This window comes from Canis lupus, chromosome 8 (genome assembly GCF_011100685.1).
Source record: "Canis lupus familiaris isolate Mischka breed German Shepherd chromosome 8, alternate assembly UU_Cfam_GSD_1.0, whole genome shotgun sequence".
NCBI classification, from domain to species: Eukaryota; Metazoa; Chordata; class Mammalia; order Carnivora; family Canidae; genus Canis; species Canis lupus.
In genome coordinates this window covers 72,944,451-73,068,042 of record NC_049229.1, presented here as the reverse complement: position 1 = coordinate 73,068,042, position 123,592 = coordinate 72,944,451, and the positions used below count along the sequence as shown (strand labels likewise).

At 64.5% G+C, this 123,592-nt stretch overlaps 5 protein-coding genes and 1 long non-coding RNA gene across 20 annotated transcripts; 5 read left to right on the top strand and 1 right to left on the bottom strand.

Moving 5' to 3' along the window:
* The first annotated feature begins 19,161 nt into the window (after positions 1-19,161).
* BRF1 (BRF1 RNA polymerase III transcription initiation factor subunit) lies at positions 19,162-70,918 on the top strand. Of its 4 annotated transcripts, XM_038545946.1 has the most exons (18): positions 19,162-19,373; positions 27,461-27,541; positions 38,570-38,743; positions 48,404-48,435; positions 50,863-50,935; positions 55,718-55,867; positions 56,716-56,809; positions 57,751-57,877; positions 58,369-58,408; positions 58,491-58,583; positions 63,044-63,313; positions 64,670-64,731; positions 65,155-65,236; positions 65,311-65,366; positions 65,885-66,141; positions 68,992-69,043; positions 69,389-69,557; positions 69,806-70,918. In XM_038545946.1, exons 1-18 carry the CDS (start codon positions 19,190-19,192, stop codon positions 69,841-69,843), a joined length of 2,034 nt encoding a protein of 677 aa, XP_038401874.1. In that variant the 5' UTR covers positions 19,162-19,189; the 3' UTR covers positions 69,844-70,918. The 4 variants fall into 4 exon arrangements, with proteins under 4 accessions (XP_038401874.1, XP_038401875.1, XP_038401876.1 ...); XM_038545947.1 differs by lacking the exons at positions 19,162-19,373; positions 27,461-27,541; positions 38,570-38,743; positions 48,404-48,435; positions 50,863-50,935 and adding an exon at positions 53,813-53,976; XM_038545948.1 differs by lacking the exons at positions 19,162-19,373; positions 27,461-27,541; positions 38,570-38,743; positions 48,404-48,435; positions 50,863-50,935 and adding an exon at positions 55,016-55,164.
* LOC119872936 lies at positions 34,473-36,885 on the top strand. Its single transcript, XR_005363823.1, has 3 exons — positions 34,473-35,095; positions 35,204-35,310; positions 36,824-36,885. It is a non-coding gene; the product is annotated as an uncharacterized LOC119872936 (long non-coding RNA).
* On the bottom strand, positions 52,321-54,458 carry BTBD6 (BTB domain containing 6). The gene is made up of 4 exons (XM_038545950.1): positions 54,067-54,458; positions 53,871-53,961; positions 53,637-53,755; positions 52,321-53,518 (listed from the first exon to the last, which is right to left on the bottom strand). Exons 1-4 carry the CDS (start codon positions 54,456-54,458, stop codon positions 52,486-52,488), a joined length of 1,635 nt encoding a protein of 544 aa, XP_038401878.1. The 3' UTR covers positions 52,321-52,485.
* A 6,996-nt stretch (positions 70,919-77,914) lies between the features above and the next one.
* Positions 77,915-82,935, top strand: LOC111097176 (formin-like protein 5). Its single transcript, XM_038545945.1, has 2 exons — positions 77,915-82,405; positions 82,498-82,935. The coding sequence occupies exon 1, from the start codon at positions 80,154-80,156 to the stop codon at positions 81,054-81,056; it is 903 nt and encodes a 300-aa protein (XP_038401873.1). The 5' UTR covers positions 77,915-80,153; the 3' UTR covers positions 81,057-82,405; positions 82,498-82,935.
* A 6,870-nt stretch (positions 82,936-89,805) lies between these two features.
* Positions 89,806-96,696, top strand: NUDT14 (nudix hydrolase 14). 12 transcript variants are annotated; one of them, XM_038545938.1, is made up of 7 exons: positions 89,806-89,965; positions 90,592-90,705; positions 92,882-92,925; positions 93,501-93,565; positions 93,778-94,015; positions 96,076-96,179; positions 96,382-96,537. In XM_038545938.1, the coding sequence occupies exons 1-7, from the start codon at positions 89,885-89,887 to the stop codon at positions 96,396-96,398; spliced, it is 663 nt and encodes a 220-aa protein (XP_038401866.1). In that variant the 5' UTR covers positions 89,806-89,884; the 3' UTR covers positions 96,399-96,537. The 12 variants fall into 12 exon arrangements, with proteins under 12 accessions (XP_038401866.1, XP_038401864.1, XP_038401867.1 ...); XM_038545936.1 differs by lacking the exon at positions 96,076-96,179 and adding an exon at positions 94,124-94,323 and having other exon boundaries at positions 96,382-96,509; XM_038545939.1 differs by lacking the exon at positions 96,076-96,179 and having other exon boundaries at positions 93,904-94,015; positions 96,382-96,696.
* A 5,114-nt stretch (positions 96,697-101,810) lies between these two features.
* On the top strand, positions 101,811-123,191 carry JAG2 (jagged canonical Notch ligand 2; the record flags this gene model as incomplete). The annotated part of the gene is made up of 26 exons (XM_038545932.1): positions 101,811-101,861; positions 102,007-102,372; positions 108,846-108,903; positions 109,915-110,166; positions 110,268-110,328; positions 113,466-113,596; positions 113,672-113,791; positions 114,005-114,118; positions 114,327-114,440; positions 114,583-114,696; positions 114,781-114,827; positions 114,952-115,122; positions 116,017-116,167; positions 116,278-116,436; positions 116,541-116,654; positions 116,847-116,960; positions 117,041-117,154; positions 117,316-117,432; positions 117,837-117,864; positions 117,950-118,035; positions 118,451-118,564; positions 118,674-118,789; positions 119,186-119,434; positions 119,913-120,044; positions 121,572-121,728; positions 121,900-123,191. Coding segments are annotated over 26 exons (3,744 nt in total), but the record flags the coding sequence as incomplete, so codon positions are not given.
* Positions 123,192-123,592: the final 401 nt, after the last annotated feature.

The following is a 123,592-nucleotide window of genomic DNA, read 5'->3' as shown; positions in this document are numbered from 1 at the left end:
AGCCTGCAGCTCCGCCGGCCTTCTCTGCCAGGAACCCGTTGGAGCGGGTCCTCGTCTAGCGTGTGCTCCTGGCAGGATAGGCTCGGAAAGCCGTGCCTGTGGCCCGGGTCGCGCCCACTGCCCTGCGTGTAACAGCCGTGTGCCCGACCCCACCGCCGAGGTAGGGACAGAAAGCCTGCACAGAAGGCACAGCAGGTGTCCGGGCGCAGCCAGGGGGCAGGCCCCCTGCAGGGAGAGGAACAGGGTCACCAGGGACCTGGGCGGCGTCCCCACGCAGAGCAGGTGCCCGGGGGGGGGGCGGTGAGTAGGAAGGCTGGCCGCTGGCCCCTGAGGGTAGAACAGGTGTGTGGGCCCTTGGTAGCCAGCCGCATAGGGCGTGTGGACTCACCTAAGGACACCACCAACGATCGGTTGACGTCCAACCTCATTAACCGCTGCCGCTGCCTTACCTCTATGGAAGCCACCGGTTCCCTCAGAGCCGCCCGGCCAGCACCTCCCGGGTGACCCTCACGGGGGTTGAGTCCAAAGGTTCGGGTATTGGCTCCTCCGTTGGCTTAATAAATTATGATCAGGCCAGTTTCGAACCCTGAGAACACGGGAGGGACAACGCAGGACACGGTTCCCGCCGTCGTGGAGCTGCTCCAGAGGGAGCACGAAGGGTCAGCATCCACACGGACGCGCGGTGCGTGCGGATAGCGGGGTCTCACCAGCGTACCGTGGGCCGGGAAAGCGGGGTGGGGGGGGCACGGTAGCAGGTTAGAGGCCGCTGAAGGCCGAGTCGGTGACACGGAAGACAAACTGGGAGAGTCCCCAGATCGCAGCACTAACGGAGAGTACGGACGAGAGGTAAAGTATGTGGACGCAGGTGTGAAGACGCCCGATATGGTCTCCCAGAGTCGTGGAACACGAGGAAAGGGACCGGGGACCCCTGAGTGGTCAGTGGTTCAGCGTCTGCCTTCTGCCCAGCACATGCTCCCGGAGTCCCGGGATCGAGCCTGCATCTGGCTCCCTGCGTCGTGGACCCTGCTTCTCCCTCTGCCTGTGTCTCTGCCTCTCTCTCTGAGTCTCTTGTGAATAAATAAATAAAATCTAAAAAAAAAAAGGAAAGGGACAACAGGCTAGATGAGGGAGTTGAGGATGTGAGGTGCAGATGCAGATAGTAGCCACCATGTTGCTGTGGCAGGGGGTGGCTGGGGGGACACGGGGGAGGGGACCGTACCCAGTAGGCCAGCAATGACCCTCTTCATGGGCCTGTTAGTAATGCAATGTTGATGAAGACCATAGGGTACCTAGAAGAGTCCTTCCAGCAAACACCCCATCTGGGGCAGGTGTAAGGGAGACCCAGACAGGGCAAGGAAGGTCATTGACACCTGTAATGGGGCGGCAGCATGGATGTACCCAAGCAGCCCGTGGAGGCTGACCCACCCAGCAGCCGGGAGACAGGGAGCCTGTTCCTTCAGAGGCCTGCCTTGGCGGCGGGGGTGGGGGGTGCTCCAGGCACATCTGTTGACTGTGGGGGAGCCCACAGAGGAGGTGGTGAGCCAAGGCGCAGCACCCCATCACCCCAAACCCAGCAGGTGGAAAACAGCAGCGAAGCGGGGATCCTGTTCAGAATAGAAAAAGAAAAATAACCTACCTGGGAACAAGTTCTGTAAAAGTTGGAAAGGGTTAAAATTCTACTGAGGGGGCAGCCCCGGTGGCCCAGCGGTTTAGCACCGCCTTCAGCCCAGGGCGTGATCCTGGAGACCCGGGATTGAGTCCCACGTCGGGCTCCCTGCATGGAGCCTGCTTCTCCCTCTGCCTATGTCTCTGCCTCTCTCTCTCTCTCATGAATAAATAAATAAAATCTTTAAAAAAATAAAAAAAATAAAACTCTACTGAGGAAAATAAGAGAGGTTTCCTGACTCTCATTTGAACCTGAACTGGGATCTATACCAAAATGTGGATTTGGATATAGTCAAATTAATTCTCGGACGTCTGTGCCACACTGAGCTGGAGCACGTGGCCAGGACACTTCTGCAAGAGAAGAGGAGGAGGTGCTGCATGGACCTGAAGAATGGGGTGGAGGGTGTCACGACGGAGGGACCAGTGGGGGGGGGTGACTGTGGACGTGTCTCCCACACACCGGAACCCAAGGGTTGCTGACAGCTCCGTGGCAGTTGTCAGGAAAGGATGGGTTACCCAGAAAATGGTATGGGGACATCAGGCTGCACTTAAAAAAAGAACACTGGGCAGCCCGGTTGGCTCAGCAGTTTAGCGTGGCCTTCGGCCCAGGGCATGATCCTGGGGTCCCGGGATCGAGTCCCATGTCGGGCTCCCTGCATGGGGCCTGCTTCTCCCTCTGCCTGCGTCTCTGCCTCTCTCTCTCTCTCTTTCTGTGTCTCTCATGAATAAATAAACAAAATCTTTAAAAAACCACTTAATTTCTACCTCACTTTTTACACCAAAATAAATTCCAGATGGAGCAAGAATTTAATCATGAAACATGAAACTCTATGGGCTCTGGAAAAAACTGGAAGAAAATAGTTTGTAATCTTGGAGCAAGGAGGGCCGTTACAAGCACACTGCAAAACTCTAGAAGATGAGATTCATAATTTTGTCTATGTTCCTAAAAAAAAGTCAAAGACCACAAATTTGGAAAAAATGCAAAAGATATACCAAAAGACTAATTCTTAAAAATATTTTTTACTTATTCATGAGTGACACAGAAAGAGGCAGAGACATCAGGAAAACGATGTTGAAAAGAGCGTCGAACGCAGTGGCAGATGCTCCACTTGCCTAACAAGAGACAAAGGTCGTGGGCAGGCCGGGTGGCTCAGTGGTTTAGTGCCACCTTCGGCTCAGGGCCTGATCCTGGAGTCCCGGGAACGAGTCCCACGTCGGGCTCCCTGCATGGGGCCTGCTTCTCCCTCTGCCTGTGTCTCTGCCTCTCCCTCTCTCTCTCCCTCTCTGTGTCTCTCTGTGTGTGTCTCTCATGAATTAATAAATAAAATCTAAAAAAAAAAAAAGAGAGACAGACAAAGGTTGTGAAACAAAGACGGGAAGCAGGCTGCGGTGGCTCCCGATAGTGGAGAAGAGCTCATCCCTCCTCCTGCTCCGAGCACCCTCCCTGAGTTATCATCGCCCCAACCCCCACTTCAGGTGCACCTCCCGAGACCCAGGATCCCCACCTCGGGCCCCTCCTCCAGCGCCGACAGAGATGTGCTAGGGGCACCCCTGCATTTCACAGAAAAAGGCCTTGGATGACGTCAGCCGTGGCCAGGAGTGAATGACATGGACAGGGCACTCGGGGTGGGGGTGCACTCTCCCACCCCAGATTTTAGACCTCAGTGACCACGGCCTCTGTCCAGCAGCAGGGCCACCGCCAGGTCTTCCTAACGTGGGGCCAGCTGGCGGCTCCCACCCCTTCCCGAAGGCTCCCAGCTCTCCCTGCCAGTGACCATCCATCCCTCCTGTCCTGCAGGGGCAGCTGCAGGGGGTGCAGCCTGCGTGGCTTTCGAGGCTGGGTGGGAACTGGGGCCCCTCTCAACTGGCCCTGACCCTCCGCCAGCTCCTCCCCTCGCTTGGCCTCTGCGGCTGTCCCTGTGCACGGCCTCTCTGCCCTCCTGTGAGCACAGGCCCGGGAGGCGGCCTTCTCTGCGGCCGGGACAGGGTCCTCCCGGAGCCCAGTTGACCTCGGGGTCCTTGACCTCGGGCTTGCAGCCTCCCGAGCTGTGAGGAGTCAACGACCGCGCTCACGGCGCCCGGTCGGGGTGTTTGTGCTGGCAGCTCCAGCAGCTCACCGGGAGGCCAGCCGCCCAGCACTGGTGCAGACGCGGGAAGGGCCCAGCATGGAGGGGACCAGCCCAGCCTTCCCACCGGGGTTGGTCCACCCTGCTGAGCCCCCATTAAATGCCAGTCCTACGACAATATAAATATTGTCCTTCAGGGATTTTTTTTTTTTAAGTAGACGCCATGCCCAGTGCAGAGCCTGATGTGGGGCTTGAATTCACAACCCGGGGTCAAGACCCGAGCGAGATCAAGAGCCGGATGCCTAACAGACCGAGCCACCCAGGCATCCCTTCTCGGTGGATTTTTGTTTTTTATACCAGCTTTATTGAGGTAGAATTAGCACATAACAAAATCCACGGGGTGCCCGGGTGGCTCAGTTGGTTCTGTGTCTGACTCTTGATCTCCGCTCAGGTCGTGATCCCAGGGTCCTGGGATTGAGTCCCACGTTGGGCTCCGTGCATGGAGCCTGCTTCTCCCTCTGCCTGTGTCTCTGCCTCCCTCTCTGTGTGTGTCTCATGAATAAATAAATATAATCTTTAAAAAAAAAAGAACGTACATAAAATCCATCCATTTAGAGCATACAAGTAAATGATTTTAGTGAATGTGTAAAGTTGTGTGGCCGTCACCACCAATTTTAAGCCGTTCTCAGCACGCCCAAACTTCCCCTGTGCCCGTTTGCAGCCACCTCGTGTTCTGTCCCCAGCCCCTGGCAACCACTCTCTGTTTTCTGTGTAAGAAATATAATATTTCTTATCTGTAGATTTGCCTTTTTGGACATCTCACATAAGTGGAAATACACCATATGGGATCTTTCGTGTCTGACCTCTTGCACTTAGCACGGTGTTCCTGAGGTGCTTTCAGGCAGATCTGTGAGTACTTTGTTCTTTTTATGGCCAGCCGGGTAATATTCCGTGGTAGAGATATGCTGCCTTTTGTCTATCATTTCACCGCTTGGCGGACGCTGGGCTGCTTCCAGCGGGGGCTGGTAGGACAAATGCCACCATGAACGTGCATGGACGAGGCTTTGTGTGGACCTGAGCTCTCAATTCTCTTGGGCACATTCCTGGAAGAAGAAACGTGTACTATGGTAGCTCTTGACGAGCGAGACTCTTAAAGAAACTTGTTAAGACCCTCTTAAGACTCTCTAATTAAAATGTTGGGACGCCGGGGATCCCTGGGTGGCGCAGTGGTTTGGCGCCTACCTTTGGCCCAGGGCGCGATCCTGGAGACCCGGGATCGAATCCCACATCGGGCTTCCGGTGCATGGAGCCTGCTTCTCCCTCTGCCTATGTCTCTGCCTCTCTCTCTTTCTATCTCTGTGACTATCATAAATAAATAAAAATTAAAAAAAAAAAAATGTTGGGACGCCTGGGTGGCTCAGCGGTTGGGCATCTGCCTTCAGACCAGGGCATGATCCTGGAGACCCGGGGTCAAGTCCCGCGTCGGGCTCCCTGCATGGAACTTGCATCTCCCTCTGCCTGTGTCTCTTTGTCTGTCTGTCATGAATAAATAAATAAAATCTTTTTTTTAAAGATTTGAGTAGACATTTCACCAAAGAAGACACACAAATGGCCAAAAAGCACATGAAAAGATGCTCAAATCATCAATCATTAGGGAAATGCAAATCAAACCGTATATATATATATACACACACCACCTCTTCTTTACCCATTCATGTATCAGCGGATACTCGCGCTGCTTCCGTAGTTTGGCTGTTGTAGATAACGCTGCAGTAAACGCAGGGGTGCATGTATCCCTTTGAATTAGTGATTTTGTATTCTTTGGGTGAATACCCAGTAGTGTGATTACTGGATCATCGGGTAGGTCTGTTTTTCCAGAGTGACTGCACCAGTTTGCGTTCCCAGCAACAGTGCACAAGGGTTCCCCTTTCCCTGCATCTTCACCAACACTGGTTGTTTCCTGACTTGTCGATTTTAGCCATTCTGACTGGCGTGGCTTCAGGTCTCACATTCAGGTCTTCAAACATTCTGAGTTTATCTTTGTGTCTGGTGCAAGAGAATGGTCTAGTTTCACTCCTCTGCACGTGACTGTCCAATGTTCCCAGCATCATTTATTGAAGACACTGTCCTTTTTCCAGTGGGCAGTCTTTCCTGCTCTGTCGAATATTAGTTGACCATAGAGTTGAGGGCCCATTTTCTGGATTCTCTATTCTGTTCCATTGATCTGTGTGTCTGTTTTTGTCCCAGGACCACACTCTCTTGATGACCCCAGCTTTGTAGTACAACCTGAAATCTGGCATTGTGATGCCCCCAGCTTGGGTTTTCTTTTTCAAGATCGCTTTGGCCATTTGGGGTCTTTTCTGGTTCCATGTAAATTTTAGGATCGTTTATTCTAATACAGTCAAAAATGCTGTTGGTATTTTCATAGATTGCCTTAAATGTGTAGACTGCTTTCGGTAGAATAGATGTTTCAACAATACTTGTTCTTCTGACCCATGACATGCTGCCATTGCTTTGAGCCACTACATCTTGGGGCAGCTTTTTTTTTTTTTTTAACTGAATAATAGATGACAGAAAAGGAACATGCAAAGGAACAGAAGTGCGTCTACAGAGAGGCAACACGTCACATCACCCAATGCATTGGAGGCACAGAATAAAGCAAAAGCGGAAGACAGAACCGTAAGCCCACTGTCCTGAGGGCCCTGCCGGTGGCTCAGGGGCATATCTCTGCAGTCCTGTTCTGTGCATACACACTTTTTTTTTTTTTTCAAAATCTAGTTTGAAGTATACAAATTCTTTTTTTTTTTTTTTTTTTTTTTTTTTTTTTTTTTTTTTTTACCTAAGAACACACTGTGAGCATTTTTTATATCCTTAAACATTTTTCTGGAGTGTGGCTTTCCATAGTCTTTTGGTATTCTGTGATGTGGATACGCTCTAACCTGTTTACCCAGATGTTCACTGGGGGCATTTAGACCAATGTTGTATACTTGGCAACACATTACTAGCATCTGATTAAAATGGTCAATTAGTAAGAGCTATGGGAAAGAGGAGCTTATATTGCCAGTATATGTATGTATTTTTTAAAGATTTTTTAGAAGATTTTTTTATTTATTCATGAAAGAAACAGAGACAGGCAGAGACACAGGCAGAGGGAGAAGCAGGCTCCATGCAGGGAGCCCGACGCGGGACTTGATCCCGGGACTCCAGGGTCACTCCCTGGGCCGAAGGCAGATGCTCAACAGCTGAGCCACCCAGGCGTCCCAAGATGTTATTTATTTATTCATGAGAGATGCAGAGAGAGGCAGAGACATGGGCAGAGGGAGAAGCAGGCTCCATGTGGGGAGCCCAACATGGGACTTGATCTCAGGACCCCGGGATCACGACCTAGACGAAAGGCGGGTGCTCAACTGCTGAGCCACCCAGGTGGCCCATATTATCAGCATTAATAGAACTTGGTTATGGGATCCCTGGGTGGCGCAGCGGTTTGGCGCCTGCCTTTGGCCCAGGGCGCGATCCTGGAGACCCGGGATCGAATCCCACGTCGGGCTCCCGGTGCATGGAGCCTGCTTCTCCCTCTGCCTGTATCTCTGCCTCATTCTCTCTCTCTCTCTGTGACTATCACAAATAAATAAAAAAAAAAATTAAAAAAAAAATAGAACTTGGTTATATCCTGAGAGAACACAGGAGAAAAGGCTGGGACTGTCCAACGTTATGAGGTATAAAGGGAAGGTCCATCCCCCAAACAGTGAACAATAAAACAAAACACCTCTTGTGGCAGAGAGAGCTGGGTGGCACCAGCTTCTGCTCTCTCCTCTCCCCTAGGGACAGAGGCCTCCATTTAGGGCTGGACACAAGACCCCGCAGAAGGGAAACCCCCTTGCTCAGCCTTCCAGCAGAAGCTGGGACTCTGTGCCTGGCTCAGGAAGGAATATTTGAGTGTGTGGACAGCAACACCTTGTTCCTCGGTGAGGGAACTGATGCAGCGTGCACAGACCCAAAGAGGGTGATGGAGGAGGCTGAGGGTCCCCTCATGTGTCAGCGCGACCGGCCGCAGGCGCCCAGATCACACATTCCTTCTGGGTGTGTGTGTGTGGGGGGAGGTGGAGGGTTCACAGAGAGACCAGGTGGGGGCTCGGTGGCGCAGGTGGCCGTCCCGTGGGGGGCCCCATCCAGTCCAGGGCCCGGACAGAACTAAGGTGGAGGAAGGACGGATTCGCCCCCTTTCCCCACCTCAGAGCTGAGGCCAGGAGCTTGGTCCCCGTCCTGTCCTCAGACCTGGTCTTGCACCACGGGCTCCCCTGGGCCCCGGCTCACAGACGGCAGATCGCGGGAGTCCCCTGGGCCCCGTGGTCACAGGAGCCAGGTCCTCAGCATCCAGTCTCGTGATGAGTCTCCCCACACGTGTGCTTCCTGCGGGCCCCGTTGCTCTGGAGACCGGGTGCCACAAGAAGCTTGAGAAGCGGGGCCCCTGGGTGGCTCAGCAGTTGAGTGTCTTCCTTGGGCCCAGGGCGTGACCCCAGGGTCTCGGGATCGAGTCCCACATCGGGCTCCCTGCGTGGAGCCTGCTTCTCCCTCTGCCTGTGTCTCTGCCTCTCTCTCTCTCTGTGTCTCATGAATAAATAAATACATCTTTAAAAAACAAAAGAAGCAGCAGCTTGAGAAGCTGGAGATAGATCCAGCTGGAAGGATAAATCAGGGTTGTCCCCGAGGAGCCGGCCTTGCCATGCAACCGGCTCACGGGCTGCGACGTGGCGGGCCTGGAAGCGCAACCAGTGAAGTAGAACTTGTTATCACCCCAGAAACCGCACTTCGGAAGCAGGGGGTGATGCCAACCCACGCGTAGAGGTCCCAGGTGATGGCCATGGCTAAAGCCATGCAGGAATCAAGGGGGGCCCGAGAGCACGGCCTCTCTCACCGCCACCTGCAAGGACCCCGAGTTTCAGCCTTCCCCCCTACAAAACACCAACAGGAAGCCTGGGAGGATGGAACAGCAAGGCGGGAGGGGCATCGAGTACAGCAAAACCACGCTGAGACGCAGGGGACATTGTGGCTGAGAGCCTGGAGCTGTCAGGTGTGTCCACCGCCAAAGCCCCCCGAAGCAACGGCAGAGGGTGAGCAGGAGAGACGTGTCTATAAGGCGCAGCAGGCCCAGGGGCGGCATCCCCAGCCAGCACAGCCTCCTGCGGACGGGTAGGGGCAGGGCAAGGGCCGGGAAGGGCGCACCTGCAGATGGCGTGGACCGGCTGGGCAGGGCCCCCTGCGGGGACGCTCACGGTCCTCTCCAGGCTTCAGCAGGGGGTCGAATGCCAGGGTCCCTGTGCCACGCCGGCCGGAGCTGCGTGCCAGTGCACTGGAGGGGCTACCTCGGGCACCGTGTAGCGACACTTGCTGGTGCCTCCGAGGTCACCCTCAGACCACTGGGGAGCATGTGTGCCTGGGGACCTGGCCAGCGGGGCCTCTGAGAGTGACCCTCGGGTCGCAGGGCAGGGCGCACTTGGGTTGCGTGGCATAGTCTCCCCAGCACGACAGCCGCGAGAAACGGCAGCTATACAGACACTAAAAATAGAGTATATAATACGATCCCATCTGGCTAACAAACGTGTGTGAGCGCATGTACGTGTAAAATATATATTTCCGTGTAGGTGACGATACCTGGCGGAGACCTTTTTCCAAGTTAGAAACGAACCCAACGTGTTAGGCAATAGTGGGAATGCACTCGATTTAGTTTCCCCTTTCTGCTTGTCTGTATTTCCTATTTTCTCTGCAACGGACACGTATTAATTGTGTGCTAAAAATAGAGGAAAATAATACAAGCTCTGTAGTCAGAACCCAGCAGGCTCAGCCGGCTGCTGGCCGGGCGGCGGGTGCCATCTGGCTGGGGCTTCTCCTGGCCTGGAAAAGCCAAACGAACAAAGCCCCCCCCCTCCCCCCCCCCCCCCCCGCGCCCGCGGCAAGCAAGGCCATGGTCGTACGACTACTGTCCCGCCGGGCTACAGCCCTAGTATCAAGGGGAACCACGCAAAACTCCGAGGTGGTAAAAAGGTCCCAGTGCAGATAGATCAGAAACGATGTGAGACGGAGACTCTTGTTGGCACCAGCAGCAGAGTCGCAAGTTAAAACACGATGCGCGCTTCCGTCTCCTGGGTACAGACTAACGTAGACCAGACGGGACCTCAGGCCGCCAGGACACCCAGGTGCCTCGCTTTGCTCTCGGCTGCTGTCCGCCCACTCGCTCCTCACTCCCCTGCAGGCAGGGCTGGGCTGGCCTCTGGGCGGAGGCAGCAGCCCTGGCCTGTGGCTCGGTGGCTCCGTGGCTCGGGGCCGGCACAGAGTCTAGCGGCCTCTTCAGGCGGGACGGGACGTGTCAACCGGGATATGGGAACAGGTGCGTGCGACATTTCAAAGAGCAAAACTCGGAGACAGGAATGTCTAACAGCAGAGAAGTGTCAGAATCAGGGGTGGATGGGACGCCTGGTGGCCCAGCACTTGGGCGCCTGCCTTTGGCTCAGGTTGTGATCCAAGGATCCGGGATCAAGTCCCACGTCGGGCTCCCTGCGTGGAGCCTGCTTCTCCCTCTGCTGTGTCTCTGCCTCTCTCTCTCTCTGAGTTGCTCATGAATAAATAAATAAAATCTTTTGTTTTAAAGATTTATTTATTCATGATAGACATAGGCAACTATTTCTTTTTTATTTTTTTTAACTATTTCTTTTTTTAAAAAATTTCTTTTATTTACCAGGCATCCCAGTAACTATTTTTGGGGGTGCCTGGGGGGCTTACGCAATTAGGTTCAGGCCATGATCTCAGGGCCTTGGGATGGAGCCCCGCATCTGGGGTCCCTGCTTGGCGAGGAGTCTGCTTCTCCCTGTGTGTCTTCCCCTGCTCATGCTCTCTGTCTCAGTCCCTGTCTCTCTCTCAGATAAATAAATAAAATCTTAAAATAAAAAAAAAACAGTATTTCTTAAGTCAGAGAACTGAAGGTGGGGTGGGCCACATGGAGGTGAACCCCAAGGGCTGGGTTTTGTGCTGCAGCAGGTGCACAGGTAGGAGAGATGGCACAGTTCTGAGCCAAACAAGACCTGCGTGATGAGCACATCTCCCAGATCTATGGGACACAGGATGCGGGGGGCCCGGGGGAGCCTGGGCAGAGGCTGTGAGAGCCATGGGGAAGGCACCTGCCTGTGACTTGGTGACACTCGGGGCTGGGGCAGGAGGAGAGAGGGCTACAAGCCAGCTCAGGTGTGTAAAAGTGGTGGTCCCCCAGGAGGAAGAGAAAATTCAGTACAGGGAGCTGCAGTATAGAAGGTCACACACACACACACACACACACACACACACACACACAGAACGCGAGCCTCTGGATGGGGAACTGTGGGCTGGGGGTGCCGTTCTACATCACACAGCTGCAAAGGAGCACAGAGTCACACAGATATGGAACTTTTCCTGGAAACTTCCAGACACTGCAAGCTGCGGGGAGGCCCCCTGACATGTTGGTGACCTTAACAAGGAAGGGACAGGAGGGGGGATCCCTGGGTGGTGCAGCGGTTTGGCGCCTGCCTTTGGCCCAGGGCGCAATCCTGGAGACCCGGGATCGAATCCCACGTTGGGCTCCCGGTGCATGGAGCCTGCTTCTCCCTCTGCCTATGTCTCTGCCTCTCTCTCTCTGTGTGTGACTATCATAAATAAATAAAAATTAAAAAAAAAAAGGAAGGGACAGGAGGGATGAATCAGAGGCACCCAGAGTGGCAGGGTCACCCCAACGGCTGCCTGGGCAGGGTGGAGGGACGGCCGTGAGCTTCGTGTGACGGAGCCGGCCTCGGGGACGGCGGGTGTGGCATCGCCCTAGCCCGAGGAGGAGATCCTGCCCATCCAGCGGATAACTAGTGGGGGTCTTAGCCTTCGGGCCGGAAATCATGCATCTGCACATAATTTTAGACTTTGCAATAGGGCAGCCCGGGTGGCTCAGCAGTTTAGCACCTGCCTTCAGTCCAAAGTGTGACCCTGGAGACCCGGGATCCAGTCCCACGTCCGGCTCCCTGCACGGAGCCTGCTTCTCCCTCTGCCTGTGTCTCTGCCCCTCTCTCTTTCTCTCTCTCTCTGGGTCTCTCATGAATAAATAAATAAAATCTTAAAAAAAAAAAACACTTTGCAGCAGACTGGGAGTTTGCAAATAATAGGTCCAGCTGTTCTACTAACGCTGCGTGCTCATCTGTGTAATCCAGAACGACCCGGGTTCAGGGGCTGTGTCACAGGCCCTGCGTCCTTCCTTTCCTGGGACATGTGCTGGCTCATTACGTTCAGCTGAGGCTTGGAGACGTCAGGACATCCCGAGAACCCCGGTTCTTGATCTGAGTTGCAGAGGTGGGTGGCTGTGCAGGGCCGGGAGGTGGGAATGAGCGCCTTGGCCCTCAGCTTCTGTGGAGCAGGACGGACCGAGCCCCCCCACGCCTCTCAGTGAGGGCAGGACCAACAGATGGCTACGGGGAGTTGTGTTCTGAGCTGTCTGCAAACAAAACTGTCCGTGGGACGTTGGTGGTTTCCCACGACGCTAGGGTGGAGGTGCCATCACCCCTAGTGTGCAGACAGGAGATGGGAATTGGGAGAACTTGCACATGGCCGTGTCCTGGTGGGAAGGCAAGATGCTGACGGGCTCGGGGGAGAGGCCTTATAGCAGGCCTGGGGCTTGTACATCACATATGGTAAGGTGACAGACCTGGGGACGACTGTCTTTGAAGGAAGGGTTTATCACTGACGGTTCCCACAAGGAGGGGTGGCCTCTAGTGGTCTGGAACCTGGCCCCGGGTCATCCAGGGCAGGGGGATCGTGTCCTGACCGCAGCAGCAGGCTTGGAGCAGGCGCACAGGGTCTGTCCTCGGCGTTGGTTGGTTAGTGCATCAAAGCAGAGCTCAGGCCAGCTGTTTGCTCTCTGGAGGACTTACGTGACCCTGGGTCTGTGCAGCCCCAGGACATCAAAGCATCATAAAATATACAAAGTTAAAAAAAAAAAAAAAACCAACATGATGAATACAGAAAGTAGGAGGAGCAGGCGGTTTGTGGCGCCTCCTGGTCCCCCTGGTCCAGGAACCCGCTGGCCGAGCTGTGTTTCTCAGGCCCTGGCCTAAGGAAACCCTTTCTGCTTTGTCTCCTGGGTGCATCCAGCTCAGATTAAAGCTGGTGTCTTGGGCACCCGGGTGGCTCAGCGGTTGAGCATCTCCCTTTGACTCAGGTCATGATCCTGGAGACCTGGGATTGAGTCCCCTGTCGGGCTCCCTGCAGGGAGCCTGCTTCTCCCTCTGCCTGTGTCTCTGCCCCTCTCTCTCTGGGTGTCTCTCATGAGTAAATAAATAAAATCTTAAAAAAAAATAAACATAAATTAGAAAATGAAGCTGGTATCTTTCCAGTCCCACGGTCACGCTGCTTTCTGGGGTCCCCTCTAAGAAACAGCCATGCAGTGAGCCCCCAGCCTATCTGCTCTTCTGTTCCTGGAGTCAGAGAGAGCAGGGGAAAACCTAGGGCCCCTTCCACGGTTGACCGGAGTGCATGGCTCACCCCTCCTGGGCTGACTCCTTTTCCCTAGCCTGGGCACGCCAGGTGCCCTTGTGGGTGCTGGGGGTCGGCACAGGGCCCCCCATGTCTCCCTCCATGTCTGGAGCTTGTCGGTACAGGCTCCGGCCTGGTGGTGCTTCCTGTGCTTATCGAGACTCTTCTGTGTGGGAGCTGCTGGGTCCTGGGGGAGCCTGCCGGGCGTCCTAGGGAGACAGCTTCCCTACAGCCTCCCTCCACACGGCTGCATTCTTTGTATGCTCACCTGGCCATTGGGGGGCTCACTCCCCTCTGTGGTCCGGCTGAGCAAAGGCTTCTTGGCCCTGACAGCACCCACTTCTCCCTATCACCCAACCAGCCACGCTCTTCACACCTCTTCCTCTGTGGGTGCTGTCATCCCCACCCCTGCCCCTTTGTTCAGTGAAACCCCAGGCCTGGCCCTCCTGATGCGGATGTGGCCCCTGGGCGGCCCCCGGGAGCCTCCCCGGGAGTCCCCCTGGTTTCTGCAGCCACGGGGATCCAGGCTGGATTCCAACTCGGTCCCCTGTTGACTGTGTGCGATTCTCAGGGGTCGCACTACGCAGTGGGCATGAGAGCATCTGCAGCCTCGTGTTGCCACGATCACTGAGGGCGGCCGTGCACGGACGGAGCAGTGTGCCTGGGAAGCAGTAAGAGATACTGGGGAGACACCCCCCCCAGATGCCCCTCCCAGCTGAACAATGGGCTTCCAAATAACCCTTGGATCCAAGGAGAAATCGAAAGGGGAATTAGAATTCTAGATTGAACGAAATGAAAACCGAACCCATCGAAATTTTTGGGATTAGAGGCAGGTGTCCAGGCCGCAACACCTACGTCACGGAGGACGGAAACTGCCCCGAGGAGCTCATCTCCTCCCTACAAAATGGGGGGGAGAAAGAACTAATTAAGCCCCACTTAAGCAGAAGGGAGGACAAAATAAATGTCAGAGTAGAAATCAATGAAACAGAGCCCTGAAAAACAATCAAGAAGATCGATAAACCAGGTGTGGTTGTCTGAGGAGGTCGGTCACGTTGACAAACCTCTGGATTGATCTGGACGCCAGACACCGAAGACAGAGATGGTCAGTTCTAGGGTCTTGGATGTGAGACGGACGGGGGCATCATTCTGCTCATCGTGTTGACTCTGGGGATGCTTTCGTGGGTGTCGGCACTTATCAAATGTACCAAGTAACCGTTGGGCTAAAGAAGAAGCCAGAAGGGAAACTTATCAAATCACACACATTAATATGTGTGGTTATCACATCCCTGTGAGAGCTCGAGGAAGCTGCAAACAAAACCCAAAAGCATTTTTTGGGAGAAATTTGGAAAGACCTCAATAAAGGAGTCTCAGAGAAGATGGAGGTGGACGTCGGCCGCAGGCCCCAGGTCCCTGGTGACTCCTCAGACTCTAGCTTCGGCCCTGAACAGGCAATGCCTGCAAATGAGAACAGAGCACCCTCACAGAGCCTGAAATAAAGCTTGGAGTCCCATCAATGCCTGATTGTATCGAGGAGTGGGCCCCTACCCTATTTGACGGACAGAATAAAAAATGAATTCTCTCTGAATAGGAAAGACACCTCCCAGAACCTCGAGGTTTTCCATCAGGATGATCATCATTTATCCCAAAATGACCAGGTGTGCCAAGAAACAGGATCCCACAAGCCAAGAATAAATGGTGGACACAGACAGATGGGTCACCATATCAGAAAATCACTGCAGTGAACCTTAAAATGTGATTAATATGGGCAAGACAATGAATGGAAAAAGCAGAGAATTTCATCAGGGGTTTGACGTCTAAAGAGAAAAATACCAGATGGATGTTTGAGAAGTGAAATCTAAAATAACCAAAATCAACAATTGAATAGATGGTTTTAACAGCGGATTATGGAGAGCAGAAGAGGGGATTTGAGAAGTGGAAACTGGGTGAGCAGAGAATACCCAGGGGGGAAGGGCGGAGGGCAGGCGAGGAGTAACGATGCAGAGCAGAGTGCCAGATGCTGGAGCACATGGGGCCTGGGGGTCACTGCTGTCCCAGAGGCAGGGGGCTGACCGCGGAGGGCAAAGAAGCAATATGTGAACGATATTGGCCAAGGTTTAAAAAAAAAAAAACATGAAAGACCAAAACTATAGATTTAAGACACTCAATGAATTTTAATTAGCATAAATACAAAGAAAATACACTTACGGACATCCTAGTAAAACTTCAGAAAGTCAAAATTTAAAAGCATCCAGGAGAAACTGATACGGAAAGAGTGCAACGGAAAGAGACAAAGCAGAATTTTTCAACAGAAATGAAAGCAGGAAGACGATGGAATGGTGTCCTGGACGTGCTGAATGGCAAGGACGGCCAACTTTCAATTCCGTATGGGGGGCCGGTTACTGCTGCGGGGCCCCTCTCTCTGGCTGCCGCCCAGCGGCTCCCCCACACTGCGGGGACGCTCCCCGTGCCCTCTCACCGTCCCCCACCTCGGGGCTGTGCATCCTGGGCCTGTGATGTCTGCAGCCAGGCCCCAGAGGGCAGGCTCCCCTCCAGACGCCCCCCCTGCACAAGGCCCACCAGGGACGACACCCACCCCTCTCCCTGCTCCCAAGAGCTCCCCACAGGAGGCCCGGGCAGCTGCAGAGGCCTCTCAGGGTCAGCCGGGGTCCCCCTCTCTGGAGGCCCGGCTCCCACTCCGGGGTTCCCGCCCACCCGGGGAGTCCCACTCCCTGCCTGGGGCAGTCTCCCCTTGTCTCCATGGGCTTGCAGGACCGGTAGCTGGAGAGAAAGAAGCTCTGGGTGCTTCCCTGGCTCTGCAGCTGCGGCCTTGGCCTTGCCCTGGTGCTCTGTCCCCTTAGCTTAGCGTCTGTGTGTCCTTGCTTGGGTGAGCATTTCCTTCCCACCCCCAGGGCCAAGTGAGTCTCGTCCACACTAGCAGCAGCTGGGGTCTGGAACCGGCCCTCCCCTCCCAGGAGCCTGCAGTGGTTCGGGTCTGAGCACCCTGCATGGCCAAGTTGGAGTGACTGGAACCCCAAGGGAGACCCTGAGCCACAACCACCTTGCTAGGCTCTCCTGGATCCCTGACTACTCCGAGACACAGCAGGAGATGACAGATGTTTGTCATTTCAAGCCGTCAAGCTCAGTGGTAATTTGTCCAGCAGCAGCTAATAATTAATACACGATGTTGGGGGTGTGCATGCCCTGCACTCCCGGCTACTCCCCTGGGGTCCCCTGGGGTCGTAGTGGACAACGCCCGCCCACAAATAGAAGGCTCAGCCCTGCAACGACCTCCTTTTCCTAAGCAAGAGGTTGATACAAAGTCCCCTCTTTTGTTTTCACCATCTCCACGCAGCAGTGGAGAAGAATGTCTCAGGGCTGAGGAGAGGAGGGAGCTGTAGGCTAGACGGGGCGATCTATGCACATTTTACAAACATTCAAAACCGCTGCTTACCAGGAGTAAATCTTCCTATTTTCTGCTAGTTTTTCGGTCATGTTTGAAACTTTTTTTTATGAGGAAAAGCCACTAATTTAGGCTTTTCAAAGCAGGTGAATTCTTCTGGCTTCAGCCTCCTGGGGGGCTCCGCTTGTCACCGTGACTCAGCCAGGCAGTGTTTTCAGGCTGCGTGGCTTTGCTGGCCCTGCGTGGAGGTGAGGGCGGTGGGCCAGGTGTGGGCAGGTGCTGGAGCGCGGGGAGAGCGCTCAGAAGGGGTTGGGCTGCCAGCATGAGGCCCCGGGAACCAGCACGTCCTCCTGTTCTGGACTCTAGTAAAGCTTGCTCTGGCTTTGCCACCGTGATGCTGCTTGGAGTTTATGTTTAGATCTGCACTGAGGTTAGGGCTCAGTTTACCGGCTTTGTCCTCCAGGTGGACGAGAGCACAATGCCAGGGAGAGTCTGTATTTTCCTTAATGAGGTGAGGCCCCTGAATCTCAGTGTGCAGTTGGGTCTGTTTGTGCTGTTTTCATCCCCCTCGTCCTTTTGTCTGTCTCTGTGCAAATATCATGTGGTTTTCCTGCCTGAAATTCCGTATGATGCTTTGATATTCAAAAGGGCAATTTTCCTCTCCTTCAATTTTGTTTAATTTTAAAACCATCTTGACTGTGCTTGTGAATGATCTCTTCCAGAAGACTCTGGGATCAGCTTTCAACTTATCTGAAAGTCTTGTTGGCATTTTGATTGGGATGAAATCGGCTTTAGAAATTGAGTCAGGAGCGGCTCACGTCTTTAACAACTGCTCCCAGGGGGAAAGGGCGTTTCCTGCTGGAGTCTGAGCCCCGGTGCGTCCTACGGAGGAACTTGGGAGCGTTCAAACGAGATGGCCTTGCACATGGGACGCGCCCTGGGTGTCACCAGGAGTGTTCGCGGCACCTGCACATCTCCGGGAGCGCGTGTGTCGGGGACACGGCGGGGGCGGAGGGACATCAGGGGGCAGCCCCGGGGTCAGGGCGAGCCGCGAGGGGGGTCTGCGAGAACCAGGAAGGGGCGGGCGGCCCGGCCTGGGGGTCTCCACGCTCCACCCGGCCCCGGGGCTGCAAGCTCCGCTGCCTGCACCTGCCAGGCCCCGCCCACCGCTCCGGGTCGGGTCCCAGGGGGAGGTCCCCACAAGGCCCCGCCCACCGCTCCCCAGGGGGCACGCCCCGCCCACCACTTCCAGTCGGGTCCCAGGGGGCGCTCCCCACCGGATCCCAGGCTCCAGCCTTGGCCAGTTCAAGACTCCCGAGTCCGGTCCTTTGGGGGCCACTACAGAAGCCCCGCCCACGATTCCTGATCCTGCCCTAGACGGCGCCCTCACCACAGCCCCGCCCCCAGCCCTGGCCCCGCCCCCGACACGTCTCCCCAAGCCCCGCCCCCAACCCTGGCCCCACCCACCGGCCCGCGTCCGTCCCTGGCGGCCCGTCCCCAAGCCCCGCCCCAGCCCTGGCCCCGCCCCCGCCCCGTCCGTCCCTGACGGCCCGTCTCCCCAGGCCCCGCCCCCAGCACTGGCCCCGCCCCCAGCACTGGCCCCGCCCCCGCCCCGTCGGTCCCTGACGGCCCGTCTCCCCTGGCCCCGCCCCCAGCACTGGCCCCGCCCACCGGCCGTGTCCGTCCCCGGCGGCCCGTCTCCCCAGGCCCCGCCCCCAGCACTGGCCCCGCCCCCAGCACTGGCCCCGCCCCCGCCCCGTCCGTCCCTGACGGCCCGTCTCCCCAGGCCCCGCCCCCAGCACTGGCCCCGCCCCCAGCACTGGCCCCGCCCCCGCCCCGTCCGTCCCTGACGGCCCGTCTCCCCAGGCCCCGCCCCCAGCACTGGCCCCGCCCCCAGCACTGGCCCCGCCCCCGCCCCGTCCGTCCCTGACGGCCCGTCTCCCCTGGCCCCGCCCCCAGCACTGGCCCCGCCCACCGGCCGTGTCCGTCCCTGGCGGCCCGTCTCCCCAGGCCCCGCCCCCAGCACTGGCCCCGCCCCCAGCACTGGCCCCCGCCCCCGCCCCGTCCGTCCCTGACGGCCCGTCTCCCCAGGCCCCGCCCCCAGCACTGGCCCCGCCCCCAGCACTGGCCCCGCCTCCGCCCCGTCCGTCCCTGGCGGCCCGTCTCCCCAAGCCCCGCCCCCGCCCTGGCCCCGCCCGCTGCTGGCGCCTGCGCGCGGCCCGCGAGGCCTGCTGCTTAGTGGTTCTGAGGTCCGGTGGCGGCGGCCGCGTCCGGAGGTTGCGGGTTCGAGTCCTCGCGGCCGCGCCTCAGCCCCGGTGCCCGTCCCCGACGCGCGGGCGCGACCGTTGCGGGCGGCGTGCGCGGCGAATCTGCCGCTGCGAATCGGCGGGCTCGGCGGCGGCGGCGGCGGCGGCCTCGCGAGAGTCGGGCGGGCGGACGCGCGGGCGGGCGGCGGGGCCGGGGCCGGGGCCGGGGCGGGCGGCGGGCGGCGGGCGGAGGAGCCCGCGCGGGAGCCGCCGGCATGACGGGCCGCGTGTGCCGCGCCTGCGGCGGGACGGACATCGAGCTGGACACGGCGCGCGGGGACGCCGTGTGCACCGGCTGCGGCTCGGTGCTCGAGGACAACATCATCGTGTCCGAGGTGCAGTTCGTGGAGAACAGCGGCGGCGGCTCGTCGGCGGTCGGCCAGTTCGTGTCCCTGGACGGTGGGTCGGCGCGGGGCGGCGGGGGGCGGGGGACACCGGGGACCGGGGGCACAGGGGGGCGGGGACACGCCAGGACAGCGGGGCCGCAGGGGGCAGCAGGAACGGCCGGCGGGAGCAGGGTCGCAGGGTCGCAGGGGGGCAGGTCGCAGGGGCGTGGGGAGCAGGAGGGACACGCCGTGGGAGCAGGGGGCAGCAGGGTGACCAGGGACACACCAAGGGGACCAGGGGACGTCGGGGGCAGCAGGGGACACACCAGGGGACCAGGGGGCACCAGGGGGCGCAGGGGGCAGCGAGGGGCACCAGGGAGGCAGGAGGCACCTGGGAGGTGGGGAGGGACACAGGGTGTCGTGGGGGTGCCGCACGCCCCAAAGCCAGGTGTCCCCTGCACCCACCGAGCAGTGGAGCAGGGAGGACCCCCGGCCTGTGCGTAATAAGGGGGTTTGAGGGAAGAGGGGAAGCGGGATGACTGGCCCGGCCCGTGTCTGTAAAGGCCCAGGAGCACTGGCTTTGCAGGGCGCAGCTCCGTGACTCTCACCACCCGCGGGTTGGAGGAGCCACCGCAGGGTAAAGTTGCACCGCGGATCCGGGTGCGCTGGCCCCCGGGACTCCCGGGACTGTGCTGTCCCCACAGGTGGGCGCCGGCACCTTCCACTACCCCCAGGATGTTGTGAGTGACCACACTCGCATCCTCACCCGCTGGCTCACGTCCCCTCCTGAGGGTGGAGGGTGATGTGGATGTTTAGGGACCGAGCTGCTCCGGCACCGCGGGGGGCCCTTACTGGGAACGAGGCTTCTGTTTCTTTCCGTTTTTGTTGTTGTTTTTTAAAAGACTATTCACGAGAGACACAGAGAGGGGCAGAGACCCAGGCAGAGGGAGAAGCAGGCTCCCTGCGGGGGCCCCGCCGTGGGACTCGATCCCGGGACCCCGACCTGAGCCAGAGGCAGATGCTCAACCTCCAAGCCCCCCGGGGGCCCACGGGTGTCCATTCCCAGGGCCATGCGCCTAAGCCCCAGGCTGGGCTCCGGCCGGCGGCGGTTCTCAAACACTCAGGCTTTAAGGTGTTCCTCGCTGCCACCTAGCAATAGGGTTGACTCCTGTCCTTGGCCTGTTTCCTGCGCCCTGGCTAAACTTAGTTATTAGTTGTGAGAGTTTTCAAAATAGATTTCTGAGGATCTTCTGTTTAGACAGTCATGTTGTTTACAAATAAGGGCTGTTTTATGTCTTCCTTTTGTTTCTTTTCCTTGCTTTGCAGCGGCCCTGCCTGCCTTCCTCCCAGTCTCAGGGGAAGCGGCCACCGGCTTCCCACCGAGCGTCGGGGAAGCTCCCTTTCTATTCCTGGTCAGTTAAGAGCCTTTGCCGTGAGTGGCTGCTGAATTTTGTTAGATGATTTTTCTCTATCAACGGACACGATCACATTTTTCTCGTTCAGTGTGTCCGTGTGGCCGATTTTTGAATGTTGGCCCTGCCTTTCCTTCAGGGGAAACCCACTTGATGGTGGAGTATTAGTCTCGTGTGTGGGGCTGGGTTAGACGCGCCAACGTTTTGTGGAGATGCTCACGTGGAACGTGGGTGGGTGTGTTTCTTGCGACGTCTTTGGTTTGGAGACCAAGGTACTGCCTCTCGGGGAACGGGTTGGGAAATGTTCCCTTCCTTCCTTTATTGTTTTTGGAAGAAAGTGTGGAATTGCTGTTATCTCTCCCTTGAACGTTTGGTGGAATCCACGAGGGTAGCCATCTGGGCCTAGAGGGTTTTTCCCCCAGCAGGTTTTTAACTGCAGATTCAGTATCTGGAGTAGTTGCAGGTTACGGTCATATTTTACGCTACCTCTTTCCCCGTGGGTGGGTCTGTGGTTTTGAGGTGTTGGCCCAGCTGACCGAGGTTGCTGACTTTATGCCTGCAGAGCTGTTGGTACCGTTCCCATATCCTTTTGGTGTCATCAGGGTCTCTAGTGAGGCCTTGTGTTCCGTTTACACGTTTCCTTTCACGTCTTCCTCTTTTCCCCTTTGTCTCTCTTGCTGCAAGTTTCCCACTTTGGTTGATTTTGGCAAAGCACCGGCTTTCGGTGTCATTGCCTTCTCTGTGCTGCTCTCTCCCGGTCGTCTCTGCTGCAGGGCACACATCTTCGTGCTCTTCTAGAGCGACTTCCTGGGCTGCCTGTTGTCGCTCTGTCACACGTGGTCAGACTGTCCCTCGAGTCCCTGGAAAGAGTGACAGTGATGACAACAGTAAGAACTAGCAGTTATCAAGCTGACACTGGGGTTTCCCTCGGAGCACACGCCTTCTCCTGCTGACAGCCTGCCCTCACTGTGGTTGGGGAAGCAGGTGCAGAGGAGATGGACATTCCGGGAGTCCTGGGCACGAGGGATGTGCTCCCACCCGTGTGCAGTGGGCACAGGGTCAGAGCCAGGTGCTGCTCGAAGGTGCGACCCACGGCTGTGAGGATGCCTCTGTCCCGCGGGCTGTTCTCTCGAGGCCCCCGGTGGGTTCCGAGCCCCCAGCGTGGCAGGCACACTGCTCCTGGGCCAGGGGAGGGCATCAGTAGTGCATCTGCCCGCCTGGCCTCTCCCTTCCCCCTCGGGGCAGTGATGACTTGGGTTACTCTCGGTGCCCCCGGGCTCGGAGCGCGTGCCAGCTGGCTCTTCTCGGATCTTGCTTACTCCCTTCTCGCCCTGAAAGCTGAGCTTGCTCCCAGAGCTCCCTGTCGGGCCCATGGTCACTCTGCGTCCTAAGGATGCTTTCTTCCTCTCCGAGAACTGCACACGGAGAGTCAGGTTAGGGGTGTACGTGGGACCATGTGACTTAGACAGCAGGGCCGTGTGGCCAGAGGCCCTGCCCAGAGGCTCCTGACCCCCAGGGGTCTTTCCTGGTGAGCTCCCACTGTGCGCCAGGCCCGGACTCTAGAGGGTGAGGGGCTCTGGTCCCTGATGTTCTCAGACCAGTAGAGTGTGAGGCCAGCGTCCAGTGACGGGGCCGTGAGTGGTGCTGGGAACGTCCCGGCCGAGTCCTTTGGCTGGAGGGCACGGGTGTGAGGAAGGCAGCCAGCCGAGAGGAGGGACGGGTCCGTGAGGACTGCTGGCAGCTCATGTGGCCAGAATGGCGAGTCACTGGGCAGAGCTGGACCAGCTGCGGCCTCAGTGGGGTCCTGAGGAAGGGTCCCGCTGCTTCTCTGGGGCCAGGCTCACCCCAAGTGTGTCAGGAACCGGGAGGGCAGAGCAGGGCTTCCCAGCACGGTGCGTGTGAGCGTCCTGTGCCGTGTGCGCGCCGAGTGCCTCAGAGCCAGCAGCCCGTCCCCTGGGCGCAGAGGGGGAGGTGCCAGCCCCACTCCCCTGAGATGCAGCCTGGAGGCAGAGGGAGCCCTGGCACCAGGCAGCCTGCCGTGACTGCCTCCTGGGGTCCTTCCCTCTCCCTCCTGGGGAGCATGTCCCACGGTCTCCATCATCACGACTTTTCGTGGCTACGGACTTCATCTTTCAAGTCAAGGTGTTTATAATGCTGGTGTTGTCACAGCACAGCCGCGAAGCACCTTCCACATGTCTGTGTTGCATGGACACCCCCCCCCACCATAATACAATGAGGAAGGTTTGCAGCCCCCAGCCCCGGATGGAGAGGGCCCCTAGGAGGGGGAGCCACTCCTGCTTGTTGGAGGGGATCCCCCTCCCCTAACGAATGCTGAGCCTTGCACCTGCCCGCCTGGCCCGTGCCTTGCCCTTAGGGGGCTCTCCTGGGCACAGCCCCGCCACCCCCCCCACGCCCCGCCACCCCCCCCACCCCCGCCCCCGTGTCCAGGCCGACCTCTGGTCCCAGAGGGGGAGGGTTCTGCATCTCTCTTCCTACCCTGTGGCCCCTCAAAGCCCCGGGAGTCCCTGGCCAGAGTGCCTGTTCTCAGGAAACGTTGGCTGAACTCTCCTAGAGGCACAGTGGTGAGAGGGGGCTGTTCTTTTCAAGATGTCATTTGCCGTGTTTGTCATCTCCCTTGCTCCGCGCTGCATGGTTTCCATAATCAGAATTTTAATCCCTACAAAACAGGCCCTTTGGGAGCTGCACCCGGTGGAAAGGAGTCTCGGCTGCTGCCGGCGCTTAGCTCCCTGTGTCCACACAGATCCCTGTCCAGGTGGCGTCCCGGTCCTCAGGACTCCCCGTGGTTTGCTCAGGGGTCTTGGGGTGACCCCAGGGGCCTGAGTCCTTGTGGGGCGCCGGCCGCAGGGGGGCTGAGCCTACTTCCAGGGCCTCTGGAGGAAGGGTTACAGCAACAACGGAAACCCTCCCCTGAAGTAAGAGCGCAGCAACTTATTCCCGGTTCTGCCCCCCTGTGGGCGGAGCTGCGGGTGGGATGGGGGCAGATGTGTGCGGCGGCCCTCGGGCCTGCCTTTCTCTCCCTGCTGTGGAGGTGCGGGTGTCGCTGGCTCTGTCCCCCGTGTCTGCAGGGCGCCCCTCCTGTCTCCGGCTCTGCCTCCCTCCTCCCGCGGCCTAGGGGCAGGGATGGGGGAGCCTGGGGGGTGGGGGGCATCCCGCGCTCCTCCGCCGCCCACAAGGGGGCGGTCTTGGCCGGCTCGTACCTTCCATCTGCTCCTTCCAGCTTGTGATTTTGTTGCAGGAGCTTGCGACAGAGTATTTCAAATGTTTTAAGAAGTAGAGAGAATCGTGTGAAGGGGATCTGAAGGCCAAGAATGTCATACCTTGGCGATGAAGCTCGATCGCAGGGAGCAGTCTAGCTTTTCATGCTTCAGGAGACCTTTCGCTTCACAGTTAAGGGGCCGAGATTTGCTCCATAAGCATTTTTTACACTATCCACGCGTGCATTCCAGATTTTATCTCTTGTAACCAAACCCCAGTGGGTGGTGTCTGCTGAGTGACAAAATCTGCATCGGTTTGGCAAGCAGGCTTTGACGGCCACCCCCTTGGTGCAGAGGGGACAGGAGCTCAGGGACCACGGGGCAGGTGTGCACACGTGAGAGCGAGTCAGGAGACCGCGCCCCGAGATGTAGCGGCCCCAGGAAGGGTGGCTGGGTCCTCAGGGAGAGGCAGGGCAGGGCAGTGCGGAGACAGGAAGTACAGGTCAGAAGTGCAGCAAGGGGTGTGGGGGTCCTGGAGGGTGCAGGGGAGAGTCATGGAGCAGGGAAGGGGGGCAGAGGCGGCTCGTGAGGGGGACCTCTGGCGGCTTTGCAGGACATTGAGGAATAAGGAGTTTGCATTTAGCACTCCAGCAGAACGAAGTCCCACTGCTTCAGCGTAGCATCTCTGTGGGTCTGCCCTGGCTTCCCTCTGTCTGCATTTATGCAGGGGGTGGTGCTGGGGGGAAGACCCCGGTCCTTGTTCTGGAAGCCAGGGTTCCCAGGGCTCACACCATGTCCTTGCCCATTTTTCTTTTCTTCTTTTCTTTTCTTTTTTTTCTTTTCTTTTCTTTTCTTTCCTTTTCTTTTCTTTTCTTTTCTTTCTTTTCTTTCTTTTCTTTTCTCTTTTCTTTTCTTTCTTTTCTTTTTTCTTTTCTTTTCTTCTTTCCTTTCCTTTCCTTTCCTTTTCTTTTTTCTCTTCTGTTCTCTTTTTTTTTTAAGATTTTATTCATTTACTTGAGAGAGAGTGAGAGAGCACAATCGGAAGGTCAGAGGGAGAGGGAGAAGTAGACTCCCAGCTGAGCAGGGAGCCCGCCACAGGACTCGATGACCTGAGCCAAAGGGAGACACTTCACAGACTAAGCCCCCCAGCGGCCCCTCATTGTCCTTTTTCTTTTCTTTTCTTTTCTTTTTTTTTTAAGATTTTATTTATTCATGAGGCAGGGGGGAGGCACAGAGACACAGGCAGAGGGAGAAGCAGGCTCCATGCAGGAAGCCCAACGTGGGACTTGATCCAGGGTCTCCAGGATCACGCCCTGGGCCGAAGGCAGATGCTAAAGTGCTGAGCCACCCAAGCATCCCCTCATTGTCCTTTTTCTAAACAGTTATTTATTAAAAGTGCACGTCCATTTTAATTAAAACAACATGGCAATTTTTCTCTTCTCCCAGGTTGAAAGTTGGTGGGGGTGCTGGAAACAAACAGGCCAAGATATGGCTGTCCTGGTCAGGCGGTAGGAGTGGCCGAGTCTTCCCCATTGGTCCTGGTATATAAAAGATTGCAAATGTAAAAATCCTCAAGTTGTAAAAAGCCGCCACCACTGGAACAGGAGGGCGGGAGTGCAGAGCCCTGATCTCAGCCCAGCGAGCATGGGTCTGGCTGTACGGAGCTGACAGGTGGCACCAATGGTGTTGGAAGCCCCTTGTTGCTGGTTCAGGTAAAGGAGTCTCCTCTGGGCCCTGCAGCCCTCCAGCCCCCAGCACGCCCTGTCTGACCCTCTCTGGCCCCATCCTCTGTGACCAGCTGCTTGAGGACATGAGGTCTGGGGTGGCGAGCTCTTGGGGCAGCAGATCCGTCTCCAGGTGGTGAGTGAGTGACCTGGAGTGAGTGACCTCCTGGCTCCACGCTCAACTGGAGAAGGCCACGGGCTCTGTGCTGTCCCCAACCCGTCCACGCGGGGCCGGCCCTGCGGCCTCCCTAACCATGGTGACCGTGAAGTGGCACAGGGTGCTGCCCCGCTGGAGGCCCCTCCGCTCTGCCCACTGTGGTGGGTGCTGGGGGCTGGTCCACCTGGCAGCCGGCTCCCAGCTCTGCTCCCAGCCAGGCCCCTCACCTGTGCTCTAGCACCTGCCCAGCGAAAGCCCACTTGTTGCTCTTTTCTGTGTTCTGTTGGCTTGTCTTACTTCCTGTCTTTGCTGGCTAAACTTGGGAACCATTTTGCTGAGATCTTTAAGGAATCTTGTGAGTGTTGGTTTGGGATTTGGTTGCAGTCACAGATATGCTGGAGGTCATACTTATTCTGCACTGTGTGTGCTGGTGGCTGCCCATGGATGATCCCGAGGTCCCTGCTGGCCCCGGACAAGGGCCACGTGCTTTCCCTGGAGGCCTGTTCCCAGACGTCAGTGATCTGGGTTCTCAGGTCCCTGCCAGGTCTGAGTTTCCATTTCATCATCACGTGTGTCCCGGTCCTCCTGCAGGCTCCACATCACGTGGCTGAGGCTGTGAGGTATCCCCTAACTGCAGAAGCCTCTAACCCTTTGGTGTGTGCTTGGTCACAGACGCACTGGCCTGTGGGGACGAGCATCACTCCCCAGCTCCACTGCCTTTTCTTGGCCACCAGTGTACTCTTTGGCTTCGATAGTGGGGTTTGTAAGTCTGGTGAACAATCCAGACATCTACCTGGCCGTTTTCAAAGGGTAATAGGGCAGAAGTTCCAGCTCCAGGGCCTTGCAGAGCAGAGTGCATGGAATTTCCTGGGGTATCTGAGCATTGGAGACCCAAGGCAGAGCATCTGCAGGTCTGGCTGTGGCGACCCTTTGGGGCCGGGGCTCCAGGGTGCCGTCCTGTGGTGGGCAGCACACGGGGGGAGAGAGGTGTGAGTGCCTCCTGTAGAACGGCTGGCTCAGGGATCCCTGGGTGGCGCAGTGGTTTGGCGCCTGCCTTTGGCTCAGGGAGCGATCCTGGAGACCCGGGATCGAATCCCACGTCGGGCTCCCGGTGCATGGAGCCTGCTTCTCCCTCTGCCTGTGTCTCTGCCTCTCTCTCTCTCTCTGTGTGACTATCATAAATTAAAAAAAAAGAAAAAAAAAAAAAAAAAGAACGGCTGGCTCAGAGGTTCCAGGCCTACAGAGATGAGTGCACTGACAAAAGCCATTGTGCAGGTGTAACCCCTGTGCATGGGCTGGCCCAGGGTAGGGTGCTGTAGTTTGGAAGGGAGCTGTGCCCTCTCTGGCTGCCATGTGGCAGCGGTCCACTCTGGACTGAGTGTGTGTCTGGAGCCGTGGTTAGAGAGTGCAGATGGGCATGGTCCACCTGCCATGGCTCTAGGTCAAGGCCACAACCCTGTTGGCATGGCAGAGGGAAAGGAGGTGTGCAGGCTGCTAAGAATGGCCGCAGGAGGCCCCACTTGCTGCTGCCTCCAGCCGTGAACACTGATCCCACAGTGTCCTCGCTCCAGAAACACCCCGTGCGGTAAAGGTCTGCAGGCACGGATCTTTCCTGCCAAGGTTTGACTAATCAGTCTGATACGTTTTTCTAGGTGCCGGCAAAACCCCAACCCTGGGCGGCGGCTTCCATGTGAACCTGGGAAAGGAGTCAAGAGCACAGACCCTGCAGAACGGTATTTCCCATGGCGGGGGCTCTGGATGAGGGTGGGTTTTGGGGTGGCATGGAGGTAGAGGATGAAGAGCAAGAGCGGGCAGCCTGCAGTAACCCCTGGCTAGCACTTTCTGCACCGTGTCGAACAGGAGGGTCTTATTCCTGAGTCCCGGGGAAAGCATCCGGTCTTACTCCATTACGGATGACGTCAGCTGTGGTTGCTCAGGCGGGGGCACGTCTGCCATCACCTCTCGGACACTCTCAGGAATGTTAGAGCATGTGGGGTGCCTCCCGCTGTGGTGCACCCCCTTGCTCTGCGGTGCTTACAGGTGTGCCTCGGACACACTGCAGGATAAGTGACTATCACAACAAGCGAGTTACGTGACCTTTTCCCTGGTGCATGTAAAAGTGTGTCTGTGTTACAGTGCAGTCTTTACGTGGGCCATAGCATTATGTCCAAAAAGTCAGTGTTCTTACCTTCATTTAAAAATACCCTCATTAAAAGAAAAAAAACAACAACAAACAAAAAAATACCCTCATTGCTAACAACATTCATCATCTGAGCTCTCAGCCAGTCATAATCTCTGCTGGGGGAGGGTGGGGTCCCCGCGGTGCTGGCTGCCCACTGGTCAGGGTGGTGGGTGCTGGAAGCTGGGGTGCTCGTGGCAATTTCTTAAAACAAGACAAGGAAGTTTGCCACATTGATGGGCTCTTCCTTTCATGGACAATTTCTCTACAGCAGGTGATGCTGCTCGATAGCATTTTTTACCCACAGGAGAACTTTCAAAATGAGGGTCAGTCCTCTCAAACCTGCTGCTGCTGCTTCATCAACTCAGTTCACATGACAGTGTAGGTCTTTTGTCATTTCAACAGTCTCCACGGCATCCCGACCAGTAGTAGTTTCCATCTCAAGAATGCATGTTCTTTGCTCTCCCCTAAGAAGCCACTCCTCATCCTTTCGAGTTTCATCGTGCGATTGTAGCAGTTCCGTCTTCGGGCCCCACTTCTGATTCTGGTTCTCTCGCCATTTCACATCTGCGGTCGTCACATCTGTGATGACTTTGCCCACTCAAGACTTGAACCCCTCAACGTCATCCACGAGGGCTGGAGTCATCTTCCTCCAAATCCCTGGGAATGTTTTGAGCTCTCCCTAGGAGAGCTCTCCCAGGCTGCTGGGCGCTGCCCTCTGGCTGCTGTCCACGTCATGGATGTGTCATGGATGTCTGAATGGCATCTAGGATGTGAATCCTTTTCGGGAGGTTTTCAATTGATAGTGCCCAGATCCGTCAGAGGGGTTACTACGTGATTCTATAAGGCGTCTATAACCTTGTGAAACGTATTTCTTAATAATAGGACTTGCAAGTCAAAATGGCTCGTTGATCCCCGGGCTGTAGGATGGATGTGGTGGTAGCACGTGTGAACACGGCATTAATCTCATCGTGCATCTCCGTCGGAGCTCTCGGCCCAGGTGCACTGCCGGTGAGCAGTGATGTTTTGGAAGGAAATCTTTTTTATCTGAGCAGCAGGTCTCAACAGTGGGCTTCAAATATTCAGTAAACCACGTTGTGAACAGATGCGCCGCCACCAAAGCTGTGTTCCGTCTGCAGAGCACGGTCGGAGCAGGTGTGGGGTGAGTTTAAGGGCCCGGGGCCTCCGAGTAAATGAGCACTGGCGTCCGCAGGGAGGCACCAGCTGCGGGGCACCTGACAGGAGGTCGGCCTGTCCTTGGAAGCCTTGGGCAGAGGCCCCAGGCTCACCCCCGAGCTGTGGGTGCTAGGTGCTCCTTCTTTCCGGGAAAGGCTGTTTGGTCCCGTGGAGGCCCCGCGGCCTCTCCAGGACCCCGAGCTGGGCCTCTCCAGCGGCCCGGCTGCCTCCCCCCGCGCTCGCGTGTTACTGCCACGGCTCATTGCCTGCCCCCCCCCCCCCCCCCCCCGGGGCCGACCTCTGGCAGCGTCAGACTTTCCCTGTGCGGGGCCTTCGCCTTCACAGGATCGCAGAGCGGCCTTGCGGGCCGGGCTGCGCGGGGAGTGTGGCTGCGGCCGTTGATCTCCTCCCTGGAGGCTCCAGACAGCGCAGGCTGCTCTGCCTTCTCAGCAGTCGTGTGTTCACCAGGGTGGCGCTTTTAATTTCCCTCGAGAACCTTCCCTTTGCATCCACAGCTCGGCTCACGTCAGGTGCAGGAGGCTGTGCTTTCGGCCTCCGGGGCCTCGCCGCGCCTCCTGCCTCGGCTGACTCGCTCCCAGCGTCGCTTCAGAGTGAGGGCAGCTCTTCCTTTCACTCGAGCCCTCGGAGGCCATCGGAGGGCTGTTAGCTGGCCTCGTGCTGAGGTTGCGCGTCGGGGACCAGGGAGGCCCGAGGAGGGGCAGGCGGGAGGGGCTGGAGCGGGAGCAGCCCGGGTGCACACGGCCATGGGGGGCTCGCGGCTCGGAGCAAGACAACAGTAACGGCAGGATCGCTGGTCACAGGTCACCATAATGGGTAAAACAAAACATTTGAAATATTGGGAAAATTACCAGCGTGTCATGTAGAGATGAAGTGCGCCAGCGCAGTCGGAAAAACTGGTGCCCCCAGACGTGCTGGCGGCAGGGCTGCCGCAGACCTCGTGTGTGGAGAGCGAACGAGGCGCACCTGGGCCTGCCTGCTGGGACGGCGCCGGCGAGTTGTCGCCCTCGGACCCCAGCACTGTCCCGTCCCTGGGCTGTGCTTAGCACATCCAGCTCTGTGTTTCCATCTCCCTTGTGCTTGTTCTTTGACCCCATGGCTTGTTCTTAGTGTAGTTCGTTCTTGTGAGAAAACCTGCCGTGTGTGGGACCTCCGCCCCCTCAAAGGCCCAGCCTTACGGTCCAGCACGTGGTCCCGCGTGGTCCACCCGCACTCGAAAGGAGTGTTTTTCTGCCCAAGTTCCGTACATGTCACTCAGGTCAGGTTTCCTCGTGATGCTCGCTGACTTGGGTTCTGCTTGTTGTGTCGCTGGGAGGGGTGTGCAAATCTCCCATCGTGACTGGAGTTGCCCTGTGCTCCCCGTGGCTTTGTCGGGTTTTTGTTTCACCAGTTTTCAGACCTTGTTCTCGGTGCATCCAAGTGTGGAATTACCCCTGGCTGGCAGCCCGACCCTCTGCTGCCGAGGAAGCGCTGTGCCTTGACCCCTGGCTGGGGGCCTGGCTGCGCTTGCCCCTTCTGATTGCTGCCGTCACAGAGCGAGTGCTCCCTGTGGCTGACTGTGAGGCCTCTGCCTCTCCATGACTCTTTCTCAGTGGACAATGTATCTGCTCCTCAGACCCGGCTCGGTGTTTCCTAGGGTAGCTTGTGCCTCAGCCCCACATGGTAAAGAGCAGCATTCGGGCAGACGCACGCACGGCGGTGAAACTGGAAACTAATCATAAAGACAGAAATAACCTGTGTTATGAAAAGTAGTTACCTCTCGGTTAAGAAAGTAAAACCGAACATGCAGAGTCCTCAGTGTGGGGTGTTGGCGGGGTCTGAGGCCGAGGTATTTGGGGAGCGCGAGGTGGCCCTGGGGGCCTGCACCCCAGAGAAGACCCGCGCGTGCTGTCTGCCGCACACCTTCCCACGGGGCTCCTGCCTGCGGACAGGGCCTCGGGCAGCTCCCAGCAGCCTGGTGCCCGCAGGAGGGCCTGGCTTCCCTTCCCCCCACCTGCCTGGGCAGGTGTCCCCCCCCTCCCGCCATCGTCCACATCCAGTCTCAGCCTGGGGGGCTGCAGGGAGGCTAGCGAGTCCAGCCCCCGGTTCTGTTGCTTTTGAGCAGGGCTGTCCGCCTGGCACTTGGGGCCTAGCGCTGTCCTCGCCTGGCGGTGCGCCCACACTCTGTTGACCTCCTGTCCTTGGAGATCATTCTTTTCTCTTTGCCCTGGTCAGTTTATGCCAATTTTATCTCCTTCCTGTCATTTTTCTGTAGCTCTTGGGGAGATGGAAAGGGCAGATCCCAGCAGGTTCTGCAGGCGTTGTCTAGGAGGTGTCATCGGTGCATCTCGGATGCATGGGGCTCCCCCCGTCCCGGACCTCCGCAGGGCAGGTCCTGGCTGCCCCTCCGCCCATGCAGCCCCCCCTGGGGGTTTGGGTGCAGCCTGTGAACGTAACTTCTGCTGTCGCGGTGTCAAGGGCTGCGCGCCTTTCTTAGGAGACGGGTAGGTTGGCAGGTGAGCAGCAAACTGACAGCCCCCACGGCCCCGGTCGAGGTTGACGTTCACGCGGGGGTTGCCATCTCCCGGCCTCCCTCCGTATGGCGCTGGTGCTCACGCCTTTCCTGGGCTCGTCTCTGGTTTTGTCGGGGACACACTCAGGTTGTGGTTAGCGAGCAGGGGGCGGAAGAGAGCATGGGCCCCTCGTCCTCGCTCCGGGGCGTGTGTGGAGGGGCCGAGAGGGTACCCCACAGGAAGCAGGAGCTGGCGATCCCGAGTTGTCAGCAGGGAAGGTCCTGCCAGGCTGCATCTTCCTAACTGGGCCCTGTGGGGGGTTCCCTCTGTCCCTGGAGTTGTGATGCGCCACGTTGACTCTCTGAGCCCTTTCCTTTTATCGGGGAGACATTTCTATTCTTTCTGAGTGTCCGTTTTTCTTGGTGTGATGCACGTAAAGTGCATGAACTGCACTGACCCTCCGTGAGCTGCTTGATAAGCTTAGATGAGCTCGGTATGCCTCGCAGGCCGGGGCAGAGCGTGCTCTGGAGCCCCAGAAAGCTCCTTCCTTGTTCTGCTGCGGATGATCGGAATCACAGAGGGCGCCCTTTCTTGTGCGTGTCGCCCCTGGGCTCCGTGCGGTGTGGGGCCTTCCTCGTGTGGATACACCATGATTTGTTCACCCACTTCTCCCGTTGGGGGCGCTGGGTGCTGCCCTCTGGCTGCTGTCCACGTCCACGTCCACGTCTGCGCACGTCGTCCTTCGGTGGGTGCTGCTTGTGGGCAGGCGCGTGCCCGAGAGCGGGCTCTCTGGGGCGGCAGGTGAACAGACGGGCCGGGGGCTTCCCAGCTCGGCTGTGCCGTTCACCCTCCCACCAGCAACACCTGTGCGTGTGCAGGGGCCGAGGTCTGTCATCTCACGCCCGCGGCGGTGTCACCTGCTTTGCCTGGTGAGTGAGGACGGGCCTCCTGTGTGTGTTTGGCCATCGGAGACCCGTTCTTGTGTGAGGCACCTGCTGCGCCTTCTGCACAAGTGTTCTGAGAAGTTGAGCTGCCGCTTTCCTTCTGCTTCACTCATGTTTTCGTGCGTCCGGGGTGTGAGTCCTTGCTTGATTGCACACGCTGTGAATCCTTTGCCCACTCGATGGTTGACTTTTCACTTTCTTGTCTCTTGACAAATAGATGTGTCTTAATTTTAATGAAGTCCCCAATATGTTGTTGTTGTTGTTTTATGGCCAGGGGGTTTTGTGACTTAAATTCTTGTCTGTCCCAAGATCTGAAGACCCTTACCTGTGTTTTCACCTGGAAGCTCTGTTGTTTTATGTTTCGCCTTTAGGTCTGGGATCTCCCTCAGACCAACTTTGTGCAGGTGCTGTAGGTGGGGGTTGAGGTTGACATTTCTCAGTGTGGACATCGGGCGTCCCACTCATCTACGGCACCGTCCTTTCCACAGGACACTGAACTGGTGCATTTGTGACACGTCAAGTGACCGTATGTGGGCGAGTCAGCTGCAGATGCTGGGGTGACACCCAGGGTCCTTGGAGTGTCTGCAGCTGTGCCGGGTGGGTCTGCGTGTCCCGAGGCTGCTGCCGCGCTGCCTGGCCTGCTGTGGCGTCCTCTAGTGATCCCGCGTGCACTCCAGCTCCTCAGCAGGGCCTCGGCGTCTGGCTCCCTTGTGTGGCAGAGTAAGCGTTGGGATCAGCCTGTTGGCTTGCCCGGATTCTGGTCGCTGTGTGGCTCCGTCAGTGCAGAATTGCTCCAATTACTTAGGAAACGTGGTCGCTTGTAGCTGCTGGTTAGCAGCCGTGTGACCGTGATGGCCCTGACCCCTCTCCTCCCCGTCTTTCTGCCCTCACTTATCTCCAGGGCTTCGTGGCTGTCGCTGCCGTGTGCTGCCCTCCCCAGGGCGAGGGGAGCAGAGTGCTGACCGTGCACCTTGTCCTCCGGCTCCTGACCTTCAAGTGACAGTGGCCACCAGCCTGTTGTCAGGAAGGATGATGTTGGCATTTTGTCACATGCTCCTTCCTGTCTCTTGGAATGATTACATGCATTCTATTATTTTGTTACTGGGCTGAATTACGCTGATTTTGTGAGTATGCAGCTCCCCTCGCCCCTCTGGGAGAACCGTGCGGGGCCACGGCTCGTTATTGGTGTGCTGTCTGCGCGGGCCCGAGTGACCCGCCACTGTCCCCTCAGATGGAGGACGCAAAGCCGTCCGGGCCTCCAGTTGTCTTTGTGAGAAGACTTTAACGACACGTGAAGATTACAGCTGCCGCTTCTGCTGGGACTGTTTTTCGTAGGGTTTTGGTGGGACCGGTGAGATTTCTGTTCCTCCTTGTCAGTTGTGTCAGACATCCTCTTCCAATTGTCTGAGTAATTGGGACTCAGAGTGGGGTCGGACCGTGCTCCCGGGTCTCCGCGTCCCTGACCCGGGTACTCTGTGCTTTCAGCCCTTTTCCTGAGTTGGTCTTGCTGGGGATTTTTCGGTTTGGCCACCGTGTTCATCTTTCAGAGCGTCATTCGTGGGCCTCCTGCCTGAATGGGGTCTTCTCTGTGACTCCCCGCCGTGACGGCTTCAGCTCTGTGCGCTCTTTCAGCTTCTTCACTCAGAAGCTTTGGTCACTTTTTTAAGCCTCCTTTTTCTGATATTTGCAATTACAGCTATTTGTCACTGCTGGCTTTGCTCCAGCTGGAACCCACATGTTTAGAGATAGCTATTTTTCGTTTTCATTCTTTTTTTTTTTTTTTAATATTTACTTATTCATGAGAGAGAGAGAGAGGCAGAGACACAGGCAGAGGGAGACGCAGGCTCCACGCAGAGAGACCGATGCAGGACTCTATCCTGGGTCCCCGGGGTCACGCCCTGGGCCAGAGGCAGATGCTCGACCACTGAGCCACCCAGGCATCCCATGTTCTGTGGGTTTTTTGAGGTTTTATTTTAAACCCCCTCTAGTCTCCTAGCATTGCTGCCCTGCAGCAGCTTCCCTGGTGCAGACATCTCCCGTGCCCTGGCCGCAGGATTGCCGCTCGTCCCCGGGACTGCAAGCAGCCTCTCCATCCTTGACCTCATCCTGTCTGCAACTGTCTCCCCCAGTCTGGACACCTTTGAAGAGACCTGGCACTCTGGAGTTGGCCTCGGGCTCGGGGTGATCCCGCAGAGCTGGCACCCTTGTCTTGGCCCCATGTCGGGGTACTGGCCGCAGTGACCCAGGCCTGGAGTGCCCTTCCATGTCCCCCGCCCACTGTCTCCTGGGAGAGGCTGGGCCACGCTCGGACCGGAGGGGTGTTGCTGTGCCGCAGGGTAGGGCCCCTGCCACGACCCGCAAGACCACGGGGGACCGGCCGAGCTTCTCCTGCGAGGGTGGCGCTGGCCCCGCGCTGCCTGCCGTCTGCCCTCCCTCTGCACCGCGGCGCTCACCACCGCATCCCGCACTCAGTTCCATGTGCGTGAAGCCCTGTCGGGTCCTCGCTCCGCGGGACTGTTGTTTCTCCCTGTGGCGTCCGCTGTCCTCATGCCGTGTCCTTGTTCTTTCTGATAACCCCTCCTGCAGGAGTCCGCGCCCCGCCTGGAGGGAGAGGCCTGTGGAGCCAGCTGCGAGCCTCCCCCGTGGACCCCGCCGGCAGCCGCTCCTCCTCCACCCCTGAGCCCACTGTCAAGGTCTTTATCTGTGTCTGCTCGGCCGTTCGGTTCATTTTGAGTTTTGTTTTGTTTCGTTTTGTTTTTAAGCAGACTCCATGCCCAGCGTGGAGTGCATCGTGGGGCTTGAACTCACGACCCTGAGATCGAGACCTGATCGAGATCAAGAGTCGGACACACTCAACTGACTTGGGCCACCCAGGTGCCCCTAATTTTGAGTTTTAAAAAATGTTCAGTAATCATGTTTTTAGTTGTCAAAGGCTGTGACTTTTTTTTTTTATTTTTAAGATTTTATTTGTTTATTCATGAGAGACACAGAGAGAGGCAGAGACGCAGGCAGAGGGAGAAGCAGGCTCCATGCAGGAAGCCCGATACAGGACTCGATCCCGGGACTCTGGGATCACGCCCTGAGCCGAAGGCAGACGCTAAACCACTGAGCCACCCAGGTGCCCCAATGGCTGTGTCTTTTTAATTATAGGGTCTTGATATGTTTCTTTTTTTTTTTTTTAAGATTATATTTATTTATATGACAGAGCGAGAACACGCACAGGCAGTGGGAGCAGCAGACTCCCCGCTAAGCAGGGAACCGACGCAGGACTCGATCCCAGGACCCTGAGATCATGACCTGAGCCGAAGGCAGATGCTTCACCAACTGAGCCACCCAGGCACCCCTCTCTTGATACATTTCTGTGGATTGATAGCTTTTTGGAGGATGTCATGGGCTTTGAAAGCTTTTTTTCCGTTACCAGTCTGCTTGTGGAGCCTGGTGCTTCTCTTCCCTCTCGTTGCCCTTTCCCACGGAGGTTGCTGGCTCTCTGTGCCGGTTCTCACTTCTGCACGGGTGCCCTTCTGTAGCCAAGCAGGCTTCTGTTGGCCACTGAGTGCCTCTGGGTGTCCCCAGAGCTGGCCACAGGAGTCGCTGTGCTGCGTGGCCCTGCTGGAGCACCCCAGTGTCTGCTGTACTGGCCTTGGGGCCCGGCTAGCATCGTGAAGGTCGTCCTGGCCTGGGGTGGGGGTGGGGGTGTCCTGTGGATGGAGGACCTGCAGACTCGAGCAGTTATGACTTAGGCCCTTCCTTCTGCATGTTCCTGGGGGCGCTTGCCCTGCCCCCACCCTGCTCTGGGTTCCTTCTGCTCTCCTGTCCGGGCCGGGCCGTAGCCGTGGGCCTGCCAAGATGCTGTTCAGCCACTGGCTGGAAAGGAAAGGCGGGCCTTATTTTCATAAAACGCCAACATCTTGAAGGCAACTATGTACTAGCATGTTTACGTTCAGCATTTGTTTTTTTGGGAGGAAACCTAAGGAGAATAAGCTATGGTTAGTTACTTAGGAATCGGATCCAAGAAATTTATTTATTAATGTCTTTGCACAATTGTCTGCACGTGCTTGCTGACCTCACATGGATTACAAATTCATTTGGGGAGTGACTGCTAATGGGTACAGGGTTTCTTTTGGGGGGAAGAAATGTTCTGAATTGTGCTAAATATGCTAAAACCATTTTTAAAATTATTTTTATTTATTTTTTTTTTTTTTAAAGATCTCATTTACTTATTCATGAGAGACACAGAGAGAGGCAGCGACACAGGCAGAGGGAGAAGCAGGCTCCATGCAGGGAGCCCGACGTAGGACTTGATCCCGGGACCCCAGGGTCACATCCTGGACTGAAGGCAGATGCTCAACCACTGAGCCATCCAGGTGTCCCAAAACCATTTTTTAAAAGTTTTTTTTAATTGAGAGACAGAGGACACGAGCAGTATAGGCAGAGGGAGAAACAGACTCCCCACTGAGCAGCGAGCCTGATGTGGGGCTCCACCCAGGACCTTGGGATCCCGACATGAGCCCAAGGCAGACAACCAACCACTGAGCCACTCAGACGCCCCCAAAACCATTGAATTGTATACCTTAAGTGGGTAGATTGTATGGTATGTGAGTTTTATACAATAAAGATATTATGAGATAACTTCCTGCAATAATTCTGAGCCCCCAGGCTACCAGAGAGTCAGCAGATGGGGACCCGGTGTTCACAGGTCCATCAGCTGCTCTCCGTACCTGCCAGGTGTGCTGGGATGAGTGTGTGCGTGCCGATGGGGAGCCAGGGATAGACCCTGCGGCCTTTCTGTCCAGTCAGGGCCGTGGGCCTCCGGACAATGACCCCGACCCTATGTCAGTTCAGTGTAACTGGAGGGCTGCAGGCAGGGCAGGGGTGCTCTGTTGAGAGGCTGTGTTGACTGTCAGGTCCCCCAGTTGCCGGACCACGTGCCAGACCACGCACCAGGTCCCCAGGTGCCCACCCTTGGCTGGCAGTCATTGTCAGGAGCATGTGTGGGGCGGTCGGGAGCCACACAGGCCTTGCCTTCCCCCGCCTGCTGCCCCTGTCGGAGAGCAAGGGATCTGCACTGAGCCTTTGTGGGCAGCACACGAGTCCCCCGCTTCTTTCCCCGGTGCAGCTGAAGGTGGCCTTTGCCAGAAGAGAGCGGGTCTGGGGGCCAGAGGGTGCTGGATGGAGTGAAGTCCGTGTGGGGAGGTCCAGCGTGGCAGCTGGGGGTGCGGTATGGACAGGGCTTCCAGTCCAGCTCGTGCTGTGTCCCTGACCTGAGCTTTGGACGTGTCTGCTCTGTAGTGTGTGCCATGTGGCCCACAGTGACCGCCGCCGTGTGGGCACAGCACGACTACACCCTCTGCTGCTGCTGCCTGTAGCTGACGGGAGGGGCTCAGCCAGGACGAGGAGTGTGTGCGGGCTGTGTCCTGGCCGTCCCCTCACCCGGCGGCCCCCGCCCTCCCGGAATCTGCCTGCTGGTGCCCCTTGCCCAGACGGCGCGCGGCAGGCCGGAGCAGCGGTCTCGGTGGGGAGGCTGGGGTGGGGGCCGGCCGCGGGCACACACTCGCGGCCCCGCTGGCAAGGCGGGTGGGCACGACCCAGCCTCCCGGCTGCCGGACAGGAGGCCACCTGGGGCCCTCGGCCGTGAGGGGGGCCGTTTCCACGGGGCCCCTGGCCGTCAGGCAGTGTCGTCTGTCCCTGCCAGGAGGTCGTGCTGTGTGGAGCCCGCGGCACGCGCAGTGGTGAGGAGGGGCGCCGGGCGGGCAGGCACCCCGAGCTCAGAGGCCCACGAACCAGGGCCGCTCAGGCGTGGAGAGGAGTGGGACCCAGCACCGTGGGGCTTCGCCCCAGTGGCCACGCATAAGGCTCGGGACGCTCGGAGAGCGGCCCTGAGCACGGACGGGAGAGGGCAGGTCGCGTGGCTCTCGCTGGGAACCAGTGGTAACGTGTCGTGTTGTGTCCTAGGGAGGCGCCAGATCCACCACCTGGGGAACCAGCTGCAGCTCAACCAGCACTGCCTGGACACAGCCTTCAACTTCTTCAAGATGGCCGTGAGCAAGCACCTGACGCGCGGCCGCAAGATGGCCCACGTGATCGCGGCCTGCCTCTACCTGGTGTGCCGCACGGAGGGCACGCCGCGTATCCTTTGCTGCGCCTCGGCTCCGGCTGGGCTCGCTCTCACGGCCGCCGGGTTTGTATGTCACTGAAGGCCCCGGACGCCACCCTCTGCGCCGCTCGTTCCTTCCCGCCGTCACCCTGGGCTCCCCACCGCCTGCTCGGGCCCCCCCCGTCCCGTGTCGTCCGCGTCTCGTGACGGCGCGTCCTCCTGGTGCTTTCCTGTCGGCGGCGTCCCTTCCTGCGCCCCGGGGGCTCTGGTGGACTCGGGCGCCCATCGCTCTCCAGCATTTGGACGGCGGTGCCCGCGGTCTCGTGCTCCCGGGCGCCCGGACCCTCGGCCCTGTGCCTGGGTGGCTGCGCTGTTCCCGGAGCCCTTAGCGCCGCCTCGTCCTGCGCTCTGAGCTGTGGGCCCAGAGTCCCCGCCACCGCCTCTTGAGCGACTCGCGGTTCCCGCCTTGGCATCACTCGGTCGCGGCACGGCCCGCCAGCTGCCTTCTCGCGTGCCCTCTCCTTGTCCCCGCTTATCTTTCACTTTGGGGCCTCTGTGTGCCCCCACATCCTCGTTCCTGCTCCTGTGCTTCCAACCGAAGGCTCTTCCTGTCCTCCGAACGCTTCCTGCTCACGTCCCCTTCCGGGGGGAACGGTGCCTCCTCCTCTCCTGGGGCAGCAGCCACCCTCGGGCTCCTCTCGTGCCCTCTGCGTCCCCGGTGGCTGTGTCTGCCTGGCAGACGGTGCCGGCCGTGGCTCCTGGTTAGGCAGGCGTGGGCTGCTGGGAGGCTCCCGGCGGGCCCGTGTGTGTCTGGGCGTGTTGGGGCCCTTCTGCTTGGGCAGCCCTCAGTATCGGAATCTCTCATTACACTGTCATAAGATCTTGGAAACTGCCGATTCCAGCCTGCAGCGCCCGAAGCACACGTATGTTCTACGCGGGGCAGGGCCTCGGGCTCTCGGGCTCCCGCCACAGCGCCCCGCCAGAAGGCACCGCCGCCCCGATCGTGCGAGTGCCGGCCTAGTCTTTGTTCTGCCCTCATGGTGTCGTGTCGCTCATGTCACTGAGCAGCGAGAGGCCTGCCAGGGGTCGGGCCGGCTCAGGACGCAGGTGTGCAGGCCAGGCTCTGGAATCCGGCCAGAGCGTGGAGCGTCAGAGCTGATGCTCCCGTAGGGAGAAGATGGGTGTAGACAAGCTGCGAGAAGAGCCGTGCTGTGCTCTGTGCACCACGGCAGGGGGAGGGGACATGGCCTTTCTTCCTACATCAGAGTCCCCCCCCCCCCGGCCCCCAGCCGCACCCCTGTCCACCAGAGAAGGTTGTCCTTGGGGACCTGGCCCGTAGTGCCCACAGCGGCACTATCACTGTCGCCCAGAGGGAGTGGCCGGCCCGGGGCCAGGGAACCGGGATGTGGGGGCAGAAGCGTCAGGGTTGTAACCAGACACCCCTGTCGTGCTGCCAGCAGGCTGGGTCTGAGCCCGGGAGCTGTGTGTGCATGGAGGCCTCTGTCACTTGGGACTTGTCGCCATGTTGCCGCCAGCAGGGGCCCTGAGTGGGAGGGACAGACACACACTCCGCAGTCCCAGGGCCCCTGGCTGCGCCCTGCACATCCTTCTCCAGGCATCGGACTCCGGGGCTTGGTCAGTAGTGGGTGTGGTTTGCAGGCCTGGGCTCGGCTTCCAGGGTCTGATTCTGTGACTCTGGCCACTGCGTGTCACCCCCTCACACTCACTGAGGACCTTGTTCGTTTCTTATTCAGAGGGTGAGATGGTTGAGGACTGACCGTCCTGCCACCAGGCTCCCCAGCCCACCTTTACCTGCTACCTCATGTGTCCCCAGGGACAACCAAAGCGTTTCAGAAAGATGTTTTTACTTTTTAAAAAACATTTTTTAGTTTTTTTTTTTAAGATTTTATTTATTTTTTCCTGAAATAAAACCTGGGGAACCAGCTGCAGCTCAACCAGCACTGCCTGGACACAGCCTTCAACTTCTTCAAGCCTTCTCTCTCTTCAGCAGAGAGAGGCAGAGACACAGGCAGAGGGAGAAGCAGGCTCCCTGCGGGGGCCCCCGCCGTGGGACTCGATCCCAGGACCCCAGGATCATACCCTGAGCTGAAGGCAGATGCTCAACCACTGAGCCACCCAGATGGCCCTAAACAATGTTTTTAATGAACTATTTTCTTGATGAGTTTTAGATGCACACTGAAACTGAGGGGAGGTACAGAGATTTCCATGTGCCCACCTGCACGCAGCCATCCTCCCCTCGTGCAGACACCCCCGCCACATGGTGTGTCAGTTGTGCTGACGAACCTGTGTGACGCATCAGCACCCGAGTCTGAGGCTCACCAGGGCTCACTCTTGATGAGGTGCCTTCTGTGAGTTTGGGCAAACGTGCAATGACATGTGTCATCACTGTAGCCGACGGGGAGCCCGTGGTCAAAAGAAGGCCGTGGGATGGCTGGTTGGCACATGTCGGAAGGTGGCCAGTGTCTCCGGGCACCAGGGAGTTGCAGATTGAAAGCCACGATAGGCTGCCGTGGAGCGGGCTGCCTGCGCCCGGTGTCGGGCAGCCGGGGGCTTCCAGGACCTGGGGCACTGCTGGCCAGCCTGTCGGTCCGGCCCTGAGCTGTGTGCACAGGGGCCTCCCCGCTGCGCCGTGTCCGTAGTGGTGGGACCTTCCTGCCGCCGGAGCTCTGACGGAGGGCTACCTTCGCAGCTTGCCCCCTCGGCTGATGGAAGTCATGGAAATCGGGGAGAGGCTCTCATGGTGTCCCTTCCAGAAGCTTCTGGTTTTACAGGGCCCCTTGGAGTTTGGGATTTCTGAGGGGTCACCTTGCACTGTGTTGTCCACTGTGAGGAAAGGGCCGGGTTTGCTTCTGTCCAGGGGCGTCCGGCACGTGGTGCCCGCAGGAGCCCTCCTCTGCTTCGCTCGCCTGCCCGTGGCCCAGGCCCGCGTCTGAGGACCTGTAGCAGCCCCCGCGGCTGTCCTTGGGCCTCTGGCCTTCTGTGTGACAATCACATTGTCTGTTCCTATGAGAAAGCTTCTGGGATTTTTTCATTGGGGTTCATGGATCCATATGTGGGGAGATTGACATTGATGCTCATTTTAACAATAGTGAACCTTCCAGTCGAGGACTATCCTTTGCTTCTTTGGGTGCCCCCCACAGCCTGCGACGTGTTATTTGTGGCGAGGGGGTCTTTCCCGTGCTGTGTCAGGCTGTTCCAGAGCGCGTGCCCTGCACTAGCGTGGATGGCCTCTCTCTGGGTGGTGACACACGTCGACGTGACGGCCCATACTACAGAAGTCAGTTACCAACCTTAGTGTTGGAACGCTGGGATCGCCTGTGTGTGGCCACTGTGGCTCATCCCTTCCGATCTGTGTACCTGCCACCCGTTCTTGCCCGTCTGTGCACCTGCAGCGCCGCACGTGCTGTGCGCACCGGTGGGCGAGGCGCCCTTGGCTGTGTCTGGACCGTGGGCGGTGCCGTCCACACCCGCTGTGGGGGTCTGCAGGCGCCCTCCTGCTGAGAGCACTTGTCAGGAAGGGTGCGCATCTCCCACGTATTTATCAGAGTGATAAATACTGGGATGTGTCCCTTAATCGATGAATTACATCAACTAGTTTTTTTTTACTTTAAAAAAAATTTTTAAAGATTTTATTTATTTATTCGTGAGAGACACAGAGAGAGATAGAGAGGGAGAGACACAGGTGGAGGGAGAAGCAGGCTCCATGCAGGGATCCTGATGTGAGACTCGATCCCGGGACCCCAGGGTCATGAGCTGGGCCCAAGGCAGGTGCTCAGCCCCTGAGCCACCGAGGCGTCCCTTTTAATCCAGTCTTAGAATATTTCTGTTGGAGAATTTCACCTGTTTGAATTAAATGTCTTGTTGGTATATTTGCGTCTAATTCCACCGCTGTTTTGCTGTCCGTTCGTTTGTCCTTTGCTCTCTTTCTCACCAGCTCTCAGAGAACTCAAGTGTTTTATTCTGTTTCCTTGAAGTCACTGGTGTCTCACATGCTTACGTGTCACTGTGTTGCCCCCTGCTCTCCATCACACCCTGTGCCCCCAATGGCAGCCCCGGGCGGCTTGGACCACGCAGTGTGTCACCGTGGCCGCCGCCGCTTGCCCTCTCAGCGCCCATTCACATTTCCCCGTTGTGACCCTTTCCGTCCTGCATTTTTGTGCGTGCATCTGGGCCGTTTCCTTCTGTGTCTGTGGTCGGCCTCCTGGAAGACGCTTCTCTCCGCTTTTGTCTCTATGAAACATGTTTACTTTGAAGGATGTCCCTGTGGCTGGCGGTGCTTCTCGTGGCGCTCACTGGTCTCCGTGCCTCTCCCTGTCCTGTCCAGGGGACTCTGCATCTTCCCATCACTGTTTTCAAGGCGCTGACCTCCCCACTCCCTGCTGGCAAGGAGTGTGTTTGTCCTGCTTGTTATTGTCGCTCTGTGTCTTTTGTCTGTCCTGGGGCAGTCTGGGGCACAGTCACGTCTGGTCTGGGGACTGCCCCATCCTCTCTGTTCCCTCTGGGCTCCAGTGCCGTCACAGCGTCACGTCCCACCCTGGGTTTGGCAGTTTCTGTTCTCTGTTTGCTTTTCTTCTCCTCTCTCTATTTCAGTCTGTTTTCCCAGAACCTGTATCTGTGAGTTCCCTTGAGCTTGCCTCTGTGTGTGTGTGTTTTTTTTAAGATTTTATTTATTTGTTTGAGATAGAAAGAAAAAGAGAGAGCATGAGCAGGGGGAGGGCAGGGGCAGAGGGAGAAGCAGGCGCCCCGCTGAGCAGGGAGCGCGAGGCGGGACTCGATCCCAGGACCCCGGGATCACGAGCTGAGCCCAAGGCAGACGCTTCCCTGCCTGAGCCACCCAGGCGCCCCTCAGTAGATTCTTTCTACTAGAGTTTGTGTCTTCGGTAAAATTCTCCTTCCGTGAAAGTCTTTAATAACTCCCGACAGGAGGATCGCTGGTAGTTCTTACTGGTTTGAGAATATTTACTTGGTCTTGCCTGCTCCCATGCTAGGTAAGTCTTATTGAATTGATGGGTGTTATGTTTGAAGGACTGTGGGGACTGTGGATAATTTTCCCCCCGAGGAGGGTCCTGTCCTCTGGCAGGCGGGTGGGCCTCGGGGAGCTGGCCGTGTCCGGTGCAGGCTGGCCCCGCCCGGGACCTAACCAGGAGCCTCGGTGTGTGCTCGCCTTGGGGCCAGGGGCGGGAGCCCGGGATCTCTTTCCCGCCGGCTCCCACCCTCCGCGTGGACTGCTGCTGCCAGGTCTGGGGGAGCCCGTGACATGACATTCGACCACTTCTCTTTTGCCGCTTCTTGCAGGGGCTGCGTGCTCTTGACAGTCTGGTGCCTGAGTGTGGCCGTCTTGGAAACGCCCGGACCCTAAGCTTCACCTTCCTGCAGGCGGGACTGCGTGAGCCCCAGGCCTGTGCGCCTGGCCCCAGGGCAGCTGGTGCCCTAAGCGGGAGCTCAAGCAACGGGCATGGCCCTCCTTCTCTTGAGGGTCTGCCCCACAAGGGTGGCTCCCAGTCGCTCTCCTGCATTTTATCTGGTTTTTTGGCTGGAGGGTCGCTCTCCTGTGCATCATGTGGGAGGGGGATCTCCTGATGGGGAGCAGCAGCCCCTCCTTGCCTGGCATTCACCCCCAACTGCTCTGCCTGCCTCTGCGGTGGGGCCCTGGGTGGGTTTGCCTCCAGCCACGGGTGAGCCTTTCAAGACTGAGGTCTGGACTGTCTCCTTCCTTGTGTGGACCGTCCGTGGCTTTCCCCATGGCCAATGGCTGTAGCTTCCAGCTCCCGTGTCCCTTTCCCTCCCTCCCTGCTTTCCCCTCTCTGGCTGCTACTCCCTGGCATCAGGGATGCTGGCCTTCCCAGAGCTCCCCAGTCAGAGATGCTGGCCTGTTGCCAGCCCGTGCAGAGCAGAGAACTTCCAGAGCACGGAGGTCAGCGTGATGCCCGAGTGAGGACTGTACCAGGCTGGGCCTGAGCCGGGTGCACAGGGCCCTCATGGGTGTGGGGAGGCACAGGTGTGCTGGAACCAGGTGCCGCCAGCACAGGATGGACTGTACTGGTGTCGGGGGGCTGGGGCTGGCGCTGGGGCCGGGGCAGGTCCTCCCCCAGCAGTCAGGGCAGCAGGGACACTGGTGTGCCAGCGCATGCGGCTGACCTGGGATCTGGCCCTCGGCCTTTCCCATACCTCTTCCTGGCACAGGTCCTGGTGTGGAGCCCCGAGGGCAGGGTGCAGGCACCTCCACACTGTGGGAGTGTTGTGCAGAGTGGTGACGGAGACCTGTGTCGATCATTCGAGGACTGGTGTACACAGAGGAAACCCCAGCACAGGATGCTGCAGCCTGGCCCTGTCTCTGGGGTCAGGTGCATTGTGCTGGGGATGTGGAGGGTGCAGGGAGCAGGGTCAGTGTAGCAGGCAGTGCGTGCTCGGCATGTGCGTGGGGGCAGGCCCGGAGCCCTGCAGGCTACCACTCCTTTGCCAGGCGAAACAGTGCAGGGGGCGCGGCTGCGAGCTCCTCTGTAAACAGAGGTGTGTGTTGGGCCCATAAATAAGTGCCTCCCTGCCCAGGTTTGCATCCGGGCCTGGGAATGGTGGTGCCAGCTTGTAGCGTGGCCACCCCGCCATTCCCACCGTCGTCTGCTGGACGCACGTGCAGGACCTTCCAGACCTTCTGGTGGACTGGACGCCAAGAGCAGTCTCCCTTGTCCTGTCTTTGGGCGTCCTGAGGGAGCACTTGGGTGTGAGGCCGTGTAGAGAAATCTCGCGTTGAACGTGGGTCTGAGTTTAAATCAAGCCTCGTCTGATCGTTCTTCCAAAAGCAGGATGCAGGCCAGCCACATGGTGTCCCCGTCCTTGTCATGGTGGACCCGGCCCTGGACGTCAGGGCAGCGGAGGCTCTGTGTGCACTTCTCACAACCTGCTGGAAGTCGGTGCGAGGCCCCTGCGTTTTGGTCTGTTGACCCTCAGGAGTGTCTAGAATCTTCTGGTGGTGGTTTATCTGCTGCCGTTCTCTTCTGCGACCGGCACTCAAAGCTGCTATTGGCTGAGCAGATGTCCCACCTAGTAGGGCATGTCTGGGAGGAACATGCCATGGGAGCAGGACGAGGGACCAGGAGGAGGGGCCGGCCCAGGGGAACAGATGTGGTCGCGCTGGGGCGCTTTGCTCAGCGCCACCGGGGCTTTAGACAGGCCTCGTCCACGCCGACTTTACGATTCCAGCAAATTTGGAGGACTGGTTGATGTCCCTGTGCCGGGAGGTTGGGAGCAGCTGCTCAGCAATAGGTGGAGACCCAGGCCCCTGGGCAGGCCGGACAGAAGACCTTGCACGGCCACCACAACATCCCTAAATGCCCATCACTGGGGACCTGTCGTGGGCCCGGCCCTGCGGGCGTGAGCAGGCGGGAAGCACGGTATTCAGCCTGCCGGTGCGGCCAGCAGCCAGTGAGCCCTGGCCGCGTGCCCCACTGCCTCTGCGTCTCAAGGAGACCAGTCGTATCAGCTTGCTTAATTTGAAGTCCAGTCTCCTTTTTAAAATGTACACGCTCTCCCCCATCACTGTGCCGTGGGGACTCTCCGACACCTGGCAAGGCTGAAGGAATCAGACGGTGGACACCCCTAGCCGTGTCCATCCCGGCCCTCACCCGCTCCCCTGCCCCCGCAGCCTCCCACCGTCCGGCACATTTCAGAGTAAGGCACCGGCCTCTGCTGCTCCCTGTAAGCCCTTCAGCTGCCCAGTCGTTAACTGACCAGATTGCAGTATTTGTCTATATTTTTCTTTTCCCTTTTGGGGTCAAATTGGCGTAAAACAAATACATGAGTGTTTGTGGTACTGCTTGAGTTTTGCCAATTGTATGCATCTTTGCAACCAGGCCCCCCATCGGGACTAGGGGCGACACCACCACGTGGCCACCCTGCCCCCGAGGCACCCACTGTTCCGGGGACCCCCACCCATTCGTTTTGCTCATTCCAGACGCCCAGGGGAGCCCTGTTCGTAAGGTTTCTGTCACTAGGCAAGCTTCGGGCCCATCCGTGTGGGGTGTGCCAAGAAGCGCCCCCTCCGTTGTGGGAACGTGTGACAGGCCACGGGTTCTTCTGTGGGTGGACGTCTGGGCTCTTCTTGGCTTTCAGCTGCTGGTTCAAGGCTCGCGGGTGGACGTGGGGCGGTCCGGTCGAGGCAGGCGTGGTCCGTGCCACGAGAAACGTGCCCGCCTTGTGCCAGCGTGGCCGTTCGGCGGCAGCGCAGCCGGCGGACCGCGGGAGCGGGGAGGCCCACGTCCCTGCCAGCATTCGGTGCCGCTGGGGGCCCTTCGTCTGCAGGTCTCCGGCAACCGAGGGCGACCCCTTCGCGCGTGCTTACCGGCTCTTTGCTTCCTTGAAATGTCTGCTCCGAACTTACCGATGACTTGGCTTTTATTTTATTTTATTCTCTTTTGAAGACTTCAATTTTTAGAGCAGTTGTAGGTTAAAAGAAAAGCGGTGCAGACCCGCCACCTCCCCCGACCCCCTGCCCACGCCGCAGCGGCGTCCTGGACGGCCCAGCGGGGCTGATGAGGGCTCGCCTGGCCTGCCCCTGTGGTGTCCCTTATGGGTTTGACGTGAGCGGTGGGCGCCCGTGCCCGTGGCATCACGTGGAGTGGCCTCAGTGCCCGGAAGTCCCCTCCCGCCCGCCGGCAGCCCCTGACCTGCGCGCTGTACCCCGAGTGTTTCTCGAGCCTTCTGGCGCCTCTCGGTTTGGCGCGTCTCCCGTGTTGCCTATGTCGACACGGGTCTGTGCCCCCTCGCGTAGGACCGCTGCCCCCCGCTCCCGTGGACTGCTTTCCACACTTCGGGCTCGCTGCTTGTCCTGTGGCGACGCTCCCGCCGAAGCGCGTGCCTCCAGAGACCGGGACATAGGGTGCCCTTTATTCAAGGACCTCAGAGGCCGTGGCAGGGTGTCTGGGGCCTGGTGGGACGCTGTGGCATCGGGGGCCTCTTTCTCCTGTGTTTGGGCCCAGGGGTCCTCCCCGACCCTGGCCTGGCTCTGATGCGGCGCGTTGGACTCCTCTCGGTTACCTTCTCAAGGCCACAGCGCGCCGGGGAGCGACAGGACGTTTGACCTCGCTTGACCAGTTGCCTTACACAGGGGTGCGTGTCTTGTCGCGTGTCTGTGTGTGCGCGTGGGTCCACCTGGGTTTCGAATCACTGAGGACATGATGTGGTTACTCTTTAATCACCTGCTGAGAGTGAGGACAGGTTCCATGCCAGAGGCCCCACAGCTGTCCCTCGAGCACCGGCACCACGGAGGTGCCCGCCCGCCACCAGGGCCCTCTGTGCCTGTGTCTGCCCCCCAGGAGCCATGAGTCATGGGCCAGAGGCCCACGCAGCACCCAGCGGGCGCTCACTAGATGCTCCAGGGAGCAGTGAGTGTTGTCACGTGCTTCTGGGCTGTGCCACTCGGGGTGTGGGGGGTGCTCTGTGAAGCAGCAAGTACTCCAGGGACGACGTGATGGGCTCTGCTGCCCCTCCCCTCCCGGGAGTGCTTGTCAGGGGTCTCTGGCAGGTTCTGCGCAGCCCTGCTGCAGACACCTCCCTCCCTCCCCTGAGATCCAGGGCCGAGCCCAGGTTGGGGGGCTGGGTCTGTGCCTGGGAAGGTGGTCGGGTAACTGGAGCCCGTGGGCTTGGGCGCAGATGATCCTTGACTCCTGCTGCAGACATGCTCCTCGACCTCAGTGACCTGCTCCAGGTACATTGGCTTCCTTTCTGAGCCCCCTTCCCAAGGGAGGCTGTGACTGGGGCGTGCACCACACACCCTGGAGGCTGGTCCCCAGGCAGAGGACACGCCGGGCTGGGGTCTGATGCAAAACTAGTGCGGGGGTGGGGGGCAGTAAACATGGGGTCACTGGCCTGGGAGCCGGGCAGCCTCGGCCTCAGAACCAGTGGAAAGACCCAGGTGGACTTGGTCTGAGGGAAGGGAGGTTCTTTAGAATAAAAAGAACTCTATCTTCAACAGTATAAGAATCCACATTATAGCGTATTTAGGAACTCTGGGTACCAGGAAAGCATTTTCTGTTCCATCTCTTGTTTCCAAGGTACTGAATAAAATCGAAGGGTCCAGCAAGAGGGACACCTGTGTGGATGGGACATTCACCAGGGTGGAGCCATCGAGGCTCTGCGCATGTCCCGTCCCTGCTGACAGCGCTGAGGCAGGCACAGTGATCACTGCTGAGGACTCGGACAGGGCAGGGGTGTCCGGGAAAACAGACATGACCACAGTGTGAGGGTGCGTGCGGGACTCACAGAGCTCCCGCCCCTCTGAGGAAGGCTTGTCAGGTGCACGTGTGCACATGGGGCCTGTGTGCTGGTGGCCGCAGGCCCCCCGCAGACAGAGCTAGACTAACAGGTAAAGCAGATGCTGCCTGCGTGCGTGGCATGTCAGGAGTCCCGCTCAAGTACTCTGTGGCCGGGCTCACAATAATGTGCTGGGATTGTGGAAACCCAGCGCTCCACGTGTGGCGGCGTGTTGCCACCCTAGGACTTCCCAGGGAGCACGGAGCGAGGCTGGTGCGGGACCACCCACGGCTGACCCATGTTCACGATTCTGTTGTTGGTGTTCCTGCCGGGGTTTGGATCCGGGTGAGCTCTCCCGGGCAGGACGGGGTGGGGGGTCCCGTCACCCCATCAAGGCATGGTGGGCACAGGCGCACTCGGGCCGCCTTCACACAGAGCCCGCCTGCCATTTGGACAGGAGCGGGAAGGCTGGCCGGCCACACCCAGCGGTGACCAGCCACTTCCGCAGGGACCGATCCTCACCGATCCTCAGAGTCCATGTCCCAGTTTCTGATGCCCATAGACGGACGTCGGCATCTCTGGCAATCACGCCAGGTGCTGTAGCCAGCAGGCCGCTTAGCATTTCGACTTTCCACTTGAAGTCCATTCAGAGAACCCTTTTCCGTAGCATCTAGGTCTTTGTGTGCTTGGGACACTGTCAGAGAGGTGGGTCAGCTGTGCGCAGTGCGCAGGGAACAGCACACTGCAGGGCACGTGAGTTCCACTCTGCTCCAGATGGGCATGAGGTCAGGAGGGTAAAGGTGCAGGAGCTTGGCAGGAGCCCAGCGAAGGCCGGGCGCTCCTAGAAGATGCACACCTGCACGTGTGTGGGCAGCCCAAGGGCAGAGTCCCCTTAGAAGCATGCTCCGTGAGCTGCCAGCCCGAGGACGGGGGCTTCTCGCAGGAGGCCTGGATGTGCAGCGTAGCCCCTGAGCTGACGGGGCTCCACAGATAGCCTCCATCGCCCCTGAGGGGCCTCTGTTCCATTCTTTAGTGCTCTCTGATGGCCACAAGCCCCCATGTGTGCTGCCCAGACCCCCTGATGGGCGTGCTGCACGCCGAGGTCTTGGTTCTTCATACTCTTTTCTGGTGGCTTCTTGGGCACGGGGTTAAGGAGCCCTCAACCAGGACTTCACAGGCCAGGCTTGATGAGGCAAAGGAGGTCTACGGGGAAGCCAGAGGCAGAGGGCCACACCCTCTGCAGCTCAGGCAGGAGGGGCTCAGCCCCGGCTTTTCCCAATTCTGCACCTCCTCCAAGCCCCATGGCGTTTTCCATGGCTGCCGTCAAACACTGCTCAGAAGCCCCCTCCCCATAGCACCGCAGCCTTGGTCAGCACAGGGCAGGCTCTTAGGACAGCCTCAGGCTCACCAACAGAGGAGGTCTGCACCCTGGTCAGGTGCTGGACTGCACAGCCGATTTGGACTTGAAGTGGGAGCAGCCTGGGAGGTAGGGGAGTTCCTGAGATCTGCGGGGACCCATGGCCATGACTCAGCTGGTCCCTGGGGCCACAGATAAGGATCCCAGTCTGCGTGGGGCGGGGTGGCCAGTGGGCCCTGCATACGCAGCTGCACACCACCCTGAATTACACACACTGAGCTCCGGCTGTCTACACTTGGTTAGCAAACCCAGTTATTGCTGAGACAGTGGCAGGGTCTGAAAAAGCTGCCCGTGATTGGGAAGCAGGGCCCTGGGCTGCTCTGAGGGGTGGGGGCGGGGGCGGTCCTGGAGCTTTTACGCTGCATCTGTCACACTGGACAGTGAATGAAATGCATCGTGAGGAAAAAAAACCCAAACATCCCCTAAATTCAAATGCTGTTCTGTGTTGTGGCTTCTTCCTAACAGGTGAATGTTTATGTGCTGGGGAAGACGTTCCTTCTTCTGGCAAGAGAGCTCTGCATCAACGCGCCGGCGATAGGTATGCTGGGGCTGGCAGAGGGCAACAAGGTGCCCGGAGTGGGAGGGAGTCACGTGCAGGGGCCAGGGCCCCACTAGATGGTAAGGAACGTCTGAGAAGTAGCCGAGAGCCTGACAGTTTGGAGGTTACTCCTGGTTTAAAACAAGACTGCCCACGGTCTGTCCCCGGCAGGTGTGGAGGAGGACACGGAGGGAATACACCTGGTGGCAGGTGTCCCGGGGAAGGCAGGATCTCTGCACACAAGAGTAGGGGTGTCGCTGGCCCATTCCGTCTCCTCGGGAGCTTTACTGAGAGGATTGTCTTCACAGTCCACTTGCAGGGGCTGCTCTCTGTTTTGCCCTTTATAAGTGTATTTCGTTTCAAGAAGGTGGAATGCAGGGCCAGGGAGGGTGGGCCGGGTTTAGTCCTGGATAACCCACAGGGTGGTACCCTGGGGCTGGGAAGGCAGGGTCCGGCAGGATGGGGCAGGGGCGGGTGCAGCTGCAGAGGTACACCAGGCTTGGGTGGTCTGCTCCCAGCCCAGACCCTGTCCAAGATGCCATTTCCTTGTGCCAAGTGACTCGGTCCCTCCCTCTGGGGGTCAAGCTAAGGGTTTTCAGAAGCAAAGCAACTGGCCCCAGAGCACACAGCCTGGGAAGACGGGCTCAAAGAGCCTGCTTTACCCTGAAGTACACCTGGGCAGGGGCTGTCTGGGGCCTGCCATGGAAGGTGCTGGCGAGCCTGAGGCAGGACATTGGTCCCCAGGGTCTGCAGCCTTGGGCCAGCAGAGAGCCCCACTTCACGCCACCACCCTCAAACCTGAGTCCTACAGTAGGGCTTTGTCTCAGAGGCTGTGATGCATCACAGAGTATGACAGAAGCCGACACTGGGCCTTTTCTGGAGCATTCTAGTGACAGACCCACAGCAGAAGCCAGCCTGCCAGCAGAGGGCATGCTCAGGGACAGCCGACCTCCCCAGGGGGCAGTTTGTTTCTAACCAGGAAGCAGGGCTCAGTGAGAGCTTTTTGTGTGCTGGAAGGAACACAGGGGAAGGCACCTGCCCCAGCTTCACGCTCCTTCCGTCACTAATCTATTGGTAGCTCGTTTCACTGAAACTTTGTTATGAAAATCCAGGTAGACGTGGACTGTTTTAGGTATTTTTTCCCAAATGTGGATTTGAAGGGAAGGTCTGGGCTAGGCGTCGTACCACTGTGAATTCATGAGGGTGGGATGGATGGCAAGGTCCCCAGAGCTAGCCACGGTGTGGGCACCACTGGGAGGGGACCTGGATGAAGCCTGCCTTGCACCCCCAGATCTGCCCAGCAGCCAACACTCAGCACCCCAGGCTCTGGCTGTGCAGAGGAGCCTCTGGTTCCCAGCTCTGGACTGCAGCTGACTAGTACGAGAGAAGTACAAAGTTGGCGAAGCCTTTAATGGGGTCAGGAAGGCAGCCAGCTGGGGGACGGGTAGCACAATGTCCTGCACTTCCCTTCCCGGCCGGACCAGCTGCAGAGAAAGGCCTCCTCATGGTGCCCAGCAGAGGGCAGGGCATCCACGCCAGCCCAGGGCCCCTCAGGCATAGAAGATGAGCTCGGGGATCTGCCCACCCTGGACCCCGGTCCCGTTGGTGCTGTCCGAGGAGCACTGGAACTGGAAGGTCACCTTCCCACACTGTACTTCCGTCATGCCTTCCTGCCCGAAATAGCTGAGCTCGCTGCCATCCAGGACGGCACTGGCTGTGTAGAAGGTGTCCTGCTCGACCTGCACGGGGTGTTCAAACCACACCGAGAAGGTGTTGCTGGAGCCGTCCGACACAAACTTGGTCAGGTTCTGAGCCAGGACCACCCCCAGCCGTTTGAGTTCGATCTTCACGCTGTACTCGGCTTTCCCGGAGCTGGACCCGTACAGGCCCAGCCCTGCAACAAACACCCTCCTGTCCACGGCAAACTGGATGCTGTCACAGCGCCCACGGTAGCGCCACTGGTTGCTGCGGTAGGCAGAAGACTGGAACCGGTGGCACCGCTGCGGGGCAAGGCCCTTCCTCTTGGTCAGGGGGAAGTTGAGGAGGGGCTTGTTGGATGCCGTGTACCATAGGAAGATGTCGTGGGTCTCCTCCAGGGTCAGGATGTCCGACTGGGCTGCGCCGTTGGCAAACTCCTCCAGGGTCATGGTTGGAATTCGGACCAGATAGAGGGCAGGCCCCAAAACGTGCCTCTTGTTGCGTGGGGTGACCGGCAGGCCCTGCCTCTTGCACTCGGCTTCAGCCCAGTTCAGGACGGCCTCGAAGACCACTGCCTCCTTGGCGTTGAGGGCCTCCCGCGTCACGATGATTTCCAGAGTCTGCCAGTCGATTTCGCAGAAGCCTTCAGATCTCAGGGCCATCTCGGCCTGAGCATCAATGACCTCCCAGCAGCGCTGGGTCAGCTCCGGCTCCTCAAACAGCCGGCTCTGGGACAGCAGGACACAGGCGTTCTTGGCTTCCAGGCTCGTCTCCAGGAAGTTGACACAGGCTTTTGCTAGCGCGGGGACGATGTACTTCTTGGCGGCGTAGAGAGTGGCCAGCACCGTGTCGGCCTCCAGGTCAATCTCGTCACTGTACATGTACCTAGGCAGGGTGGGGGCCGCGTCACGGGCTGCGTGGGCCCTGCCGCCGACCCGGGCCCGCAGCGTTCCCGCCTCCCCGCCTCCCCGCCTCCCGACCCGCGGCTCCGGGGCACACGCACCTCAGCAGGATCAGGAAGGCCGCAGGCTCCACGTCGGGGATGTGGATCTCCGACTTGACTTCTGCCAAGTCGCCGTAGAACATGGCATAGAAGACGGAGCTACCGACGGCCAGGACGTACTGCGGGGAGAGGGAAGCTGCCCTGAGCCCCGCCCCGCCCCGCCCCGCCCCGCCCCGCGGAGGCCGAGGAGGGCCACCCCGGGGTGCCGGGCGGCCGGGCCGCGGCTCGGCTCACCTTGTGCGCGGGCACCCTGCGGGCGGCTCCCGGGGGCCCCACGATGAAGTGCACGTCGGCCATGAGCTCGTTGTTGAACATGAGCGCGTTCCTGCGAAGGGCAGAGGCAGGCTCGGGCTCGCGGGGGCGCGGGCGGGGGCGCGGGCGGGGGCGCGGGCGGGGGCGCGGGCGGGGGCGCGGGGGCGGCCGGGCTCACCTCTCGCGCAGGGTCGGGTGGAAGGACTGCCAGTTGGGGCTCTCCAAGTTGTTGTTGTCGGGCGCGGGGGGCGCGGGCGCGGGCGGCGGCGGGGCGGGCGGCGGGGCGCTGGGCGGGCCCTTCCTGCCGGCGGCGGCGGCGGCGGCGGCGTTGGCGTTGCTGTTGGCGATGTCCGTGGCGGCGGCGGCGGCGGCGGCGGGGTACAGCTCCGCGGCCATCTTCGCGGGCAGGGCGGCCTCCGCGCGCGTCGGCGGCGCCCCGTGCACCCTCGCGCCGCGCCGGGGTCGGGGCCGGGGCCGGGGCCGGGGCCGGGGGGGCGGCTCGGCGAGCACCAGGAGCGCCGTGAGGCACTGCGCCACCCGGCCGTGCAGGCAGGCCAGGGGCAGCAGCATGGGGCCGCGGCGGGCGCTGCTGCCTCGGGCCGCCCCGCCCCGCCCCGCCCCGCCCCGCCGGCGCGCAGCCCGAGTCCGAGCCCGAGCCCGAGCCCGAGCCGCAGCCCCAGCCGCAGCCCGCAGCGCGGCCGCAGGGGGCGCCGTCCGGCCCGCCCTCGCCCCTGCCGCCGCGGCGCCCGCACGTCACGCCCGTCACGGCCGGGCCGGCCCCGCCCCCCGCGGGGGACGTGCGCGCTCCCGGCCCTGCGTCCCGGCCCCGCCCCCGCGCGGAGGGCGTGCGCGCTCCCGCCCCTGCGTCCCGGCCCCGCCTCCCCGCGGGGGGGCTGGGGCGGGGCGGCAGGTGCGCAGGCGCCGGCGGGAGCGAGGGGGCGCGCGGCCCCGGGGCGCAGGGGGCGCGCGCGCTGGCCCGGGCGCGGCGCTGTGGGGCGTCCAGGGCCCCCGCCCGGGTGCGGGCACGCGCACGGCCCCTCGCAGGTCGCCCCCGCCCGCCGGGCCCTTCCCTGCCCTCCCCGGCCGTGCGTCCGGCGGCTCCGGGGCCTCGGGGCGCAGGGTCCGGTGCGGGGGCTGGGCCGGCGGGTCCCCACGGCGTCCGCCCCGCGGCCCCCACGGCCCTGGGGACCCGGAACGCCTCGGGGTGGCCGCTCATCTCTGCTCCCTTCTGGGAACCGAGACGGGCAGAGGGTGCAAGGGCCCAGAGCGCAGCCAGGTGGGCCCCGAGCCGGGGAGGACGGCTCAGCAGTCCCGGCCCCGGGGCTCCCGGCCGCCCCCAGCCTGGCCCGCCCCCTGCTGGCCCCCGCCCCCGCCCGGGCAGGGCCTTCCCAGGTGACCCCGCCGCGACGCTCTGCTGCGCTGTGCCCGAGGCTGGCAGGGGGAGGGGGCCTGCGCGCGCCCCCGGGTCCCTCCGGAGCCCTGCCTTGCCGACTAACGTGGCCGCTAGAGACGCGCTCCCGCCCGCAGACGAGGGCAGAGTCCCACCGGCAGATGCAGGCGGCAGACGGGGGGAAAGGCGCTCGCCGTGGGGCGTGTGTACAACCTGCGGCTGCCCGCGGGCTCAGCACCCTGCCCCGAGGCAGCTGTGGGAGGGACGAGGGACGAGGGACGAGGGACGAGGGCGGGCACCCCCAGCCCAGGGTCGGGCAGGACTGGGAGGGGTCGCCCTGGCGGAGGCCCTGCGCCACGTGCCTCCTGGGCCTGGAGAGGGGGGCGGCTGCTGCCCCAGGACTCGCCCTGGCCCCGCTGACGCAGTGTGTCTGCCGCAGACCCGTGCCTCTACATCCCCCGCTTTGCCCACCTGCTGGAGTTCGGTGAGAAGAACCACGAGGTGTCCATGACAGCCCTGAGGCTCTTGCAGAGGATGAAGAGGGATTGGATGCACACCGGCCGGCGGCCCTCGGGCCTCTGCGGAGCGGGTACGGCGGCCCCGCGCTCACCCCAGCCCCGGCGGCCGCAGGGTGGCTCCTGTCCTGACTTGGCGAGGCCGAGCGCGTGGGTGGGGGCGGCGGTCTCCAGAGCTGACCTGGCCCGGGAGCCCGGGGGGCAGGGCAGCACCCGTGGAGGCCGAGGCCGCGTCCTCACTGCAGAGGGCGCCCCAGCCCTTCAGACCGTCTCCTTAGCCCCCCAGAGGGTAGCTGCCCGGTCTCCCGTCTGAGTCCTCCCCCTGTGCCTGACACCCTGGGGTCTGACGTAGCCCTGGGGCCTGGAGTCCTCCTGGCAGGCCCTGACTCCTCTCTGGCGGCCCCGCCCCCAGCACCCCTGCCCCACTCCTTCCTGGAATGCCAAGGGTCTGCGCATCTGCGCTCCTGCACCTCGGCCACCAGCAGGACCGTGTCCCCTCTCAGCCTGCGTTCCAGGCGCACGGCCAGCTCGGCCTCCCGTAGTCAGCCCACCCCCTTTGCTCCCCGACCTGGGCTGTGTCCCCACAACCCTTACCTTCGTGGACAACCACCAGGCTCCCCAGAGTTCACTCACTGACTTTGAGGGGGTGCGCGAGGTTCTCAGAGACGTGTTTTAACCCTCTTTATATTTGAGGAAGAATGTGTGGTGCAGCATCTCCTCCCTTTTTAAACCATAGTGTAGTTGGATGGAAAGCAGCGTGTGGCTTTCGGGTGTTGGGACGGTCACATATACTGCGTGACCGTTACCCGCGGTGAGGCCGGGGACTGGACCGAGGCCCCCCAGGCAGGGCTCTCACCGCCGCTGAGTACTGTGCTGCTGCTGCCTGTTCTGACTCTCGATTCCCCGTCGTGCTCCTCTCCAGCACTTCTGGTTGCAGCCAGGATGCACGATTTCCGGAGAACCGTCAAAGAGGTCATCAGCGTGGTCAAGGTGTGCGAGTCCACGCTGCGGAAGAGGTAGGTGGCGCTCACTCCTGGCCTGGGGCTGCTCAGAGCCACCTCCTGGTCTGGGTCCAGCTCGGCCGGGGTCCTCGAGGGGCCTCCTGCCTCCCCTCCAGGGCGTCTTGGTCAGCCCTCCTGGTGCCACACCAGCTGCATCTGCCGTGGGGACACTTCCACCCCGAGTTTCTCTCTAAAGTAGGTTGGGGGTTGGCTGAGAGCTGACTGACTGGTCGGGGAAGCCAGGCTCAGATGAGGGCCACCACGCCATGGGAGCAGGGGCTCACGGGCTCTGCTTTGGGATGGAGCGCTCAGTCATGGGGCGGCACAGCTCTGCTCCAGCATGAGCTGCACATGGGCTGTGACTGGAGAGTCACCCACTCGACCACAGGCAGACCTTTCACTGTAGCTGTTTACACCACGAATCTGGAACATTTGATGGCTGTTTCTCAACTGAGGTCCTTTCCCGTGGCAGTTTCCAAAGGCAGATTAAAAGGAAGTGTTTCGCTCATTTGATTTTTAAATCTATTTAAAAATTTTTCATTAAAATTTAAAAATTTTTTCAAATATTTTTATTTATTTACGAGAGAGAGAGAGAGGCAGAGACACAGGCAGAGAGAGAAGCAGGCTCCATGCAGGGAGCCCAACGCGGGACTCGATCCCGGGTCTCCAGGATCACGCCCCAGGCTGAAGGCAGCGCCAAACCGCTGAGCCACCCGGGCTGCCCCAAAATAAAAAGTTTTAGATGTTTTATAGATCACATAAGACGTAGGTAATTTGTAGTCAGTGACCACGTAGGGCCTCCTTCCTTCTGGGCCTTCTCTGAGTCTCCCCGTGGGAGCGACAGGCGTGCATGGCCTTTCCTCCCTGGGGCCTGGTGCTCGTAGCTGAGCGTGGCTGGGGTGCTGGGCTGCCTCTCTCCAAGGGCCCTGGGCCCCCTGCAACATCTCTTGTTCCAGGCTGACGGAGTTTGAAGACACACCCACAAGCCAGCTGACCGTGGACGAGTTCATGAGGATCGACCTGGAGGGGGAGTGTGACCCCCCTTCGTACACAGCCGGGCAGCGGAAGCTGCGCTTGAAGCAGGTGAGCCCCCCGCTGGCCTGGCCGTGCCTTGCCTGTGTAGCCCGAGAGTATCTAGCAGCATTTTCTAGATCTCATGTTTCACGTTCTTATTTTGAAATAAGTGGCTCAGTTGCAAAGGCTAGACTGGGTCTGCGTCTACACGGCTTGCGGGGAGACGTGGACAGACAGATGGTGGGGTGAGGCGCTGAGGGGGCAGGAGGGGCACCGCTGCTGCCCACTAGGGGTGGCACACGGAGTGCCGGGTCTCGAGATGGTCCTCCCGCCTTCCCCGCAGCCGTTAGGGTCTGTGCCAGGCTCAGCCTTGGGTGCCTCGGGCACGGTGCCTTGGGCAAGTGCTGCCTTGCTGTGGGGCCCAGTTGTTAAGACTTATGGGGACAGCTGGGGACCCTGGGCCGCCGCTCCGTGGAGGGCCTCCGGGCACCCTGGAGGGTGCTGCTTCCCGGGCTGGTCTCCTCGTTTCTTTGCTGAACGTTCTCATTGCTTTGTTTCAGCTTGAACAAGTTCTGTCCAAGAAACTGGAGGAAGTTGAAGGTAACCAAGCGATCTTACGTTACAGACGCCGTCTCCTCCGAGAAGCGGGGTTTGTGCTTACTGTGTGCTTTTGTCACGTCAGGTGAGATATCCAGCTATCAGGATGCCATCGAGATCGAGCTGGAGAACAGCCGGCCAAAGGCGAAGGGCGCCCTCGCCACCCTGACTCGGGACGGTGAGTCCAGCCGCGACCCACACGGCCTCGAGGGGCCAGCCCCGCTCACTTCACTCCTGCCAGGCACGGGTGCAGGAGTGTCTGTCTGTAGCCACAGGGTCCTACTTCACAGGGTTCCACTTACTGCCCCGGCCGTTGGCCGCCTCCCGCCGTGACTTGCTATGCTGAATGTCCGGGGGCTCCCCCAGGTTCCAGGCCTCGGGGGAAGGCTGCTCCTCAGCACCTGGATCCTCCTTCCAGACTGTTATGCCCCCTCCCACCAGAATCCCTTCCTGCCGCCATTGCCTGCGACCTCCTCGGGGTTTCCTTCCCCACGTCACGGCTCCCCTGCACCTCTGTTTCCTACTGGGGCGTTGCAAAGCTGCGGTGTGTGTTCTTGGGTGGATCCTTCTGCGCACACGTGGTCTTGCTTTCTCTGCTGGACGCTGGCGCGTCGCCGTCCTTCCCAGTCCTCTGGGGCTGTAGGTCTACAGCTGGGCCCTGTTGCACCGCCTGCCTGTTGACCAGGACCAGGTGCCGAGTAGGCGCTGGAGCCAACGCTTCTCACCCATGCCTCAGACCGTCTGAGAGTAGCATCTCCGCCCCTTCTCTAGCCCAGGGTCTGCCACCGATCGTATTTCCTCGCACGATCTGAGACACCTCTTGCCCACCTGCGCCAGCCCAGTGCCCTGTCGACTCCCTCCCGAGAGCGGGCGTCTCTGCGCCAGGCCACCGCCCTCCACTGCTGCCGTGAGCGGCGTCCTTCCCCTGGTTTCCAGGTGCTGCTCCTGTGCACTCGTGTGTTGGGAATTGTGTTTGGGCTCTTGGTACTGTGCTCTTGCTCACTGGGTTTTCCATGTGAGTGGTGTGTTCTACAGAGAGGGCTGCCTCGTGATTGTCACTGACGTTCGGGCCCCTGATGTCTCCCGCCACCAAGGCCAGGGCCCGGCCCTTCAGCGCCCTGCTGAGTCGCCGTGGTGGCGGCGGGCACATGGCCTGGCTGCCTGCGGGGCCTGGGTGCCGCCCAGGACACAGTGCAGGCTTTGGGCTGAGACGCCCTGGGAAGGATGTGCCCACCCACTGTCCCCCCTGGGTGTTGTGTCGGCTGTCGGTGAGCGTCTCTAACGTCTGGAGGGCTCGTGGAGAGAACATGGGGTTTTCTGGGCGTGGTGAGCGCAACCTGGCATCGGGCTGCCCTGCCCGGGTCCCACAGCAGACTTGGGCAGTCACGCGTCTCAGGATGCGTTTGATTTCGTGCCTCCCACAGATGTGTCCTTTCTCCGCCTTTCTCCCCCTGCCTGGGTTTTCTGGTTTTCGTAGCTAGTTAGAGATTTCCCGTGAGTGCCGTGTGCGTCGGTCATAGATCGTGCTGCCTCCCGTGTGCTGAGTCAGCGACTCCTGCTTCTCCCTCTGCGCGCCTTCAGCCTCGCCGTGTCCTGACCTTTGGGGTCACAGCTTGATCTTTGGGGTCACGGCTTGACGGATGTACTCTGGGGCTTGAGGCGGCATGTGTGCCGGGCACCCCCAAGCCTCATCAGAGCCTCTGGGACACTGAGTCTCAGCTGGCGTTTCTCTTTGATGCTAAAGTTTACGTGAGGGGTTTACGGTCCTGGGGGGATGCCTTTGGTTTTCAGGTCTTGGTGTAAATGTCCATGTTCATCAGTGTGCCCGGGGGTGTCACGGGCACTGTCCTCCGTGCCATCTCCTGTGCGCTTGTGCTTGGAGATGCCCACGGGAGTGTGCGTCCCCCAGGGCGTCACCAGCTCTGGTCCTCATGCGCTCGCCCGCTAACCCCTTGAGGACGGAGGTGGCCAGTGTCGGCCTGTCCCCACCGTGCCCCCCACAGCCCCCGTTTGCTGGCTGGCGGGCGTGTGTGGTGGCGTGCTCCGGGTGACGTGGGAGGCCCTCCGCAGGTGTGCGTGTGCAGCTCTGCTCCCCGCCCCGGCCCTTCCCCCGGGCCCTCCTCTTCTGTATGGCACAGACTTGGGAGCGGCCTTGTGAGCCGCCCCGCAGCTTTTCTCCTCTAGCACTTGGGGCTCGTTCACATGTGGCCGAGTGACTTGTCGCGTGGTGTTCTCTGGACCCTGGGGAGGTCTGGCTTTGTGCCGTGGTTTTCTTCGTGCCATTTCTTAGGCAACGCCTACCTGCGTGCCCTGCCCCAGCCGTGAGGGAGCTCCCCACCTCCTGCCCCCTCTCAGCTTCTCACACGTGTTCCCCCAACAAGACCGTCGGGACACGTCCGTCTTCCTTGCTCCCCACGGTTATCCAGACCATTTCTGTGTCATCGGGATGGCAGACGTGTCATTCCCTCTGTCTGGCCCGGGCCCAAAAATAGGTGGGGTCGTCCAGCCCCCTTGGTTACAGGAGGCTGCCTGGCGAGGCCTCAGCTCCCGTGTTCCCTTGGCTCAGTGTGCCGTGCCACCACGTGGTGTGCCGTGGGGGTGCAGGCAGCAGGGCTGGCCTCCTGCCGCCAGCCTCGCTGCGGGGACCTGAGGTGACACACAGTTCTGACGGCACACCGGGGAAGGGACCGGCGAGGGCAGGTGGTGATTGGGAAGTGAGGGCGCCTGGAGGTGAATGAGGGGGCCTGGTGCTCACGTGGGGTACGGTGGGTGTGGGGGGGTCCCGGGCGGGGGCAGGGGCGGGGGGAACAGCACGGTCTGACTCTGGTTGAAGGGGAGAGTTGACACGGGAGTGGGAGCCACCTGGGAGCAGTGAGGCCAGCGGGGAGGCCTCCAGGGCGCGTGGCAGCTGAGGCCCGGGCCTGGCTCTCAGGCGGGGGTACCCACACGTCCGGCGGAGGTGCAGCAGATGTATCAGGAAGAGCCGTCACTCCCACGATTTCTCTGCTCTCAGGGAATCAAATGGTTTCCTGTCCCCAGAGAAACACTTATTGTGACGCGTTATCCTCACGTGTGTCTCGGTACTTACCCAACTTTTAAGTATCGTGTGTTGGAAAAGTAGAGTAGGGTGTTCCGAGGTGTGCTTTTTTTTTTTTCTTTTTTAAGATTTTTATTTTATTTATTCATGAGACACGCAGAGAGAGGCAGAGACACAGGCAGAGGGAGAAGCAGGGTCCCTGCGGGGAGCCCCACGTGGGGCTCGATCCCCAGGCAGGGATCTGCCCTGGGCTGAAGGCCGCGCTCAACCACTGAGCCGCCCAGGCGGCCCTGAGTGGGGGGCCGTTCAAATGTTAAAAATTAAAACATTAAAATTCAAACGTTAAGAAATAAAAAATAAAAACCAAACATTCATAGGTGACGTTTTAGCAAATTCCGTGGAGGTGTAATCCACGTACGACGAACTATGAACCTGAAACGCAGCCCGGGGGTCCCTGGGTGGCTCGGGCGCTGAACGTGGGCTTCCGCTCAGGCTGTGCTCCCAGGGCCCTGGGATGGAGCCCCGCGTGGGCCCCTGCTCCGCGGGGAGTCTGCTGCTCCCTGCCCTGCCCCCGCGCTGTGTGTGCGCTCTCTCTCTGCCTTTTTCAAATACGTGAATAAAACCTTTAAAAATGAAAAATGAAAAAATAAACTGCAGTCTTTGGTAAGTGTTGACAAACACGCACACCACAAAACCGTTGCGGTGGCTGGAATTGCGAACGTGCGCACCCCAGCACCCCCGGGTTGTCACCGCGCCCGGCTGCCTGCTGCCACCAGGGTCTCACATCTGTGGTGTGTCCTGGTTCCCCTTCGGCTCCTCTGCTCCGCGTGACTACGTGGGCCCGCGTGCACAGCTCCCCGTCTCTGGTGCCCTGAAGTCACCCAGGTGTCGGGTCCAGCCGGGGCTGAAGGAACATTTGTGCGCAAGCGTCTTTGTGGACGTTTACCTGCTTCTGTCCTGGACAAGCACCGAGCTGCTCGGGTTGGCAGCCCGGCATGTGCCCCAGCCTTGGAGGAGCCACCCAGTGTCCCCTGACGTGGCTGTGGCCGCAGCCGCGCATGTCCCCCCACTGGAGCAGGGGCTGCTCCCTGGCCCGCCGCTCCCAGCCCGGGGGGAGGGTGGCGCCCGGGGTGGCCCAAGTCCCCGTGTAGGCCTTTTGCCCGCGTTCGGTCGAGGCGTGTGTTTTCCTGTTACAGAGCTTTGAGGGTTCTCTGCGGCTGCAGACACAGACGCTCACAGGAGGGCAGAGCTCGAGGTGCAGCAGTCCTGCTCGGGGGTGTTTTATGGGTTGCTGTCGGCATCCCATCTGGGAAACTCGGCCTGATTCAAAGCCACAAACGTTTTCTCCCTTTTTTTTCTTAAAGCTTCTATGCTCTTAGCTCTTATTTTTATTTAGATTCAGTTTTTTTGCAGCATGAGGTGTAGGCCAAGGGCTCCTCGTGTGCACGTGGACATCGGGCAGCTGTGACAAGGTGCGACTCGGTTCCCTAAGTTGGTGTCGTAAATGCCTTTTGCAGCTGGACGGCCGTGTTTCTCTGCACAAAGGTGGGGCTCCCTGGCTTTCCGCCTGGTTCACAGGGTGTGTCAAATTGTGTCTGTAGGCTCTGTCGAGGACACCACGTCCAGCTTATTTGGTGAGGAGGACCCCGAGGACGAGGAGCTGGAGGCTGTGGCCAGCCACCTGAACAAGGACTTTTACCAGGAGCTCCTTGGCGACAGCATTTCCAGCAGCTCTGAGGTGGCAGGAGGCGCCGAGGGTGGCAGCAGGCCCCCTGCCCTGGAGTCCCTGCTCGGGCCCCTGCCCACTGCGGCCAGCCTGGGCATCTCAGACTCCATTCGAGAGTGCATCTCCTCCCAGAGCCAGGACCCCAGTGAGTGCCTGGGAGCCCCGGGGAAGGGTGGGGCTGGGGCAGGGGGTGCTCCTCTGGGCGGGTGGGGTGAGGCTGTGGCCGGCAGATCTCAGGTCCAGGTCACCCCTCCGCCTCCATGGGAGATGGAGGTGCTGGGCTGTGTGAGCCATCGTCGACCCCAGCGTGTGCTGACACCCCGAATACCAGCAGGGCTTGTCACCGCCTCCAGAACCCTCCTGCACGAGCCCAGGTCCCGGCCAGAGCCCGTGCTTGATTGGGTTGTGGCTGCAGCTCCCTCCTGCCCGTGTGTGAAGCCTGGGGCCAGCCTCTTCTCAGGGGACAGGGACTGGTTTCCCTCCAGCGTCTGCGTGAGCTGGAGGGCAAGTGCTGAGTGAGGGCGCAGTCCCCATGCTTGGCCCGACGTCTCCCGGCCCCCGTGCTGCCGGTGCTGAGCCGCCTGGGCAGGGGTGGTGCTGGCAGCTCTGGGAGGAAGGCCAGTTTGGCTCTGCTACCGTGTACTCCCAAGAGCAGGCTCTGGCCCTCTGCTAGGACAGGCTCCCCCAGGCCCCCCGGGCTGCAGACCTCTCCTGCCTGGTCTCCGGGCGCCTGGGACTTGGCCTCTGTCCGCTGGGAGCCTCTAGAGGGGTGCTGCTCAGACATTTATCACGTGCCTCTGGGCAGGCATGGTGGTGGCAGCCGTGCGCCTGCCCCGATGGCAGTGGCGTCTAGGGTGACGGGGGTGGGGACACAGACCGAGCTGTACTTAAGAAGCAGGAAGAGACCATTCTTGCGGGAGCTGAGGGAGGAGGCAGTGAGGCAGAGCAGGGAGGGGCATGAGCCGTGTGCCCGAGCACCAGGGAGCCTGCAGAGCCGCAGTGTGCGGGAGAGCGTCCCAGCCGGCCCACGGGCTGTGGGTGGAGTTGGGCGGGCTCCGCAGAGGACCGCCTGGCGGTCAGGGGCAGCCGACAGCCGGGGCTGCCCTGGTTCCCGGGCTGAGCAGATCTTGCTGTTGACCCAGCTGGGGCAGGAGGAGGGTGGGTGGGGGTTTGATGATGTCCTGAGCACATCGCCGAGGGCTCCCTGAGGGCCCTGTCCTGGGCCGGTGGGTGGAGAGCCAGATGACCCGCTCTCCTGCTCCGTAGGTGCTCCTGTCGTCGGGAGCCCAGAGGCCTGGTGGGGCTGCCTTGCCTGTGGCTCTGGTTTAGCCTCCTCCTTGCACGGAGCCCTGAGGTGTGAGCCACACACTGTGCGCACAGAGCGGGGACAAGGGGGCTTCCACGAGCCCTCGGCCTAAGCCCCCAAGACGGCCTAGAGGGTGTGTATGCTTGTGCACCAGAGCTTGACCCCAAACGACACTGGTGCTGTGCTTCCCTGTAGCGGACCCGTGTGGGGACGGCGAGCTGGACCTCAGTGGCATCGATGACTTGGAGATTGACAGGGTGAGCATCCACACGCACTGAGCGCCCTGTCGGGAGCCCAAGGCTGCTGCGGACGTTCATGCCCATGGGGATGTGGCGGCCGTGCCGGCTGTGCCGGCCCTGCCCACACCGGTCCCCACAGGCTCACAGTGGCTCAGCCGGCAGCCCTGGCCTCCCCAGGCAGGCAGGGCATCCCCCATAGTGCTCCACACAGCCCCCGGGTCCCACGTCCCCACAGCTGGTCCGGCCTGGCCCCGGTGCCCGCGTGCTGGTGTGGGGACACAGGCCCCTGCTGCTGGCCATGGGCAGGCTGGAGGTCGACAGGTGTCCTGCCTGGCTCCTGGTGGTGGGCCTGGGGCCCCGCGGGTCCAAGGCCACCCTTGACTGGCTTGGGCGGGTGGGGGCGCCCTGCTGGCTGAGACCTGAGTGTGCTGCTCTGTCCAGTACATCCTGAACGAGGCGGAAGCCCGCGTGAAGGCCGAGCTGTGGATGCGAGAGAATGCGGAGTACCTGCGGGAGCAGAGGGGTAAGTGCCCGCCCCCCGCCCGGGAGCCCAGGCCCCGGGGCCCACGCTCATCCTGCCGTGTGTGGACTTTACAGAGAAAGAAGCAAGAATAGCGAAGGAGAAGGAGCTCGGCATCTACAAGGAGCACAAGGTAGGGCTCGCTCACGTGTGCGGGGCCGGCCTGGGCCTCCAGTGGCGCGAGGGCTCCCAGGGTGGCAGCCTGGGACAGAGGAGGCCGGCCCCCCTCGGACAGATGCCGCCTCTGGGTCCCGGGAAAGCCTGCTTGTCTCGTGGTCAGTCCTGTTGGGGTCAGTCCTGGCTCTGCAGCTGCGCCGAGCAAGAGCGGCAAGAGTCAGGCACACCCCAGCCAGGTCTCTGCTCCACTCGAGAACCTTTCTGGCAGGGAGTCAAGGAGGCCAGAGGCAGGCGTGGAGCTTGGGGTCGGGGTTTGGGACCCTTAACCGCGTGGCAGGAAGGCTGGCGGGCAGGGGAGGGGGAGGTGGTGCGGGGCCCTGCACACCTCAGCTCCTTGGGCGGGGTCCCCAGCAGACTCTGTCCAGCCCCGCCCCTGGTATCCAGCTGTCTGTTCCCCAAATCCCACGCAGCTCCTAGTGGGTTTGCAGGCTTTGAGATCCCGCAGGGGGCGGTAACTCTCCTGTTTCCGTTGAGCCCAAGAAGTCTTGCAAGCGACGGGAGCCGATCCAGGCCAGCACGGCCGGGGAGGCCATTGAGAAGATGTTGGAGCAGAAGAAAATCTCCAGCAAGATCAACTACAGCGTGCTCAGGGATCTCAACAGCAAGGGCGGGGGCAGCGTGCCGGGGGAGGACACGAGGGCCGAGGAGCGCGCCAGCGCCCGGAAGCTGTCTCGGAGGAAGACACCTGCCAGCCGGAGCGGGGCTGACCCCGTGACCAGCGTGGGGAAGAGGTACTGCGCCAGGAGGGCCGGGTGTTGGGCCCGGGCAGGGGCGGGACGCCTGGGGGTGCTCTCACCACCCGAACGCTGGGAACGAACGTCTGGGGGCTGAGGAGGGGGCTCCTACCCCGGAAGGGGTCCTGAGGCCACGGAGCGTGTTCCGTCTCAAGGCTCTCCCGAGGCAGCCTGTTCTCCTGGGAGGGGCCGTCCGTGCAGCCCTCCCCTGGCTGCGCACTGCTGTCCCTGCCGGGAAGGAAGAGCAGGGAGAGAGCCAAGAGCAGACTGCCCACCCTGGGGGCGGGGGGAGGGTGGTGAGCGGATCAGGGCAGAAGCCATGGCCCGCGCCGTGGTCCCGAGGGTCCTGGCCATGCCGAGCTGGCCCTGGAGGTCGTGCACCTGGTGCACAGGTGCCCTGGCCGGCCTGGATGCTGGCGGGCTGCCTGGAGGGTATATGTCGGTAGCAGTTTAATGCTGGTTCATCTGAGAAGCAGAAATATTGTAGTTTGCTTTATTTCCTCGTAACTCAGTGTAAATGTTTTCCAAGGTTTTTGTGATGCTTCTTTTTTAAAATTTATTTAAGTCACATCTACACCTGATGTGGGGCTCGAACTCACGGCCCCTGAGTCATGCTCTCCCACCTGAGGCAGCCCAGTGCCCCTCGGAACGCTTTTTTTTTTTTTTAAGTTTTTTTTTTTTTTTTTTAAGACTTTATTTATTCATGAGAGGCAGAGAGAGAGAGAGGCAGAGACACAAGCAGAGGGAGAAGCAGGCTCCATGCACCGGGAGCCCGACGTGGGATTCGATCCTGGGTCTCCAGGATCACGCCCTGGGCCAAAGGCGGGCACTAAACCACTGGGCCACAGGGGCTGCCCTCAGAACACTTTTTATGACTTGATCCTTCTGTTCCCTCGATCCGCAAGTGCCCAGCACAGCCTGTCACCGTCCAGCGTCCTGTGTTCCCTTCTGATTGTGGTCGGGGGCAGCGCACCCCCAGCCTGTCTCCCGCCTGTCGGTGGACCCTCAGACCATGAGAGACTCTCGGGAGACCCTGAGTCCTTGGGGGCTTTGCGTCCAACCCCCCAGGGTCTCCTTCCTCTCAGGCTGCCCTTTGGAGAGGGGGCGCACCACCCCCTTGCTGGGGCCCGGTCACTCTGCTCACGGTGCAGAGGGGCTGCCCAGAGCTGTGGCCCTGCCCTTGGCTGCCTGTGGACAGACAAGCCCGTCTCAGGGGTCTGCTGTGCTCCACCACTGCTAGTATGTCTACCCTCCAGGCGCTGGTAGGGTGAGCAGGATGGGGGCCAGGGGGAGGGGCGTGCTTTCCACACGCTCATTGGCCCTCCGGGGGGCTGCTGACAGCTGCCGGGGCTGCTTGCAAGGGACCAGGGGGTGGCCAGCGTCAGGCCCAGACCCCCACCTCCGTGCTGGCTGCCGCACACGCCACTGACCACCATGAGGCCTCTCCAGCCGGTGGACGGACGGGCCAGCTGCCCACCTTCTGGCTCCAGTGGCTCTGGTCTCTGCTGGGCCTCAGGTGGTTGCTGCTGTGGCGTGAGCCTCCCACGGGAGCTCCTGTCCACCTGCTGCAAGCTGTTACAGCGTCCATTCCCAGTGTCCCCGGGGCTTCTTGGCATGTCAGTCATCTGAGATCCTCCGGGATGCCTCCCCCACCAGAGGCTAGGGCAGGGTCCCTGAGCCTGGATGGCTTCCGTGGCCAGGGCGTAGGAGGACAACCTACCTCTCGGGGGGTCCCACTGTCCCCCTGGACAGGCCAGCATCATCCGAGGAACGTCGGTAGGCGGCCCTTGCTCCTCTGTTCCTTGCGAGTGACGGTGTGGAAGGTGATCTGGCTTCTGTGTCTGGAGGAGGGACAGTAGAACCGTCGTGTCACACTCGTCTTCCAGCCATAGGGAAGATCAGGGCCAGGGATGGCCCAGCGGGAGGCGTCTCCCACCGCAGCCATTGTCCGCGGTCCCCACTCGTTCTTCCTGAAGCAAACCACCCAGAACCCTGACCAGGAACAGCTGGGCAGACTGCCTGGAGAGCCCGCAAAGCAGTACAATTTTAGGTCACCTTTAGAGAGAGAGAGGGAAAGGGAACGTGGGTGTGCACACAGGTGTGAGCAGGGGTAAGGAGAGGGGTGGGGAAGACTCAGGGCTCCATCCCACGGCACCCAGCCAACTGCCCCAGGTACCCCCAGGCACCCCTCCCTGATTTTAGGTTTTTATTCGTCAAATGACAAGCAGGCATCAGACCTGCCTGGGACTGTCTCCCGTTGGTCTGCATAGCATTTAAGGTGAAATTTGGATTTGTTGGCAACGTTAAAAAGTTTTCAGAGAAAAATCCTGATTTCTGGCTTCTGGCACCTGCCCCCCATCCACCCCCATTCCCAGCACTGCGTGTGCCCCCGTGACTCAGGGCCAGCTGCGGTCACTCACGCAGGTCTGTATCGCGTGGACGCGTGACCGTTTGAAACACAGATTAGAGCCGTGTGTTCACGGAGGATAAGCTATGGCCGAGCAGGCACAGGTGGATGCGAATGATGGGGCGGAAGAGCTGCTGGTGACCCAGAAAAGGCAGGAGGAGGACAGAGGACAGAGGGACGGGGACGAGTCACGAGGCCTGCAGGGCCTGCTGGGACGAGGGACATCAGAGGGAGCCCTGGGGAGGGGGTCGGGGAGGTAGTCAGGGCCACGGGTGCTGCGTCTGGGGGCAGGAGTCGGGGGGGCTGAGCCCTCGCGGCGCATCCTATACGTGGAAGAGTGGCCGGTGCCACCGCCCGAGGCGTGCCTCTCGGCAGGGCGCCCGTCCCCCGACCGCTGGCCACCGCCTGGACTGAGGCCGCTATGCCGTGCTTGCTTTCAGGTTGAGGCCGATGGTGTCTGCGCAGCCAGCCAAGAAAGCGGCGGTGGGAGAGGTACGTTGTGTGGCCACCGCCGAGTCACCACGTCTGCGAGCAGCTGAGCAGTCCGGCTGTGGCGGGAGGGAGCGTGGGCCATCCGGGCGCGCACACAGAGGGGCCTGGGCGTCTGCTGGGTGCCGCGCCGTGCTCGGGCGGGCTGCCCACAGGGCGAGGCCATGGCAGACCGCAGGCTTTCTGGGTGCTCCTGGGTGGGCACGGGCTCAAGGGAGGGGCTGCTTGAGGGGTCGGGGGCTCCACAGGTGGGAGCGTCCAGGGGACGGCAGGGCCAGTCGGGCTGCGGCGGTGGGGCCCGTGCCCCGGGGCAGGCGGCCTCCCAGAGCCTGTGCTCCTTGGTTGCAGACGGTGCTCCCGAGCCCGCCCGCCCTGGGAGCCGAGGCTGTCAGGCCCGCAGCAGTGGTGGAGAGCGGCCCGGTGTCGTACCACCCCGAGGAGGACCCCGACGAGGAGGACCCCGACGAGGAGGACGGGGAGCCCTGTGTCAGCGCCCTGCAGATGATGGGCAGCAACGGTGAGGGGGTGATGGGCACCAGGTGGGGCGGAGTGGGGTGCTTCAGAGGAGAAGGCACAGGCCCTCGGCCGCACCCAGGCCTCTCGGCTTCGGGACAGAGACCCTGGGAGGTCGGCTGTGTCCCTTCTGAGGCCCTCGAGTGCCGGAAGCTGCTGGCCAGGCCCTGCATGTGCTGAAGGTGCCACGACGGCGGGGGGGCCAGGTGCGCAGCGCCCCAGGGCGTCCAGTTACCCTCTGTGCCTCCGCAGATTACGGCTGTGACGGCGAGGAGGACGATGGGTACTGAGCCGCGGCCCCACAGCCGGTGACGTCTGGCCGTGGGCCCTGCTGTGTCTGGAGGGGATCAGATGGGGCCTCAGGTGGCCCGCCTGCCCCGCAGCCCTCGCCGCAGCCACTCCACGCCTCCGTGGCACTTGCTGCCGGGACCACGTCTGGAGCACCGTAAGGCGCTGGACCAGTGTCTGCGCGTCCGGTCGGACGTGGGGCTTACAGCCCAGGAACGCTCACAGGAGGCTCGGTCCAGTCCCCTGGACGGACCCTGAGGCACGAGGAGGCCCGCTCTTAGAAGTGAGTGTGGGCCGGGGGGCTGTGGTACCCCGCTGTCCGCCCTTACGGGGCCAGGCGCCTGGGCGCCCACCCCTCCGCGGGGCTGAGGAACGCTGCACCCACTCCCCCCCACCCCGCTGCTGCGTCTTCAGCCAGACCCCGGACTCTCCTGCGCCTGGCCCCAGCGTAGCCAGCCAGCGAACTGAGTCAGCAGCACTGCTCAGCAGACGTGGGACAGTGGGCTCCACTGCGCCCAGGTGCACAGCCGCCCTGGGTGGTGCCCTGCGCCGCCGTGTGGCCGGCCTGGATGTCGGGCTGGCCCTGCTACACGGAGCCGGAGCCAGGCGGAGCGGGAGGTGCTTCTTGTTCGAGCCGGAGCCTGGCCCAGTGTCCACAGGGGCACAGCAGGCAGAGGGTCCTCAAGCCCAGCTACTCTTCTGGATGGTTCCCGCCACCCTCAGCTGCCCCTCGGGGCCAGGCCTCGTCTCTGGAAGGCTCAGGGACCACTTTCCAGGCCTCAGCGTGGGCATCACTGCTCTGGACACGGCCAGAGAGGCAGGGCAGATGCTCGTGGCCCTCGAGACGCCAGCCGTGGTCACTCCACCCCCTGCAGTGGCAGAGCCAGGCCATACTGCGTTCCCAGGGCCCAGCCCTCCATCTCCGGGGTGGGCCAGGACCCTCCCAGAGTGCAGCAGAGTCTGCAGGTAGGGGATTTTCAGGTCCTTGGCTGCACCTGCCTGGACCCTGGGGCCCCTAGAAGGCTGGACAGGAGAGTGGGTTTAGTGAAATAGAAAGATCCATCACTTGAGCAGAAACCCAGTGAGGCTGTGTGTGGCGTGTGCTTCCCCGTCTGGCTCCGAGGCCTGCTCTGGAGGGGTGAGGCCACGCGGCTGCCCGACCAGCAGGGGCGCGACAGGCACACAGCAGGCAGGCTGGCCCACACACCTGGCCTGTCGTCAGACGTGCGAGGTCTGTCCCTGGCGTGGGCTCTCCTGGCTGGGGCCTCTCTGGGGTGTTCTCCGTGCCAGTCAGGGAGCGGAGCGTGGGCCGCCCAGCCAGGGACAATGGGCCCGCGGGACCTCCGGGTGGAGGTGTGGCAGTGGCTCCAGACGTGGTGGAGTCGCCTTCTGGGACACGGGGCTGTGTGTGTGCACGGCAGGACACCTCCGCTGGGAGCTTGGGTAAGAGGAGGTTTCTGGGTGGAGGCCGCAGGGGGTGTGCGGTCCTGCAGCTGCTCCCTGCAGGAGCTGAGCCTGCAAGGCAAGGGAGGGCGGGGATCCTGTAGGGGGTGTGCAGCGGGGGAGGGCACGGGGGGGGGGGGCTGAGGCCCCCGAGGCTGGACGAGGTCTGGGGGCAGATGGCAGGGACCAGGTGTGCTGTGTGCCTGCAGCAGGGGGTCCAGCCCCAGGATGTGTGGGAGACGGGCCAGGGCAGAGGGGCTGGCGGGAAGGACGTATCCCGAGAGGACGTGGTGAGGAGGGTGGTGGGGACTGTTCCACGTGGGTGCGTGGGTGGCACGTGGTCTGAGATGCTCACGCTCTGGCAGTGACCACGGTGCTGGTGAGGGATGGGGCAGGGTGCTCTGGGCTATGGGCTGTGCCCTGTGTGCGGGCCACCACTGCCGCACTTGTGGGCTTGAGGGGGACATGCAGGCCTGTCTGTCCCTCCGCCCCACGTCCCCACACTGCTCTTCCCACCTCAAGGAGGACCTGTTCCATCTAACCCTGGGCACAGCCCTCCGTGCTCCCCAAGAGCCGGGCCAGGGCCTCGGGGAGCTGTGCCTGGCGGGTGTGGGCTCAGGCTGCAGCTCCCTGCGTTCTGCAAGGCTCAGCCCCTTCAGGGTCCTCGTGGCAGGGAGTGGACTCAGGCCACCCTGTCACCACCCCTGACCTATGTCCCTACTGGATGGGCGGCAGGAATGGGCACCCTGGGTGCCTGGGCGGGGGAGAGGGGAGGCAGCCCTCTGTGAGCAGTGTCCAGGGTCAGGGCCCCTGAGGTGTGAGGGCCAGCGGGCAGTCCCCTGGAGTGGTGGCAGTGGCCTGCCTCGGGCCGGGGTCAGGCCCAAGGAGGTGCACGGCAGTGGCCTGGCTGTGTGCTCTGCGCCTGCTTCCACCCTGGGCTCCGAGGCGACCCTGGGGCTGGACCCGTGTGGCTCCCTTGCCCTGCTTGGACGGCACCCGTTGCTGCTGGTTACTTGTGCCGCCCCTCGCTTCCAGCCTGGTGTCACAGGAGACCACAGGGAGCCAGCGGGGGGGCCAGCGAGGAGGTGGCTTCCCCGGCACCCATCCTGACAGCCACCTCTTCCCGGGTGACAGTGGGCTGGCCCTGAGAGGAGCACTCGGCATTGCACCACCTCATTGCAGGGCCGGGGCGGGGAGCCGCAAGGAGGCAGCCTGCCCCCCATGGGAGCCCCTCCCGGAGCCCTTGAAGCCGTCCGTGCTGGGGGCCCTCATGGGGCGGCGGCTGGGCAGAGGGCGGTGCTCGAGTACATGCCTGTCCCCCCTCCTGCCTGTGTGTGCCTCCACGCACGCGCACACACACTGTAAACACCTTCCACGTGCACACGTGCCCTGACCCACTGCCAGGCACACACGTCCCGAGGGGCCGCAGCCACCAGACCGCCCTTCAGGGTGCCAGGCCCAGGGCGGCTGGGGGTCCCCCTGGGGGCTGCGGGCCGGTCGTTGCTCTTGATGGCGCATGTCCTTGCAGGGCGCCTGTGACGGCCTGCCCTGACCCGCTCCCCAGGGGGCGTGGGGGCCGTGTCTCGGTGTCACCTGCTAGTCAGGCCCACACCGCGCTAGGTGATCTGAGCCAGAGCTGGAACTACCCGGTAGCTTCCTGAGAGGGCTGCAGTGGGGCTGTGCTGGGAGCAGCCCCTCCAGGACTGGGGGCACAGGTCTGCGACTGCACCCACTCATCCACCCAGGGCCCTGGCTAGAGCCTCCGAGGGCCGTCTGCAGGCGTCCTGAGCAGGCGGTGGGGCCCCGAGGGGTCGGCAGGAGGGAGGGAGGAATGGGCGCCCCATATCCACCTCCCAAGAGCCGTCCCCAGCGGCTCACATCTGTACGGTCACTCCAGGAGGCCACCCCCCACACCTGCCCTGCCGGCCACTGTCACCCCAGCCTGCTTGTCCCTCAGCCTTGTGCGCCCCAGGCCCACACCACCTGCTCCCAGCGCAGTGGGTTCTGGATTGCTGAGGCCCCTACCCCTGCTGCTGGCCACCCTGCTCCCAAAACCACCTGAGGGCAGTGTGGGCCCCTTTGGAGGAGGGGCGGTGGGCAGCCCCCAAGGACAGAGCTCTGCTGATGCAGCGTCTGCCCTGCCGGGGCTGCCTTGGGTGCCTCAGGCTTTGGGGACCCAGTGGGAGCCCTGCGGTGCCCTCTGGGGACACCCACCCCCCGCTGGCAGTGTCATCGGTGGTGCTTCCACCTGTCCCCCCTTGGCCCTCTGCTGCTCCACGGCGGCTTGCTGGGGGGGTGCGGGCTGTGGCCCGCTGCCCACTGCCGCGTTGGAGTTGGGCCCTGGAAGCGTGTAGGGCCCCCCCCATCCCGCCAGGCTGCAGGGCAGACTCAGGGACGTGAAGTGCAGGCCACAGGTGTCACCGCCAGGGGGACGTGGTACCTAGCCATCAGTCCTGGGTACGCCACCGTCCTCGGCCCTCCCTGCCCCGCAGCTGCTTGCCCCCTGGCGGCCACAAGTGGGTTCAGCCGAGGCCTCCCCCCCCCCCTGGGAACGCTGCATTCCCCGAATAATAAAGACTAGGAGCCTCGAAGTGGCAGGTGCCGGTCTGGGTCTGCGGTCTTTGTCCAGGGTGCGTCGTCAGAGGGCCCGCCTGGCTGGGCGCCACCAGCACGGGCATCACAGGCTCACCGTCCCCCGCACGCTGGGCCCAAGGACCGACCCCCTTGCCCAGCAAGGCAGCAAAGACTGGCACGGAGCGAAGGCGACCCGACACAGGCGCAGCCCCGGGCCCCGCCACCTGGACTCCGGCCGCCCCTGCGCGTGCAGCCCTCCCGGTGGGCGGCTGCGCTCGGGGCCTGCAACCCACTGGGCCCGACACCCGGGCTGCCTGTGGGCCGAGAGCCCCCTGTGGCCCCTTTCCTCCCCTGGGCGGGGCGCAGAGCCTCTGCCCCCAGCCTGCAGCCACACCAGACGCCCTGCTTGTCCCCTGCCCTGCGAGGACGACGGCCCTTCCTGGGGCCCCCGCGGCCCCAGCTCCAGCACCCGTGCTTGCCAGCCCCCAGGCCCTGAGCTGCCCTGGACGTGCACCGCGGCCCCTCGGGGTGGGGGGTGCCAGAGGGGCTCCCGGGCCAGGGCTTCTGGGCTTCCAGGCTCGAGGTGGGGGTCACGCTTGCGTGTGGCCGGCAGCTTCCCCACGGCCAGCGCCTCTGTGCCTACGTGCCTACGTGCCTAGAGGGCCGGCAGGTCCCCGGGGAGGCCTGGGCCCCAGCCAGGCTGGCAGAGCCTCGGGGGCCAAGGGACCAGCTCCAGAGCTGCAGGCCCTTCAAAGGGGACGTGGGCGGTGGCAGAGCGAGGCTCTTTATGGCTTTCCTGCCGGCGGAGGAACCTGGCTCAGGAAGCCATTGTCTCCGTACAATGGGCCCGGCTGGGACCTGTGCGGGCAGGGGCCCGGCTTGGTTACAGCCTGACCTTGACCCTGACGTACCACCATAGTCCCCAGCGCCCTCTCACGGCCCGCGGCTGGCCCTGGCCAGGAAGTGGCCTAGGGCACCCGCAGCATCCCTGGGGGCTGTGGAGGGGGCGTCCTGCAGCCCAGGGCGGCCCCGTGGGCAGGGAGGGACAGTCCCCTTCCACCAAGGGTCGCGCGAGCGCCCAGGAGGCCCGAGCTGGATGGCGGGTGTGCCTGCTCCTCTGCAGCAGCCAGAGCAATCGCCCCCAAGCCCTCGGGAGGTCCCGTCTGCCAGGCGCCAACTTGGTGGGGCCCGGGAAGATACCTGCCTGGCGCGTGGCAGGGCGTGAGCTCCGGGGCCAAGGGTCGGCTGTGGCAGGGCCTGGCCGCGGGTGGTCCGGGCCCGGGAGGGCGCTGGGCAGCCCAGGGGCGGAGCCGGGATCAGCCTCAGGTGCGTGGCTCACACAGGTGCGCGGTCAGCCATGGGGAAAGGGAGCCCTGGCTCTGGGGCAGCCCCTGCAGTACCCCCCGCAATCTCCCTGAGGCCTCGCCGCCTCCCCGTGCCCTGCAGAGGTCCCTTACCGGGAGACTGTCTCCCGCCAGCACACGCGGGGCTCTGGGGGACGCACAGCTCCCCTCGGGGTCCGGGCTGTTCGCCCAGCGTTGGCGGAGCCTCGCGGCGCCATCCACTCCGAGGTTGGCCGGGGGGACGCAGGGGTGCAGCCCCCTGGGCCATGGCGGGGTGGCCGTGCGATGGTGGGGAGGCCGGGCAGGGGCTGAGCAGGGCGGCCTGGGGGGCATAGAGTCAGGGCGATGGGGAGGCCGGAACGGGCAGACCTCTGGGGCTCAGCAGCCTAGGGCGCCGCTCAAGGGCCCCGCAGTGCAGCCCCAGCCCAGGAATGTGGGTGTTGCGGCCGCCCCCAAGGTCCCCAGCCGCGCAGAGAGCCACCCTTCCCGGCCTGTGGGCGCCGCGGGTCCCAGCCAGCAGGCGGCACTGCAGGACAGTCGGGCGGCTCGAGGGCGTCCGGGCGCCTCCGGCGGCGGGTTCGGGTCTCACTGCTGCCGGGAGGGCAGCACTCTGGGAAGGAGCCCACGGGGACCGCTGGCTCCCTTGCCGTTTACCTTGGCACGGGTGTCTGATGCAGGCAGAGCTGCTCCCCGGGCCCAACCCACCCCCTCAGCGTCGCCTCTGGCCTCCCCTGCAGTGTCCCCAGGCGCCCTGGTGAGAGGTGGGCTCTGCAGGGGACAGCAGGCTCTAGGGGCCCTGCTGCAGCTTCCGTGTACAGGGAAGCCTCCCAGTTCCGTGGAGTGGGGACAGTCCTCGGGGGGGCCGGGGTGACGGGGGTGTCAAGGTCAGCCAGGAAGTCTCCCTGGAGGAGGACGGGTCCACACTGGGACCCAAAGGAAGAGAAGCTGGTCAGGTCACGGTTGGGCACAGAGGAGGCAGGTGGCTACCGACCTGGAGTCAGAGTCCGGGCACAGGACAGGAGGGGGAGATTTGGTAAAAGCCTCCAAGGGTGGGACGGTCAGGCCCCCGGAGGCTGGGGCGTCCTGTTCCTTGCAGGATGGGAGGGGAGCAAGTATGTGGCCAGAGGTGGGCCCAGGAGGAGGTGTGTGCTCTACCAGGTGACCCCACTGGCTTCGGCAGAGCCCTGGTGGCTGGGGACGGGGGAGGGGACCAACCAGCATTTCCTGAGGGCAGAGCTGGACCCTAGTCGTGGGGAGATGGTGGGTGGGCAGTGGCACAGGGCAGGCTGGGGCCAGCTGGGCTCCTGGGAACGGCGTTCAGAGTGGCCTTGCGGGCCAGGTGCAGGGGTAGGTGAGAGCAGGGGGGCAGAGATGCGGCGGGCGCGTATGGGGGCAGGGTGTCCCCAGGCCGGGCTCCCAGTGAGTCACTGCTGACCCGTCGTCCCGGCGCCGTGGGGGCCCAGGCCGGGCTGGCCGCAGGAAGCTGATAAAGGGCCAGAGCCAAAGCCTCCGGGCTTCCCACTTCCTGCAGCCCCAGGGCAGGGCGCGGCGCGGGGGGCAGGGGGCAGGGGGCAGGGGGCAGGGGGGGCTGAGGCAGGGCCCAGGTGTCCGCGGCCTTCCCGCCGGCCCACAGCCCCAAGTGTGACCCCCGGGCGCGGGGCCGCGCCTCCGCAGCGTGTAGGGACGCGGTGGAGGGCGCGGGCAGGCCCGGGGGCGGCTGGAGTCGAGGCGTCACACCAGGGACATCAGGGCCGAGCGGAAGGGCCGGCCGGGGCCAGGACGGGCGGGGGGCACGCGGGCCGGCCGCGGTGGGCGCTGATCCCCGGGGCGCCTGCGACCTCCCGGCACCGGGCGCGCTAGCCAGGTGGGCGGGGGCGCGGGGGGCGGCAGGTGCGCGGGGCCGGCGGGGGCGCGGGGAGCGGGGGGGCGCCCAGACCGCAGCCCTCTGCACCCCGGCCCCGGAGCCACGGCGGGGACAGCCCAGCGGCAGGCGGGTCGCGGTGGGCAGCGCCGCCTCCCCGCGCCGCCCACGCCGGTCCCGCCTCCCCGCGGCCCCAGCCCAGCGCCCCGACCCCTGGGACCCCGGGTGCCCGCCGGCGGCCTCCTTCCCCGCAGCCACCGCCAGCGTCGCCGAGACGCCTCCTGTGCGGGCGGGCGGCGGCCTGGAGCGCGCGGGCCGGGGCGGGGCGGGGCCGGGGGCGGGGCCGGGGGCGGGGCCGCTCCGCCGCGAGCTCCCGGATTGGCCCCCGCGCGGCCGGCGGGGGCGGGTCGGCCGCCCATTGGCCCGCAGGCGGGGGGCGGGGCCTGCGGCGGCCGCTGCCCCCGAGCCGGGCGAGCCCGCGGACCCCGGGGCGGGCGGAGCGGGGCGGGCGGAGCGGGGCGTCCTGCCCGGGGCCCGGAGCGCGGCCTTATCAGCGCGGGCAGCTGGCGGCCCGGCCGTGCGCGAGCGCCCCGGCCCAATTCAATGGCCATTGTCCGCCGGCCCCTTTGTTCAGGAGGCGGCCACTTCCTGCGGGGCAGGGCTGGGGCGGGCGGGCAGGAAACGCTCCGAGCCGGGGCCCAGACGCCGAGGCCGCCCCAGCCCGGGTCACCGGCGACGGCCACCTGCCCGGGGGCGCCGGGGGCCGGGGGCTCGGCGGGGTCAGCCCAGCGACCGGCCGGAGGGCGCGGGGCGGGGCGGGGCGGGGCGGGGCGCTGAGCTCGCAGCCCGAGGGCGGGGGGAGGGGCGGAGGAAGCCGGAGGGAAATCCTCAGCACCGGGCGCCCCTCCCTGGCCAGCCCGCTTCCCCGAGCCCCGGCGGGGGGACCCTGGCGGGGGACCGGCTCCCGGAGGCCCCGGAGAGCATCAGGCGGGACTCAAGACTGCAGGGGGTGGAAATGCAGCTCCCCGCTGCTCTGCGGGGGAGGCCCACTCGAGACCCCCTGAGACCCCAGGAGCACCATCCAGAGGCCTGGGGGAGGAGGAGGGAGGGAGGGAGGCCGGGCCCCAGGTGTTCCCCCAGGAGCAGGGCCCCAGGTGCTCCCCCAGGAGGAGCCTGCCCGTTCTGCCTTCCCCTGGGCCCCCCACCCAGCCTCCTTGTCCATCTTCCCTCTGCTGCTCTGCTGCCCGCTCCCTGGGGCCCGTGGCTCAGCCTGTGCAGCACTCGCATGGCAGGGCCTTGGTCCCATGCTCACCCGCAGCTGGGAGTGGGGTCTGCGGAGTGGGTGGCAGTCGCAGGCTGGCCCAGCAGCAGCGCTCAGGAGTCCTGTCCCCGTCCAAGCCATTTGAGGCAAGGATGGGCACAGCCTCTGCCCCAGGCGCACCCACCTGCAGGGACCTTCCATGCCATCCCCGTCCTGCCCTCTCCCCAGTGGCCTGGAGCCTCTTGCTCTTCCTTCCTCTGAGGCCCCACGTGGCCTCTGTGTAAAGCGCCCCCAACACTCAATCCAGCTCCTGCAGGAGAAAACTGCCGCAAGCAATCGAGTGGCGGGACCCAATGGGACTTGGTGACGGAGGGCTCAGGAGGCCAGAAGAGCAGCAAGGACTGCCGTGGTCCCGGAAGCAGCGCTTCAGGAGGCCGCTGCCTGGGGCCGGAGGGGCCGGGGAGCTTGCTGCTCAGCCCCCGTGACGCTCAGTCCCCTGAGGCCCAGACTGCTGGAGGTGCCCCTCGGTGGCCTTGGGCAAGCATGTCCCCTCTGAACTCGAAGCTGTGATACGGGGGTTTGTGCAGACGAAGTGAGGTGTCCAAGCACCCAGCGAGCACTGGAACTTAGTAGGCAGAACGGGCAGGCTTCTCCTGGGGGAGCACCTAGAGCCCTCCTCCTGGGGGAGCACCTGGAGCCCTCCTCCTTACAGAGGGCAGCAGGTGCCCCCCAGAGAGAGGGGAGGTGTGCCACCCTGGTGCCTTGGCCTCGGGAGCTGGAGGTCACGGGGTCTGGGAGAGGCTTGAACCCGAAGCCGTCCGAAAGGCCGGGGCCAAGTAGGTATCCAGTGGGGAGAGATGCTGTGAGCAACAGACGGGAATAGGCCGGAGGGGCGGGACGCCCCGGGAGCCCACACAGGGTGCCTGCCCCCCAGAGCGGCCCCTCCGCGCCCTCCATCGCTCTGGCTCTGCACCTGCTGAGCAGCAAACACCACGTGGCCACGTGGGCTACTCCCACACAGCTGTCAGGGACGCTCAAGGAAAAGGATTGCGTGTCACTCGAAACAAGGTGGGGGTCTCAAAGGGGATAGAAGAAAGGTGTGCCCGGGCAGGACCCCAGAAGTGCAGGGGAGGCGAGGTCTGGCCACCGTGGGTTCGGGCGAGGGCGGGGCCCGAGCCTCAGGAGAAGGCAGGAGGGCGGCTGATCAGGGCACGCGGAGGGGAGACCCCAACGGGTGTGTCCACGGGGGGGGCCGCGGGCAGTGCTGGGCACCGGAGGTCCCGTGGGGCCTTCAGCCCTAGGGGTACAGAAAGGTTAAAACATAGTCAGGGGACGCCTGAGTGGCGCAGTCGGCGGAGCGCCCACCTCTGGATTTCGGCTCAGGTGATCTGCGCTCCGGGGCGTCTGCTCGGGAGGTCACCCCCCCCCCCCCCCGTCACCCCGCTCTCACACTGGCTCTCAAAATAAGTACATCGTGAAACTATGTGCACGTAGTCGGGAGAGGAGGCTGCGAGGGCGGCGGGGGGCCGGAAGGAAGGTCAGCGTCCTTGCCGCGTTGCCCGGGAGCAGCTCAGGGGAGCCCAGCTCGAGAGCCGCCCGGTGTCTCCGCTGCCCCGCGCTTGGCCGCCCGGTCGGCACCCTCCCCCCGCGGGTCCAGGGCTCCACTCTCCTGCCCCAAGGCCCTGCCCTCACAGCTCTTCCCCAGCAGGGAGAGGCCCAGGGGTGCCCTGGGGATCCTCCTGGATGCCAGGAAGTCCCCACCCTGCGAGCGGGTCCGCTGTCCCCTAGGGCCTGGGTCTCACTCCTGGGCCGTTCAGCTTCGGCCCCTGCATGGTGCCCCCCAGGCCGCCCCCCGCCCGCCCAGCACCCGGCCTGCCCTCGCCACGGCCCCTTGGTATCAGGGCCCCAGGCATCCGGTGCCTCACTTCCCGGGGGCGCAGACTGCTGTCCCCCAGGAAGCTGCCCTCCCGCCCGTGCCTGGCCCCGCACAGCCATTACCCTGCGCCCGCGCCCCCTCCTCCGGGAGGCCCCCCAGGGCCTCTCCCAGCCCTGCGGCTGCCTGTCCAGCCCCCGCCTGTGTGCAGGCGCTCGGGGGGCCTGGGGGTGCCTGGCTCTAGCAGCACTTGGCTGGAGGCTCCTCTTGGGGAGGTCTCCGTGCTCAGCCCTCGGGCCAGGCACAAATGCAGGAAGTCACCAAGGGGAAAGTCTGTCACACGAAGGTATTGTTCCCGGGCTCGTGCTTTCCGGGTGGGCTCGGTCCGCAGTGCGGCTTGCGCGTTCTGGGGGCTCCTGGCCCAACTGTTTCCCTCCGAGACCCCGGGGCGCCTAGGGGTGGGGAATGTGGGGCCAGGGTGCAGCCTCGGGGAGACGTGGGCGCGCCCCGGGCGGTGTGTGTCCCCGGAGCCCTGGGTCTGCGCCGTGTTGGGGCCCGAGGGAGGTCGGGGCCGGGGTTCCACGCGCCACCCACACGCTCTCTGCCAGCCTGTGGGCCTTGGGGTCCTGCCCAGGCTGCACCCAGGCTTGCCTCCCTCCCCCCAGGAGGGCCACCCCACACCTCACCCCACGCCCCCTGCAGCCTGGCCAGGGCCTGCTGCCCCACTGCCACCGGCCTGCCTGAGCCACTCTGTCCTGGGGGGACCCTGCCACAGCTGGGGACAGGGCTGGCTGGGCAGGAAGTCAGCCCACGCTAGGCCCCCGGGGGGGGCAGTGCAGGGGCAGGCAGTCCTCACCTGACTCCACCCCCTGCCACTCTGCCCCCATGCTGCCCTCGGGACTTACATCAAGCCCCACATGGGGTACGTAGGGTACCATGGGGTAAAGGGGGGTGTTGCTTCCATCTCACTCATCTGCACACAGGAGACGACAGGTGCGCTCGGGGTTGCCAGAGCCCCTGAGGAGCACCAGGAAGGGCTGTGGACAGCAGGTGCCCCACCGGCCCACATCCCACAGGATCCCAGTGAGGAGCCTGAGAGCCCGGGGGTGCGGGCGCCACAGACCCCAGGGCCACCCGGCACTGAGCCCCAGATTAGAGGTGGGAGCAGTGGGAGGTGGGCGGGGGCGTGGCTGGAGGCCGTGGGAGCCGCGCGGCCAGGCGGGCAGGCCCAGGGTGGGCGTCGGGGCCGTGGCAAGGGTGCTGGCCAGCAGCAGGGGTGGGGGAGTCAGAGGCCCAGCCCTGGCCCAAGCACCTCAGTGAGCCTGGGCCAACGCCGCGGTGGAGCCAGGGAGGCCAGGCCAGGAGGAGCCAGCTTGGGAGGAGAAAGGAGCACCGCTCCCAGACGTCCTGGGCAGGGCAGACCGACAGACCAGAGGCGGGCGCAGGCCTCAGACAGAACCCGGTGGGCCCAGGATCCTGGACGCTGAAACACAGGGCTGGGGGGGCGTCCGCGGCGAGGAAGGGATCGGGAAGGGTCGCGACGAGGGTTCCCCCGGAACGGGCAGGGATGCTGTGCCCACAGCCCTGTCGGGGTAGAGGTGGGGGAGGAGGGACCGCATGATCCAGTTTCCTCAAAGGATAAAATAGAGAAGGGGGACCTTCTGGGGAATCAAAGTCCAAAGATTTGCCTAAATTACAGACCTAGGCCTCAGGCGGAGAGGGCCTTCAGGGGGCAGCGGGGATGGCATTCGGGAATGGCCCACGCACCCCCATCTCCCTCGCCACCCCGGGTCACGCAGACCCCACTCCTCCATCCTTCCCGCCTCTAGCCCCCACTCTTCCTCCCGACCCCCCATGCACCTCCTCCCACTTGGATGTTCCGAAGCAAACCCTCGGTGTCGCTCCACATTTCAGTTTGTATCGCTACGAGACGGTTTCCCAGAGAGTGACTATAGTGGCATCGGCACACTGGTGCCCAGTCAGGGTTCCCGGCTCCCAGACGGCTGGTCTGAGGAGGGCCCGCACACGCCCATCACTGTGGCTGTTTGATACGCCTCTCGAACCTCCGTATCCTCAGGCTCTCCCTCCTCGAAGAGACCCAGCTGTCGTGCGCGTGTCCCGGACCCCATATCTGCTGTAGGCCACTTGTTGAGTGCGGGCTTGGCCAGTGTGGCAGTGTCCCTCAACAGTGGTGTTCTCCTGTTGGGAGGTGCGTGGTCTCTGGTTCTTGTTTTATTCTATGTTTTTATTGTAGTAAAATATACGTAACATAGAATTGACCATTATAACCTTTTTGAATAGCGTCACGAAGGACAAAGAGGAATACCAGTACTTGTGAGACGACTAGCAGATCAGAAAAATACAACATGTATGCAACCACAAACAGAGCTTCAGAAGACAGAAAGCCACTGGTGACCAGTGGCGCCCTCCCGCTCCTCCCTGCACGCTGACCGCTCCAGCATCCATAAGCAAAGATGGAAACAATTGGGATGATGTGATAAATAGAGGCACTCTGTTTTCTAGGACAAACAGGGTGATTCTCCAAATCACTGTTTTTTGGGTCCCCAAAGAGGCCTCAGGACGCCTTCAGGAGTGGAAGCGGCTGCAGGAGAGGTAAGCAGGCGGGCAGTGGAGTGATGCCCCCCTTGCTCCGCGACGCAGAAAGTGGCTCCAACCTAGAATTCCATACCCAGCCCAACCGTCCTTGTGTATGAAGGGAAATAAAGACATTTCCAGACACATAAGGAGCCACGCTGTATCTGCCAGGCGTGCTCTCGCAAGCTCCAGGAGGACCTGCTCCATTAAAATATGAGTGTAAGCAGAGAGAGAGCGCGCCGGCATGCAGGCCCACACAGGAGCCGGAGCAGGTGAGCTCCCGGCATGTGCGGGGAGAGGTCTGCAGGACAGCTGCGCCCTGTGAGGCTCGCCCCCCCCACCTGGAGCAGGCCCCGAGGCCGCGGCTTCCCTGGGGAGCCTGCTCTGACACGCGCCTGGCCTGCCTGCTGGCGGGCGGCGAACTACCAAGTAGTGAGAAGCCCGTCCTCAGGGCCCTGCCTGACGCCCTGCCGGTGGGGGCCTGGGTGTCCCTGGGTCATTGGTGTCCCTGCCCACTGACGGCCCCAAATGGCTCCTGAACTCTCAGGGAGGCTGAGGCCAGCCGGCCCTTGAGGCTCTGCAGCCTCTCTTCTCCTGGGGCCTCGGCTGAGCTGTTTGTCAAAACCAAGAGGATGCAGCGTGGGGAGGTACAACGCGACAAGTGAGGGACAGCACGCAAGGCCTGGAGGAAGTTCCGTGGCTGGGGCCAGCCCCCCAGCGGCCAGCAGGGTCCCACCAATGCGCTATTTCATGACTGGCACCTGCATGTCTATTTTACTATTTTGCTTTAAACTGATATTTTATTTTTAAAAATTTATTTTATTTTTTTAAAGATTTCTTTATTCATGAGAGACAGAGAGAGAGAGAGAGGCAGAGACACAGGCAGAGGGAGAAGCAGGTGCCCTGCAGGGATCCTGATGCGGGACTGGATCCCCGGACCCCGGGGTCATGCCCTGGGCTGAAGGCAGGCGCTCAACCCCTGAGCCACGCAGCCGACCCTAAACTGATTTTTTATATCGTGCAAGCACAAGGCAGGTCACACTTAGCCGTTTGAAACCAGTGGCACCCCTTCACCCTGGCACTAATGCAGCAGAATACTGACGGCGGGACGGCAGGCCAGCCCTCCCAACGGGAGGGGACAGCGCAGGACGCGGGGACGCAGACCCGGGGGAGGCGGCGGCTCGCCCCGTCTGGGCACCAGGACAGCCTCCGAGACGGGAGTCTCGCCCAGGCAACCGGCAGACCCAGTGCCCGTTCTGGTTCAAATGCCTGCTGTCGGTGTTACCGCACCTGTCAAGACCTGCAAGGAAAGGTGCAGGTTAATGATAAAGAAGTTACTTTCGAAGAAGGAAAGAAGGGGCAGCCCGGGTGGCTCAGTGGTCTAGTGCCGCCTTCAGCCTAGGGCGTGACCCCGGGGTCCTGGGATCGAGTCCCACTTTGGGCTCTCGGCATGGAGCCTGCTTCTTCCTCTGCCTGTGGCTCTGCTCCTCTTTCTCTTGTGAATAAATAAATAAAATCTAAAAAAAAAAAAAAAAGGAAGAAAGAAAGAAAAAGAAAAGTGAAGAGGTGGAGCTGTACAATCAAAGGACGTGTCTCGAAAGTGCAGCGATGACACCGGGTGGACACAGCTAGAGGTTGGCGGGGGGAACAGGACACGGCGTGTGGACCGCCTCGGGGACACCGGCAGCGGGACATGCCAGACGCAGGGACACACGGACATGTTTACACACTGAAAGGGTCACTGGCAGAGGACCCAGAAACCCCGCCAACACAGGACATGACGGAATTTCAGGACCTAGACGCGGCTGGAGGGGGCACAGGCCTCCAGAAAGGGCCAGGGATCGGCCCAGCCGTTACCATGATGCCAGAAGCAACAGGCGCCGAGTGGCCAAACTGGGATGGGCCATCGGGTCGGACCCCAGTCCCGGGACGGTCCCACCCAGCCGGCTTTCAGGAGACAGTCGTTGGTCGAGGAAGGCCAGCAAAGGAGGCCGAGGAGCAGGGAAGAGCAGGGCCCGGGTCAGGGATGCAGGATGGAAGTCGCCTGGGTCCTGGACACGGGGCCCCAGGGCAGGGCGGCCGCCACACGGCACCCATCACAGGGTGACCAGGCACGCCGGCCTGGGTTCCCCAGAGAGGCAGGCGGGTCCGCATACGAGTGTGCGTAGAGGCCTGGTCACCCCGGCCTCTTGCGGGCTGCGAGGTCCCAGGGCCGGCGGGCGGCCAGCTGCAGACCCGGAGCCACCGCGGGTTCCGCTCGGAGCCCACGGGCCAGGCAGACCCGGGTCCCGGCCGGAGGACGTCGGAGGGTGCAGCTCTCTCCCCTCTGTGCGCTGCCCGGGCCCCCACGGATCGGACGAGGCCCCCCACACCAGGCTGGAGTCTGCTTTACTGGGCTCGCTGGGTCAGGTGGCCGTCGCACCGGGGACGTCAGAGTCGTGTCCTGCCGCAGCTGGGGCGCCCACAGGCCCCCACGCCGACGGTCCGGTGAGCCAGGGCAGAAGAAGGAGAACGGGGCGACGTGCAGTCAGAGGACTGGGTGCGCACGTGTGAACGTGCTGCGAAGTGCACGCTCCGCTAAAGGAAACCCAGCAGGACTGACGAGCAGGGGCCCGAGCGGGCCTGGGGACGGACGTGGGGACGCGGAGTTCCTGGGGTGCGGCCCGCTCGGGGTGCCTTACCCCTCGGCACCCTGCGCGCCGCGGGCTCGGGAGGCAATGAGCGCCCGGGCCGGACCTCCGACGGCAGCGGCCTCTCGGCGAGGGTTCCCTCCCAGCCGCAAAGCCGCTCCCCTTTCCTGATGCCACCGGGTCTGGAGGCAATGCCGGGGCCACGGTAGCCACCCTGTGACGTGGAGCAGAGTCCCTGGAAGACCTCTCCCGTGACACGGGCAACCCCGTGCTGCTGGGGCTCCTGGCTGAGCGCCCCCAACCGAGGCAGCACACATCCCGCGGCCGGAGGAAAACGCCTTCAGCCCGCGATCAGGAGCCAGCCCCGTGAGCCCAGACACGCGGGGGGAGCCACCAGAAGCCTCAGCTCCCAGGGCTGGCGGCGGTGGCCTTCCAGGGGCAGAGCTGGGGACCGGGGGTGTGGGGGGGGGCGGTTCTGCGCGCGTGTCTTGTACTCTAACGTTTTCTTTCTGTTTGCTGTGTACACGTGTAACTTTGACAAAAACTAAAATTAATTTTAAGAAATAAGCAAAAACCCCCACACTGAAACACCCAGTCATCACCAGAACTCCCCTAAATCGGGTGAAAACAGGAGGCTTGGGGCTCCTGGGTGGCTCAGCGGTTGAGGGTCTGCCTTCGGCCCCGGGCATGACCCCGGGGTCCTGGGATCGAGTCCCGCATTGGGCTCCCTGCAGGGAGCCTGCTTCTCCCTCTGCCTGTGTCTCTGCCTCTCTCTCTCTGTGTCTCTCATGAATAATTAAATAAAATAGTTTAAAAAAAAAGGAAAAAAGAAGAAAGAAAGAAAGAAAGAAAGAAAGAAAGAAAGAAAGAAAGAAAGAAAGAAAGAAAGAAAGGAAGGAAGGAAAGAAGGAAAAGAGGAGGCTTCTCCAGGTGCCCGGGAGCTCAGGGGCACGGCGCCCGCTGTCCTCTCCACGCCGCCGGGGCAGCGGGGCAGCCAAGCTCCGGGGAAGGGCGAGGCCGGCAGCCCTCGAGGCAGCGTAGGACACCTGCGGGTGCCAAGCCTGACGCCCTCTGCAGTGGCTGCAGAGACAGGTTAGGGCCGCACACGCCCGCGCAGGGGACAGGCCACCACCAATAACCGAGCGACATGGGCAGGGCGGCGCCCTCCCCACCTGCGCCCTGCCCTCCAGTGTGGCCGCTCCTCCGTGTGTGGCGCCCAGCCGCACCCCTACAGCCCAGCACTGACACCCCTGGAGCCCCCACCCGCTCCTCGCCCTCCCTGCTCGGAGCCACTGGGCTTCCAGGGTCAGGCCCCTGAGCCGGACCCTCCCTGGCTGGCCTCTGGCTCAGCCTCGCGGCAGGAGCCCCTGCTGACCACGCCCGGCCCTGAGGTCGCGCTCCCGCAGGCCGCCCCTCCGCCCTCCCCACCCTCCCCGCTGGCACTGCCCTCCATCCCCCGAGTCTCACAGGTCAGGACCCCCCGCCAGTATCCTCACCTCTCCGGCCCCACGGCTGCCCACCACCCCCACTGGGAAAAGGCTGAACCCTGGAGGAAGCCGGTGTCCACCTGTCTATCCGCCCAGGCTGCCTGAGAGCACCGTCCGGCCTGGTGCCACGAGGCAGCCCCATCCCGCCCCCGCCGGGTGAGCTTGCCCGGGCTCCTCCACGCAGAAGGGAGCCCCCCAAGGGCCCCACCAGCACCTGCCCGTCACCGAGAAGCAGGTCCTGCTGGCACCTGCGGCACGGAACTGCCCGAGGGCCCTCCCCACGCAGGACCCTGCCCGGCTGCGGTGCGCCCTGGGCCCGCTTTAAGGGGTCTCAAGGCATCGTGTTTGCGGTTGTTGGGGTGCACGGTGCAGGGGGCACAGACACGGGGCCCATCCAGCTCAGCCCACCACGGTCTGGACTTGCCCACATACCTCTGGATGAGGCTCAGCGGGGTCTCTGAAGCACCCACAGTCCCAAATCCAGAGCTGGCTTCGGGACAGGCCCCTGCTGGCCTGGGCCTGGGGCTCCTTCCGTCCTGGCCCGTCCCCCTCCTCCAGGTCTCTGGGTCGACTGCCTCCCCCCAGGAGGGGCTAGACCATCCCTCAGCCCAGGACCCCTCCTGCACTGCGCGGGGCACTTGTCCGGGTCCCTCCTGCCAGGGATCCCCCAGTTCCAGGCCGCCTGGCATGGGGTGGGCACTCCGGAGAAATGTCTGTCCTCACACTGTGCCCGAGAGACTTGCCCCTGACCGCGGGATCCTGACCGCGGGATCCTGACCACGGGTGCCAGGTTAGGCGGCATTAGCCATGTCCTGGACCCAGGGGAATGTGGGGAGACAGGGCTGGGTGGCCACGGTCAGCAGGGAATGTTCTTGTATCTGAATTATCTGAATTCTGCTCCTTTTTATGGCCGGATGATGTTCTATCACATGGCTGGACCCCAGGGAGAGACCGGTCCTTCCAGCTGCCATCAGCAGGGCTGCCAGTCCCAGGGTCAGCTGAGCCTGCTCTTGGGTCTCCGGTGTCCACCTAGGAGTGTACTTAGCGGGTCACACCACTCTACAGTTAGCTTTTTTGAGGAACTGGCAGGTGGGTTCCCAGAGGGGCAGCACCTTGCAGGTCTCCCGAGGGCCCTCCGCAGTCTACACGACCAGCCCCCTCTGCTTGCGTGGAAAATGTGATATTCTGGGCACCCCGGGTGGCTCAGCGGTTTAGTGCCGCCTTCGGCCCAGGGCATGATCCTGGAGACCCGGGATCGAGTCCCACGACCGACTCCCTGCGTGGAGCCTGCTTCTCCCTCTGCCTGTGTCTCTGCCTCTCTCTCTCTCTCTCTCTCTCTGTGCATCTCTAATAAATAAATAAATAAAATCTTTTTTAAAAAATGTGATTTTTTCCTCCTCTGTAAGGAACACAATGCTGGGGACAGAGGCTGCCTCTTCCCAGGTGCTCCTGGCTCTCTGTGGCTCCTCCTCTGCGGAACTGGGGCCACGCAAGCTCTGCCATGTGTCCTGCATTCCAGGCAAGGAGGGCCCCTGGGCCCCACGTCTGTGGATGAGAGGCCCACCTGGCTGCCTCTGGGATGGGCCTGGTGTGCGTCCCTCGGGGCCCCAGGACATGAGGACGCGGGTGCAGGTGGGGAAGCACAGACCCTAGGTTTGCTGGGGGCGTGACAGCAGCCCCCGGAACCGTGCTTTCCAGAACCCCGTGAAGCCTCTGCCCTCAGGCAGCCCCAGGACCTTCCTTCTGACCCAGGATGCTGCTCGACATCTGAGGGGGTTGTGGGAAGCCTGGCCTAGTGACCCTGTGCTGGGGGAGTGGCTGTCACGGAGGAACCGCAGGGAAAGGACACACGCGGTGAGATGGCCAGCCAGCCTTGTCAGGTCCAGACGCAGGGCAAGGAGCCATCCTGGGCACGCGAGGCCCCTGGGCCTCCCGAAGATTTCAGCCCCAGCCGCCCCCTATCACAACTGCAGAGAAACCCCAAGGGAGAGCGGCCCGGCTGAGCCGGGGCCGTGGGGCACTGAGAGTTGGTGACAAATGAGTGCTTCGAGCCACCACATTTGGGGGCACCTTGTTACATCACACACAATAGCTAGAGAGGCAAGAGCTCGCGTGGCCTCGGCCTCAAGGGCGCGGGCCAGCCCGCCTGGGGTATTCGCCCCGGGCCCTAGTGCCAGGGCGGGCGCGGGCTCAGCTCCCCTGCCCCTCGGGTCCCAGCGGCCTTGGGGGCAGCCCCCGCGCTCGGACGGGGCCCTTGGATCCTCAGCCAAGGAAGGAGTCCGGCTCTCGGGGCCTTTCCACAGCTAGGCCCTAGGAGGGGTGCCAGCGGCTGGGGCACCCTGGGGCGGGAACAGGTGAAGGGGGCAGCTCCAGAGGCGGGGAGAGGCCGCTCCCGAGGGGGCCGGGGGCGGGCCCGGGAAGCCCCTGCCCGGCCCGGCCCGCCCCCGCCCCCAGCTCTAGGCCCCGCCCTCCTCCCGGAGCTCGCCTTCCCGCCATCAGGCTCCCGGAGGTGTCCCCAGGTCCTCCGCCGCCCGCGCGGGGCCCGTCACGCAGCCGCCGACCGGCCCGCTCCTCCCTGCCCCGGCGGCTCGGGGCAGCTGGGCCGCCTCCCCGCCCCGGGCCCGCCCCCGCCCCCGCCCCGCCAAGCCCCAAGGCCCCCGGCACCGGCGCTCGCGTCTCCGGGGGCTCCCCTCCGGCCACGCCGCGCGCCCGCCCGCACACTCGGGGCCCAGCCTGGCCGCCCCCGGGCCCACTCGGGCCGCCGACCCGGAGGGCCGCACCTGCGCGCGGCCCCGGCAGGTGAGGCGGGACGGCCCCGCCCCGGCCCGCAGCCCCGCCCCCGGCCCGCAGCCCCGCCCCGGCCCCGCCCCCGCCCCGCCCCGCGCACACTGGGCATGCCCAGAGCCGGGTCACGCGCCCTGCCGCCCCTGCGGACTCTGCCCACGTCCGTCCGGCCCCGCTGCCCTGCGCGCTGCCATGGAGCGCATCGAGGGGGCGGCCGTGGGCCGCTGCGCAGCCTCGCCCTACCTGCGGCCGCTCACGCTGCACTACCGCCAGGTGAGCCCGCCCGCGCGCCGTCCGCGGCCCCCCCGCCCTCAGCCCCGGGCCCCGCCCCCGCCCGCGGAGCCCCGCCCACAGCCCCGGGCCCCGCCCACAGCCCGCGGGGCCCCGCCCACAGCCCGCGGAGCCCCGCCCTCAGCCCCGGGCCCCGCCCTCAGCCCCGGGCCCCGCCCCCGCCCGCGGAGCCCCGCCCACAGCCCTCGGAGCCCCGCCCACAGCCCTCGGAGCCCCGCCCACAGCCCTCGGAGCCCCGCCCCCGCCCGCGGAGCCCCGCCCTCAGCCCCGGGCCCCCGCCCCCGCCCGCGGGTCCCGCCCCTGTGCCTCGTGCGCGCCCCAGCTCAGCGTGCGGGCCGGGTTCTGTCCGGGTTCGGTCCCGGGTGGAGACCCGACGGGCGCCCGGCGCGGGGCACCTGGGGACGACCCACCCCTCCGCGGAGGCTCGGCGGGGCCCCTGCACTTTCAGCAGTGGGGCGTGGGGGGCGCCCCGGGGGTCGGGGGCAGCTCCCTGGAGGTGGCCATCTGGGGTCTTCGTTCCGGCCAGGAGGTAGGGGTGTGGAGTGAGGAGGCCGAGAGGGATCTGGCGCAGCTCTGGAGAGCCTCACCTTCCGCGGCCACCTCCTCAGGGTCCCCCCACCTGCCCCACACGCCGGCAGCGTCCTGCAGCTCCTGTCTGGCTGCTCCCCTGCCCCCAGCCCGTTGCCTGCTCTGAGTGCCCCGCGTCTTCCACATCTGGACAGGTGGGCCAGGTCTTTGGTGCTCCTCTTCCCTGCTGGCCCCCCGCTTGCAGCTCCCTGTCCCCTCCGCAGTCCTTCCTCTTGCGCAGCCTCCAGCCGAGAGAGGCCCCCGCACCCCTCACTTGCCCTGTCCACGTCGACCTGTGGGCTTCGGGGGACACGGAAGTCCTGTACTTGGGATGGGCCCACTTGGCAGTGCTGGGCTGGGACAGGAGCAGGGGGATCCATTGAGGGTCAGGCCGTGGGGACACGGAGGTCACCGCCCTTCTCCTTGGCCTTGACTTGGGGTGGGGATGCCTGATTGTGGCTGCACAGCCCCCAAGGGACCGGGGCTCCGGGGGGCGGTGGGAGGCGCAGGCGGTCCAGGCATGCGCCTGCTGCATCCCCTCCCCGAGCTGAAGCACAGGAGCCGGTCAGCGCGGCTCCACGGCGGGGTGCTGGTGGCCAGAGCGGAGCAGGTGCGGGCGGGAGGCAGGGGTGGGCACAGGCAAGGGTGCCAAGGCAGCGTCCCTTGGGGGGCCAGGGGCCGGGGGGCTGGGCCGTGCCTGCCAGCCAGGGGCATCTGCAGCCACGCCTGGCCAGCAGGGACACGGGGGCCAGACACACAGGCCGGGGGCAGCTGAGCCCCTGAAGGTGAACCAGGCCTAGGACCCAACTAGCTGGTCTGTGGGTGCTGTGGGAGGGGCCGGCTGGGGATCACTGGGCCTCTGTGGCCCGTCCCGTGCATGGTGCCTTGGCTGGACCTAAGGGTCTAGCTGACATTTTAATCTGGAGCTGGGAGGGTCCCTGACTGCACAAGGTGACACTTCTCGTGAGGGAGGCAGGGGGCACAGCAGGCCCTTGGCAGACCTGGGGGGGGAGCAGGCCGCTGAGTGCGTCCTGGGTGCGTGGCTGGCCCCAGGGCGGCCAGATTGCAGGCAGGCCCGGGCTTGCCTCATGGGGGTAGTGCCTCCCGAGGCCTCCCAGGCAGCCCGACTGGCGACTGGCGTAGCGCAGGGCATCCGCCCTCCCATCCCCTTGGCAACAAAGGCCCCTGCCACTCCTCTAGGGCACTTGTGCTCCAGCAGAGCCCGAACTGATTTTCCCGGCTTCCCTTGGACCAGCGTGTGGGCGTCTGCCTGTGAAGTCCCTCTCCTTGGAATGCCCTTCCCTCACTTTTGTGGGGCCTGGAGCAGTGTCACCTCCTCCAGGAAGTCCTCCCTCCTCTGCAGCCCTGGCTGCACTTGCTGTGCCTCTGGTGCTCAGCTCCATGTCTGTTTCAAGGCCTGGCAGGGCCCAGGGGTGGGGCTGCGCTCTCCAGGGCCCTAGGGCTGACCCAGTGGCTGAGGGCAGACGGGCTGAGCACACGCTGGTGTGGGTGGGCAGCCACAGGGCAGGGCCCCGGGGTCCTAGGTCCAGCCGCGTGGGCAGAGACCCCTTGGGGACGAGGCAGGACCAGGTGGAATGGCTACCGTTCCCTCTAGCCCCAAGGAGGGGAGCCCGCCTTGCCCAGCGGTGTCCAGCTGGCAGGATCCTGGGCCCCCAGACACCCTGCCTGTCGGCACCCCGTGAACGCCGCTCCAGCTGCCCCCTGGACCGCACTGCGGCCCTCACCCACCGATGGCTGCCTGGAGCCCTGGGAGCCCCTCGGGGCGTGGCGCGCAGGCTTGGGGAGCAGGATGATGAGGCAAGTGGCAGGACAGCAGGGCGACAGGATGCGCGAGAGACAGCCCGAGACAGAAGCCGGGCTGGGGGAGGGTCAGCCCTGTGCAGTCACCATCAGCGCATCACATGCCCCCTCCCCAGCTGCCCCTGGCGCTGGTGTCCTCTCAGGAGGCTGGCCTGCCCTCCTGCCCTCCTGCCCTCCTGCCCTCCTGCCGCCTCTGCGCAGTGGCCCGAGGGACTTTCTGCACGGAGCACCTGATCTCCCTCCGCCACCGCCCCTCCCCTCCCCCATGCCCCACGGTCCTTCCCGCACTTGGTGACAGCGTACATCTCTGCAGCTCCCAGGGGGCGGGGGGCAGCTCGTGCTGTGCCTGGGATGCCTCGCACCCGTGGTCTGGTTTTCTGCCCCGGCCTTGAGGGGCCCCCGGGTAGGAGCTGGTGCCGTGGGTCTGTCTGGCCCGCTCGGCTTCCCGGAGCACTCGCACACCTGCGGGCGGCTCTGTGGCCCCCCTGATCGCTGCCCTGCCCCTTTCAGAACGGCGCTCAGAAGTCCTGGGACTTCATGAAGACACATGACAGGTGAGAGCCCGGCCCGGCTGCAGGAAGCTCCCGACTGATGCCCACGGGACACGGGGCCCAGGCCCGGGAGCGCCAGCCCTGCCCCTGCCTTGCTGCACCCCTCGGGGTCTCCGGGCGCCCCCTGGCTTCTGGCTCAGGCCGCCTGGTCCTGGGAGAGGCCGTCGGGTGCCTTGCCCCCGTGAGCACGAGGCGTGGGGGCTGGATGGCAGTGGGGCGCGAGGAGCGTGGCTGGCGGGCAGCTGGCCCGCGAGGAGCACGTGTCCCGTCAGTCACCCGGCCTCAGCTGCTGCCACCCTGGCCTGCCCAGCTGCCCAGCATGTCCCCCCCGGCCCCGCTCTGCCAGTCGGAATACAGTAGGCTTGAGTCCTAGCCTGACCGTGTGACCTGGCAAGCTCTGGCCCTGCCGGGGCCTCAGTCTGCCCGTCTGAGTAGGGGACCGGAATCCGCAGACTGATGGGGAAAGAAGGGGGAGGGGGCCTGGGCCTGGTGCAACGGGGTGGGAGCCAGCCCCCCAGGCGAGGCGAGGGCGAGGCGAGGGCGTTGCTTCTGTGCTCAGCTCTGTCCACCCCCCGCAGTGTGGCCATTCTCATGTTCAACTCTTCCCAGCAGAGCCTGGTGTTGGTGAAGCAGTTCCGGCCAGGTGAGGCCCCCCAGAGTGGGCTGTGGGGGGACGGGGGCTACGGGGTGGCCCTCGGGCCCCTGTGGTTCTCGGGTGGGGCACAGATGTGGGGAGCAGGCGCCAGGGGGGGGATCCTAAACCCAGTGATGGTCCGGCCTAGAGAGGCTCACACGGAGGCACATGCGCCGTGGCCGTGACCGTGGCCGTGACCGTGGCCGCCCTCCCCCACCCAGCTGTGTACGTGGGCGAGGTGGAACGGCGTTTCCCAGGGTCCCTGGCAGCTGTGGACCAGGACAGACCCCAGGAGCTGCAAGTGGCGCTGCCTGGCTCGGCGGGGGTGACCTATGAGCTGTGTGCAGGCCTCGTGGACCAGCCCGGGCTCTCGCTGGAGGAAGTGGCCTGCTCGGAGGCTTGGGAGGAGTGTGGCTACCGCCTGGCGCCCTCCGACCTGCGCCGGGTCGCCACCTACAAGTGAGTGTGTCTGGGCCACCGCCCAGGGGTTGGGACAGGCTGGGAGGCAGTGAGCGCCCCGTCTCCAGGGGCATGCAAGCAGGGCAGTTCCTCCTTGCTTTTCAACAGGGGGTCAGGGGGAAGGTGGAACAGAAGGCACCTCAGATCGCGATCCAGGCCGGAACCCAGGCTCCTGGGGGCCGTGGTGCAGCGTGCCAGTGCCCCCACCCTTCGGCCCCTAGGCGCGTGGGGCCAGCTCTGGGTGGCAGCTGCTGCTGACAGATGCCTCTACTTCCTGTGGGATTAAGCACCGGGCGCTGGGGGTGGGGGTGAGTCACAGATCTGCTGTCACACGGTGGCTCAGGAATGAAGTGGGGGGCGGGGGCTCCAGCATTGCGGGGGGTGTGGCCTGGAGCCCAGACTTCAGGGCCTGTGCCCACCAACCGAAGGCGCCCCCACGCCGCCCTCCCCAGGGGCTGTCCTGGGCGGGGTGAAATCTGGGGGCAGGAGGCGGGGCCGGCAGTGACACCCCCACGGCGCGGAGCCAGGCCGAGGCAGCCTCTCCAGGGGCAGGGCCTGCTGGGGCGGGGGGAGCACGGCCTCTCAGCCCGGGTGTTGGGCCCGGGCCTCTGGCTCCGTCGGGCGGGCGTCTCCCTGGCCTGGGGGCCGGGGCGCTGCAGCTGACCTCCAGCCCCGGAAGGAGGGGACCCGGGTCGGAGTCACCACGTGAAGCAGCGTGGCATCAGAGGGTCCAGCACCTCGGCCTGAGGGGCAGGCCTGCCACGTGCGGGGGTCCTCGGGTCCCGACCCGGGGCCGGGGTGACGGGCGGGAGGCCCCCTGGACGTGCGGGGGCCTGGGTGACCTGAGCCTGGCGGAGGGGCGAGCGGGCGGGCGCTGTGGTCCTGAGGGGCGGGCCCCAGGGCTCCGGGCAGCTGGCGGCCGTGAGGACTTGCCTTGGCAGGCGGGGGTGGCCGCGGGGCGGCAGGAGCCGAGGGGAGCCAGCAGCTCCAGGAGCCCGCGGAGGACGCGGCCGCGCACATTCCTGCTGCGGGTCGGGTCGGAGGCCGCCGTCTTCCCCGTCTTCCCCGTCTTCCCCGGGAGCCGGCGGAAGCTGGGACTGCAGAGCGCGGCCTGGCGCTCCCATCAAAGGACGGGCCGCGGCCGCCGCCGGAAAGCGGTCGTCAGGGGGGCCTGCGGCAGATGTGGGGCTGGGGGTGCAGGAAGCAGCTGGCGGAGGCCCGGCTGGCTGGGGCTCCCGCTCCCGCCGCTGCGTGCTGCGCAGGTGTGCGAGGGCAGCGCCCGCCCTGCGGGTCTCCGGCTGGCCCGGCACCCCGGTCCCCTGCACACTCACGCCGGACTCTTCCCCTCGGGTTCCGGGGTGCACACGGGCCCCTCCGCTGGCCCCCATCCCGGCTACCCGCTGTGGCCTCCCCTTGGTGCCAGTCGGGGCCACCCCTTCCTGGGGGGCCACCCCCCCCTTTGGCCACCACCCACTGAGCTGGGGACTCCCTCACACCCTCAGCATGTGCTGTCCCCAGCCTGGAACGTGTCCCGTAGGTGCTGGCCTTGGGGGTCGTCACGGGGTTGCCGCGTGGGTCCTTGCTGCCAGCTGGTCGGGAGCCCCGGGTGCGGGTGGGGTCTGTGCTGGGAAGGGAGGCCCTGGCTGAAGGGCCCACGCGAGCAGAGGGGCAGCAGCTTGCACGGGCGTGCGCAGGGACGCCGCGGCAAAGACCTAACGGTTTGTCTCCCGCGCGAACGACCTCACGGCTGCTGTGGCTCCCGGCGACTGGGGTAGTGCTCAGGGTCTCGCCCTGCCGCACACGGGGCGACGGCTGGGCCGCGGGCTCATCTGGGCTCGGGCCCCCTTCCCAGCCCACGCGGTTGTGGCAGCACCCAGGCCCTTGTGGCTGTGTGGCCCACCCTGCTGCCAGGCCGGCTGCTGGCTGGGGGACCAGAGCCAGCCCCGCGAGGCCAGGTGCAGGCCTGGACCATGTGGACCCCTGCAGGGCAGCTTGCTTTGTCTACAAGGCCTGCAGGACGGTGTCTCCCTGACTTCCTCCATCTCTGACCCTTCACTTAGGAGCTCACCTATTAGGTCAGGCCCACCAGGATGCTCTCTCCGTGAACCAAGACCGATCAAGGCCCTCGGTTACACCTGCAGAGTGCCCCCCACCAGAATCACGGGTGGGATACCCAACGTGTGGCCAGGTTTCTGCCACACTTGAGGGTGGTGGGACCCTGGCAAGGGAAGCAGGGTGCTGTTCCTGGAGTCCGGCCTGCCCGACCGGCCGGCCTGGCCCCAAGCGGCTGGAACGAGGGCTGGAAGGGGCAGGGGCGGCCAGGAGGCCTGCGCGGGGGCTTCAGGACGTGCCGTCTCCACCCGTAGGTCTGGTGTGGGACTGACTGGCTCCAGCCAGACTATGTTCTACGCAGAGGTGACAGACGGCCAGCGAGGCGGCCCCGGTGGGGGTCTGGCTGAGGAGGGCGAGCTCATCGAGGTCGTGCACCTGCCCCTGGATGGCGCCCGGGCCTTCGCGGATGATCCGGATGTCCCCAAGACCCTCGGTGTCATCTTTGGCATCTCATGGTTCTTCAGCTGCGTGGCCCCTGGCCTGGGCCCCCGGTGAGACCCAGCGGGTCCACCCCAAGGCTGGTTCTGGCCGCTCGCCCTGCAGACCCAATAAAGGCTTGTGCAGCACTAGCCTGCGTCTGCTGGCTCCGAGCTGTGACCGGGGTGGGCTGCGGGAGGTGGAGGGACAGAGGGTCTTTCCCAGATGGGCCCTGGGGGAGGGTGCGTTCCGCCGAGAAGCCTCTGGCTGCAGGCAGGCCCGGGACAGCTGTGGGCAGCTGGCAGAGCTAAGGTCAGGCCTTAGGTGGGGGCCCAGGGGGAGACAGGATGGTGCCAGGCTACCCCTTGGGGCAGGAGAGGTGGGGTTGGGGGCCCAGCCAGGCCAAGCACTCAGGGAGGACTGCGTGGTGGGCCACGGGGTGGCCGTGGGAGTGGTGGCCGAGCCAGCCCTCGGGAGGAGGAGGTGGGGACAGACTTGCCGGCTGTTCATTCTTGAGGGCACACGCCCCCAGTTCCGGGGTGGGCTGGAGCCCCTCTCCGGGAGCCCGAAGCCACAGCTGCTCTGGATCTAGGTCTAGTGCCCCCAGCGGCCCCAGCACCCCCTGGGCCATTGGAAGTGTGGGCTGAGATCTCACTGTGCCTGCCAGCCTGTGCGTGGCCACGGCCTGCAAGCTCGGAAGGACCCTGCCCTGCACTGCACGCTGGCCTGTCTTGCGGGTCAGAGACTATGGGAGCTGCCTCTGTGACCTTTAAACACTGGGGGGGGGGGTCACAGGTGGCTCGGTGCCCACTCAGCTACACACCCAGTAAGGCTTCCATCCGTTATGGGTGGGTTGGAGCCCGTTGTGGAGAGTGTGTGCCAGTCACTGCCATCCGGGGCGTTTGTAGGATGGGGGCCCAGGCTGACCCTTCCCCTGAGCCCTCCCAAGTCCTCTGGCTAGCCCCATGGGCGATGCCGTGGGTAATGGGTCGTGGGTGGCTTGGGGAGGGCAAGGTGTCCAGGGGCTGTTGCTGCCACAGGCAGGTGGAGACTGGAGTGACCAGGAGCTTTGCTGCAAACCTGACCGTGCTCTGGGCCTCGGGCTGGCGTGGTGGGAAGATGCTCAGGAAGGACGTGCCTTTGCCTCTCACCGAGACCCCATTGTCAGGCGGGGGCACAGCACTTGGGCTGGGGTCCACCTCCCGCCCATAATCCCCCGCGCTGCCCCAGCTGCCCCCATGCAGGCAGGTGTTTTCTGAGCGTCTGTGGAGGTGGAGGGTCCCTCCCTCCCTGCTGGCCTGGGGAGTGCCGGGGCTCAGCGGCCTGGGACCAGCCAGTGCAGACAGCCCCGGGGCCTGCCATGGAGGCCGTGCCCAAGGGGCCTACTCACGCAGCACCACCTGTATGCAAATGTGGCGGCAACCCAGGTGGGGCCTCTTGGGAGCCCGGCCAGGTGAGGGACACGCTGCTGAGGAGGGGCCCGAGTGTGGGGTGTGCCCGCGGGGCGGGCGGGGCTGGGCTGCAGTGGGGTCCTGAGCACCCCGGCCCCACCCCAGCGGGGCTGCGCTGCCTTGGGAGGACAGGTCACGGGGCAGGGCCCCTGCCCAGCCTGGACCCAGCCCCCCGCCTCCCTCCCTTGGGCCTGCCTGGTGCCCACCCCTAGAGCTCCCCCGTCCCTGGGCGGCCTGCAGGCATTGCCCGCGGGCCCAGAGGGGCCTCTGGCAGGTATGGGTGGCGCCTGTGGCTCTCCGTACGGTGGGGAGCAGGCCGAGGCTCCGAACTGGCAGGGTGGGGGGCGAGGGACAGAGCCCTGGCCGTGGGTGCAGTCCAGGCCCCCCGCGGCTCTGCAGCCTGGCGGGCAGGTCAGCAGGCACTGCGCCGGGCCTAATGGAGCTGGCATCAATTTCCCGGCACTGGGGGCTGGGGGGGCTGTAACCGGAAACTCCCCTCCCGGCCGCTATATTTAGCACCGCAGAACACGGGCGGAAGCAACGCTCGCTCCTGAGCCAAGCCGGCTCTGTCCAAACTCTGGGCAGCCTGCACCCCAGCCTGGCCCTGCAGACCCCCGCCAGGTTGGGGGCCTCCACCCCATCTCTCAGGACCTGCCTGAGAGCCCCTCCTACTGGGGAGCTCGGGGAGGGAGCCCCCAGGCCGCGGGGCAGGTGGAGCTGGGAGATGGCCCCAGAGCGGGGATGGGGTCTTCCTGGAAGAGACAGGGCAGCCTGGCCCAGCGCGGGTGGAAGCCGGGGCCCGGCCCCTCTCAGATCCCCAGCCCTTTGGCGCGAGGGCTGCAGAAGTCCCTGTGGGGGACCCCAGAGGGGCGGACTTCCCCTCCCCCAGCAGCCTCCCAGGCCCAGCCCTTGCCTGAAGTGGCCGCCTCCCTGACCTGAACCTCTCCGGGGTGTTAAGTCTGGCCTGTGCTCCTGGGGAACAGTGAGTGGGAGGAGGCTTGTGTGCCCTGCAGGGTGGCCCCTGAGCAGGGGAGCAAGGGGCCGGCCCCCCGACAGGCCTCCGGGGTTGGTTGGCCCCTGCCCCTGCCCTGATGCTCACCCAGCTGCCCGGGGCCCGGAGGACCCATGCCCTCCTCCCAAAAGGCCCAGAGGGAGGCCGATGGGGCCGGGCCATCGTCTCCCTAGCTTCGCAGGGCAGGTGGGGGCTCTCTGCACCCCCAAGCAGGGCTGGCCGGCAGGAAGGGCCCCGGGGAGGCTGCATCCTTTGCATCTTGAGGTGGAGTGAGCGTCCATCCCCGGTGCCGCCAGCCCAGACAGCTCTGAGCAGGGAAAGAGCCGCTACTGAACAGCGGCCTCTGGAAGTGGCACAGCGAGTCTCGGGGCGCCCGCGTCCCTCCCACGGTGGCGGCCCTGCAGGAAGCTTCGGCGGTGGCTGAGGGAGGGGCACGCCGGGGGATTGTTCTCTGGATTCCGCCCCTCCCTTACCTAGGAATTCCCCTTGCCGGCTCCCTTGGGCCGGGCCTTGGCCTGGTCACCGGCCCCTCTCCGTGCGGCCCCGGGGCTCTGTGAACAGGCGGGCCGTGGTGCAGCCCAACCTGGCGCGTTCCTGTCTGACTTCCCCTTGGGCTCAGCGTGGAGGCCGCGGAGATGCCCTGCGTAGCCGGGCTCTCACCGCACCAGCGGCCTCACCTGACCCCTCAACCCCTCTGCCTCTGCCACTGTGTCTCCCTCACCGGCCTCCCCTGGGGTCAGGCTCCCTCAGCCCAGGGCCTTTGCACGGACCGTTCCCAGTGTCTCCCCCTGCAGACCTGGCCTGCCTTCGGGTCTTAGCAGGCCCCCCACGCCCTTTGCCCTGCCTGCCTCACCCTTACAGTTTGTCATTCTAGCTCTGTTCACCCCTGGACCCAGGGCTCCCCAAGGGTTTACCACTTGGCTGAATGCTGGGCAGAGGCCCCCCCGGCCTTCCCTGGACAGGGGGACGGGGACATGGACTGGGCCCCTGGAGCCCTGTGTGTGTGTCGGGGGGTGCCTCCTCATGAGTCTTGGGGCCTGAAGTACGTGGGTGCCTGCGGCTGGGCCAGGGCAGAGGGAAGGAGGCACCCCCACAGTGGCCCTGGTGTAACAGGAGGGCTCCATGCAGCTTGCATGCCCTTATTTGGTGGGGGTCGCTGTGCGTGGTGGGCCTGGCTTGTGTCCTGCCCCCTCATCCCAGCAGACAGAGGGGCTCAGGTAGGGAGCAGGGGCGCTGGCAGCAGCACTAGGCCCACCCTGTCAGGGGCTTCCAGCTGCTCTGCACGCCTGGATCCTGGAGGGGCTGCTTAGTGGCAGCGGCCCCTACCCCCCGTGTGGGGGTGGCATTCCCAGGACGGGGCCCCTGGGGCAGCTGGCTGCACACCCAGGTGACAGAGAGGGGGGTGTTTGCACTCTGGAGCCCCTTCAGCCAGGCTTGCCGCCCCAGCGCCTGGTCGCCTGCAAAGCCGCTTCTCCCAGGAAGCTCTCGGTGCCCCCCTCACCCAGCGCACCAGGCCGGGGCTGCTCCCAGCGCTCAGCACCCAGAGCCCTGCCGCCTGCCTGGGGCGCTCACGACAGCCTTGCGGGCAGCCAGGGCAGAGAAGACGGCCGGGTTACGGTGGCGGAGGGGGCCCCAGCCGCCAGGGCGCCCGCCCGCCCCCCAAGAGGGGACCCTGCAGGCCGGAGGGGAGCTGTGCTTGCAGACAAGGAGCCCTGGGGCTTGACCCTGGGTGGGGGGGCGGCGAGGTTACCCGGCAGAGGGCAGCACGCGATGCCGGAGGGCGGGCCGCGGGGACCTGGTGACCAGGACAGCAGGAGGAGCCTGTGCGCAGCTCTCACCTCGTCCTGAGCGCGCGCCTCCGCCTTTATTCCCGGGCCGTGCCCGCTGCGCGCCCGAGCCCCGTCTCCAGCGGCCCCGCGCGCCCCGCCACGCCGCCGGGCATCTGTCGCCGGGCCCGAGCCAGGAGCGAGGGCAGGGGCGCGGGGCGCGGGGCGGGAGGGCAGGGGCGCGGGCGAGCAGCGCCCCCTGCGGCCGCGCGGAGGGGCGCCCCACGGGGGGTCCCAGGCCGCGCGCGCGGGGCCGGATCCGGGCCGCCCGCGGCTTCTCCCCCGGGACGGCGGCGCCCCGATGGGAGGGGAGCTCGGCGGTGACCTCAGGGGCGCCCCACCCCCGGCTCCCGGCTCCCGGCTCCCGGCTCCCGGCTCCCGGCTCCCGGCGCGGCCCGGCCGAGGGACCCCGCACGCCGGCGGAGGCGCGACGTTAGCGCCGCCCGGGGCCCCGCGAGGCGCGCGCCGAGTGCGGGCGCGGGCAGCAGCGCCCTCCGCCGCCTTTAAAGCCGAGCGCCCCCGGCCCGGCCCCACCCCGCGGCGCGGCCCCGCCCCCTCATGCATATGCAGGTGCGCGGGTGACGAATGGGCGAGCGAGCTGTCAGTCTCGCCCCGAACTTGTTGGCTGCGGGCGCCGGGAGCGCGGGCGCGCAGAGCCGAGGCCGGGACCCGCCGCCGCCGCCGCCGCCGCCGCCGCCGCCGCCGCCGCCAGCCGGGAGCCGCCGCCCGCCCGCCCGCCCGAGCCCCGCCGCCCCGCGCTCCCGCCGCCCGGGCCCGCGTCCAGGCCGCCGCCCGCATCGCCGCCCCGACCCCGCCCGCCGCCGCCGCCGCCTCTGCCGCCGCCTCTGCCGCCGCCGCCTCTGCCGCCCCTGCCGCCCCTGCCGCCGGCGCTCGGAGGGCAGGCGGGCGGGCGCTGGGGGCCGGCGCGGGCCGGGGCGGCGGGCGCGGCGATGCGGGCGCGGGGCCGGGGCCGGGGCCGGGGGCGCCTGCCCCGGCGGCTGCTGCTGCTGCTGGCGCTGTGCGTGCAGGTGAGCGGGGGGCGCGGACGGGGCGCACGGCCCCCCCCGCGCCCGACCCCGGCCCGCCCCGGCCCGCCCCGGCCCCGGCCCGGCCCCGGCCCCGGCCCCGGCCCCGGCCCGCGCCTCCACGCGCCCGCGTCTGCCTTATTTTTAGGCGGCGCGGCCCATGGGCTATTTCGAGCTGCAGCTGAGCGCGCTGCGGAACGCGAACGGGGAGCTGCTGAGCGGCGCCTGCTGTGACGGCGACGGCCGGACGACGCGCGCGGGGGGCTGCGGCCACGACGAGTGCGACACGTACGTGCGCGTGTGCCTCAAGGAGTACCAGGCCAAGGTGACGCCCACGGGGCCCTGCAGCTACGGCCACGGCGCCACGCCCGTGCTGGGCGGCAACTCCTTCTACCTGCCGCGCGCCGCCGCGGGGGACCGGGACCGGGACCGGGACCGGGCGCGGGCGCGGGCGCGGGCCGGCGGCGCCCAGGAGCCCGGCCTCGTCGTCATCCCCTTCCAGTTCGCCTGGCCGGTACGTGCCCCTCCCCGGCCCCCGGCCCCCGCCCCGCCGCCCTCCCCGCCGCCCTCCCCGCCGCCCTCCGGCACCTGCACGCGGCGCGCACCCGGACGGGCGGGGCCGGCAGGGGGCGCCGCGGCGGCGGCTGGGGCGCGTGCTCCGTGGGGCTCGGTCCGCGCCCGGCCACGTGGGCGCGCGGGGGTCGCGGCGGGGCGGGGGCGGCGGCCGCGGCGTGTGCCTGCGCCTCCCCGCGCGTGTCTGCCGGGGGGCGGGGGGCGGGGGGCGGGGGGCGAGGCGCGGCGCCCCGGCCCGGGCAGGCCGCGGAGGCATGTGCGCCGCGCGTGCTGGGGCTGGTCCGGGGCAGGCCCTGGCGGAGCCGCCCCGGGCCCGCGGCCAGCCCTCGCCCGCCCCGCCGCTTCCTGGATGCCCGCGGGTGGAGGTGGGGGCCGCGCGGGCGGGCGGGCGGGGGTCGGGGGCCGCGTGTCGCGTCGGGCACCCCGGCCGCTGCCTCCGGCCCCCCGCGCCCGCGCCCGCGGCCCTGCTGCTGTGACCCTCCACCGCTGGGGGCTCCTGGTTCTGTTTGTTCTTTCTTTGCGGGGGGCTGCGGGGCTGCAGGCGGGCGGGCGGGCTCCCGGGCTTGTGTGGCCCAGCCCTGTGCGCAGCCGCCGGGGAGGGGGCCGAGCAGCCAAGGAGCGGCCAGGGCCTCCTCCTGATGCCCCAGGGGATGCACTTTCAGAAGCAGAGCCTGGCCCTCCCCGCCCCCACACCCAGGGGTGCAGGGCAGGCCTGGCTGGGCAGCAGTCAGAGAGGACCCCAGAGAGGTACCCCAGTGTGCGGGAACCGGCCAGAGCCGGCTGCGGGGCTTGGGTGTGCAGGAAGGGGCTGGAAGAGCCTGCCAGGCTGTGATTGACGGCCCGACCTCCTGACCGAGGACTCCTGGCTGGACCGCGCGGTGGGAAGCCCCAGGAACGTGTCCACCTGGCACCGGGTCCTGGGAGCCCCGGAGCTGAACCCCCCGCGGCCGGTGCCGCCCTTCCTCGGTCACCCTGCGCGGCCTTGCCGCCCGCCCCTTCTTGCTCCTCTCTGGGCTCCGGCCTGCAGGGAGGAGCCCCGGCGCTGCCCCTGCCTGCCTGGCCTCTGGGGTCTCCCTTGACCCCGGGGCCTGGGGGGGGCTGTGCCCCTGACGGAGAAGGCAGGGGCAGGCCTGGGAGGCCGCAGGCACTTACGATAAGCTCGGCCCGCGCCCCCGCAGCGGCGCAGCAGGCAGGTCTGAGCAGAGCCCGCAGCCTGTCATCTGCGCTTGGGCCTGCGCCAGCGCGGTTCCAAATCGCTACCTGAGGATGTGTTTTCTGCTCGAGTTGGCAGCATCAGGGTGGGGGCGGGGAGGCCTGGCAGGAATGTGGCGGGGCCGACGCGCGTCCCTCACGGCTCCGGGCCCCACGGGCCGGCCCGGGGAGGAGCGGGCCGGGGCAGGCCCTCGCCTTGCCGGGAGCCCCGACTCGGGGCGCCCTCCCTCGGGGCAGCTGACTCGGCTGCTGCGAGCTGCTCGGCGGCCTCAGGAGGGGCCCGGTCCCGGGCAGCCCGGGGCGCGGGGTAGCTGCGTGTCTGGGGGGCGGCGGTGGGTCCGCTCCCCGCCGGCAGCGCATCCCGGCTGCCGGTGCGTAGCTGGTGTGTGATGCCAGCGCCCTGGTATTTCCGCTCCCCGCGGCCACGCTGCCTCGGTTTGCTGCAAGTCCGGCTCCGTCCCGTGAGCAGGGCTCGTTGGAAACTGCATTTGGGCTTCACTGGGGAGGGTGGGGGTGGGGGGCCAGCCTGCGCCCTCGGGCACCCTGGAGTAGGGGGTGCGAGGAGGGCCTCCGAAGTGGCTGGTGGCAGGAGGGTGGGCACCTGTGGGCGGTGTGGGAAAGGCCCCTCCTGTGCCCTGCCCACGGCCCCCACACGTCCTCACGTGGCCGCACGGGCCGTGCTGTGTGTGGCGTGGGGCTCCAGGTTGGGTGGGCCCAGGGGGGACGTGGGAGGTTCGGGGTTGAGCTGCCAGGGGGCAGCCGGGTGTCTGCTGCTCCTCTCCTGACCCACCTCGCGGATGCCCCGTGCCTCCCCCGGCCCCCCAGGAATTCAGTGATGCCTTGTTGGCCCAGGTGCCAGCCAGTAGCTGACAGGATGGAGACCGCGTCTGGTCCCGCGTGAAGGCGTGCATGCGTGCGTGTGCCCGCTTGTGCTTTCTCCAGGTGTGGTAGGCAGCCACTGGAGGGTTTGGAGGGGCCGGCTGATGGAGGGGTGGTGGGCAGCCGGGGCCCCGTCCTGAGAGGGGCCAGCAGGGGGCACGCCCCTTCCCACACCCGGGACCCCAGGACACCACGCACAGGTGTCCTTTGTCGTGTGCGTGCTGGGTTCTCGGAGGCGGCTGTGTGGGGCATGTGTGCACGCATTGGAGGGGTCCTGGCGCTGACGTGCGGCCCCCGGAGACCTTGGGCTGCAGCAGGTTCTGGGGCCCGGCTTCCCCGCCCGTGGAACGGGGCAACGATGTGATCCCGTGAAGGGGGCCGGGCTGCAGGCTCAGGCTGGCTCCCTGGCCCACCTGGCTTCCTCTCCCCACTGATGCCCCGCCGGGGCCGTGGGTATGTGCTTAGGGGTGTGCGGGGGGCCTTTGGCCAGTCAGGGAGGACCCGGTGGGATGTGCACGCGGGGCCTGACTGCTGTGGCCAGCTGCCGCGGGAGTTTCCGTCCCACCTGTGCTCCCGCCCCTCCCAAGGAGCCCAGGGCTGCCCTGTGCCCCCCCAACCCTCCCCTGGAGCCCCCTGGTGCCCAGTGCATGCATCCTGCCCACGCCATCCCAGAGGGGCTGGGGCCTGCTTGGATGACGCCGCCGCTCCGCACCTAGTCAGTCACCTGCTCCGCGTCCGGGGTCGTGTTTGAGGCTCGGGTGTGGGGACAGCAGGGCAGAGCTCTGCTCGCCAAGCGTAGACCCGGAGGCTTTGTCCTTGGGCTTTGAGAGTGCGGGTTGGGGAGCAGGTTGCAGTACGATGGGGGTGCTGGAGGGCGGGTGGCAGGGGCTTTGCGGGAGGGCCTCCCTCAGCTGTTCCGTGGGAATTTAGATGGGGGAGGGGGCACACTGGCCCGGTGAGGGGTTCTCAGGGGAGCCACGCTGGGTGGCCGGCATCTCCAGTCTCCAGGCCTGAGCTAGAGTCCTCATCCCAGACCCTGTTGAGCCACATCCCCATGCCCAGGACGGCGGCTGAGCTGGGGTCCCTGTCCCCAGGACCCCAGGTGAGGAAGTCTGACTTGTCTCAGCAGCCTGTGGGCTTTGCTGCAGGGACGCACAAGAGCCCTGTGACAAAGCACGAGGAGACCCTGGGCTGAGGGTGGGCGGGCTGGGCGCACCAGGCAGGGCCCTGGCTGCTCTCCCGTGTGGAGTGCGGGTGTCTGGGTCCCTGTGGGGGGTGGACGAGGGATCCGAGCTTCGTGCCTTGGGGGGAGGCGGCCCCCTCCCCCTCTCCTGGGGACAATGGCGGCAGAGGCCTGGCTTCTCCGAGGCTCAGGTTTCAGGAAATGTATCTGTGCTCAGAGCTCCTGGCGCCGGAGCGCCCTGCTCCTCGGGGGGCTGGGTGCTGATGCGGGGCGCTGCGGGAAGAAAGCAGGGTGGGGCCGTGGACTTGGGCAGGGCGCCCCGGGGGCTGCGCTGGGCCTTCTGGGCCCTCGGGTGCCCGGGGCCCCGGGGGCTGGCCTTCGCGCATCTTTGGGCTGCTGCGCCGTCATCCCCGTCTGAGGGTCGGGTGCAGGCTTCGGACCTGGTCTTGAGGGGCTGGGCTGGGGAGACGGTAGTCAGATGGTCAGGCTGGGGGTCCTCCTACAGGGTGCGGGGGGTCAGGGCAGTCTTCCCAGAAGAGGGGTGGCTGGGCCTCTCCGGGCCGGGCAGGCAGGTGGGGTTCTGACCTGGGCTCCTCTGACCCCTGCGGCCGCCCCAGCCGCCGCCCCTCAGCTCTCATGGCCCCTGCCCCTGCCCCACGAGCCCTGCGGCCCAGGCCTCTTGCCTCTCCTGCTCTCTGGGGATTTGGGCTTGACAAAACCCCATCCTGACCCCGGGCGCTCGTGTCAGGAAGCCCCCGGTTGAGAGGTCGCCATTTGCATAGGGGAAACTGAGTCTCAGAGCCGGCGCTGTGGGAGAAGAGGAGGCCGGGGCTGGGCACTGGGGGAGGTGCCCCTGCCGGCTCAGGTTCTCTCTGGATGACTTTCTGCTGTCTGCGTGCGGGGAGCCCAGCTGGCGGGCGCTGGGGCCCTTTTGGGTGGGCGGGCGGGTGCCCCTCCTGTGGGAGCAGGTAACTGGAGCCCCGGGCTCGGACGAAGGTGGCGGTAATCCTACCTGAGTGGCTGGCGTGGGGTTTCCCTGGAGCCCGGAGGAGCGCCCTGCTCACCTGGAGCCCAGGTGCTCGTGCCGCCGGCGGTGGTCGCAGGCCTAGCCTGTGCTCTCGTGCCCGGCCCCTGGGTCCCTGCTCCTGCCTGTGCCCACCCTCATGGCCCGCTGCGCACAGTGGCCGGAGCAGCTCCTGCAGCCCCGCCGGTCAGTCCCAGGCCTCACTGGCCCCTCCAGCAGCCACACCTGCTCAGCGTCGGTGCCAATGTCAGGAGAGGGGCCTGGGGCCGGGCAGTCTGACCCAGGTCCCTCCATCCTCACGGCCTCGCTCTCCCAGCCCTGTGGGCCCGCCGTGCGGTTCTTTCTGGGTTCTTTCTCAGTCTCCAGGTCTCCCTCCGTTCCAAGGCCTGCCCTGACCCCTCGATCCCCGCTGACTCATCCACTAGTAGCAGAGCCACGCCTGGTGCATGCTGGGCGAATGAGTGGATGAAGTGGGGCCTAGGAAGGAGCTGGGCACTCCAGCTGTCACCAGGAGTGGGAGTGGCCGGGGAAGCCTGGCCTGAGGGTGGCATTCTAGGCCGAGGGAGGCAACTGTGTGTGCAAAGGCCCTGGGGCAGGGTGGGCAGGCTGAGGTGGAGGCGGAGCGGGGGCTGGGTCTCTGGCAAGAGATGGGAACCCCAAGAGGGCTCCGAGCCCTGGGAAAGACACAGTCAGAGCCCTGAGGGTCGTCGGGCGTGCGGAGGCCCCAGGGGCTGCGGGAAGCCGGCCTGGTAGTGGGCGTGGGGAGTGGGTTTGAGGGAGCCTTGAGGAGTAGGACTGGAGCCTGGTAACTGGCGACATGGACAGGGAGTGTTCTAGAAGGGAGGAGCATGGCCCCTGGATTCCAGTCTGTGCTCCTGAGGGCGTGTGAGTTCCTGTGGGTTATCCTGGGGCGTCTGGGGGGCTGTGCTCAGGGTCAGGTCAGCAGCAGGGAAGGCCACACGTAGCCGCAGGAGGGTCAGTGCGTCCCGGGGCTGTCTCCCTGGAGGGATGGTTGCAGGTCTGGGGTGGGGACAGGGAGCGGGTCCCCAAGGGAGAGCTGCCAGAGGGTGGGAGTGGGGCCGGGGCCTGTCTGCGGCTGGCACGTACCTGGGGCAGGACCCAGAGGCCTGGTTTGGGCATCAGCGGGCGGGTGGCTGTGGGCAGGGGGCGGCCCTGGGCTGTGGAGCGCAGGCCCCACTGTGGGCGGGAGGTGGGGGCGGGGGAGTCTGGGGGTGCGGTGCCCCCGCGGGTGGAAGCCAGCCTGCCTGTGGGTCCCCGACTCGGGGCAGCCGGGGCTGGATGGACGGGCGGTCGGCACGTTCGTGGCTGGTCCGAAGGGGCCGAGCAGTGTGCGTGGGAGCCACGGAAGGGCCTGGCCAGGGCAGAGCTGGGTCTGCGCCTCCTGTCGAGCTCGTGTCCGTGAATGACAAGGGCAGGACCGCTCCGTGGCTCCGGTTACTCTCGTGGGGAGGGTGCGTCCTGAGGTTGCCTGGTGACATTACCCCATCACGTTGTCCCGGGAGGGAGGGGGGAGTGGCAAGCAGGGCCGTCCCTGGGCCTCGGTTTCCCCCTCTGTGCAGCCGGGGCCCTCCCTGCCCTTGTGCTCCTAGGAGGAGGCAGGTCTGTGGGGCGAGTGCTGTGCAACTGGAGCTCGGCCCGTGTGGGGCCTCGCGGTGGCCGTGCGCCCTGCCCCCCGCCCCTGTGTGCCCCGGGTGGGGGTGCAGCGGGGGTGCTGACAGGCCCTCGATCCCTGGGACTCTGCTTGCAGCAGGAGCTCACTTTTTCCAGGTCCAGGGAGGTGGCCAGGGCTGCTCCCACAGGACGTCCTGGGGGGGGCCTGGTCTGGGGGCGCGGCCCTGGGCTGTGGGGGGCCGTCCTGCCTCTGTCCACCGCCTGCGCTAGCCGTGGCCACTGGGCTGCCGCGCCACGGGTGCCCGGAGCCTCTGACCCGGAGGCACGGCCTCCCTCCTCTGGGTCACCTTGGGGTCTGTGGGGACATGCACGAAGCTGCCTGCAGAGCCCTCCCCACCCAGGGCAGGGCTGGGGGCCGGGGTGTGGGGGTGCGCCCCCCGTACGGGCGGCGTCTGGTGCCTGACGGCTGCTCCCGTGTCTGCAGCGCTCCTTCACCCTCATCGTGGAGGCCTGGGACTGGGACAACGACACCACCCCAGATGGTGAGTTTGCCGGGGGCTGGGCGGCGGGGCGGTCGGCCGCCTGCAGGGCCCCCCAGGACCCAGGGAGGCTGACCCCCTGAGCCACAGCGATGTGCGGCCACATTCCTGGTCCTCTGCCTGCTGGGGATGAGGGCTCGCTTCCCGGGGCTGCCCCTGGCCCAAGGATCTCGCGTGATGTGGTCACGGGGCGGAGGGGCGTCTCTGTGGACAGACCAGGAGGGGCAGGTGGACGTGTGTGGTGGGGGAGTGGCGGGTCGGCGAGGCCGAGGTCAGGTGGCGGGGGTTGACCTGAGAACGCTGCCACGCCTGGTGGACGGGAGGCCACGGAGGCAGCCTGTGGGGCGGGTGGGGGCACATGGCTGCTGGCTCACGTCGGGGGTCGGAGAGGGCCCGAGGGGCAGGCGGGGCACGGAGGGGCCGCCGTGGGGATGGCTTAGGCCCGAGTCCCGTGGGTCCGAGTCACGCAGAGACCCAGGCCCCACCGCCGCCGAGGCCAGAAGGGGCCAGGCTGGGGGCACGGGTCGGCGGGGACCGGGGGATGCACCTCGGCCAGATGGGCTGGGGGGTGCGGAGTGAGAGGCGCCGGGGAGGGCCGGAGCGGCGTGGTCCCCAGGCTTGTGCTTGCTGCTGCAGGAGGGTGAGGTGCCCCGGATTCCTCAGCCTTTTCTCCGGGAAAATCCCGAATCTGTACGAAAGTGACGGGAAGGTTTCACGACCCGGTGTGCCCACGGTGGTCAGTCCCCTCGCCCCCGGTGGCTTCATGTGAAGTGCGGCCCAGCCGTTAGATCGCGGGTCCTCCCCCGTGTCGGGGGGCAAGAGGAGGCTGGTCAGAGGTGGGCGGTAGCCATGCACTTGCGGGGCGCGCCCCCGGCCCGACCTGTGTCCCCGCCGCCCTCCCTGGCCACGGCGGCCCTTCTCTGCCGGCCGGGCGCCCCGTCACCCCAGGGGCCCGGGCTGCCGCCCCCGTGGGAAGGGCGGCCTCGGCCGGGCTGACTGTGCCGCCCCCCCAAGAGGAGCTGCTGATCGAGCGGGTGTCGCACACGGGCATGATCAACCCCGAGGACCGCTGGAAGAGCCTGCACTTCAGCGGCCACGTGGCGCACATGGAGCTGCAGATCCGCGTGCGCTGCGACGACAACTACTACAGCGCCACCTGCAACAAGTTCTGCCGGCCGCGCAACGACTTCTTCGGCCACTACACCTGCGACCAGTACGGCAACAAGGCCTGCATGGACGGCTGGATGGGCAAGGAGTGCAAAGAGGGTGAGCGGCCGGCGCGGGCCGGGCCCGGGCACACCTCCTCCCCGGGGCTGCGGGGGAGCCGGGCGCAGCCTCACACGGAGCCCTGTGCCCTCTGTCCACAGCCGTGTGCAAACAAGGATGTAACCTGCTGCACGGGGGATGCTCGGTGCCCGGGGAGTGCAAGTGAGTGCGCCCCTGCCCCTGCCCCTGCCCGTCCCGTGCGCCAGGGGCCTCGTGGCCGAGCAGGGTGGCAGGGACTCGGGCCCTGCTCGCGTGCCACTGGGGGTTACACGGGGCGGACGCTGGTCCTCGAGCCTGGGCTGTGCCAGACGCACATAGCTCCTTCGGGGTCGCATGGTGAGGGGCCGCCCCACCTGACCTCGGGCCGGGAGCCACCCAGAGTCGGGTGCCCGGAGCACAGGAGGCACGGAGGGCCCCCAGGCTCATGCTCGTGGTGGGTGTGGGAGTGGGGCCTAGGAAAGAGAGGGGGTGCTGCAGGGGGTGAGGTGGGACGAAGCACCAGGGCAGCTGCTATGTGGGAGGAGCCACGTGGGGCTGGGAGGTGGTGGGCGATGACCAGCAGGAGATGGGGAGGTGGGCGAGTCCTGCAGGCATCCTGGCTTGGGTCTGAACGAGGGCTGGGAAGAAGAGCTGGGGGGCAGGGAGGACCCCGAGGCTTGCGGCCTGTGCTGCCAAACGGCAGAGCTGCCAGCGACTGAGGCCATGGCGTGACTGAGATTGGGGGGTCATGTCTCCTGTGTCCTGGGGGACGCCACCAACGCAGAGGGATCGGTGTGGGGAGACCTGACCTGAGACACCCGTGGGGAGCTGGGGGCAGACAGGAAGGGGGTTTAAAGCTCCAGGTGGAGAGGAGAGGTCAGGGAGCCAACACACCGGCCGGGCTGGGGGTCGGGCCCCAGGAGGGAGAGACCCTGGCCGTCTCCCGAGGCCAGGAAGCGTTTGGAGACCTGGAGCGGGGGTCTGGGCAGGGCCGGGGTGGGAGGGAGCCCGGGTGAGCTGTGCTGGAGCAGGGGGTGGTGGGAGGGGCCGGGTGTGGAGCGGGTGAGGCTCAGAGCAGGGCCGGCGCGGCGCGGAGGCACCCGGGGCTCCGGGGGTGCACAGGGTGGCCCGGGAGCTGGGGGCCCAGGGGTGCTCTCCGGGAGCCCTCGGCGGGGCGCAGGCTATGGGAAGGCCGGTAGGGGCGAGGGCCGCCCTGCGCCCGCCTCGGGGCTCACTGACCCCAGGGCCTCACTCCCGGGGGTGGCTTGTGCACAGAGGAGAGGCCACTTGCCCAGAGTCCCCCAGGGTCGAGTTTGGGCAGGAGGGCAAGGTTGGGGAGCTGGCTGGCGCGGGAGACAGGAAGGGGGGGTGGCTCCTCTGCTTGTCCTCTGGTGGCTTTGGCCCGGGAGGTGGCACGAAGAGCGGCGCCCCGGTTCCAGGGGCCGAGGTTGGAAGGGGGGTCCCCGGCCCCGTCACCGTGAGGCCGGATTTCTGAGCTTCAGACAAGTCAAGGGGGCCTTTGGGCAAGTGGAGGAGCACAGCAGGGGAGAGGGTAGCCGGTGGGGGCCCGGCCCAGGGTGGGTTCACATCTTGGGGGCCAGGCAGCCCCAGGAGCCACATCCCGGGAGGCGGAGGTGGCCACCCTCCGGGCCCTGCCCTCTGATCCTTGTGATGGGGGGGCCTGGGGACCCTGGCAGACCGGTCCATGGGCGTGAGCGCCGTGCGGCAGGGTCTCAGCCCCGTGCACTCTGGCCGGCCCCCTAGGGCCATGCACGACCTTGGCGCTGTGCCCGCTGCCAGGGCAGGAGGAAGGTGGGAGAGGAGTGGACGCCCCCGCCCCCCAGCCCTCCCCTGCTGGCGTGGGCCATGGGGAGCCATAGGTGCGCCCCCACCCACCGCTGTGGGTGAGGCCCAGCTGCCCGTGGTGGCTCGCGGTGGCTCAGGGCTCAGGTTTCACTGCAGGACACCCCCACCACCCCCACCGGATGCTGCGGAGATGGCCGTGCCTTCCTGCCGCCTCCTCCCTGGGCTTCTGGAGCTGCAGGCCGGGCGCTGGGGAGGTGGGGCCTGCGGAGGCGGCCCCACCCAGGGCTGGGAGCACATCCCGGGAACGCCGGGGTCCGGGCGCTGTGCTTGGCCTCGTGGCTTCCTGGTGGGTGACCCAAGGCGTGTCACGGTCTCCTCGCGTCACCTGGAGGGAGGATTCCCGGTGGGGATGCGCAGCTCGTGTGTGCGTGGGCCCTGCTGGCACGCCTGGCGCTGGGTGGAGGAGCGTCGTGCTGCAGCCTGGGTTTCTCTGTGGCCCGCCTCGGAGCCTGTCACCTTGGCTGCGGGGCTCGGGGGCAGCCCAGGAAGGGCCACGGCTCCTCCCTTTACAAAAATAAACTTGCGTGGCAGGTGCCAGCCTGGAAGGGACAGTGCCTAGATGACAGTCCTAGATGACAGGTCCATTCCTCGGGACTTTCCAGTTCTAGAAAGGGGCCCCCGGGGGCCTGCCCAGGGCCTGGAGGGCAGCCTGCTGGTCCCGGGACGTCCACTGCGGGACGACGGGCCCTTTGTCCTGGGCCCTGGGGAGGCTGGCCACAGCTGGAATGGGCCGCCCTCCGTGGCCCGGGTGCCCTTTCTGCCCCAGTCGCCTGCTTCTCCTGAAGGACTTCCAGAGACTCCTGGCCCACAGCTGGAGGCAGGGCCAGGCCTCGGGGTCGTGGCCTTGGCGCCAAGAGGCCTCTAGGCCGTTTGCCAGGGAGCGGGTGACTCTTCCCGGGTCAGGAGCCGCCCTGCGTCTGGCCTGTCGCAGCCCGTGGGCCTTGGTGTCTCGGTCTGCGGGGCGGGCCCCGGTAGGGCTCCTGCCGGGAGAGAGGTTGTCGTCCTGGGGTTCCAGGTGAGGTCGCCGGGGCTGGGCCCGGAGCCCTGTGCGGGCTCCCCGTCAGCCCGCGCAGCCCCGGGTGCTGCCCAGCCCAGGCGGCACCGGCGAGCTGGGGCTGGCACCCTCGTTCCCGGGGTCCCGGCAGGGCCTTCCTTTCCCGGCGCTTGCTCTTGGGGCCCTGCTCAGGGGTGAGTCCCAAAATAGCTCAGGGAGGAGTGGCTGGGCAGCTGCAGCCGGCCATCCGAGGCCAGCGGCCGGGAAGTGCCCGTGAGGCTGCGGGCGGGCCGCAGGGCCCTCACCCCCGCCCGGCCCTGCTTCAAAGGGCGGAGGCCGCCAGCCCCGGGGGGGCCCACGTGACTCTGCGCCGCGGCCCGGCCACCCGAGCCACCCTCGGCGGCCACGGCTCCCGAGTGCACCCTCCCCCAGCGGGCCTCCTGCCCCTCGGCCCCTGCAGGTGCAGCTACGGCTGGCAGGGACGCTTCTGCGACGAGTGCGTCCCGTACCCTGGCTGCGTGCACGGCAGCTGCGTGGACCCCTGGCAGTGTAACTGTGAGACCAACTGGGGCGGCCTGCTTTGCAACAAAGGTAGCCGGGGTCGGCGGGCGGCCCGAGGGACGCCCCCTGGGGACAGCGGGCATCTGAGCGCCCTCTTGTCCTCAGACCTGAACTACTGCGGCACCCACCACCCTTGCACCAACGGGGCCACGTGCATCAACGCCGAGCCTGACCAGTACCACTGCGTCTGCCCCGACGGCTACTCGGGCAAGAACTGTGAGCGGGGTACGTCGGCGGCCGGTGGCCGGCTTTGGGCTGGTGCCCCCGGAGCCTGGTGGGGCCCCGTCCCTCCGGCCTGTGTGTGCAGCAAGCCGTGTACTCTGCCCTGACCCCTGCCCTGGGGCCCTGGGGGCTGAGGGAGGAGCGCTGCTGCAAAGGTGGGGAGCCCCCGCTGCCACGCCCCCCAACCCCCGCCCCCGCGTCTGGTTCCCAATGCAGCTGAGCACGCCTGTGCCTCCAACCCATGCGCCAACGGGGGCTCTTGTTACGAGGTGCCCTCCGGCTTCGAGTGCCACTGCCCGTCAGGCTGGAGCGGGTCCACCTGTGCGCTTGGTGAGTGCTCACCCACACGTGGGGGGGCCTGGTGTCTGAGGGGGTCTAGGAGTGGGGATGGGGCAGCGGGGTCCCCCAAATGTAGCTGTGGGCCTAGTAGCCGGGGCGGGGGGGGGGGAGTGACGGGCACATGGCCCTGCCTCCCCCACGGACCCCGCCTCCCCATATGGCGCCCGCCCGCCACGCCTCTCCCTCTGTGCCTCTGCAGACATCGATGAGTGTGCCTCCAACCCGTGCGCGGCCGGGGGCACCTGTGTGGACCAGGTGGATGGCTTCGAGTGCATCTGTCCCAAGCAGTGGGTGGGGACCACCTGCCAGCTGGGTAAGGGTCCCGAGGGGCACTGGTGTGCATGGACTGTGCTCTGTGCATGTGGTGGCTGCTGCTGGTGCTGCTGGTGCTGCGGGTGCCAGGCGTGGGGGCAGGTGGGGCTGAGCCCCGTCGCCCCCCCTTGTCTACTTCACAGACGCCAATGAATGTGAAGGGAAGCCGTGCGTTAATGCTTTTTCTTGCAAAAACCTGATTGGTGGCTATTACTGTCACTGCATCCCGGGCTGGAAGGGCGTCAACTGCCATATCAGTCAGTACGGGGGGGTGGGGGGGTGGCAGGTGGGTGGGGCTGGGAGCTTAAGGACCCGGCCGTGACCCTGCCCCTTGTCCCCAGATGTAAACGACTGTCATGGGCAGTGTCAGCATGGTGGCACCTGCAAGGTAAGAGCAGCCACCCTGCCCCTGCACACACGTGGGAGGGCCCTGGGGGCAGGAGTTGCCCCTGGGGGGGGGACGGTGGCCCCTCCAGGCTCACACCACCCCTCCTTTCCTCCCTCTGCCCCAGGAGCTGATGACCGGCTACCAGTGTGTGTGCCCATGGGGCTTCGGTGGCCGACACTGTGAGCTGCAGCTGCGGTCGTGTGCCAGCAACCCCTGCCATGGTGGCCTCTGCGAGGACCTGGTGGATGGCTTCCACTGCCACTGCCCCGAGGGCACCTCTGGGCCACTGTGTGAGGTGAGGCTCGGGCACTGCCCCGGGAGCCGCAGGGGCACACCATCGTCCCCAGGCCGCCCAAATGAGCGGGACAGGCTGCGGTCGGGGTTGATCCTACTCCCCCGGGCTCAGTTCTGGAGGGAGACCTGGCCTCAGAGCCCTGGGTGGGAGGGGCAGGGGGAGGGTCATAAGGTCGCTACTTGTCACGACAGGTGCCTCCTAATGGGCCAGGAGCCTGGGCAGGTCAGCTGGCTGCCCAGGTGCCCCGTCTGCCTTCCCCTGGGATCGGTATGGTCCTAATGGGGTAGAGCACGTGAGCGGCATGAACGGGGCCCGGGGTGGGATGGGGTGCCCGAGGGTGTGGGGAGCCACGCTGTCACGTGGTGTCCGAGTAGGGGTAGGTGATATTCCCTGGCGCCTCACGACCCCACCCCCACCTTCCTCCGGCCTGCCCTGGCCTTTTGGGGGTACAGAGGCACCAGGGACAGGGCTCCTGACCAGCAGGCTTCCTGGGCCCTTGGTAGTCGTCCTGCCTGGGGCTGTGAGCTGGGTGCTGACACTTTTGGGAAAGCCCCAGAGACTGGGCTCAGGGTGGCCGTGGGCGGCTGGGAAGGGGGTCAGGAGCTGGCCTTCCCGCCAGCAGGAGGGGCAAAGGCCGGATGCTGCCTGGTGAGGCAGAGGAAGCGGCCGCCAGGGAGCCGAGAGTGGCGGGAGGGGCCTGGTGGCCTGCAGGTGTTTCCGTCCAGCTGATGGGCCTGGCGGGTCTCCGATGGGCGTTCCTGCAGACGGCGGCCGAGGCCGGGTGTGCAGGCCCAGCGGGACCTGGGCCTCCGGGACTCCTCGTGGGGACACAGGGTGTGGCTGTCCCAGTCCCGCTGCGGGGCTCGGCGCTCACAGATGCCCCCCGCCCCGCAGGTAGACCTGGACTTATGCGATCCCAGCCCCTGCCAGAACGGCGCCCGCTGCTACAACCTGCAGGGCGATTACTACTGCGCGTGCCCCGACGACGTGGGCGGCAAGAACTGCTCTGTGCCCCGGGACCCGTGCCCGGGCGGGGCCTGCCGAGGTGGGCGGGGCTGCCGGGTGGGCGGGGCCTGCCGGTGGGCGGGGCCTGCCGGGTGGGCGGGGCTGCCGCTTCGGGGGCGGGGCATGCTGACCGCGCCCCGTCTGCTGCAGTGATTGACGGCTGCGGGTTCGAGGCGGGGACCAGAACCCCGGGCTCGGGCACGGCCCCCCTGGGCGTGTGTGGCCCCCACGGACACTGCGTCAGTCTGCCCGGGGGGAACTTCTCCTGCGTGTGTGATAGCGGCTTCACGGGCATCTACTGCCATGAGAGTGAGCAGCTGCGGGGCGTGCGGAGGGTGGGGGCGCTGCCCGGGACCGCGCGACCCCCGCGACCCCCGCGACCCCCGCGACCCCTCTCCCTGCCGCCTCCGCAGACATCAACGACTGTCTGGGGCAGCCCTGCCGCAACGGGGGCACGTGCATCGACGAGGTGGACGCCTTCCGCTGCTACTGCCCCAGCGGCTGGGAGGGCGAGCTCTGCGACACCAGTGAGTGGGCCTGTGCCGCCCCTTCGGTCCCAGCGCCCAGCGGGTCCCCAGCTCCGGGGGTTGGTGCTCAGAGGGACCTGGGCGGGGGGAGGGGGATGCTCCACAGGTGTCTCTGCCCCGGCCCCCCGGCCCCCACCCCCAGCTCCCCCCTGAGCGCCGGCGACCCCCGCTGACCGGCGTCCTCGCCCCCAGATCTCAACGACTGCCTTCCCGATCCCTGCCACAGCCGCGGCCGCTGCTACGACCTGGTCAATGACTTCTACTGTGCGTGTGACGACGGCTGGAAGGGCAAGACCTGCCACTCGCGTGAGTGCCCCCCGGGCCCCTGCCGTGCCGGGGCCACCCGCCGCCGTGGGCGTGCGCACTGAGCGGCCATGTGCCCACAGGCGAGTTCCAGTGCGACGCCTACACCTGCAGCAACGGCGGTACGTGCTATGACAGTGGGGACACCTTCCGCTGTGCCTGCCCCCCGGGCTGGAAGGGCAGTACCTGCAACATCGGTGAGTGACTCCGGGGGGTGGGGTGGAGGGGTGGGGCAGACACACCCCGCGCCCTCGCCAGCCCACCGCCTGCCCCCACCCCTGCCCCCTCTGCCCTGGTACCCTGCGCAGCCGGCCCAGGGCAGACGACAAGGACCTCTTCTCCCCTGCCCCCTCCACAGCTAAGAACAGCAGCTGCCTCCCCAACCCCTGCGTGAATGGGGGTACGTGCGTGGGCAGTGGGGACTCGTTCTCCTGCATCTGCCGTGACGGTTGGGAAGGCCGCACCTGCACGCACAGTGAGCTTGTGGGTGGGGGGTGCGGGGGTGCTGTGGGCTGGAGAGGGGGCTGTAGGGAGTGGGCGGAGGCCTTGCACCTGTCCACCAAAGCCCAGTTGTACCCCAGGACTTGCCATGTCACTTCCGCACCCCCCGGCCGGCTCCAGTCCCCAGCCCCGTAGCCTCCCCTCCACTCCCGGTGCGTCCTGGCCCGTATTGGTGTGCCCGGCGCTCACTCTGCAGCCAGGCACTATCCACGGCTTCTCCGAGATGAGCCTCCTGGAGCTAAGTCCCCCAGCCCCACCATCCTCAGCCTCCCAGCCTGGTCTCCGTGGGCTGGCATAGCCGCTGCCCCCCAGGCCTGGCACAAGGGGTGCTGGGCGGGTGGATGCGGTGCCGATCTTCCTCTCTTTCCTCAAATGCAGATACCAACGACTGCAACCCCCTGCCTTGGTGAGTGGCAGCCCTGGAGGCTGGCTGACCCAGGGGAGCTCGGCCTGCGGGGGGGCCTCCCTGAGACCTGCTCTCTGCCCTGCAGCTACAACGGTGGCGTCTGCATCGACGGCATCAACTGGTTCCGCTGCGAGTGTGCTCCTGGCTTCGCGGGTCCCGACTGCCGCATCAGTGAGGGACCTGGGGTACCTGGGCGGGGAGGGGGTCTGCAGTGGGGCCCAGCCCTGGGGGCTCCTCCCAGCCCGGCCCGGTTGTGCAGCCTCGCCGGCAGTTCTCTGTGCTCAGCCCGCACCCCAGCAGCTGGGGGCTGCCCTGTGAGGGCGGGGGTCCCTGGAGGCTCCTGCCCATCTGGTGCAGAGGCTCATGGGGGAGGACGGGGCAGGTGCTCATCGATGCCCTCCACCGCTGGCAGAGCGGGTACCGGTCCAGCTCAGAGGACCACAGGGCACACCGAGGCCCTGGCTGGGGGGCTCCAGCAGTTCGCTCAGGGTCCCCTCTCCTGGCCCAAGCTTGGGCGTCCCCCTGGGTGCTGTGTGTGGGCATCGGCCCCCTTGCTGCCTCCTGAGCCGGGCCGCTTTGTCTGCAGACATCGACGAGTGCCAGTCCTCGCCGTGCGCCTACGGGGCCACGTGTGTGGATGAGATCAACGGTTATCACTGCAGCTGCCCGCCGGGCCGGGCCGGCCCCCGGTGCCAGGAAGGTAGGTGGGGGGCGTCGTGCCCAGCCGGGGCCGGGCCGGTGTGGGGGTGTGGGGAGGACCTGGCCTCCAGGGCTGGCCTGCTGATGACCCCCACTCTTTCTCCCCACAGTGATTTTTTTTGGGAGGCCCTGCTGGTCGCAGGGGTTGCCCTTCGCACACGGGAGCTCCTGGGTGGAGGATTGTAACAGCTGCCACTGCATGGACGGCCACCGGGACTGCAGCAAGGTACGGGGCCGCCTGAGAGCCTCCACGCTCAGCCCCGTGTCCTGGTGCCCCTGGTCGGGGGTGCCGAGACTTCATCACCCTGATGTTTGGCCTGTGAGGCCAGGGGGCTCCAGCTGCCACGTCCACTGCCTCTGCTGGGCCTCCTGGGGCTGGAACAGGCCCTTCCTCTGCCCTAGGCAGGGAAGTAGCCTGCTGAGGCTCCCCAGGCCGCCCCCAGGGGCCCTGCCCGGCATTGTTCTTCAGCTACCGCTGCTCTGGCAGGGGTCCTTTCAGGGTCTGAGTCTGTCCCGGGAGGCCACAGTGGGCCTGGGCACCTGCGTCTTGCTGACCGTGACCGTGTCTTTCTCTCCTGCATGATGCCTGTGTCCCTTCGTCCTGAACGCGTGCCTGACCCAGGTGTGGTGTGGCCATAAGCCTTGCCTGCTGGCCGGCCGGCCCGAATCCCTGAGTACCCCGTGCCCACCGGGGCAGTGGTGCCAAGAGAAGGCCCTAGACCAGTGCCTGCAGCCGCCCTGTGCAGCCTGGGGGGAGTGCGGCGCCGAGGAGCCCTTGCTGCCGGAAACCCTGTGCTTGCCGCGCTCCAGCCACCTGGACAACAACTGTGCCCGCTTCACGTTGCACCTTGACCGTGACCAGGTGCCACAGGTACGTAGTCCCCGTGGCCCCGAGACATGGGCACGCTGAGCGTCTGCGGAGCCCTGATGCCTCCGCCCTTCCTGGGCGCGGTCACTCAGATGGTCCGCGGCACCGCTCAGGGAACCTGGCCTCGTGGGGTCAGCCGAGCGGAGGGAGGGTGGAGCTCAGTGAGCACTCGGTGGGGGTGCTCAGGGCTGGGGGGCTTCCCTCTGGGCTGCAGGTGGGGCTACTTGTGGCAGGAATGCGAGGCCAGGGCAGTGAGGGCTGGCACCTGCAGGCCCCGCGCACCCTGATGGGGGTCTGCCTCTTGCGCGGTGCAGGAGTGGGTGGGAAGTCCGTTCCCTCCTGGACCCCCTGCATCCTTGCCCTGCTCCTCGTGCGGCTGTGAGGCGTCTCCTGCCACATGCCCCTGGGGCCAGCTGGAGGATGGGTAGCCTCGGGGCATGGCCTCCGGGGTCCCACTCATGTGCTGCTGGTACCTGCCCAGGGCACCACCGTGGGCGCCATCTGCTCCGGGATCCGCGTCCTGCCGGTCACAAGGGCGGTGGCCCGGGACCGCCTGCTTTTGCTGCTCTGCGAGCGGCCGTCGTCAGGGGCCAGTGCAGTAGAGGTGGCCATGGTGAGTCACTCTTGCCCACTTCCCCTTGTCCTACTCTGTCCCAGTTTGCGGGAGGTGCCGGGGACAGAGGCGCCCGGCCAGGCTTGTCCCCAGGTGCCTGGGAGGACAGGGTGACCCACAGACCCAGGACCTGGTCTTACATAGTTGTACGTTGGGGGACAGGGGCCGGTGGGGCCAGGCTGGACACGCGTGCAGCTCAGCAGGCCCAGCATGTACGGAGGCCGGCAGGGGGAGGAGGGCAGAGGTGGAGGGCCGAGGGGGCGAGGGACATCTGAGGCTGGGCAGGAGGGCCAGGAGGCTGCTCCGGGGAGCGGACATGGTGATCGGCAGTTGGTGGGGTCTGCTTCTCGAGGCTCGGGAGCAAGGGTGTAGGGTCGGGTCACCTCTCTCACAAGCTGAAATGAAGGAAGGGTCTGGAGCAACCCGGTGGAGGCCAGAGGAAGCTTATGTGCGGGTGAGAGGTGGTGCCCACGGGCGTGCAGGGGGAGCGTGGGTGCAGGTGCCAGCAGGGGGAGGTCCCAGGAGGCCAGGCTCGCTCCAGAAACAGGTCACGTGAGCGGCCAGGGGCGGGTATCGGGCACAGGGATTTCAGAGGCAGTGTTGCTGGAGTGGCGGCTGGGACATCGGGCTAGCTCCCATCCCTTCTCAGCCTGGTGTCTGAGGCCCTGGAGGCCAGGGCTCTGGGCAGGGGTCCCTGGAGCTGTGGGAGGCCCCCCGGTAGCAGCAGTGGAGGCCCAGAGGCACATGGGGAGGGAAGGCCGGCGTCCAGGGCCCAGGGTGGACCGCAATAGGGTGCAGCAGCGGGGTTCCTCCTGGACAGGGACGAGGGAGGCTGTGCGGCCCAGGGTTGGGGCCGTCTGGAACCCTGGCTCCGAGCCGTGGGGCTGAGTCAGAGAGGCGGGTCGGTGCCTGGCGAGGTGGGGTTATAGGTGGTGATGCCCATTTCTCGCCTGGTCCCCCCGCTCCGCTGGTGCTGTGTCCCCCGACGTCTGGGCAGAAGGCTGCCCCAGCTCAGGGCACCCTGGGACGTGTGGTCCAGGCCCAGCCTGTAGCCGAGCAGGTGTCCCTGGGCCCCGGGCGGGCATCAGGTGTAAATGGAGCCACGAGTGTCGCGAGGCCGAGCCCCAGGGAAGTGCGGGCAGAGAGAAGGGAGGAAAGGCGGGGCGCCGGCCGCTGGCCGTCGGGGTGGCAGGGGCCACTGAGGCGGAGGCGGAGGCGGTGATGCGTTTGCAGGGCCCGAGGCCTGGGGCGCGGCCAGCTGGGGCCACGTCTACCTGGGAAGGGCGCGTGCTCGTTCCGGGTGCAGGGGGCGGGGGGCAGGGTGGGCCAGACCGGACCGGGCGCCCCGGGGCCGCAGCCGTGCGGTGGGACGCGCCTCCGCAGGCCTCTCCTCCACCGAGTCTCCCCGCAGAGGCCCCGGGGGCCCCAGCGTCCCCCTGGCAGCTGGCCCGGAGCCCCGGTGTCCCCTGGGTGTGGGCGCAGGGCGGGCGGGCCGTGGCGGCCTCCCAGCGCCGTCCTCTGCCTCAGTCCTTCAGCCCCGCCAGGGACCTGGCCGACAGCAGCCTGATCCAGAGCACGGCCCACGCCATCGTGTCCGCCATCACCCAGCGGGTCAACAGCTCGGTGCTGCTGGCTGTCACTGAGGTCAAACTGGAGACGGTCGTCATGGGCGGCTCTTCCGCGGGTGAGCAGGGGCCCGGGGCCGAGGGGGAGTCGTCCAGGCTCACGTGGGCGGCTGGGGGTGGGGGGCAGTCCCCGGGCCGCCCCCGCGGGCTCCCTCCGCAGGGACGGGGCACCCCAGGCCTGGGCCTGCGCCCGGCCCCCGCGCCCGGCCAGCCCCGTCGTGCCCCCCCAGGTCTGCTGGTGCCGGTGCTGTGCGGCGTGTTCAGCATGCTGTGTCTGGTGTGTGTGGCCATCTGCGTGTGGTGGACCCGCAAACGCAGGAAAGAGCGGGAGAGGAGCCGGCTGCCGCGGGAGGAGAGCGCCAACAACCAGTGGGCCCCTCTCAACCCCATCCGCAACCCCATCGAGCGGCTGGGGGGCGGCGGCCTGGGGGGCGGCCACAAGGATGTGCTGTACCCGTGCAAGAACTTCACGCCGCCGCCGCGCAGGGTGGGCGAGGCGCTGCCCGGGCCCGCGGGCCGCGGCGAAGGCGGGGAGGAGGAGGAGGAGGAGGAGCCCGGCCGTGGGGAGGGCGGCTGCCTGGAGGCCGAGAAGTTCCTCTCGCACAAATTCACCAAAGACCCCAGCGGCTCACCCGGGAGGCCGGCCTGCTGGGCCTCAGGCCCCAAGGTGGACAACCGCGCCGTCAGGAGCGTCAATGACTCACGCCACGCCGGCAAGGAGTAGGGCAGGGGCCGGCAGCTGGGCCGGGACCCAGGACCCTTCACCGGGCACCGCACCACCCGCCAGACCGTAGGAGGCCGAGGCCGTGTGCATAGTTTCTTTATTTTGTGTAAAAAAAAAAAAAAAAAAACCCACCGAAAACCAAAAACAAAGGTTTATTTTCTACGTTTCTTTAACCTTGTATAAATTATTCGACGACCGTCAGGCAGAAAACAATGGAGTATTCTCGGATAGTTGCTATTTTTGTAATGTTTCTGTGTGTCGCACTGGCTGTGTGGCAGGAGGGAGCGAAGGATGTCCGTGTCCTCACCAGGTTGTTTGTTTGTTACCAGAGGTGGTGCACTGTTTACAGAATCTTCCTTATTATTCCTCATTTGGTGTTCAGTGGCTCCAGGCCAAAGAGCCAGCGGGACCCGGGGCTGCCGGCGTGGCCCACGGCGTCGGCGCGGCCCGAGGCTGTGGGTGGCACCTGTGGTGGTCAGTGGGGCTCGAGGTCCTCGCAGGGGCCGTGGGCGGACCCCCGGGCCGGCTCCCGCCCGGAGCCCCCGCCGCAGAGATCTCTCAACTGTGTTTCCGGAAGTGCCCTTCCCGACTGCTCTGTTCCCCCCGACGGCCGGGGGCAGGATCGGAGCTCGCGACAAGTGCCTTCACGCAGACCCTCCCCTCGCGGCTGTCAGCGTTTGCCGTGGGCTCCGGGCCGCTGCCCACCTGCCGGCCCCGGCCCCTCCTCGTGAAAGTGCGTTTTTGTAAATATGTACATATTAAATGAATCACTCTGTATATTTGATTTAATAACTTAAACCTTCTGGCCTGTCTTGTTCTTTCCGGTGCTGGTCCTTGCTTCCCGCAGGCGGGCGGGCCGTGTGGCCGTCGTGGCCACGGGTAGGGAGGTGGCCAGTGTGCCCCGGGGCCCCCCGGGGGTCGGGCCGCCAACGCGTTGCTGTCCTGTGGGGTTGACCAAGGCTCGGCGACCTTTCCGGGACGTGGGGGGAGGAGGTGCTCTGCATTCCCTACCAAAAATTGCTAAATCAGGGATCCCTGGGTGGCGCAGCGGTTTGGCGCCTGCCTTTGGCCCAGGGCGCGATCCTGGAGACCCGGGATCGAGTCCCACATCGGGCTCCCGGTGCATGGAGCCTGCTTCTCCCTCTGCCTGTGTCTTCTGCCTCTCTCTCTCTCTCTCTCTGTGAGACTATAATAAATTA

Excerpts from the sequence above, each read along its gene's own strand:
- BTBD6 (XM_038545950.1), bottom strand. The coding sequence starts at position 54,458 with ATGCTGCTGCCCCTGGCCTGCCTGCACGGCCGGGTGGCGCAGTGCCTC. Across the intron at positions 53,962-54,066 it reads CACCCGACCCTGCGCGAGAG|GAACGCGCTCATGTTCAACA; the intron begins GTGAGCCCGGCC and ends TGCCCTTCGCAG. Across the intron at positions 53,519-53,636 it reads GCCTTCCTGATCCTGCTGAG|GTACATGTACAGTGACGAGA; the intron begins GTGCGTGTGCCC and ends CACCCTGCCTAG.
- NUDT14 (XM_038545933.1), top strand. The coding sequence starts at position 89,885 with ATGGAGCGCATCGAGGGGGCGGCCGTGGGCCGCTGCGCAGCCTCGCCC. Across the intron at positions 89,966-90,591 it reads TCACGCTGCACTACCGCCAG|GGTCCCCCCACCTGCCCCAC; the intron begins GTGAGCCCGCCC and ends CCACCTCCTCAG. Across the intron at positions 90,706-91,750 it reads CGTCTTCCACATCTGGACAG|GGCACTTGTGCTCCAGCAGA; the intron begins GTGGGCCAGGTC and ends CCACTCCTCTAG.
- BRF1 (XM_038545946.1), top strand. The coding sequence starts at position 19,190 with ATGACGGGCCGCGTGTGCCGCGCCTGCGGCGGGACGGACATCGAGCTG. Across the intron at positions 56,810-57,750 it reads GAGTCCACGCTGCGGAAGAG|GCTGACGGAGTTTGAAGACA; the intron begins GTAGGTGGCGCT and ends CTCTTGTTCCAG. Across the intron at positions 64,732-65,154 it reads ATGACTTGGAGATTGACAGG|TACATCCTGAACGAGGCGGA; the intron begins GTGAGCATCCAC and ends TGCTCTGTCCAG.
- LOC111097176 (XM_038545945.1), top strand. The coding sequence starts at position 80,154 with ATGGTGCCCCCCAGGCCGCCCCCCGCCCGCCCAGCACCCGGCCTGCCC.